The following is a 144,179-nucleotide window of genomic DNA, read 5'->3' as shown; positions in this document are numbered from 1 at the left end:
ATAGAGAAATTAGAAACGGGTTAACCTAGATGCGGTGAACTAAACCGAAGATATCCTTTTAGAGTTGTAAGAAACAGAACGTTACAAAGTAGGGACCGATAAAAGGGGATAATATATTACTTTTAACTTATGTATACAAGTATCGAGCGGTGAATAAACATGCATGATAAATAATTAACTTACCGATAATTTCGAATTTCGAATATGTAGGTCTCTACTCAGCATGCATTGCACCGCCTGTATTTGACTGCAAAACAAATCGTAAAATATCAACAAAATATGTAAAATCCGTAACTAATATTGAGGAATTTCACCAGCTGATGCCAGTTTTTTGTATCCCTTATGTGGAACTTCTGTATTTTTCTGCAAAAACTATAATTCCGCTCGAGAGTAATATACAATTCCACATAAAAACCGACCATTGCTACTTCACTGTAATCTATATTAAGTTACGAGTCTTTCTGAACTTGTGAAATTATTTTTAAAATTCTTAAAAACACGAAACGATTTGTTAAGTGGGATCATGTTAGAGTAAGCGATGTGAATAAATTTGATAAATGCTATGGATAAATTACTGGAGGGTACATTTAAATTTACAAATAAACAAGAACAAATAAAAATTTATAGAATGAACTAGAAAGGAAGGCGAAAGAGAACAAATAATAAATAAGAGTTGCATATAACATAAGAATCGAAGTTTAATCGGTACAACCGAGAATAGAAAAGCCGACTGGCCGGGGGATGACATGAACGGAGAAAGATTAATTAAAATTGTACGAGTAACATCAGTAGAAAACATTAATAAAGAGAACTGGAAATAGTTAAAATTATGAAGATCTATTAGGAAGTGGAAGCTATCAAGAATTTAAAAATCTAGCTGGGGACACATATAGGAAAAGTGATCTTTCTGTGTAATGATGATGGTGAATCAGAAATTCAGGAACGTTTTGCTTAGAATGTGGAATTCCAAAGCATATGCTAAATAAGGAATTAATTTAAGTAAGAACCATTTACTTCAGATCGGTCGTCTAGGGTTTGTACCGGCGGGTGGAATAACGAGGAAGACAGATGATTCTATAGTAATGTAATGTAATGTAATATCAAACCCAGATTTAGGAATTAGAAAAAAATTCTTTAAAAGTGATTGTTTGAAATATAAATAACTATTTTAATATTTTTATCCTTTCGTGGAAGAGTATTCACCACTAAATTCCACAAAATATCATAACTATTGTAACGCATTCACATGTGTTAATTTGCATGAGAGTATTGCCGCTTTTCTGTCTTAATGGTGACAATGTCCATAAAATGTAGTAGTTTCCATTGAAAGAAGTATCAGGAGAGTGATATACTCTCCTGATACTTCAGGAGAGTATATCACTCTTTTTTTAGTACAGGGGAGTGTCTGTTGTACTCAAATAGGCCTTCCCACCTACCGGTTGTATGTCCGGCATGGCAGGTTGACCCACCGGTCAGTTCTTTTGAGTCTATTTATATGCCCATCTATATATATCGCCACGCCATACCATGATTGTCTTGACGTGACGATTGGGTCTTTTCTTTGATCTTTCCTATCAAGAAAATCCTTGGAGTCCCCAGTGGCTCATCGAAACTGTCACACCTCAGCATGCAAGTCCTCACCACTGGGGCTATCCGCCGTTCCCTAAACTAAGATCAGAACCCCAATCTCCTCTCGTCCTCATTTTTCTGCGTTAATATTTTCTTAATAGCTGAATCAACCTTCTTCCAGCTATCTTCACTCTGCAACATGTGATTAATTAATCTGCCGTTACCATCAGATGATAGATCGATGTCTACTAATTCTTTTATCCATTTATGGCAGTCAGTAAATGAGTGCTCAACATCATCTTCGCGATCGCAATACATACATTCCGTCGATGCTCTTCTACCGATTCTGTGCAAGTAAAAATTAAAGTTGCCATGCCCTGTAAAGTATTGTGACAGGTGAAAATTCACTTCCCCATGCTTCCTATATATCCAGCTTTTAATATCGGAGAAGAGTCTCTTTGTTCTACCTCCAGGGCCATTCTCATTCCACCTGTCCTGCCACTATTTAGCCGCTGCCTTGATTCGTGAATTCCAACTCCCTGGTCTCTTTCAACTCTTAAAAGTGCCAATAAATCAATCGGTGGGACTCCAGCGAGCACACACAAAGCCTCATAGGAGACCGTCCTAAATGCTGAAATCACTCCAAGCAAAGTCTCCTATGGGTCCTGATCATACGTGCCAGGTTTTTCTTTACTTGCACTGAAAATCACCAAACCGGCACAGCATAAAGCATGGACGATATTACCGAAGACGCTATGACCCTTATCTTTGACGCCTTAGGCGCTGTTTGGTTCGTCATAATGATATTTAAAGATTTTATCATTCTGTCAGCCCTGTTACAAACTTCGTTTATATGTTCAGTGAAGGAACCGTTCCTCTGAAAGGTAACGCCTAGGTACTTCAGCTTATCAATTTCTGCTATTGGTTGACCATTGATCCTGATATCCAGCCGATCAATGATCCTTCTTCCAGTGAAAGTGATAAATTTGCATTTATCAATGTCCAGCACTAAATTTTTATTTCATAGCCAGTTTTCTATCATCTGTAATGCCAAATTGACCTTATTTTGTACTTTCAGTGCATGTCTATCACTCGCAAGGATCACCAGGTCATCTGCATAGGCAATGACCTCGACACCTGCAGGATAATCCAAATTCAGGATTCCGTCAAAAGTTAAAACCCATAATAACGGGCCCAAAACGGAGCCCTGGGGAACTCCACCGTGTATGTTGACTTCCAAGTCTCCATTTTGCGTTGCAATTCAGCACGATCTGTCAGAGAGGTATCTCCTCACCTGTCTACTAAGATATGGGCTTACGTTCTTAGCCAATAATGCACTGTGAATATGGCTCCATTTGATGGAGCCAAAAGCATTCTTAACGTCTAGGGAGACAAGTAACGGAATCCCTATTGTTCTCCAAGTACCTCTTGTGACATCTGCTATCCAAGTAGTTACTTTCTTTGCTGCCAACACGGTGGAGCGTCCCTTCCAGAACCCGAATTGATTGACGCTTATACCCACGCCTTCTTCAATTTCGCATACAATTCTGTTGGCGAGCATCTTCTCTACCGCTTTGCCCAAGTTATTTAAGAGACTCAGCGGTCTAAATCGAGACAGAACTTGATCATCACCGCCTTTAGGGAGGAATACCACCCTGGCCTCCCTCCAACATCGCGGGAATGAATCATTCTCCAAGCCATAATTAGCTATATCAGTCATCTCCCAGGGAAGCTGTTTTACAAGGCCTTTGAGTATTGCAGCAGGGAGTCTATCAGTGCCGGGGCTCTTTTTATTACCGAGTTCTCCGATAGCGTTACTTAGCTCAGCAGGGGTAAACCTCCTCAGCTCATATTCAGGCAAGATGTCAGTTGCCTCTGCTGGACATGGAAATAATTCGTCAAACTGTGCCATAGCCTGCCGTTCACTCAACACAGGCAGACGCCTGCCAAACCTCTTAGTTAGTATCTTGTAGGCTTGGCCCCAGGGATCATTGTCCAATTCCTCACAGAGTTTGAACCAATGATCCCTTTTTGATCTCTTAATGGCCCTGTTCAAGTGGCGTCTAGCCACTATATGTAGTTTGGCTGCAGTATCAAACTCAGCACCACCTCTGATCCTCAGTCTTTGTTTCCTTCTCCTAGCCTGCTGTAAATTATCGCGTAAGCGTGCTATCTCATTTGACCACCAGTAGACTTGTCGTCTGCCCCCAGTGGCCCTTAATTCCTCATCCATTTCTTGCTGTATTACCGAGGTAAGAGTATCTCGCGTCAACTCAATCATATTACGTAGCCTTTGAGCTACTTTATCAACTATTTTGTCAACCTGACGGGCTGTAAGTCTTGTAACAAAAAGTCTTTCAACTAGAAAGTCATTGCCTTCCTTTATGATCAGATGTAGCGGAAGGTGACCACTGGAAATATCGTTATCCATCACTGTTAGCTCTAGCTGATCCATTGACCATCTATTATCAGCAATGACCAGATCTAAAACAGAGTAGTGGTCCCGAGCCTCGTAAGTTGGAGTACCATCATTTAAACAGCGACCTCCGAGGGATTCCATCAGTTCTTCAATTAGCTCTCCTCTCCTATTACTGCGGGAGCAACCAGCAAAAGTCGTCTTACAGTTGAAATCACCCAACAACACGAATTTCTTGCTCTGTCTGGACAGAATTCGTATATACTGTCTAAAAACCTGTCATAATCCGCAATCGTGATGTTGGGCAAGACATACGCTGTTACAATTATTGTAGACTCCAGTTCAGTCACTATGACTCCCTCTGCTCTCTCCTTGAAACTCAGAGCCACCCTATTACTGACGTTCCTAATAATGACATCACCCACAGTATCCGCCATCCATCCGGAGTTCGCCGACTCATATATGTTGGGTTCAGTGATTGCCAACAAGTCTGCATCACACTCAATAGCAAGTCTATACAGCAAATCATGCGATAGCACGCTTCTGTTCACGTTGGCTAGGAGAAGCTTAATTATGCTTGTCAGAGCACGCCCAAGCACCAGTCCTGTGCTCACCGCTACCGCAGTCGAGACAACTCTTTGGTTCTTTGCATTCGGCAATCATATGACCTCGCCCTCCACAGTTAAAGCAGAGGTCTTTCCTATCTGGCCCCTTGCATTCCTGCCGCCGATGTCCGGTGCCCCAACATCTAAAACACCTATCCCCATCGTCTCGGATAAAAGCCCGGCAGTTGACCCATCCTATTCGTATCCTATCCTCTACGAGTTTACAGGCGGCCCTATACGTTGTGATTACTGTAATGATCTGCGTCTCGGCGTAATCTTTTCTAATTGACGATATCTTGATGTCCTCATCAGTACCTACTCTTGCAGTAATTGCAGCAAGAATTTCTGTCTCAATGGTGTCATATTCTACATCCCAGATGTAAACTATTGTGCGCCTTCCCGCTCTTGTACGTAGGTCAACATGCAGATCTGCCGCCTTATCTCGTAGGTTACTTGTAAACTCTGCAGCTTTCTGAGCTCCCTGAATTCTCAAGTGGAGTTCTTCATTCCTGCCCTTACGTAAGGAGATGACCTCCTTTGCATCTTCGCTACTTACTGCAGACTTCATCGTAAATCAGAATAGGTTTTACAGCTACTTTGATAACCACAGTACGACTGTCAACTACCGGTGGTGTCGACTTTTTAATATGGGCTTGCCCAGGCTTGCCTTGTATAGCTTTACCTTCAACTGGGATCGTAAGCACTTTAACCGCTACTTCCTCGTCTCTCCGCAAATAAGATATTAATTTCTTCATATAATTTCCAATATTATTATTGGGGACGACAAAAAACTAAATTACCAGCCTGAGGAATAATCTTCCTTAAAGCCCTCAATATAGCTCCCATTGTGCTCTTCTCAGTAGCATTACCATCATAGTAGATTTTGTATTTACTTTTCTTAATGTCGTCAAATTTCCAAGAATTGATTGTACATCTTTACGAATGTCGCCTACTTTGTATTTGGTACTAATACCTTCTTTTTCATCCCCTTGACTTGATTTACTTAAATCACTAACAGTACAAGAGTCCACCACCTCAGAAGGCAACTCATTAATCAAACTAATTTTGTTCCGCAAACTATTTGGCCACCTTTTGGGCAGTAGATCTATTATTTGCTCATCTGTCAGCTCCTTAGTAAGAATTTGCTCCATCTCATCTTCCAGAACTATAGGGTCCGTCTGAGTAGCCTGCGTAACAACTGATAAAGGGGACGAGACTTGCGTTAAGGCATTAAGCCCATCATATGTGCCTTTGAGCTCCTGCTCATGTGTACTTATGTATTTTGAGAGACCCGGTCCCATATGCTCTCTCAACGCCACCATAGTTAATCCCAATTGGTAAACCAGATTGCCAAGGCTCTTCAGCGGTTCTTCTTCTTGTTCTGAGGAATCCTATCGGGGTCTGTTTTTACATTTACCCTCCGTTTTCTTAGTAATGGTAACCTTTTGTGAGCGAGAAGCTCCCTGCGATGATCCCTCTAAGGGGAGTGATCCTCTTCGTCTCATATTAGCGCTGTTGGATTACGGGGACGATCCCGAATCCAACGAGTACCCACTCGGGGATGGGAGCCCAAAAAAAATTGTGGCGGTCGGGGGGTGGTAAAATGTATCAACCCAAAAATAGGGTCCAAAATTTTGGAGGTGGAGAGGGGGATCAGGGGGTAGGAAACATTTTGGGATGGATTTATAACTTGGGATGAGGGATGTAGGACGAGTGGTTCAGAAATTATTAAGGAACAAAGAATTCCCTAATAAAAACTAGTCTAAGGACTTAGAAAAACTTCACTCGTATAACTACTAATATACGAAAAATGTCCTAAGTCCTTGTTTACTGTTAATTTCAGACTGGTATTAGCCTGTCGAATAACTTAGAATAATTTGCTATTATAAGCTCTATTATAACCTCAAAAAACTGTTAAAAAAGTTATTGTACAATAAGTTTACTCAATTTTTACACACACTGGTAGTCTTTTTGTTATTGAAAAAAGTCACCAATACTTTAACACACTATAATATCTAAGATTTAGCGAGTAAAAAGCACAAAAATATTGATCTCAATAATGAGAACAAAAAACTATAAAAAAAAACTTGATAAATCCGTAACCAAATAACACAAAAATGATAATCCGTATTCCTTGTCCAACCCACTTAAAGTTCCAGTCCACCAAATCAATGTAAAAACCAAAAAACCAATCGAAAACAACAACAAACGCGGAGCTCTAGAAAGACACGTCTACACACCGTGCAGTCCACAACTCGACTTACCGAAAGGAGTATCTAATTTAGTTGTTCCGCACTTTCTGGCTGTATTTATGTCTGTGATACGTGTAAAATATCAGAGATGGACTTTAACAAATCAAAGTTGTTTTCTCACTGACTATGTTTGTTATACAGTCAGTTCTTGCGGTGAAAATGAAAGAGCACTTACAGGATGAATATTAACTGCATTTACATGGGCTTAACTATTTGTGCACAAGTGTATATTTGACCCGAGAAAACCTGAAACGGAAGGCTAACTATTCTTAAGAATTGCAATGCCATTTCTTTAAGCGATTTATGTTTTATATTAATTAGCTTACAACCATTTCGGTTATGTCATTTAACATTTACGTAAAGGATATGCAGAGTTTAAAAACTGAGGCGAAACGCCGAAAGAGTGCGGAAACTAAAAGGATTGAGATTGAGGCTAGAAAAAGCTTACAAAAAGCTTTTTTCAAGAGCAATAATGCACCGAAACCTAAATATTTGGTCGTTACCAAGGAGGATGAAAATTTTTCGAAGGTGAGTCCTTTTCTCATCGCTCGGGAGATAACCAAATGTACTGGAGGCCCTGTCAAAGAAATAAGAAAAAGCTTCACAGGACTTCATGTAGAGACTGTAAATGATATACAGTCTCAGAAGATCCTAGGACTGAAGAAAATAGGAGATCTGGCTGTACGCGTTGATCCCCATGGCACACTCAACACCTCAAGAGGTGTTGTGGTCTATCGGGATCTTTTAAATTGTTCGGAGCAAGAGATTGTAGAGGAACTGGCAGCACAAGGAGTAATAGAGTGCCGTCGATTGAACATGAGAAGGAACGGTGAGGTCTTACCCTCAGCTTCTCATGTCCTCATTTTCAACCGGCCTACTTTGCCGGAAAAGATAAGAGCAGGGATTCACCGTTTGGATGTGCGGGCATTTGTCCCACAGCCAATGAGGTGCTTTAAGTGCCAACGGTTTGGCCACACCGCTCTTAGATGCGAAAGACCGCAAATATGCGTGTGCGGTGAAGAGGTGCATGAGGGAGAACCGTGTAAAGAGCCTCCTACATGTATCAACTGCAAAGGAGCACATTCTTTAGATCAAGGAATTGTCCTGTCTACAAAGATGAAGTAGCTGTGCAGGAAGTAAAAACCCTGCAAAAGGTCAGCTACTTCGATGCAATGAAGATAGTTAACGCCCGTAAGCCTAGAGCAACAACAACTTACGCTCAGGCTGCGGCTGCCGTTCCTGTTCCTGCTCCAGTTGCTGTCGATGAAGGTCAACTCATCAATAAACTTGCTCCGAACTTGGCTAATATGATTGAAAGAATTATTGACAATAAAATGAAACCTTTCAATAGTAAAGATCCTATAAAGCCAAAGATATTAGTACAGCCTCCTCCCGAAGATAAAACATCGAAAGTTGCTCTTGTTCTGAAGAAAACGGACGCCAAAGCAGAATGCCAAGTCCGTCTCAGTGAGATTCTTGATGACAAGAAAAAGGTAATACCTACAGAGACTGTTATGCAGGCTCCCAAGCCTCCTGTAACTGAAGTGGCCTCTAAGCCTCAGAGGCCACAAAAAATTTCACAGGGTAGACGAGTGTCCCCCCCTCCACAGGCGGTGACAGGTGCGACCCCCGTGTCAAGGGTCGGCCAAGTTGCCGCCCCACAATCGGCGCCTGTAACCGGTGCCGATCCATGCCCGTCGTCGTCGGCGGCTTCGGTGGTCTCCGATACGGAGACCGGAAGCCTTACAGGCAACAACCTTCTCCGCGAACACGATGCTGTTCGTAGGATGGAGAAGAAAAGAAAAAAAGGATGGCCGAAAGGCAAACTTAGACAATAATTTAATTAAAAATTAGCGAGTCGATTGTACAATGGAACATCAATGGATGTTTTTCAAACATCCATGAGCTCCAACGCTTGGTACATGACGTAGACCCGATTTGTATATGTCTGCAAGAAACGCATTTCCGCCGAAATGAAAATTTTAAATTAAAAGGATTCGATATACTTCGGCGAGATCAACCGCCAAATGTAAGAGCTAGAGGTGGAGTAGCTATATTAACATCGACTAGAGCTACCACCGAAGCGGTTGTTCTAAACACAAACCTACAAGCGGTCGCCGTTAGAATGAAGCGTCCGCTTCAGATCACTGTTTGCAGCATATACTTCCGAATTTTGATTGGAATAAGGATGACATAGCAAGACTAATTTCCGAGCTTCCCCCACCTGTTTTACTGGTGGGTGACTTTAACGCTCATAATTCTCTTTGGGGATCGGATCGAGTAGATCCCCGTGGAAGAGAACTGGAAGGGTTCTTGATAAATTCAGAACTTATTATTTTAAACGACGGATCAGGAACCTTTTTCAATGCCAGAGATGGATCGACGTCCTGTATAAATCTTGCACTTATAAGCGGATCGATAGCACCGAGGTACGGCTTCCATGTCATAGACGATCTGCATGGAAGCGATCATTTCCCGGTGCAAATTGTAACTGATGTTACAAGAACAATATATCCCATCCCTAAAAGATGGTTATTTGAAAAGGCAGACTGGACGAGCTTCACAGCTAGAACGATACTCCCAGAAATAACTGGAGTTATCGGAGACGATGTCGACGCCATAACAAATGCAATAATTGAGTCGGCATCAAGATATATTCCCAAAACATCTGGGAAACTTACGAAGAAACCCGTTCCATGGTGGAACGATGAAATAAGTGAAGCTATAAAAAGAAAGAAAAGGGCGTATACCGCCTTTAAGAAGCGTCCTAGTATAGAAAATCTTGTTGCCTTTAAGAAATACAGGGCGTATGCAAAACGTCTTATGATAGACTCGAAAAACCGATCCTGGCAGCAATACGTGTCATCCATTGACAAAACTACTACTGCATCAGATGTTTGGAGGAAAGTGAAGGCGATTTGTGGGCGTAATGATTTTTCTCCCATAACTAGCCTTCAAGATTAAGATGAAATAAAAGACACTCCATATGAAATTGCAGAGCTGTTATCCAATCACTTCGAAAAGGCCAGCAGAACGGCCAACTACGAAGAAGATTTTCGTACTAAAAAAAAACAACTTGAAGGTCTACTAAACTTCAGAACTGAGTATAATTACTCATATAATGTACCTTTTAAAATGGAAGAATTCGCGAAAGCGTTGGAAAAATCAGGTAACACAGCTGCTGGTCCGGATGAAATCCACTATAATATGATCAGGCAGCTGAATCCCACTGAAAAGCGTAGATTATTAGAACTTTATAATAAAATATGGCGGGATGGAACTTACCCGCAGCAGTGGAAAAAAGCTCATGTTGTTCCAGTACCAAAGAAAAATAAAAACTTAACAGACCCCAATAGCTATCGTCCTATTTCTTTGACGTGTGCTATGGGAAAAATACTGGAAAAAATGATTAATAATCGACTCGTCTGGGTTTTGGAAAAAGATAACCTGATATCACCGTATCAAGCAGGTTTTCGGCAATACCATTCTACCACTGATCAAATGATCAGCTTAGAGGACGTTATATATAACAGCTTTATTAAAAGGAAACATTGTGTCGGAGTCTTCTTTGATCTTCAGAAGGCTTTCGATATGACCTGGCGTCATGGTATAATGCTCCAGATACATGAATGGGACATTCGTGGCAACCTGCCAGTCTTACTGAGCAACTATATGAATGACCGTACTTTCCAAGTACGAGTCGGTAGCGAATATTCATCTGTAAGAAATTTGGAAAATGGCATACCACAAGGTTCGCCGTTGAGCGGTACCTTGTTTACTATTGCCATTAATAAATTGATATTAGCCATTCCAGCAGAAATCAGCAAAAGCGTCTATGTTGATGATCTGGCAATTGTGTATGCCAGCAACAAGACTGCTATGTTGAGGTACAAATTGCAACGAGCGATCAATGCTCTAAATGAAGTTGGAAAGAATAAGGGATTCCAATTCTCACCAGAAAAAACGTGCTGTGTACACTTTTGTAGGAAGAGAATTCCTCATCAATGTCCTGCATTGACAATTGATGATAATCCAATACAATATAAAGACAATGTAAGATATTTAGGATTACTATTGAATAAATCCCTTTCATGGGGATTACATATACAGGACTTGTGTGATAGATGCAAAAGAGCCAGAGATAGACATTAATGAGAGATAGACATTAAGAGATAGACATTATAAAATGTCTATCGAACTTAAATTGGGGCTCCGACAAAGAGACATTATTGAGATTGTATAAAGCATTGGTTCAGTCTAAACTAGACTACGGATGTTTCGTATATTCATCCGCTAGAAAGTCGCATTTAAAAAAGTTAGACGTAGTTAATAATAGCGGAATAAGATACGCAACAGGCGCTTTCCGCACAAGTCCGGCGGTTAGTCTGATGTCTGAAGCCGGAATAATGCCACTACATTATAGAAGAGAGATCCTCTTGTTAAGATATGCAGCAAATATATGGGCTTATTCTGCCCATATAAATAATAAACTTTTAACAACCATCCTATGGCTGCATTATACGAACGTCGTGCTACCTATTCCAGACCAGCCGGAATTAGGTACCACGAATTAAGAAGTAAATATGAAATTGCCATTCCAGATACATTCCATCACAACCAGCAGTGATCATCCAACAGGAATTTTTGGCAACCGTCAGTAGTTACGAAGAACATATTAGAATTTATACTGACGGTTCTAAACCCGAACATGGTGTTGGATGCTCAATATATGTAAATGGAGAAGCCCACTTTTGGAAACTGCCAGATGTGGCCAGTATCTACACGGCAGAACTCACTGCAATTCAGCAAGCTCTTCGCTACACTGAACACTATTGCGAAGAGAGAGTGCTAACATGTTCCGATTCATTAAGTGCACTTGTCGCAATTCGGAACAAGAACATTAAGGATGTCCTAATTGCAAACATCCTGTCCATTTTATACGTTCTAAAACAACGAGGACAGCGATGCGTATTTGTATGGACTCTGGGGCATGCTGGTATTACAGGTAATGAAATCGCAGACGAAGCTGCCAGAAAGGCAACAGTCTGCGATGATTTGGATGCATTTCCTGTAAGAGTGGCAGATGTTAAAAACCGTCTAACAAACATAGTAAGAAATAAGTGGAACGCTGAATGGAGGAGTTTAAATACAAAATTAAACTTCAGTAAAAACTTCTCCTTATAAATGAAAAAGCGACTTTAAGTTTACTCGCCGTGAACAAGTAGCGGTGACCAGACTTAGAATCGGTCACACGCGATTAAAAAATTTATATATGTTAACCGGCGAAGTGAGACCAATGTGCGGTGTTTGTAATAAAACACTAACAATCAAGCATCTAATAGAAGAGTGTACCATATATGAGGACGTCAGAAAGAGGTTCAGTCTTATAAATAATATTAGAGCTGATCTGGATAATGGAAATGAAGAAAATATAGTTGCATTGTTACACGCCATTGGACTTCTTAAAAGTCTATAAAATGAATGTTTAAAGCTGTGACAAAAGAATCTCTAAGCGGTAGTTTTATATATACATATAAGGGAGTCTCGAAGCGTGGCACGTATAGTGACGGGAGGTAGCCCTCTTGCCTAGGCCATTTTGGCTCACCTGCATTCAAGAGCAGGGAGTCTGGGTGTGTCCGATGATGGCATGGGGGACCCTGAAGGGTGGATTGAGGGCGCGAGAATGGGTGTACGCCGTGCATGCCTATAGCCTGTTTATAAGAAGGGTTCAACTGCCACGGCACCCTGGCGCGACTGATATACTGCTCAACGGTGGTTCTGGTCGCCCCGAGGGTGCTTAAACAAACTATAAATGAGACTCGTAGAAGATAGAAAGAAAGATATGGTATTGATAAGCGGAAATTTTAATTTTATGGTCTTTTGAGAACCTATCTCAAATTTTAATATTGGGGCCCTTTACACCCCATAAGTGTTTGTGATTGTCCTTGTCTTTTATGTCTTAATGTTTATTATGAAGTTTGTGTTTTTAAATAAAATGTAAGGGCCCTTTACACCCTTACATATGACGATCCTGATGGAGATAATAACTTCTTTTAAAGAATGTTACGAGGGCTAATGACCTTAGCAGTCGATGCCCGTAAAAATTCAGTTAAAAAAAAAAAAAAAAACATTCTCGTTCTTGTAACATACTATTTATTCATATCAGTTACAAAGTAAGAAAGCCGTGAAAACAAATAAATTTAAAAAATGGAAGCTTCCTCGTTACAAACGTTTCCTGATATTAACCTACAAATGATTGAATTGTGTCTTAGAATTTTTACTTTCCCTGATTTCAGCGTGTGGAAAAACTTTATATTACAAGTCACGTAATATAGAACTGATCAAGGAATAAAGACCGCGTACCAGTAAAGACGGTAAGTTCTAGCGTAGCAAGTTATACGCATCAATATTCGTTAATTTACTTAATTTTATAAATACATCAGTAGCAATATTCATGAAAAATCTGATGTGCACACCACGTGACTTCCTTATACGCATATTAAATTACATATACACCTTTTTTTAAAATGAAAAGTATATAAAATTTTATTTCATTAATTAATAACTTCTGACATTTTTTCATATCTTTTTTTTTTTTTTTTTTTTTTTTCTCTCAGCTCCCCTGGGCCGGACCGACTTGTTGGTATTACGCCGCCCAGGGGAGTGTCTTTAAACTCAAATAGGCCTCCCCACCTACCGGCTATATACCGGCTTGGCAGGTCGGCCTACCGGTTAGCTCTTTTTGAGAGTTCTTTATCAATATTGGCCCCTTGGGGACCCAAAAGGGCAATACTAATACACCACGCCAGACCCAGTTCGCCGCGACGCGGTACCGGGTCCCTTCAGTATTCAGTGTGCTCTTGCCTGACTGTTACCCGTGGAGTCCTTGGTGGCTCATCAGTGCCAACACACCGCAGCATGCTGGACCTCACCAGCAAGGCTGTCCACCCAGTCCTATTCTAGCCAACACCTTGTCTTCTCTCATCGGAGTATTTCTGTAGAACAACTTGTCTAACAAAACTAGCAAAATTATTCCAGTTTGACTCGCTTCTTAGCATGTAGTCTATTGTTGTCTCTGGAGTTATACCTGTGAGTGCCTTACTATGTCTAAGTGTGTCCCACCTATTGCACTCAAAAAAGGTGTGCTCAGCATCATCTATCTCGTTGCAGTAGTTGCAAATTGGTTCTTCTCTCTTGCCTATTTTGTGCAGGTAGTTATTGAAGGAACCATGTCCTGTAAAAAACTGCGATAGGTGATGATCAACCTCACCAAATCTTCTCGACAACCATGGCTTGATGTTGGGGATGAGGGTTCTCGTCCATCGACCCACAGCTTCCTGCGACCATCTTTCCTGCCAGATATTATAAACGGCATCCCTGACCTCTTGTTCTGGCTTGCCTTGTGCCCTCTCCACCCTCTTTTTTGCGATTAGGTCAATAGGAGGTGTACCCGATAACACGCACAGGGCGGCATAGGACACTGTCCTGTATGCGGACACAACACCTAGGAGCACACACCTGTGCGTCCTCGCCAGTCTCTCTTTGTTGCGCCTGATGGCGATAGAGCGCCACCAGGCCGGAACGGCATACATAAGCGAAGACACGACGGTGGTCGCCAGTAAACGGCGCTTTGAGGCCCGAGGGGCATTCTGCGATGACATAATGATGTTTAGACTTTTTATCATCCTTTCTGCCTTGTTGCATACATTGACTATGTGCTCGGTGTATCTACCGTTTTTCTGGAGGATAACTCCTAAGTACTTGATGTTATTCGCTTCTTCTATAGCATGACCGTTGATGGAAATATTGAACGGTTCTAGCACTCTTCTACCCGTAAAGGCAATACACCGGCATTTTTCCGTAGACAGTTGCAGACCCCTGGACCTCAACCACTCCTGTATAGTGTCGATGGCCGCATACACGCTCTCCCGCACCTCCAAGACCGTCCTTCCCTCTACGAGGACTGCAAGGTCATCTGCATAAGCCAGCACTTGAACGCCGACAGGAAACTCCTTCTGAAGGAGTTCATCTATTTTTTCATATCTGTATTTAAATTATATTGTTATTATTGAATTATTATTTATTTTAACTCTTTCTTCTACAATCAGAGGTTAATAATTAATAAATTAATATATTTAAATTAAAAAAAAGATCCAACCTTATAAGATCCAGATATTTCATTAAGATTTTATTTGGGTATAACTCTGGAACCGATTAAAATAATTACCACTTATGAAATATCGTTCAAAAACTTTCAATTAGGACTGATTACTGCAGTTAAGAAAAAGTCCAAATACAAAGATTTTGGGATTTTCTGGACACTTTTGGTTCAGTCAATTGCAATCAAAGGGGAGATGCATAACTAGATGTTACAATAGTCCTAAATCCAAAATTTCAACATCCTACGGCTAACAGTTTTTGAGTTTTGCGAGATACATAAGTAAGTACATACGTACAGATGTCACGCCGAAACTAGTCAAGATTAATTCAGAAATAGACAAAATGGATATTTCCGTTGAAATCTGAAAACCAAAATTATTCGCTATCACAATACTTCCTTTACTTAGTACAAGGAACTAAAAAAGCTGACAACAAAGTTGTACTCTCCTGGCATTAGTTATTTATTGTTATAAAGTGTAAATAATTATAGATGAAAAAAGTTACCTGAGATTTCTTTTTTTTCGGGGGGGGGGGGGGTAATTTATGATGAAGTTTTAATGTACAATTTTAATTACAAGTCTAAATAAAACAAAAAGATTTAAAAATTCAAAAAATCGGTATTTTTTATTTTTTTCTGCTCCCCCACCACCAAAATCACCATCCAAGATAATTTTTTGATTTTTCATTGTTTACTATGTTAAACGGAAGGAACTAAAAAAAAACAATCAACTGAAAAATGTTCACACAATAAAAAGTTACCTAACATGATTTTTTGAAGGGTGGAGGTGCATTATAATGAAATTTTGTTGTAATGTTTTTATTAAACGTTTAAACCAAAAGTTTTGAAAAAATTTTTTAAATCTGTATTTTTAATCTCTGATCGGATCCCATCCCTAATATTGTTTCTAAAGTATTTTTTTAAGTCACTTTCACTACTGCTATGTCTAGGAAGACATAAAAAATGTTTTTTTTTTTTTTTAATTAAGCTATATGTATAAAGATATCTTTTCGATGTTTGGGGAAAAATCTTTCTTAAAAACGGTAAGATAAGCATACACGCATGTACTGAGCTTAATATAAAGTTGGGTTATGGTTTCAAAATTTTGAGACAAAAACTATCTACCCCACTGGAGGTACTGACTCCAATATTTTAGCAACAGTCTTTCCCATACGTACGAATCTCTGAACTATATTTCATAAAGGTTTATCCAGTCAAAACTTATTAAACTTCAAACACGCCAACACAAGCATATAAGTACATACGAACATTACCCCTCACAATTTTTATTGTTTTTTGGGGTCTCTGATTACCGTACTTTCTTTCTTGCGGAATAGCTCTAGAGCTATGATGCCAGTAAAGTAAAACGACAAATCGATGAACACTTTGTCCCCTGATATCTTTTAATATTTTATAAAATGTAATTACTACAGTTTTATGTAATTGTTATCATTCATTATTACTATCAGAAACTGCTGGCAGAAATAGAATAAAAAAAGAATAATTAAATTAGTTTGTAAACGATATTTTTTAATTTAATTCCTCTTTTTTTCTAATTTGTATTAATTTTTGTATGATAGAATAAAAATAAAAATTCTCAAAATAAACTAAACGTAGCTATTAATAGACTTATTTTTTGAAGTAAATGCATAACCCGATGCTTAGAAGAAATCGTAAAAACGAGCTCATTGATGGAAATTCGGTTTTATAAATAAATAACTTTCAAAAAATTAGGTGATGAGTATCCAAAAAATGATCTTTCCACTGCAAATCAAAAGAAAACATAGAATATATTTTGGCACATTATACTTAAGTAAGAGTTTTGGGTTCAACAAACTTAGATGGGATTAAATTCAGTGAAGATGAATTATTTATAAGTTACACAACCATTTTATTATAGATTTATTATACTAGTAATTATAAACTAACCGACTGATTTCTATGATACATGATTTATTTTTTCTGGTTCGATTTATATTCGATATGATTTATTTTTTGTGGTACTATGTTCGTATCCAAAATTATAATTGGTTGAATTTTACCTTTAAATCAATTGAAGAATATTTTTTATCGATTTTAGAAAATCATCACGGGAAGGATATTTAAAGCGATGTTTATTTAACATCCCTAAAAAGATTCATTATTAATTTAACTGCTTCAATGGGATAAATATAAACATACGAATATAAAATAATGTTTTATATACATTATTTTATTAACTTATTATGTTAATAATGGTTTTAAATTACGCTAAATATATGTAACTAGAAGAATAATTATATTATGTTTGGTTTGATAGATGGAAATAAAAAGTAAATAAATATTAAAAAAGATTTAAAATTTCAATTAAGTATAACTAAAAAAAAATTTGATTTAATAGTAGATCACTATTAATAAAATGTATATATAATATGATCTGTTTGAAAGAAATCTGATTGATCTCAAGTGAATACAGTAACTTAAGATTATAAAATATTCAATAATAAATAGTTCTTTCCCGTATAAAGTATATTCTATCAATCGTTGCCGTAAATTAATTTAAGTGTGGAGTGTGATTAAATTAAATTTTTTGAAACGGCCATCTAACCTAACTAAACATTTTGTTTTTGGGAGGGTTAAAATAAGGTGTACCGAGTTGGATGCGTCTCGCATCCCACTCGGTGGCGTGTTCAAACAAGGACGATGTTCAATTAGACTTCATTAAGCCCCTTCTTGTTACCTCTCGTAGAACTTAACTTACTGTTAGCAAAGGACGGCTCACAAACAACCGAACCCTTCTCATTTCACCATTTTCTTTCTTTTGTTTAGAAACACCCTTTAACGATTATTATTACTGTTACATTACGATGAGCGGTGCAGAACGAAAATTTAGTTAGGTTTTCTGATTAATTACGGTACGGACTCTTTCTTACGTATTTCGTGCACATTTCCTTTAAGTTTATCTATAAAAAAATTTATCGAATAGACGATTTAATTTTAAATCATTTGCCATCGTTACTATTTGGCGCCTATGTTTGGCTATATAACCAAAGGTTTTAGGGACCGGACACAAGACATAGGTCATTCCTCAAAATTAGAACTTCATTTACAAAGTAAACAAATTAATCATCAAAATCGGTCCATCTGGTAGTTTGAGCTTTGGTAAAGGATTGAATATACAAAAAAATTACACACAGGTCTAACTGAGAGCCTTTTCTTTTTATGGATTTAATTAAAAATTCATAACACTGTAGCAAAATTACGGCTCCAACGGTACGATAGACGATACAGGTCTATCTATGTCTTTTAAATGAATACGTATTCACCGATAAACTGAATAATAACTTCGCAGAAGTCTGTCATAATTAATACTTACATAATTCATTTAAGTTTAAGCCTTAGTTAAGTGTCATTTTAAGTTTAAGATAACATGAACATCTAATTTCAAATTGTACGAATTAAAAGCTTATTTTCTGCTGCAGAAAAAAGCTACTATGCTAAGCTGACCGGCCGGTTTTTTCCTTTGAAAGCATAAAACAAAGAAAAACAGTACAGATTTTATTAGAAAACCGAATTCATCGTGAAACTATGCGGATTTATAAGGCACAGTTTATCAGCTTTTACTTTCTTCGGAATGTATTAAATAACTTGCTATTAAATATTATGACCTATTAAATAAATTTTTATTTAATAGGTCAAAATACTTAATTGAGCTTAATACTTGTATTAAACTCGTGGCCAAAAAAAAAAAAATCAAACAAATAAATGTTTAATAAACATTTATCTGTCATTTCAATCAAACGTGAACACCGCATGCAAACAATTATTTTGTTCCTACCGTTTTCCCAATCAAGGACTTCACAATAATTATTTCCCGATTCAAATATTTTATTACGTGAAAATTCCATTTTTAGAGCTGTTAAAAAACATTTGCTGTTACTTGTTATATTGGCGTTTAAAAATTGCTTCTGAATAAAATTATATTCGTTTTTTAATGACTGACTGTTCATAGACAATATTCATGGGTAACTGTGTTGTGCTTGGAGTGGTATTATATTATTCAAATTAATTTTAATAGATATTAGGATTTTATTTTTATTTAGTTTATAATCAAACTAGAGTAAAATAAACATGGATCAGCTGTCAAATGATCGATTTTACAATTTTATTTTAGATTGTTTCACTCGAAACAATCTTGTGAGCGATCTGAATGGTTGGGACAGTGAACTGACCGTTGAGTATTTAGATTCTCAATCAGCGACTCCGTCATGACAAACGGTTCCGTACTGCGTAAGCCGAAGACAACGTAAACTACCACTGACGTCACAAACTACTTAATTTTGTTGATGAATAAGTATGAACACTTACCGGTGGAGGAAAGAATACTAAAAAACGGAAAAGTAGCCGTCAAACCATCTCCGATTGTCCTCTATGGGATCACGGATGTGTTGCGTTTCTACGAACTACCAGAGTCGGTCGTGTCAAAAAGTAACTACTATGTTAAAATTGTCAGTGTTAAACAATTACGTGTGATGTAGAAAAGCGTAGACATTAACAAACAATAATAATAGTAATAGAGTTTATTGTGAACACAATCTAATCGGATACACATTCACGAGAAAGCACGAGCGTGTCTTTCGGGTGGTTCTGAGGAACTTACATTATTCAATGCCGACCGACATCATCAAGAGTGAAATTAAAGAACAAGGACATAAGGTACGAAATACTATGAACGTTAGTCATCGTGTGACAAAAGAACCATTGTTTACGTTCTTCATAAATCTTGAGCCTAATGAGAAAAACAAGGAGATATTCAGAATAAGAAAAATCGCGAACTGTAGCGTCAGATTTGAGAACCCAGAAGAGCTTTAAGTCTAGTCCGATGCAAGAGTTTTCAACAATACGGACATACAGTATCTGCCGGTGTGCCAAGTACACAGAGGGACATACGAATTCGGACTGTCCTAGAAAAGATGAAAGTAAATATAATCTTGCTGTTTTGGTACTTTATAATTCAGACCATCCATCTAATTATAGAGATTGTAGAGTTAACAAGGAGATCCTTAAAAGGAAACCGAAGCTGAAAGTGCTACCCTCCAAGGGAAGAGCTAATTCACAAGAGCTTAGGGACGAACAATTGACTTCCTTTAATCTAGGCAACGTTAATTTCCCTTTTTTAGGCCGAGAGAGGTCCAAACGTCCAATCAAATAATAATCTCAGATTTTATGCCGTGGTTATGAGGCGCAATACTCTGAACATTCCGAGGACAAATTGCAGAAATTGATTTTTAACAAACAGTTTCTAGTTCAGCAAGTTGGAAGCCTGATAGGCTTACTCAGCAACGTGATAACCAAACTGTGGTAATGGCCACGTTTCTTAGGATAGCTACCTGGAATACTGATGGTCTTGCCTTCCGTAGACAAGAATTACAGACGTTTATTTTCGCAGAATCGTTAGATGTTGCCCTTCTCTGCGAAACTCACTTCGTTGATCGGAATTATCTTCGTCGTAGGGGTTAATCCATAAACACGACTAACCACTGGGAAGGTAAGGCGCATGAGGGCACTCTGCTGCTTACAAAGAATACTATACATCATCAATTGGCGAATTTCACCTGTGATCATGTTTAAGCGACCTTGATTGAAATTTTAGACTGTCTCGGGCCTCTCGTGTTATTAGCAGTCTACTGTCCTCCTTGCCATATGATCTCGAGTGAATTATTCTCTGAGTAGTTTGCTACACTGGGCCCGGGCTTCATCATGGTTGGGGACTGGAATGCTTAACATGTTCATTGGGGCTTACGACTTATAACAACTTAGGGTCGAGCTTTGAAGGAACGCATCATGAATATGCATCTCGATGTGATCTCCGTATTACAACCGAAATATGGCCGTCGGATCTGACTAAGGTTTCAGACGTACTAGAGTTTTATGTAATATGTGATATATTGTCTATGTACACTTCTGTAAAGATTAGCTTTGACTAAACTTCTGATCATTCACCTGTTCTACTTACTATAAGAACGGTGGTAATTTGAATGAAGAGATTCCCTATCCTACACAACAGGCAGATTGGGAGTCTTGCAAGAATGGATTGAGGATCAACTAGACGTATCCTCTGAATTGAAATGTTCAGCTAATCTAGACTATTGACCGGATACCTGACCTCGGTGTTACGCGAAGCAGCCTGGTGTTGAACGCCTGGGAACGAGAACAAACGGCAAGGAGAAGTGGACTATCCACGAGAAGTAATGGATGTCATTTCAACCAAGAGGTGGCTCAGGAGGAGATGGCAGTATTACAGGAGACCACAGGATAAGATATCTTTAAACAAAGCTGCTCGGAGATTAAAACGAGTCCTAAAGTCTTTCAAGGAAGAGAAATTTAAAAAATACTTCAGTAACCTTTCACCTTCAAAAAGAGACAACTACTCTTAGTGAAAGCCACCAGGAAATTTCAGCGGCCATCACCTCAGTTCCCTCCATTAATGACGGATCTTCAGCCACTTATAGAGCTAATGAAAAGGAAATTCTGGACTTCTTGAACTGCCCGATTTCGATGAGTCTTCCCATTACGTCTTTCTCAAGTGTTGGAAGCGACTGAAAATTTGCAGAAGTGGAAGAAGCCCCTGGCTTTGACTTGGCTACCAACAAAATGCTCGTTACCTTCCCATCTACGGCCGTAGTTTATATAACTCAACTGTTTAATAGTATCCTTCGAACGACGTATTACCCAAAAGAATGAAAGCTGTCTGAAGTAGCTGATAGTATCTAAGCCGGGCAAGTCAATGCAGGGCGTGTCCTTGTACAGGTCAATAAGCCTGTTGTGTCTAAGATATTCGAAAGATTTTTCCTTCAGAAATTGTGGCTTGTATATGAGGAGGGTCAAGTTATTCGTGATCACCAGTTCGGTTTCCGCGGTGTTCATTCAACCATTGAACAGAGACAAAGGATCCTTCATGTTGTCACCAACTACTTGGAGAAGAAAAAGTTCTGTTCGGCTGCCTTTCTAGATATACAGCAAGCATTCGATAAGTTCTGACTACCAAATCAGTCTGCTACACAAACTAAAAAAAAAAATCTACCTAAACATTTTTAATTTAATATTGTTTAGCTACTTGGATGGACGCTTCTCCCAGATTAAATACAAGGAGGAGTTATTTGAATTCTCTGATACTTCGTCGGGTGTACCTCAGAGGTCAGTGTTGGGGTGTGTCCTTTGCTCCATCTTCGGTGCCGACCTTCCAGTTACAGAAAATATCACTATTGCGTCGTTTGCCGACCACATGAAAATCGTGGCTGTCGATGATAGTCTAATTCAAGCCTCGACTAAGTTGCAATCTGGGTTAGACCTTATAACCGTGTGGTTGAAGAATGGAGAATAAAGGTCAATGAAGCGAAATCGACTCGCATGACATTCGCGATGAGAAGAAGTGACTACCCTGGAATCCATTTAGATGGAGGTTGCATCCCGCGAGCTGAAAGTGTAGGGTATTTAGTTATTCATCTAGATCGTCGTCTAACATAGGTTCACATAAGGAGAAAAGAATCAGGTAGATATCAAATTTAAGGAGCTGTACTGGTTATTAGGCAGGAAATCGCAACTATCCCTATCCAACACGCTACTTTTATACAAAGTGATTCTAAAACCAGTTTGGACACGGAATCGAACTCTGGGGTGCGGCGAGTACCAGGTATATAGAGATCATTCAGCGTTTAAAGAATAAATTTTCGAGATGCATTACACAGGCGCCATAGTTCGAACGGATTCAACGGAATTCAACTTAGGGTTATCGAGTGTTCGAGAGGAAGTAATCGATTTATTACTAAGTACAATATAATACTTAGCAACCACGTAAACATCCAACTGTTAACCTCTTATACAACGGAGAGGAATCACGGCGATTAAAGCGGGCACATTATTGGACCTAGGAACCTAATAGTGATACTCAGGATGTGGCTCTCTTCTTAAGTTGTGCATCATCAAGTTTTTATATTTATGTTTCTAATGTTATTTATTGCTAATCTTATTCTGATCTTTTTATGTTGGGGTTTTATTCTTAGTATTAGACATTATGATTTCTAGTTCATTACTGGCTGGACATTATCAATGCTTACGTTACCTTTGATTTATTATTGATGTCTAGAATGCGTTTAATTTAGGTTTTCAAGGAAAACTCCTTTATAACTTGATTATTGTCATGTCATTTATTTATGGTTTCTAATTTACGAAACCGATTGTAAATATTATTTAACATACAAAAAGAAATTCCATTTAAAATCGCATTTTTTACAATCATTGGATTATTTAGTAGTGCAAATAAAATTCTTCCATTTCAAAATCTTCATTCAATAGTTACCAAAATGTCGTCAAAACTGTTCAGAACCCCTATCATAATACAAGTAAAAGCTACTTCACCATAGCCAAATATATTGGAATATATATTAGCAAACTATGAATTATTAATATTATTATTACCAGTGATTGGAATTAATAATTATTATTAGTTCTCTAATTAAATTTTTAACTTTTTTCTGTTCATTTTATAACAGAAAAAAACATATTATAATGATGATAATTTTATTTATTAACTTTTATTTTTCTGATGCTGAAATAGCAGCTTTTTTAAAATTTTTTATTTTGTATTTATTTATTTTAGGTAAAGAAGGGACCAAGAAAAAAATCTGTTTTGTTTTTAACATAGCTCACGTCAAATTTTAGGGTCATGACAGAAATATAAACCATAAAATAAATTTTTCGGAACAGGTAATTTAAAATTTTTATATTTATCTCCATAAACTTCTAAAAAATCACTTTTTTGGCATTTCTACCGTAAAATAGATTCATAAAACAAAAATATATTGTGGACAGCGCATGACTTTCTTGTACGCATTTTAAATTACATATACACGTTCTTTTAAAATGAAAAGTACATAAAATTTTATTTAATTAATAACTTCTGACATTATTTTATTTATTTTTTATTAATGAATTATTATTTATCGTAAAATCTTTTTTTAAAATCAGGTGTTAATTATGATTAATAAATAAATATATTTAAATGAAAAAAAAAAAGTTTAAAAAAAGGGAGATGAAGTCTGATTCGAACCGATGTGCCTACTACTTGTAAGATCCTAAAATTTCATTTGGCTATAACTCTGGAACTAATGAAAGTACCACTTATGACATATCGTTGAAAATCTCTCAATGAGAGCTTATACTCTCTATATAATAAGACTTAACTGAAGTTAAGTCAAATCTGTTTTTGTTTGGATTTGAGCTTTTTTGGACACTTTTGGTTCAGTTGATTGCAATCAAAAGGGGAGGTGCACAACTAGATGTGCACCACTAGATGCATTAGTTGACTGTACTAGATGTGTACAAAATTTCAACATCCTACGGCTAATCGTTTTTGAGTTATTTGAGATAACGTACGTACAGACTTCACCCCGAAACTAGTCAAAGTGGATATTTCCGTTGAAATTTGAAAACCGAAATTTAACGCGATCATAATGCTTTTTTATTTCGTAAAAATTTACGGGACAATTATAATAATTATAAAACTTTTAAGTTATACCTCTTTATCATAATTTTATTCATAACAATAATGGAGGCGCCTTCCTTGGTAAAATATTCCGGAGGTAAAATAGTCCCCCGTTCGGATCTCCGGGTGGGGACTACTAAGGAAGGGGTCACCAGAAAAGTAAAAAATAACATTCTACGAGTCGGAGCGTGGAATGTTAGAAGCTTAAAAAAGGTTTGTAGGCTAGAGAATTTAAAAAGGGAAATGGATAGGGTAAACGTGGATATAGTAGGAATTAGTGAGGTTCGGTGGGAAGAGGAAGGCGACTTTTGGTCGGGTGACTTTAGAGTAATTAACTCAGCGTCAAATAATGGGCAGGCAGGAGTAGGTTTCGTGATGAACAAGAAAATAGGGAGGAGAGTGGAGTATTTCAAGACGCATAGCGATAGAGTCATTGTAATAAGGATAAATTCAAAACCTAAACCGACAACGATTGTTAACGTCTATATGCCTACAAGCGCCCATGATGATGATGAGGTAGAATGTGTATACGAAGAGATTGGTGAAGCAATTAAACACGTAAAAGGAGATGAAAATTTAATAATAGTTGGAGATTGGAATGCAAGCATTGGAAAAGGCAAGGAAGGAAATATAGTGGGTGAATACGGGCTGGGCAAAAGGAATGAAAGAGGGGACCGACTTATAGAGTTTTGCACGAAGTATAATTTAGTAATTGCCAACACCCAATTTAAAAATCATAATAGAAGAATATACACTTGGAAAAAGCCAGGCGATACTGGAAGGTGTCAGATAGATTATATCATGGTTAAGCAAAGATTTAGAAATCAACTCGTGGACTGCAAAACTTACCCTGGAGCAGACATTGATAGCGACCATAATTTGGTGATAATGAAATGTAGATTGGGGTTTAAAAACCTGAAGAAAAGGTGTCAGATGAATCGGTGGAATTTAGAGAAGCTTGAGGAAGAGGAGGTAAAGAAGATTTTTGAGGAGGACATCGCTAGAGGTCTGAGTAAAAAAGATAAGATAGAAAATGTAGAAGAAGAATGGGAGAATGTTAAAAAGGAAATTCTTAAATCAGCAGAAGCGAACTTAGGCGGAATAAAGAGAACTGGTAGAAAACCTTGGGTTTCAGACGATATATTGCAGCTGATGGATGAACGTAGAAAATATAAGAATGCTAGTGATGAAGAAAGTAAAAGGAAGTATCGGCAATTAAGAAATGCTATAAACAGGAAGTGCAAACTGGCGAAAGAAGAGTGGATTAAAGAAAAGTGTTCAGAAGTGGAAAGAGAAATGAACATTGGTAAAATAGACGGAGCATACAGGAAAGTTAAGGAAAATTTTGGGGTACATAAATTAAAATCTAATAATGTGTTAAACAAAGATGGTACACCTATATATAATACGAAAGGTAAAGTCGATAGATGGGTGGAATATATTGAAGAGTTATACGGAGGAAATGAATTAGAAAATGGTGTTATAGAGGAAGAAGAGGAAGTTGAGGAGGATGAAATGGGAGAAACAATACTGAGATCTGAATTTAAGAGAGCAGTAAAAGATTTAAATGGGAGAAAGGCTCCTGGAATAGACGGAATACCTGTAGAATTACTGCGCAGTGCAGGGGAGGAGGCGATTGATAGATTATACAAACTGGTGTATAATATTTATGAAAAAGGGGAATTTCCGTCAGACTTCAAAAAAAGTGTTATAGTAATGATACCAAAGAAATCAGGGGCAGATAAATGTGAAGAATACAGAACAATTAGTTTAACTAGTCATGCATCAAAAATCTTAACTAGAATTCTATACAGAAGAATTGAGAGGAGAGTGGAGGAAGTGTTAGGAGAAGACCAATTTGGTTTCAGGAAAAGTATAGGGACAAGGGAAGCAATTTTAGGCCTCAGATTAATAGTAGAAGGAAGATTAAAGAAAAACAAACCAACATACTTGGCGTTTATAGACCTAGAAAAGGCATTCGATAACGTAGACTGGAATAAAATGTTCAGCATTTTAAAAAAATTAGGGTTCAAATACAGAGATAGAAGAACAATTGCTAACATGTACAGGAACCAAACAGCAACAGTAGCAATTGAAGAACATAAGAAAGAAGCCATAATAAGAAAGGGAGTCCGACAAGGATGTTCTCTATCTCCGTTACTTTTTAATCTTTACATGGAACTAGCAGTTAATGATGTTAAAGAACAATTTAGATTCGGAGTAACAGTACAAGGTGAAAAGATAAAGATGCTACGATTTGCTGATGATATAGTGATTCTAGCCGAGAGTAAAAAGGATTTAGAAGAAACAATGAACGGCATAGATGAAGTCCTACGCAAAAACTATCGCATGAAAATAAACAAGAACAAAACAAAAGTAATGAAATGTAGTAGAAATAACAAAGATGGACCACTGAATGTGAAAATAGGAGGAGAAAAGATTATGGAGGTAGAAGAATTTTGTTATTTGGGAAGTAAAATTACTAAAGATGGACGAAGCAGGAGCGATATAATATGCCGAATAGCACAAGCTAAACGAGCCTTCAGTAAGAAATATAATTTGTTTACATCAAAAATGAATTTAAATGTCAGGAAAAGATTTTTGAAAGTGTATGTTTGGAGTGTCGCTTTATATGGAAGTGAAACTTGGACAATCGGAGTATCTGAGAAGAAAAGGTTAGAAGCTTTTGAAATGTGGTGCTATAGGAGAATGTTAAAAATCAGATGGGTGGATAAAGTGACAAATGAGGAGGTATTGCGGCAAATAGATGAAGAAAGAAGCATTTGGAAAAATATAGTTAAAAGAAGAGACAGACTTATAGGCCACATACTAAGGCATCCTGGAATAGTCGCTTTAATTTTGGAAGGACAGGTAGAAGGGAAAAATTGTGTAGGCAGGCCACGTTTGGAATATGTAAAACAAATTGTTAGGGATGTAGGATGTAGAGGGTATACTGAAATGAAACGACTAGCACTAGATAGGGAATCTTGGAGAGCTGCATCAAACCAGTCAAATGACTGAAGACAAAAAAAAAAAAAAATCATAATTTTAAAGCGGCCGCTCTGCCATTCTCAGTAACAGATTTTTTAGTTTCCCCTGTTTTTAATAATAGTATGTTGATATAAATAAACAGACATCTTTAATCATATTCACCCCAATAAAGCTAGTGCATAATATAAATACAGAACACCTAACTAAATATTTACGAAATGTAGAATTTTTTCTGCAAAATGATTGCAGAAAAGGAAATAAAAGCAAAATGAGCGTATGTTACAAAATACTGGATTCGAAATCTATTTATAACACAGAATGTTGTGTTGGTATAAAATAATCAAAGTATATTTGAAACACAATCCATGAAATAATATTTCTTGGAATAGACAAAAAAATTTTATCATGATTCCACTTATTTACACATTTATTATGTCTATTATTTACTTAGTAAATAGTAAATTTCTGAAGAAATACTGTAATCTCAGAATTCAACTAAATTACTTTGCTACCTAGTTTTATTGTAGTATCTACATTTTCTCTTTAAAAATAACGAAGAGGATGTTCACCTACATTTTTTATGTTCATGCTTTACGCAACCAAGTAGATAGATTTCAACTTTTTCTGTTGTTATTTTTCAGTTATTTCTTTCCGTTTAAATTATACTGGGATCACTGTATTCAAGTTGAAAAATTTATTCCGGTAACTCTTGCAGAAGATTTATTTTAACGAAAAATTACGTTTTTTGAATGAACATTTATTTTTGGATGAAAGATTTTTATAGACGATTGATAAGAAAACATTTTTAATTTTTTTATAGTCATTATTACTTTGTATTTTAGCAATGAAATAATGCGATAATGGTTACTGTTTTAGCATGAAGTTGCATCCTGATGTCATTCTGATAATCAAAATATGTTTGTTGGAAATGAAGGAGAATTAGTTGGAAAAATAAAAAACATAATATTGCAAAATTTCAAAGAGCTTTAGTTCACGATAGGTAGCAATCTCTTTACATCAATTATTTACATTGTTTTCTTATTTTTAATGCGATCAGGTTTCTAACGTTTGGGTTTTTTTCATAAGAGTACCACAAATTTTGAAGAATAACACATACATTAAATAAATTTAAAAATGAAAACTGGTGTAAACTCCCACACCAAAAATTAAAAAAAAAATTTTTTTACTTTTTTTTTTTTAATTTTTACTTTACTTTTTTGAAATCAGTACTTAAGTAAGGGCTAGGTAAACTAGCCCTAGTCTAGGGCTACTAGTCTAAGAAGGTAGACTTAAGTAAGGGCTAAGGGTAAGTTCTAGATAGTGTTTTAATTTTGATCCATTTTTAAATGTCTAAATTTGAAAAAAAAATTGAAAATATATGTTTTAAGTCGGTTTTATTATAATTGAACATAGGTCTGCAGTTACCAGAAGGAAATAAAAAAATAAAAGTTTTTTCCATTTAATTTTCGTATCAGTTTTATTTTATTTTATATTGGATTTTTACGTTTTAGATTAAACTTTTCTCGTTTTAAGGAGGATAAATAATACCTAGTATTGTGTTTGCACAAGGCAACGATGAACATGATGCTTGTCGGGTCGTATAACTCAACTTACTGGTTAGTGGAGGATTGATACCGGCTAAACTGAGTAAAACGCGTGTGTGAGAAGGCAACACTAATTCTTTCACTATCTACGGCAACCTTAAATGAATGAATTAATAAACGAATATATTGTAAATTAAAATGTAAAAGATTAGATGTTCGATACTAATGTACATCTATTAATCTCCGCTAGAAATGAGGTAAACCAAATCCTTTAAACGACGGTGGCGTGGTTATCTTTGTTATTCCTTTCCCGTGACTGAGCACCATGGTAATACAGACCAATTTTCTTGAATGAAAGTTGAAAATAATCTAAAAGATTATAAGAAAATTAAAAAAAAATTATTTTCTTCTTCCTGAAACGGTAAGACTTTTTTCTTTTTTTGTATGCTTCTAAGGGAAAAGTGGTTATTGGTTCCTTCAAATATATACCACTTCACCGAACAAAAATAAAAGAAAAATCGTATGTTCTGTTCACTTCGTACAGATTGCCGTTCCGATATCAATCAGCTAAAAGATGTTTGTGGCCTCCCTATCGAATTCATGATAAATCTTTGATTCAGAAGCGCCGGTTCTTTGAGGCTTCTTTCTTTAAAACTAAACCTAAGTATTGCTGCTGCTAGCCGTTAAATCTCTTAGAAGGAAACATGAGAGGACGAGGCTAATTCTGTTTTTCTTTCGTATGACCTATCCGGTATACGGTATCATTCAATGATTCTTTACTGAAAAGGGAATAAAGATAAACTATTTTTAAAAATCAGAAGTAATATAAATTGCCTGATATATATATTTATAAGTTTTTTTAGAGCCTACTATTAAAAACAAAAATCATGAATTTTTTTAAGGATTCATCTTACTAGAAAATGTTTTTATAATTAGAAAACATCGAGACGCTTTATATTTCCTATTAAAAGGATTATTTTAATGTTACTTTTATTACTCCCTTTTTCTTACCCTTTTACACGTTGATACTGAATGATGGCAAGATATTTTTTTATTCAGAAACGATTTCCTTTCGTAAAAAACAAATAATTTATTTTCGCAAAAGCCAGAAGGAAAGTGGTGTGTTCGGATATTATGAGTGTCGATTGTGCTACTGCTATTGTAATCAATGCAGCCATTCTGTGTCAGAATGGCTGCATTGATTATCATGAAACACGTATAAAACAACTCTTCTTAACAGCGGTAATGTTATTGTAAGAACAGGGATTGAAAATGGCGACCGCTGTACGTAAGGGATATATGAAAAACAAAGATAATCTGGAACTCATCGAGTGAATGAAGAAAAAAAATGATAGAGGCCGTAACAATATTATGCTTAAAACTTTTAAGAATAAAATTTTAGAAATAAAAATTAATGGAACTTATTCAAATTTACTATTCAAGTAATATACTATACGTTACAGATATACATGTTATATATTTTTAAAATTAACGAAAAATTTAAGCTACTTTAAATTTAATCCGTGAAAATTATTTATAAAAATTGTACCAGATTGCTAGCGTAAAAATCGAACAAAATATTACCACGTAATGCAAATTAAATTAATAAAGATGAGTTTTATCATTTTTTATGGTCGATTGTGATAATAATTTACCCGTTGCCAGTTTGGAAAAAATAAAAAAATAAATTTATTTCTGAAACATCTACAGTAATTTCTGGGTTGGAAATTCCCGTTATCAGAAATAATTTAGTTTTGAGCTTCATTTTCTTTCGTTATACAGTATTTATTTATCGACTTAAGTCGAAAAAATTTTAAGATTTATTGAAATATCAATCGATTACAGTATGATCTTTTCTGTTGTCGGATATCATTATATATATATATATATCAGCTTATCTATTAAAAAATAATTTTTATACTTCTATAAATTCTCTTTTCATTTTTATAATTAAAAATTCCATTTCGGCACGCCGGAAGGCGGAGGTAGATTTCACCGGTGCTACGTAAGGGATAAAAAAGATTTCCACCTTAAAGCTAAGAAAAACTTCAAATTTCCTCGATACGACAATGGTTGCATGTGAAAAAAATTTCACATGTTTAGCATACGATAAGACCCATCTTAGAATTCCAGTAATATTTTGGTCATCCCTTGACGTAAAAGTTGGTCATATCAAAAATTGTTTCGGATAATACTTTTCATTGATGTTTAGAAGACTAACGACCACTTTAAACCGATTTGATACTGTGCCTATTAAGGGGAGGTATGATTTTTTTTGTCTTCAAACCCCCATTTTTTCACCCCCTGGGCCAATGGTTGGTAATATCAAAAACCTTTACTTACATAAGTTTTAGGCCCTTATCGAAAGAATAGTAAGAACTTAAACGAATTCGATATTTTACTTAATAAGAAAGTTAGAGCGATATAGTGTTTTTCTCGAAAAAGCCGCCCCCCATTTTCAACCCAATGGTCTGATTTTTCCCATTAACGAACTCGACCGAGATTTTGGGTCATTATCTGAAAGTAATTGACGCAAAATTACGGTAGTTGTCGTGTCCACAAGAGTGAAATATATATATATATATATATATATATGTATACATAAACTTCTAAACTGATGTTGGTTTTAGTGTCTGGGGGATGTGAAACGCTAAGATATATCAAAATTTTTCGATAGTCCAATTATGGTACCCATAACAATAGGTCGATTTCTTATTAAATCTACCTAACAGATCGATAAATTATTGAGCATTTAATTAATGACTAAAACAACGTTTTAAAAAAAAAAAAAAATCGTTACGGCAATTATAATAATGATATTATGTATATAACATCCAAATTGTTCTACATAGTCTGTAAACTTTCTGCAGCGGCTGATAACTCAAGTAAGGTAATTAACCAAGGCTCATTAATTAATTAAGCTTATTTAAATTAATTAAGTCCTTTTCTTGGATTTGAACCTTAAACCTATAACCTATTGGGAAAATTCGATCCGTAAAATTTAACAGACCGATGATTATTTTGTATGAAGGCGGTATTTTGAAGTAATACTGATTTTATTACGGTAAACTTTTTTATTATTATGAGCAATTAAAGCGGTTCGCGAAATGAAAAAAATCATTTAAAAACCAAATAACTACATTTTTCCCTAATAATTTTAGCAGAAATTTTCCTATCGAATAACAACTTAATTTTTAGAGGATGGCATTTAACCCTCCAGCATTTAATGTTAAATTAATGTAAATTAATTAGTGTTATATGAATTGATATTATAGAAATTAACATTCGAATTTATACATTAAGGAAGATTAATAACAACAACGTATAAGTGTATTTTCAGTTTTCAAATTATCCAATTAAGTTACTAACAAATCAATTCAAAAAATAAAATATTAAATTAAACTGTGTTGTTTTAATAACAAATAAAGGAATTGCCTATTTATACGAGTTTTATGATTTTACTTTAGTTTAGGATACAAGTTGGATAATAGGGTATGTTTTTAGTTAAAATGTGAGTAAAAATACAAAAAAATTTTATATTCAGAATAATTTAAAAATATCATTTACCCCTTAAACAAAAGAAAAGAATCAAAAATGTAAAATTATCTTTCACGTAAATCAAATTTAATAATTCCTACTTCTGAGATATTACAAATAAGTAAATAATAGAATTCAATTAATTCTAACAACTCGCATTGCAGAAAGTTAGATTTGTTTTTCATTAAAAAAAAGAAAGGTTGAACTGTAAGAGAAAGAGCTTTTAGTATGATGGAAAAATATAAGAAAGAATTAAGCGATTTCTACTCAAAAATATATATATTGCAATTTTGACGAAAAAACTAAGTGTGCCAGCGGTGGGAGGCGAAGAGTTCTGGTTTTCCATCGAAAACTCTTGTATAGCGTTGTTTGAAAAGTTTTTTCAGCTTCGCTTGTCTCTTTTATTGTAGCAGATGGAATACACACTGGCTCATCGGAAACAATCTTTGTTACTTCCTTTCCTATACCGTCATCTAGCTTTATTTGGCTGTTGCTACGACAAAGTGAAATTCCATTTCAGGGTATCAAATAATACATGAATATATTTCAAAGAATATCTTTATTTTTAAGATAAAACTTTTTAAAATAGAAAATATTTTACTTTCGTAACGGTGGAAAAATATATCCGTTGTACGTATATTTAAAAAATATAAAACAATTTATACGATTTAGGCCTTCTAATTATTACATAGCGTAAGTATATCAACATATGTAATGCCATCAATTTATCATCAATAAAGTTTTTGCAATAAATTCTTTATTCTACAAATAAAGTATTTTTTGAGCAAATTATAATTTTACGAAAAAAAACCACCTAACTGTAAAAAAAAATTGGACAATTTCATCCTGGAAAAAGTTCTTGAATTAACTTCTTTTTAAAATTATTAAATAGTCGTATTACAAATAATTTTTAATTGCTTACAATAAACAACATTCCTGCAGTTGAAAAAATGGGTGTGATTGAACTCCGCACTCGCTTAATTCCTTTTTACTTCCTGCTGCATGCACTTGTGGAGGAAAAGGTGAATTTTGATCCGAGCCAAACCTCCAATGCAAATGGAAATTCCACTCTTTCCTTGCCCGTCAGTAGTTAAATTCCAGGTATTTAATTATATTCTAATCGGTTTCTTGTAACCGACTGAATATCCTGGAGGATCCAGTTTTTCAAATAAGTGAATGAGGCTACAAAATAATAATTTTAGAAGGCATAGATAATAGAGCAGGCACAGGGCAGAATTGGTGAGGTACGACTTTGGTAAATGTTGCGGAGGTCTGTCTTAATCTGGGGTGCAATGAAAAGTTTGTGGAATGACCTTCATAATAGGTAATTCGGGGGTGGGAGAATATGCTATTAAATCTGTCACTGCCTGGATTACCTGATAATTTTATTATTTCAGTAACACGTGGTCTCTCTTCTCTGTCGTGTTATGATAATTCATCATCTTATGTTACGCATCAATATGCACTGTCACTTGATCAAAGTAAAAAATACTTTTACTCAGCGGGTATAAATTAATATCTATACTTCCGGTTTTAAGGCAGGTCATTACGTACATTTTATTTGTAAGATTTAAAATTTTAAACTTGTAAATATCTTTTTAAAATATAAAAAAAAAAAAATTAATAAATTTTTTTTTTCAGTTGAAAAAATTGCATTATACAAATTTTTACTGATGTGCATATGCAGAAGTATATACGAGATTTGGTTGATGAGAATTAGAAACCTGATCGCGGGAAATCCAAATTCCTTGTAAAAATAAAAAATATAAAATAAAAATTTTAATTTTAACCGGCTAGTGTATATGTGTATATATATATGAGTTATAAATTATTCAGTGCATTTTAGGTGTTAATAAAAAAATAATAAAGCAATGTACTTACAACCACCTTTTATTGTTGAAGAGGGCATTTCAAACAGTTTTGTTTACAATTCTTATTAACTTCAAAAAACGTTCTGTGGCGCTTAAATTGGCATTACGAAAAAATATTTACAATTAATTCATTAATTACACCTTCGATTATTCTTTTTAGTTTATTAATGTTGATACCTTCGTTGCATTCACCCTGTCTTTGACAAATCCCCAAAGAAAGAATTGAGTGGTGTAACATCAAAGGTGATGGCTTGGGAATTGGTTCATCACTGCGAATCCAACGTTGAGAAAATTATTCATGTAAGTAGTCCCTAACATGTAAATCCCAGCGTGGTGGTGCGCAACCTTGATGGAAGTAAATGTTGGGTTGCCGATGTTCATTTTTTTTTTTTGGTTTTTCTGGGCGAAAAATGCTTCCTTGCTGTCATCGCCCGGACACATATATATTTGTTGTAATAAACAAAGATATTTCACATTATATAATGCAATTTAAATAATAAAATTATAATTTGCTTTATGACAATTGGCATGAATAGCTGAAACACACTACAGTAATTCAAATACTTGACTACAAATGGACGGCCCTAAGAAACCATAAAACATAAAATAATAACATTACATTATCAACTAAAATAGTTCGCATGTTAGTCCCCAGATTAAACTTGTGACGCAATGCCGCATAACAGATACCATCCACAAGGATATTGTATACTGTTAGTTGGCAGCCACAACGTATTCAAACGGGTGCATCTGTTTGCGTCATCAGATATCCATGAGTGAGCCTAGTGTACTCTTCGCAAACGGGAAATCTTCCTCTCGACGGTTATTTCTGCATGAGGAGCTCCACGGTGACACAGTTTTCTTGATTGGATGAAGTTTACTGCTAATATTTGCATCCCACTCACTTTGACAGTCATCAAGAACCTTCTCTTTAGAAAACAGGGAAGATCGTTTGAAGCGACGCGATTGGTAAAAGGAGGCTGGAAACAAGCCTTCTTTGCCGCACCATCAGCGCGCTCATTATCTAAAATCCCAATATCACTATGTAACCAGCAGAATCACACTGTTGTATTACAGTGATTCAATTGCGAAATACAACACTGAATCTCAAAGACAACAGGGTGCTTGGAGAACATATCATTAATCGCCTGTAAGGCATTCATGGAATCTGAGCAAACAAGAACAGGTCGAAATTTTGGGATAATTGCATCATTATTAATTGCATGCCTTATTAATGGCATGTAGTCCGCAACGAAAATACTGGTTTTGCAGGGAAATGCCAAACATGTATGTTCTGTTGTCAACCACAGAAACACAACCAACAGAATTAACGTTTCTAGAGTCGTCCGTGTAAATTATAGCATCTGTATTCACGCTATTTATAATATTTGTTTTGTAAGATAACGATGTTTTGTAAAATTATACCGATGTTCAGTTTATGGTACTTCATACTTCTGTAACAGGTCTAAATAACCAGCGCTAGTAACCAACCGTTGGCTCGGCAAAGAAGAATCCGGTCCCTTCATAAGCAGTCAACGCAAACCAAACGTTAATATTTTTGGCTACCACGTTAAGTATGTCGAACAGCATTGGGGTTCTGCTTACCCCAAATCCGAAAATTATGACGGTTAACGTGACCAGAAAGTTAGAAAGTATCTTCCTCAGAGAAAATTACCTTTTCAAAAAGCGCATAATCGACGTTCATTTTACCAAGAATGTCCACTGCAAAATTGTAACGTCATAGTAATCTTCGATTACATGCACCGATTGAATTTTGTACGCAAGAAGTTTTAGGCGCTTGGGTAGAATCTTCACATGTCGATTGTGGTATTCACAGATCTAAACTCGCGCTACGAGTCGATTTACCCAGGCTTCTATGAAAAGTTTCTCTTACTCGATCCATTACTTCCTCGGAGACGGGAGGTCTGCCAGCACTTTTTTTGAGTACTACATTTACTATATCCTTAAACTGCAGATACCAATGTCTAGTAGAGTCTTTATTCGGAGGATGTGGCCGTACTCTAAAAGAAAACGTCTACGAACTGTAATAACAGATTCGCTTATTTTATATATTCAAAATACATACATACATACACGAATAATATAAAATATATTGCTGTTTAACAATAATTAAATTATTACTTATTATTTTTTTTATTAAAAGTATTTAATAAAACCAGTCAAATATAATTGTATAAAAAGTTAGTAGTCATTTGGAAACAAGAAAGATAGTATGGTGAGATAAAGTAAATGAATCATACATCTAGTAGGAGGCTATTGCATGATATAAAGCGACATTTGTCGAAGTTGACAATAATGTCCATATATTTTAAACTATTTTCAGTGTCGCTGTAATAAGTTTAAATAATGTCACGGGTTGATAGAATTATCACTTTAGTTGAATTTTTCATCATAAACTCTGGACTGATGAAAAGTACGTACTGAAAATGTACGTACTTTTGTGTTTTGTCTGTTACATACATTTCATGTTGCTGAATATCTACTGCAATTTGTTGGGTTTAGTATGCTCACGAGGAACAGTGTGTTCGGTCTTCACTTCTCTAAGACACCTTCCACGACAGCTTGCACTTCTAGACCATGACTATGGGAATGAAGTATCTCCTCTCAGATCACCTTCGACCATAACATTTATAGTACAGAGATAATGATTACCAAAGAGTTAATCGCATCCTTAGAGGTTGGATTTTAACAAAAACTTTGAAACAGCCGAAGAACCTCCATAATAATACGTAATATGTATAGAATATTTTTTTGAACTGAGGGATTTAAATTTTATTTATTTACACGATTTCGTATGTGCTTTGTTTTTAAAGGTATATTACTATACATGTGTACATTATGCCTAAAAAATGTTATGAAATGTTTATAAATTTTAAAATCGAAATTATTATGTTTCTTCAAAAAAAAATTGATACCGGGTCCATCACAAGCATAAAAACAGACTCAGTCCACTCACATTTCTCTAATTTCATAAAAAACACTTCTGATCTTTTACTACTGATAAATTTTTTATTTTAATTGGAAGAAAATTAATTAGTACAGAATATTCTAGAAGATCGTAGAATAATCTACTTAGTTTTAAAAAGTACCAGGTTCATTTCTTTTATACTTTATGGAAAATAGATTTTTTTTAGTTTCCTTATCTGAGACGTATATTTTGGAATAATCCTAGATGATAAAATACTTTATAACTGTCTTTAAGTCACGTTCTTGTAATTATTGCCAGTAATTTCATGCAAAAAAGTTTAAATAGTTTTTTAAAAGGAAAGAAGTAGTTTTAAGCAGACAGAATTCTAACAAAAACTTTATAATATAAAGACATACATATTTATCAGCTTAATTATTATTAATAAATTCAGTAAAAATAATTAATAACGTTTAAACGAGAAATTTCTGATGTAATTTTATCAGTTGAAACATTTTAAGATTGGTTATTAATTATTATAAAAAGAAAAAGTAACCGAATGAAAATATAATTACCATTTTATAAAGAATCCTTAGATTTTTATAAATTATGTATTTTATAACTACGATAAATGATGGTAATAATAAATAGTTTTAAAAGAAGACGAACTTTTGTGTAGTACAAGAATATTCCTTTTATTCAAATAAAAAACTTACGCTTACTTGTATTACGGGTTATATTATTTTCCATTATCTATTTATTCATTTTAATAGCTTTTCTTACAAAAAAACAAGATTCTGTCAATAGATGTGATTAGATGAAGATGATTACTCGTTCACAAGCAATACACCTGCAAAATGTCTTGAGAATAAAATTTATACACCGCTGAACGAAGAAGTATACGATTGGTTTATAACTTTAAGTTCTAATAAAATAATAAGGTTGTTTTTATAGTTTTTCGCTGTATTATTAATAATATTTATAATTAAAGAGTATAGAATTAATATTATTATTAATATTAAGAATAAATAATATACCTAATAATAATGACTTTAGTAATTACTGTTTGCCTATAAAAACCTTTTTTATATCCTAGTAATTTCATATAAAATCTCAAGTTATTACTTAGGTAAACCGTAAAATATGAAATAAGTATATAACATTTTAAATTAGATTTCATTTCTATATTTTCCGTAGCATATCAACTTTGATTTCTTTTTATTTCTAAAGATCGTTTAAAATTTATACAGTCGTTTTTAAGGTATATTTTCAACCTAACGATTTTAAAACCGGACACATCGATAAAGGAAGATACATTGGTTAAGGTTTTTACCATAAATTTATTTTTACGCGTTTAGTACATCATGTACTATTTAATTACGTAAAATTTCACGTGGATTACTAACGAGTGATAATTCAGAGCAGTGCGATTTCGGCTATGCTAACGTAATTATTATAATATAAAATGCTGTTGTATAATAAATTTACTAATTTATCATTAAAACATTTTCTTCCAATCGGTTATAAAGTACTATACTACTAGAAGGTTTTAGTTCTGTGATACAGTAATTGTATACTGATTTGATTGAAGTAACATAAGTAGCAGGAAAAAAAACGATGTGTGTGTGTGTGTATACAATGGAGAAATACTCAACTTCGGAAATTTGATACAAGACGTAAAACTAAATAAAAATGGTTTGTATGAGCCGAAGTCCTGTCTCACATCATTATATCTGTCTTTTTTTTTTAAATAGAAATTTATAACTTACGTTTGGATTCACATATCTTAATAATACTTTGTGTTTGTATTTACGTCAACATTCTGTAATAAATAAAAAAAATAAAATAGCGTTCTTAAACTCTCGAACTACAAAGGGTAGCTATTTTAATTTTTTAAATCATTAAGTCTCTTTTTTTTTTTTTTTTTTTTTTTTGTCTTCAGTCATTTGACTGGTTTGATGCAGCTCTCCAAGATTCCCTATCTAGTGCTAGTCGTTTCATTTCAGTATACCCTCTACATCCTACATCCCTAACAATTTGTTTTACATATTCCAAACGTGGCCTGCCTACACAATTTTTCCCTTCTACCTGTCCTTCCAAAATTAAAGCGACTATTCCAGGATGCCTTAGTATGTGGCCTATAAGTCTGTCTCTTCTTTTAACTATATTTTTCCAAATGCTTCTTTCTTCATCTATTTGCCGCAATACCTCCTCATTTGTCACTTTATCCACCCATCTGATTTTTAACATTCTCCTATAGCACCACATTTCAAAAGCTTCTAACCTTTTCTTCTCAGATACTCCGATTGTCCATTCCGATTGTTTTTGCGTAGGACTTCATCTATGCCGTTCATTGTTTCTTCTAAATCCTTTTTATTCTCGGCTAGAATTACTATATCATCAGCAAATCGTAGCATCTTTATCTTTTCACCTTGTACTGTTACTCCGAATCTAAATTGTTCTTTAACATCATTAACTGCTAGTTCCATGTAAAGATTAAAAAGTAACGGAGATAGAGAACATCCTTGTCGGACTCCCTTTCTTATTATGGCTTCTTTCTTATGTTCTTCAATTGCTACTGTTGCTGTTTGGTTCCTGTACATGTTAGCAATTGTTCTTCTATCTCTGTATTTGAACCCTAATTTTTTTAAAATGCTGAACATTTTATTCCAGTCTACGTTATCGAATGCCTTTTCTAGGTCTATAAACGCCACGTACGTTGGTTTGTTTTTCTTTAATCTTCCTTCTACTATTAATCTGAGCCTAAAATTGCTTCCCTTGTCCCTATACTTTTCCTGAAACCAAATTGGTCTTCTCCTAACACTTCCTCCACTCTCCTCTCAATTCTTCTGTATAGAATTCTAGTTAAAATTTTTGATGCATGCATTAAGTCTCAGTTTTATAAAATGATGTATTAAAAATTTAGGCAGATCACAATTCCCTTTGCATGTGTTTACAGTGTATTTTGTGTTTTTGTTAGTTTCTGCTACATCCAGGATAGTAAGAACTCTGAATGGATTTTTTTTAAAGAAAAAACTGATCATATAACAACATGTCGTGACTTATTCATAATCAACGCCCAGCAAAATCACTTAAGATAAATTGATGAAAATTTGTATACACGTTCTTCTTACGGTGTAAGTGCACACTACGAAAATATTTATTGAAATTCCGAATTTAAAGGGTTAAAAGGGAGATTTATTATTTCTTTTTTTTGTTTAATTTATTGGTGACAAATAAAGATATCAACTTGATTTTTGTGAGTGTCATTTTTATATAAATATCTAGAAAACCGGCGCGGCGGCTTTACCAACACAGTCTCTGCTGCTGTTACTGTATGTGCGATGCGACTAGCGCGCACCTGCCTCCGGTTAGTCGACTAAAAAGCATAAAATAAAAAAAAAATGATCGTGACGGCAAACGCAAATTACACCGAGTTGACCGTTTCGCTGTCACTTTTGCGCTTTTTCCCTTAAATTATCGGACGATTAATATATATATTCGCCGAGTAAGAGAAATAAAGCCACAGTACTGATCAACTCAAATGACAATAAAAAACAATATCGAAAAAATAAACTAATGTATGAACGGACGTTTTACAGACTTAAATAGTTTTCTCTTTTGGCCATCATCATCCAGTTTACCGTCATTGTTGCCAGTTAGTTTAAATTTTTGCTGCTAAATGTCGGTAAATATAACGTATCGTTACACGGTTGTAATCTATTTGGTATACCCACCGTGATGGTCTAGGGTGAACGCTTCTTCGCAAATCAGCATATTTCGAAGTCGAGAGTTCCAATGTTCAAATTCTAGTAAAGGCAGTTACTTTTATACGGATTTGAATACTAGATCGTGGATACCGGTGTTCTTTGGTGACTGGTTTTCAATTAACCATACATCTCAGAAATGGTCGACCTGAGACTGTACAAGACTACATTTCACATACTCATACATATCATCCTCTGAAGTAATACTTGACGGTGATTCCCGGAGGCTAAACAGAAAAAAATTTCTATTAGGTATATTTTGTACGCCTGGAGGAAGAGGTATTGTATTACATATGAACTTAGAAGAAAAAAAATCCCCTTTTCATAACTAGACACTGAGCACTACACAAGTGCGCGTGGACAGTTTATATTATACTGTAGTATAATATGTATTATACTGTTAATATTACAGAGGCGAACGTCATAACATCCTTCCGATAGCAGATTATATATGCGATCATTTATATTAAATTAATAAAAATAACGTGATTAACTTATAAGACGGTTTTAATGGTGTATTTTCATTTGCAATCAATTAAATTGTAATCGCTTTATTTAATTTATTTTTTAAAATTATGTGGGTAGTAACAGTAAACAATTTAAATTAATCTTTGATTTAATCTAATAACGTTTCATTAAACTCTATGTCATTTTTCCATTGTCTGGTGAAAGGAATTTTATTTATTTTGTTTTAGAATCTTACTTCATTATTTTTTTTTTTTGTTATAATGAACTTAATATACTGTTTGCTATGGTTATGTGTAACGTATAAATAATATATAATACAAAAAATACGATGATGTCATGTAATTAATTACTATATTACGTTATATTGTAGTTGACGAATTAATTAATTTAAAACATTAAAGCAGTAAAAAAGTGAACAACTAAATTGAGCAGTATCCAGTAATTAATGGCTATTCTTAAAAATTATTATTATAAAGAAAAAATACAGTCTCTGTTACATCAGTTACTTGATAATCGTGATTAGTGTAAGTTGCACACGCATTCGTAAACAAGAACGGTTACTGATCAAAGAATACCTAAGGTAAAATAGATTGTATAAAAAAAAAAAAAAAAAACAGCAGATTTTACTTAGCAAACCTAATTAGGCGATTTTTCCTTAGCTTGATTCCTGTTTTGTACAAAATCAATCGTTTCGTTTTTTCCGAGAATCAATGACTAATTTTTTTTAAAAAGTATCCAAATCTATTACTAATTCGGAATGTCATTTAATTTCCAAAATTATGTTATGTAGTATGTTTAATTTTGTTTTAAAGACGCCTCATAAGCTTCCTGTGTGCGATAGAAAATCAATAAACCAGTTATAAATAAAAAGTGGCACTCGGGGGGAAACCTCCATTTACAACCAAACAAATTCCAACTTCATTTTTCAATCGAAAACTACTATAACAAATTTCGTCCTACAGCGACGCTCGTATGCGTGTTTACATACACTCACTGCAGAAGCGCTGAAATTTGTTAAAAAGCTTTTGTTATGTAAAGGAAAAAATTAAACACAGATAAATGGTTTTAAAGAAACTTTTTAATCGAATGGTCTGTACAAACATATCCGTAATTTATTCCATTATCGACTAGTCTTTTGCATCGTTTACTTAATTCACGCTGTAACGTGCTGGACTGTACTCCTTGCGGCTATCGACGCCGATTAGATAAAAATGGACTACAGCATGGAACATATGTTAATGATCCGCCCCTCCTTTATACTTACCTCTTACACAGAAAAATAAAGCAAGTTATTACTAATAATACTTATGCAGTAATTTAAAAATGAAATAAAGTACATTACGGTGAAATTAAAAGTAATTTTATTACAAGCTTGAATCGAAAGTTTTTCAGATTCTTGATTCGAAACATTTTTCAGATCAAATCAGTTTATGATTAAATTCCGATCTTAATGATTTTTATTAAAATAGATTTTTATTTTTCTAATATTATTGTATAAACATTTGCGATAGTTTAAAGGGTTAAAAGTTTCATATAATTGAAGTTTTCAGTGAACTGGAAATATATCTCGCAAGTTATTCCAAAGGTTTTCCGACAAAATTTAAAAGATTCAATATTGTAAACTTTTTTTAATAGTTTTTAGACAAATTTGTCACATTTATTTCATTTATTATTATTATAACACATAAACAAAAATTATAAAATTAGGGATAAGTATTTAAAACTAAAACAAAGATACAAATTAAAACAAAAAACAGATTTTAAATACTCAGATTTCTAATATTTATTGTTTCCAATAAATATGTATATGTTTTTTTTCTAATATTTCTATCTTATTTAAAAAAGTGATTACGTAACAGGGACATCATTAAGTTTACATTTTAGATATTTTACTTTAAGTTTTTCTTGAAATTAAAAAGCTGTAAAATTAAGAGTTAGGACACTAAACGATTCATTATTGAAAATGTCTAATTACACGATTTAGAATATTGTATGATAGTTTAATTGTACTTTTAATACTACAATTATGGAGTGTTGAATGTGCAGTAGTATAATTTCATGTAGACATAACGTTTATTTAAGGATGTGGATTAATTAATTTAAAATATACAGTGAAATTTTATAAACGAGAATTTTAAGAAAGAAAGATCGATCAGATGACCATCGCATTCGAAGTTTACTTTTTTGTTTTTAGCAATAATGAAGTAAACTATACATAAGCAACTATGAGAACAATTTAGAAAACTTCGATGTTCGGAGACGCTAATAACTCATAAATATGTATACAGCTTCCCTTTACCGATCACCGCAAGAAGTGTAAGTTTCGTATACCCCTCCTCTTGAAGACCTTTATTTAATGTTTATGAACTTCCAAAAAGTTTCCGACAAAGCAATCCTGAAGCGGGAAGGCGGCTTAAAAATGTAGATTTCATACATTCATTTCGTTTTCATATACTTCTTGCTGAATCTATCAATCCAGCAACAGCAAGAGCTTTTTTTTTAAATTCTACGATGTTGGGATTTTCGAAGATCTGGTGAGAAATAATTAAAGGTAATAAATGTAATTTGGATTAAATGGACATTTTATGTAAATTCGTTATTTTTTAATTGTTCTGTACCTTTGTAAAATAATGTTTGATAATGAAATTTATGAAATGAAAACATAACGAGGAAATAAACTCTATAAAGGTTAGCAGACCTTAAAAAATTAGTAAAACTTTGCCGTCAACATTTCTCATTCAGTCGCTGTTACTATTATTTTTTTGTACAATATGAAAACAAATACCGGTCAAGTGAACGATGAGAATGATTCAGCATAAGTTTTACTGTAGAACAGCTGCGGACGACTTAACAGCTTATGCTTTCTGTTTAACAATAACTGAATTCTAACGCTTGAAAATTTTTATGAAGATGCAAGGTAATTTAAATGGAACACACATTAAACGAACAATGGGAAGCACATGAAATGAATGTGCATAACAAAAGAAGTTGGTGAACGAACGTCTGTCTCGACAGTTCATTTAAAATCTAGAAAGGGAAAGGACATTTCATACACACACACCACACACACGCAAGCGCGCGCGCAAGGAGCAAAATAGGGAGAGGGTGTTAGGAAGGGAGGGGAGAAAAACTAGTGAATAATTTTGTGTTGCTTATGACTCACTTTCGAGATACAGAGCTTAATATATAGCCAGTTTAGTTATCTTCTAAAGAAAGGATAGCTTTTCTTACACCTTTTCTAGCCATCTACATTCGAATGGAAACATAAAAATAGTGTTCAACCTGCCCGTTGATAATAAAATTATTGGTAATCAGGGTAACAGCATGATAAAATGACATCTCTCTAACAGAAAGTTATTTAACACAAATCTGTTTTCAGAACTGAATCGGTTTTCCATTGTTCAGTAGCTTTTAAATCATTATTTTCAATATCTATATGTCACTTTTAATTCTGTAAACGCATAAAAGCAAAAAAACATTTCTATGAAAAATTGTTAAAGTCGACTGGCTGAATATCGGTAAAGTAGATATAAGTGTAATATCAAGTAATTGTGTTACATTTATATAGTTTTGACTTGGTCCACTTACATTCAGATCGTGTTAGGATAGTTAGGATTCGTCTTCGTCAAAATACGGGAAATCTTTTGAGAATTAAAAATTTTATTTAAAAAAAAGTGTTTTTCCAGTGAAGGACATAAAAGTACTTGAAACTAATGTTAAACAAAAGTTAAGTATAAACCCATTTAAAACTCGTATAAATATTGAGTGTGTTGTTTAGTGTTTGTGTTTTAAGGTTTCAGTCAAGAAACCTTCAATACGCAATACCAGAATGCAAGAAGCATTAATACCAGAAGCATTAATACAAGAATGCAAGAAGCATTCTGGTATTAATAAAACAACATATATATTAAATATTCGTATATAATAAAATCTCTTAAATATTGTGCAACTGTTTGTTCCGGTTGAAGCCAAGAGAAGCGATACTTAACCTCGATGGTAATAAAACAAAAAACCACACTTATTATCTACATTAAGGTACCATTTTAACTTTTTGCATTCCTTCATCAGTTACTACAAGAAACAGAACTGTTTAAATTAAGGTGATATACAAAAGTAGTAATAAGCTAAATTTATAACCGGTTGTAAAATTGTTTTATGTATTTTCCATATTCATTCTTCGTTCATCAAATTTTTCTTCTCGACCTTATTTAAAACGGTATTTGTTTGCATTTAGTTTTAGTTATTAAATGCTATTATTGCAGTCTCTTTTGTTTACATCTGAACGCGTAAAAAACTATTTTTACATTTTTAATAATTTATTGTACGTTCGACTGTTATAAATACGAGTATAACCTAAAGCCTGACCACACGTGACCAGCAAAAAAAGCATAATCGTTTTCAAGCGTAAAATATATATGGCGCCAAATTTACTAGGGAAAGCGAAGCGGTTTCCCGTTACCTTCTAGTTCCAGCCGAATTTAATAAAAGAATACTGTAAATCGGCAGTCGAGCCATACAAAACCTACAGAATATCTGATGACATTTAACTCTACAAGTAACACTTTCTCTCCTGTTACTTGAGCTAGCGATATAAAAAAAATCACTACTTTGTTAGAAACCAACTCTATGTACTTAGAGGTTCTTACACGCCTCGAAGCTATTAAGAAGACAGAAAGACAGTATAAAGAGTGTTAATACTGTTTTTTCATGAATCAAAGAATTATACTGACTCAACTTCGTAGGTAATACTGAACGAATATAAATATAGTCATACTACATTTATAAGTAATATTTATCGTTGCTCGACAAACGATAAATATCGTTGGTGGTGGGGGGGGGGGGGAGTAGTGAATGTTTAATTTAGTTTATCGTATGAGTTTTTGTCTTTATTAGCCATTAAAAGAATAAGAATTATATATAAAGTACAGCACACAACTCCGATTAAAAAGGTGGTTACTGTAATATCTGTAGCCTGTAGACGAGTGTAGGAAGAAATTGAAACTACTTATATTTTATATTTATATTTACCTATAGTTTTTTCGTACAACTAATTATAAAGCCATGTATTGAGCAGGTCTATGCATAATTTCAAAACTACGTCCTCAAACTGTGGGAAGTGATTTTTGATGCAAAAAAAAACACAGTTCCTAAAAAGGTAATCTCGAAAACGCTTATCTGTGTTTATTGTTTGTAGTTATCCAAATCTTGTAAACAGACTGATGTTGTGTAATAGTTTAATTTATTATTCTTTATGAAAAAATAAGTATGCTCAATTTTCAAAATAGCGGCTGCATTCAATATCTAAATATAGCTTGAACAAATTATTTTTTTTACGAGAAAATCTTACCATTTATTTACGAACAAAATAACCCCAATTTATTAGTAGTAGTTTTAGAAAAATTCTATAATTTACCTGGAAAGACCGTGGGAAGTTAACGACCCAAAACTGCATACCCTGAAAATCCAAGCACGGTCTATTTATTATGTATCTAGACTGTACGGTGTGCAAACTTGTTTAATAAGTAGGCATGAATTTTACTGGGAAAACGTTGCCTGAATTGGCAACAAAAAATAGTCCATCCGTTCCGACAACTAACAGCATTTATTAGTACTAAATCGTATGAATTTACTTTTACTTTTTTGCATAAAGAAATATGAAAATATGAGCGATCCCTGTACTTTCAACGAGTTAAATTAAAAACCCTTGAAATTAGGCAACATTTTTTTTTCACATAAAAAAATAACAAAGTAGCCTAAATGATTGAAATATATAGGGATAGAGCTGTTGGGGGAAAGGGCTATTAGTCTTAATTTTTAGGCAACAGAAGAAAAAATACAATCGACTACTGCCATTTTATTTTTCTGAAATGAAGACAGCGATTGCATAATGTTGATAGATTAAGTATAGCTTGAGATCTAATGTATGCAGATGTTTGACCTAGGACTTGTCAACAAATGCTTTTGGGAGTAGAAAAATGATGATCGATGAAATGATAATCGACAACGGTCATTAAATAAGAAAAAAAGATTTATATCTCATTGTTAAAGAACTATAAATTTCAATGAAAACGGACAGTAACGCTTTATTATTTGACTGTAGTTCTTTAACATCAGTGAAATGTTAGTATTTAAATTGGTTCTCTCTCACAAAATTTTCAAATTATTTAAAAATTAATTTCATGGCGACTTCTTGAAATAATTCGTATTAAATTTGTTCACAGAAATAAGTAATAATTCGTGAATTATAAATGAATTTTCCAAAAATTGGATGTCGATTAGATTTTTTATAATTTTAAATTATTTAAATAATTTTAAATTTCTTGAATAAGTTTTTAAATTTCTTGAATAATTATTATAATTATTACAGCCTATTTTTAATAGTTTAATTTTTAATAAAGCAATTTATATTTATTGTTTTTGTATAAAAAAACAACACTTTGGGGAGAAGTAATCCAAGATCCTAAGAGGATTTTGTGTAGTTCATCCATTATAAGCATGCTACATATTTATTTACGTATATGTATACCAATCGATACCCGGAGGAAAAAATTGAACAAGGCATATAGAAACTTCTTCTTGCGAAACAGTTTAGATAAAAAGTTTACTAGCACTTGACTGATTTTTAGTTATTGCTAATTTCTTCTTTATCTAAAATTTTACAACAAATTGAGTTTTGCAAAATACTGAAACAAACTAATCCTATAAAACTTTATAAAATGTGAGTGAAATATATTTACAACATATGGTTGTGATTATAGATCGTAGTTTTTCTTTTCGTTTTTAATTAAATTATTCAATGATGTGGTTACGAATTTATATTATTTATTATTATCTTATCGGTTTGGTTCATGTAATATTTGCCTATAGACTATTATAAATCTTATGAATTGTTGTTATGAAGTAAAGAGATGTGGTTATGGAGATAAAAATAAATGAATTAGTAAAATTAAGCAGAAACATTTGAAATCATAACTTAAGCTCTTTAATCAAAACATATCTTTTATTTTTATAATAAATATATTAATTTAACGTATGCTAAAATTGAAACAAAAACAAAATTAATTAGTGACTTTTTTGTCTATTTTATGGCTTTACTATAAAAAGGTAAAATACTATAGCATCTCGTCGGTTCTTGAGGTTGTTCATTGAAGGTATTCACTGTGGCGGAACACATTCCATTAATTAACTTTTGTGTTTTCTAATCGTGGTATGACGAAATGTAACAGGTTATAATTCGCCCTTCCGTGATGAAGGTCAAACTGAGGCCTAGTTATATCAGTTGAATGATAACAATATCAGACCTATATTAAAAAACCCAGTTCTCTCTTGTTCGGTTATTATATATATATTCTAACCTGTCAAACATGTACACAGCGCTCTCATAAAAAAACGTACGCACTTACTTACACGTTCCGACTAAATGAAGTTAATAACCCAAAGACTTTCGGTTTAATATTCCACACTTTGTTTTCAAGGAGTATCCATAAATACAGATAATATCATTTTGAAAGGTGAAATTTTTATAGTCTTTCTTGAGTGGAATAAAACAGTTGGAGGGAACATATTAAATAGCACATTAATTCAAAAATGTTTTTAAATTTTTCAATTAAATTTTTTTACTAATCTTCCGGCAATGCAAAGGCGCAAAAGGCGCAATGTACAATCCAGCTGCTTAAGCCGCACATTGTGCTAGTCGTGTACTACAACAAAACTACAAGCAAGTTTATATATTAGATTAAAGCTTTTAATATTTTACCATAATTTATTCTGTAAGGGTATATCAGTCATTCGTTTTAAAAACTACTACTATGTGCTGTCTTTCATTCAGAAGTTTGGTACCACCAAGATGGTGGAATCTGTCTTCTAATCGATACAGTCAAACACCGCATGTCATAATAACTTGTAAATTTACACTGATTTAGAGCAAGAAAGTTCTATATCCGAAGAAAACCTGTTAAAGAAATTTACTTTCGTTACTTATAACCACATAATTCTATTTAATAACATTTTACTTTCTCAAATATCTCAAAAGATTTTGGCAGTATGCCTTTAATTAGATGGTTTTATGAATGATCCAAAAAGTCTTTGATACATCTGAAAAACTTTTGTTATTTTAAAAATATTATGTCATAAATGATCAATTATACAACTAAAGAAAATATTAATTTTTTTTTTAAATAAGAATCTTAAAAATTATTGAAGTTTTCACTGTGAATTGTCATTTCATTTCACCACATCCTATACATTGCTCATTATACATTGCTACAAAATTAATATTATACATGATTACTTTCTGCTAAATTCATACAGAGTTCGTATGACATATTTTAATAAGTTATTTAACAACCTGTAAGAGAGAAAGAAAGAGATACTTTTTTTATTGTAATACTTTTATTTTTTTGGGAAACGATTTCCAGATATTTTGGTGTCAGTCTCATCTTTCTGTACCTGAATAAGGACTTTCCCAACTGAAATTATTTCATTTATTATTTATTTATTTACTATTTTTTTAAATTTTATTAAAATTTTGATCTAAATTAAAAAAGTATGCTTTGAAATTTTATAATGCCGCACTCTACACAGAAGAAATACATAAATTTACTTACATAACAATGACTGAATTATTCTTCAATAATAATTTTCAGTATAGAACGATGATTCAGTAAACATATACACTGAAAGACAGGTATACTAGTTACACGAATAATTACACGTACATCGAACAACAATTATAAATGTATTTAACGTAAAATGAAACACAGCCAAGCACAGTAGCCACGTACAACTGACTTGTTTCTCTCGCTCGGACAAATTCATCTCCACCAAGTTTACTCGAATGAGCATAACACAACAAAGCCTTACGGATCATACTTATTCACCACCCAGTTGGTTGTTTCTCCCTTGTTTGGGTAAACTCGGGGAAAGCTGAATGAGCGTTTCCTCTCGGAGCCTGACATATCAGACTTACTCACTACCCTGCAGACACTGTCTATCGCGCTCGGCTAAAGGTCGTTTAAAGGAATGAGCATTTACTTCAGAGCCTGATGGATCAGACTTTTTTAATGCCCATCCAGAAGTGTACGGTGCTCCAAAAGAAAATTTCAGAAAAACTTTATTTGTAGGTCAGTTGGAATAAATAAGAAAGTATAGAATTATGACAAAATACATTTTGCTTAGAAAAATATAAATAATATAGGTATTATTTATTTATTAAAAACTAAAATGACTATATTATTTATACCTTTATTAGATAAAAAAATTTAGAAATTGGAAAGTGTAATTAAAACTGATAAGTATACCGGCGCTTAGATTTAGAGCTCGGCCACTTTCACGTTTCCAAATAAATAATATTTGTTTATAGTCCTCTAAAACTTATAATATTTTTGAATCGCTTACATTATTCGTTATACCGTAAGGGATTAAAATCTGAGATTATTTTACATTATCTTTCTTTGATCTGAAAATATCCTATGCTATCTCAACAAAAATAATGTTTTTAGTAGTAAAAACATAAACATACATATCTTTCGTTAAGAAATATCCTTTATGATCTATAAATATATAATGATCATTTACATTGTGCACGGCTAACATGTTCCCGTAATTGTTGATTACTTATCCACTTATTGTTGATTACAGGGCATCCGTAAAAATCGAACTAAATCTCTCTCATTTTTAAGACATGAAAAACCTAGTAAATTAAAAGTAAGTAAAAAAAGAAAACATATTTAGCTGAATAATCCTGCTATCGCAACCATTTGTACATTTAATTTCGTTCAGCTAATGAAGCTACTTTCTCCCCTTAACATAGAAATAGAGTTATGGTGTACTGTTTGATAATATCACAAATGCATAATCAACTACTATATTTCAATTTCAAATCGTAGTTGCATATATGATTTGAATCTATTCACAAACGAGATACATACTAGCTTGTCAAAGTTAGTTTTATACTTTTTAAACAGTGTTCTATTAATCAAGCTTAACTTTCTTCCTACCTTCGCTCCTAACTATTTTACTTTAATTTACAAACAGTCATTAATTTACAATATAAAAAACTATTTATATTTTATAACTTTTTTCCTTTTTTGGATCTAGAAAGCCGCCTTAGAGGTAATGTTACAAGGGAGAAATAGAAAGTTCTTCCTATAAATTAATCTCTAAACATAAATTGGTAATAATTCTATAATTATCCATATATATAATTGATCAAAAGGCTCTGAATTTACATATACGTTTGAAGTATTCCAATCATAACAGCTGAAGTACTTTTTTCTCTAATTTTGGTTTATTTATTAAATTATCTCAAGTTTAAATTTAATTCGACTAACGAAAGAAAACTCCTAACTTAATACGTTAAATTTGTTAAAAAAAACACTTGAAAAAATTACTGTAATCATATATTAAAGAATCTTCGATTTTAGATTATATTTTTTTTTTTTATGTGAATTTTTACGGGCATCGACTGCTAAGGTCATTAGCCCTCGTCACATTCTTTAAAAGAAATTATTATCTCCATCAGGATCGTCATATGTAAGGGTGTAAAGGGCCCTTACATTTTATTTAAAAACACAAACTTCACAATAAACATTAAAACATGAAGGACAAGGACAATCACAAACACTTACGGGGTGTAAAGGGCCCCAATATTAAAATTTGAGATAGGTTCTCAAAAGACCATGAACTTAAAATTAAAATTAAACTAATCAATACCATATCTTTCTTTCTTCTACGAAGTCTCATTTATAGTTTGCTTAAGGACCCTCGGGGCGACCAGAACCGCCGTTGAGCAGTATATCAGTCGTGCCAGGGTGCCGTGGCAGTTGAATCCTTCTTATATCAGGCCATAGGCATGCACGGCGTACACCCATAGCCTCGCGCCCTCAATCCACCCTTGAGGGTCCCCCATGCCATCATCGGACACACCCCGACTCACTGCTCTTGAATGCAGGTGAGCCAAAATGGCCTAGGCAAGAGGGCTACCTCCCGTCACTATACGTGCCACGCTTCGAGACTCCCTTATATGTATATATAAAACTACCGCTTAGAGTATCTCTTACCACAGCTTTAAACTTCCATTTTATAGACTTTTAAAAAGTCCACTGGCGTGTAAAAATGCAACTATATTTTCTTCATTTCCATTATCCAGATCAGCATTAATATTATTTGTAAGACGGAACCTCTTTCTGAGGTCCTCATATATGGTACACTCTTCTATTAGATGCTTGATTGTCAATGTTTTATTACAAACACCGCACATTGGTCTCACTTCGCCGGTTAACAAATATAAATTTGTTAATCGCGTGTGACCGATTCTAAGTCTGGTCACCGCTACTTGTTCACGGCGAGTCAACTTAAAGTCGCTTTTCCATTTATAAGGAGAAGTTTTAACTGAGTTTAATTTTGTATTTAAACTCCTCCATTCAGCGTTCCACTTGTTTCTTACTATGTTTGTTAGACGGTTTTTAACATCTGCCACTCTTACAGGAAATCCAAATCATCGCAGACTGTTGCCTTTCTGGCAGCTTCGTCTGCGATTTCATTACCTGTAATACCAGCATGCCCTGGAGTCCATACAAATACGCATCGCTGTCCTCGTTGTTTTAGTACGTATAAAATGGACAGGATGTTTGCAATTAGGACATCCTTAATGTTCTTGTTCCGAATTACGACGAGTGCACTTAATGAATCGGAACATATTAGCACTCTCTCTTCGCAATAGTGTTCAGTGTAGCGAAGAGCTTGCTGAATTGCAGTGAGTTCTGCCGTGTAGACACTGGCCACATCTGGCAGTCTCCAAGAGTGGGCTTCTTCATTTACATATATCGAGCATCCAACACCATGTTCGGTTTTAGAACCGTCAGTATAAATTCTAATATGTTCTTCGTAACTACTGACGGTTGCTAAAAATTCCTGCTGGATGATCACTGCTGGTTTCTTTTTAATTTCTCCTTGAGAGAGATCCAAACTTGTATTTACCGCCGGCAAGAGCCATGGCGGTATTTCTCTAGTAGAAATTGCTAGTGTCTCTGGTATAGCAATTTCATATTTTCTTCTTAATTCGTGGTACCTAATTCCGGTTGGTCTGGAATAGGTAGCACGATGTTCATATACTGCAGCCATAGGATGATTCGTAAACAATTTATTATTTATATGAGCAGGGAAAGCCCATACATTTGCTGCATATCTTAACAAAAGGATCTCTCTTCTATAATGTAGTGGCATTATTCCGGCTTCAGACTTTAGACTAGCCGCCGGACTTGTGCGGAAAGCGCCTGTTGCATATCTTATTCCGTTATTATGAACTACGTCTAACTTTCTTAAGTGCGACTTTCTAGCGGATGAATATACGATGCATCCGTAGTCTAGTTTAGATTGAACCAATGCTTTATACAATCTCAATAATGTCTCTTTGTCTGAGCCCCAATTTAAATTCGATAAACATTTTATAATGTTTAGGGCTCTTTTGCATCTATCACTCAAGTCCTGTATATGTAATCCCCACGTAAGGGATTTATCCAATACTAGTCCTAAATATCTTACGCTATCTTTATATTGTATTGGATTATGGTCAATTGTCAACGCAGGACTTTGATGAGGAATTCTCTTCCTACAAAAGTGTACACAGCACGTTTTCTCTGGTGAGAATTGGAATCCGTTATTCCTTGCAACTTCATTTAGAGCATTGATCGCTCGTTGCAATTTGTACCTCACCATAGCAGTCTTGTTGCTGGCATGCACAATTGCCAGATCATCAACATAGACGCTTTTGCTGATTTCTACTGGAATGGCTAGTATCAATTTATTAATGGCAATGGTAAACAAGGTACCGCTCAACGGCGAACCCTGCGGTATGCCATTTTCCAAGATTCTTTCACATGAATATTCATTTTTGACGCGTACTTGGAAGGTACGGTCATTCATGTAGTTGCTGAGCAGTATAGGCAGATTGCCACGAATGCCCCATTCATGTATCTGTAGCATTATACCATGACGCCAGGTCATATCGAAAGCCTTCTGAAGATCAAAGAAGACTCCGACACAATCTTTCCTTGTAATGAAGCTGTTATATATATAACGTCCTCTAAGCTGATCATTTGATCAGTGGTAGAATGGTGTTGTCGAAAACTTGCTTGATACGGTGATATCAGGTTTTCTTTTTCCAAAACTCAGACGAGTCGATTATTAATCATTTTTTCCAGTATTTTTCCCATAGCACACGTCAAAGAAATAGGACGATAGCTATTGGGGTCTGTTAAATTTTTATTTTTCTTTGGTACTGGAACAACATGAGCTTTTTTCCACTGCTGCGGGTACGTTCCATCCCGCCAAATTTTATTATAAAGTTCTAATAATCTGCGTTTTGCAGTGGTATTCAGCTGCCTGATCATATTATAATGGATTTCACCCAGACCAGCAGCTGTGTTACCTGCTTTTTCCAACGCTTTCGCGAGTTCTTCCATTTTAAATGGTACATTATATGAGTAATTATACTCAGTTCTAAAATTTAGTAGACCTTCGAGTTCTTCTTTTTTGGCTCGAAAACCTTCCTCGTAGTTGGCCGTTCTGCTGGCCTTTCCAAGTGATTGGATAACAGCTCTGCAATTTCATATGGAGTGTCTTTTATTTCATCTTCATCTTGAAGGCTAGTTATGGGAGCAAAATCATTACGCCCACAAATCGCCTTCACTTTCCTCCAAACATCTGATGCAGTAGTAGTTTTGTCGATGGATGACACGTATTGCTGCCAGGATCGTTTTTTCGAGTCTATCATAAGACGTTTTGCATACGCCCTGTATTTCTTAAAGGCAACAAGATTTTCTATACTAGGACGCTTCTTAAAGGCGTTATACGCCCTTTTCTTTCTTTTTATAGCTTCACTTATTTCATCGTTCCACCATGGAACGGGTTTTTTCGTAAGTTTCCCAGATGTTTTGGGAATATATCTCGATGCCGATTCAATTATTGCATTTGTTATGGCGTCGACATCGTCTCCGATAACTCCAGTTGTTTCTGGGAGTATCGTTCTAGCTGTGAAGCTCGTCCAGTCTGCCTTTTCAAATAACCATCTTTTAGGGATGGGATATATTGTTCTTGTAACATCAGTTACAATTTGCACCGGGAAATGATCGCTTCCATGCAGATCATCTATGACATGGAAGCTGTACCTTGGTGCTATCGATCCGCTTATACGTGCAAGATCTATACAGGACGTCGATCCATCTCTGGCATTGAATAAGGTTCCTGATCCGTCGTTTAAAATAACAAGTTCTGAATTCATCAGGAACCCTTCCAGTTCTCTTCCACGGGGATCTGATCCCCAAAGAGAATTATGAGCATTAGTCACCCACCAGTAAAACAGGTGGGGGAAGCTCGGAAATTAGTCTTGCTATGTCATCCTTATTCCAATCAAAATACGGCAAGTATATGCTGCAGACAGTGACCTGGAGCGGACGCTTCATTCTAACGGCGACCGCTTGTAGGTTTGTGTTTAGAACAACCGCTTCGGTGGTAGCTCTAGTCGATGTTAATATAGCTACTCCACCTCTAACTCTTACATTTGGTGGTTGATCTCGCCGAAATATATCGAATCCTTTTAATTTAAAATTTTCATTTCGGCGGAAATGCGTTTCTTGCAGACATATACAAATCGGGTCTACGTCATGTACCAAGCGTTGGAGCTCATGGATGTTTGAAAAACATCCATTGATGTTCCATTGTACAATCGACTCGCTAATTTTTAATTAAATTATTGTCTGGGTTTTCCTTTCGGCCATCCCTTTTTCCTTTTCTTCTCCATCCTACGAACAGCATCGTGTTCGCGGAGAAGGTCGTCGCCTGTAAGGCTTCCGGTCTCCGTATCGGAGACCACCGAAGCCGCCGACGACGACGGGCATGGATCGGCGCCGGTTTCAGGCGCCGATTGAGAGGCGGCAACCTGGCCGCTCCCCAACACGGGGGTCGCACCTGTCACCGCCTGTGGGAGGGGGGACACTCGCCCCCCCTGTGTGATTTTTTGTGGCCTCTGAGGCTTAGAGGCCACTTCAGTTACAGGAGGCTTGGGAGCCTCCATAACAGTCTCTGTAGGTATCAGCTTTTTCTTTTCATCAAGAATCTCGCTGAGACGGACTTGACATTCTGGTTTGGTGTCCGTTTTCTTTTCTGGAGGAGCAACTTTCACTTTTATCGACTTATCTTCAGCAGGCTGTACCACTATCTTTGGCTTAACAAATTCTTTATTGCCAAAAGGTTTCATCTTGTTTTCGATGATCCTCTCAATCATGTTAGCCAAAGTAGGCGCAAGTTTATTTATAATTTGAGCCTCATCTACAGCAATCGGAGCAGGAGCAGGAACAGTAGCCGCAGCCTGAGCATAAGATGTTGTTGCTCTAGGTTTGCGGGCGTTAACAATCTTTTTGGCTTCGATGTAGCTGACTTTCTGCAGGGTTTTAACTTCCTGCACAGCTACTTCTTCTTTGTAGACAGGACAATTCCTGGATCTACATGAATGCTGTCCCTTGCAGTTGATGCATGTAGGGGGCTCTTTACACGGCTCTCCCTCATGCACCTCTTCGCCGCACACGCATATTTGCGTTCTCTCACATTTGATAGCGGTGTGGCCAAAACGTTGGCACTTGAAGCATCGCATAGGTTGCGAGATAAATGCCCGCACATCCAATCGATGTATCCCCGCTCTAATCTTCTCCGGCAAGGTATGCCGGTTAAATGTGAGAACATGAGAGGCTGAAGGTAGGACCTCGCCATTCCTCCTCATGTTCAATCGGCGACATTCAATTACTCCCTGTGATGACAACTCCTCAACAATTTCTTGCTCCGTACAATTTAGAAGATCCCGACAGACGACCACACCTCTTGAGGTGTTGAGCGTACTGTGGGGATCGACATGTACAGCCAGTTCTCCAATCTTTTTAAGCCCCAAAATCTTTTGAGACTGGACTTCATTTACAGTCTCAACATGAAGTCCCATGAAGGTCTTCCTTATTTCTTTTACAGGTCCACCAGCGCATTTGGTTATCTCCCGAGCGATGAGAAAAGGACTCACCCTCGAGAAATTTCCATCCTCCTTTGTAATGACCAAATATTTGGGTTTCGGTACATTACTACTTTTAAAAAAAGCTTTTTGTAAGCTTTTTCTAGCCTCAATCTCTAACCTTTTAGTTTCTGTACTTTTTCTCCGTTTTGCCTCAGGCGAAACGGCTGGTTCTAAACGAGGGTGTTTACGTGCACCCTCTGCCACGTTTAATTGTTCAACTTGCATGAACAATAAATCCTTTCTGTAGTAAGGCTAGCCGCCGGGGTACACCCCCACTCCAGGGCTACCAACCCTGGAGGTCCGTTCCGGTACTCCGGTGGAACCGGCATATGTCCTGGCAGAGAGCGGATGCGCAGTCTCTGCACTGACTCCAGGCCCCTACACACCGAAGCTTTCAGGGCTCCCATGCTCCGAACATGGGCACCTTAACTACATGCTTGCCATCGCGGAGGGCATGTGGACGACAAAAGGTCTCCGTTACACCTGCAAATAACTTTGACCGTGGCCGCCACATCGCCAGCTCTAAGTTTGGTATATGTCCACATCCTAATCAACAAATTATTCATATCCTGCAGGTAGCCGAAAAATCCAATCCATGAGGGGACCTGAAGGTGGAAACAGGTCAAAAGAAAAGCATATCCGAGGAATTTACTCGGAGCCCCGTTAGCCAGCTATATGTATTGTACATAAGTACGGCTGTTACCGCCCTGGACGTGGAACGTAGATGTTGTGTTCCGGACGTGGGGATTACCTACCTCAGGGCAAATAGATTATATTATTTAGAAATCTATACAAAAAGAAATGAGTCGTATAAACATTTTTAAAAACCCAAAAAAGCATCTTTATTTTTTTTTTTTTTGGTGCATGTGATATTTGAATTTAGCTTTGAATTTATTGAATTTAGCCTCCGGGAATCACCGCCAGGTATTACTTCAGAGGATGATATGTATGAGTGTAAGTGAACTGTAGTAGTCTTGTACAGTCTCAGGTCGACCATTTCTGAGATGTGTGGTTAATTGAAACCCAACCACCAAAAAAACATCGGTATCCACGATCTAGTAATCAAATCCGTATAAAAGTAACTGCCTTTACTAGGATTTAAACGTTTGAACTCTCGACTTCAAAATCAGCTGATTTGCGAAGATGCGTTTACCATTAAACCAACCCTGTGTGTGGAGTTCTGTGTTACCCTCATAAAAATTTACTTTGCACTGATTGAGTTTGAACGTTACCCGTTTTGTGTAATGAAGGTAAAAATCAAGATTGATATTATGTTATTCCAGATCAATATTCTGTTAACATTTCGAATTTAATTTAATTACTCAGTTTTTGAAAAGATAAAGAAAATCTACAGAAAAGTACCCTTTTTACCACTTTTTAACCCAACTCGACAAACTTTATGTGATATGGGAAAAGTTTAAAAATAAGAATTTTGGACCAACATTTTTCCGATTATGAGTTATTTTACAAATAGTAACAATTTAAATTCAAAATAAGTTTAAAATAATATTCAACCCTGAGGAGATCAAGATTTGTTTAAAAAAAATTAATTTGTGGAATATTATTTACTGATAGAGCTATTAATGAAATTCGTAAATTATTTTAATCACCTCTTAACGGAATAAATTTTTCTTAGTTAGTTAGTTCATATTCTGAAAATGCACATAGTTAAAATTTTTTTAAAGAAAAAAATACACACACACACACACACACACACATATATATATATAAAATACAAAATGATTCACAAAGGATGTAACAAATTTTTAAGACATGCCCTACTAACCCATCGGCTTGATCTAGTGGTGAACGTGTCTTCCCAAATCAGCTGATTAGGAAGTCGAGAGTTTCAGCGTTCAAGTGCTAGTAAAGTCAGTTATTTTTATACGGATAACGGTGTTAATACTAGATCGTGGGTAACGGTGTTCTTTGTTGGTTGGGTTTCAATTAACCGCACATCTCAGGAATTGTCGAACTGAGACTGTACAAGACTACAGTTCATTTACACTCATATATATTATCCTCATTCATTCTCTTAAGTAATTCCTGAACGGGTAATCCCCGAAGGCTAATCAGGAAAAATAAAAAAAATAAAAAAGGACATGCTCTACCGGGGAAAGTAAAAAAGAAAGTTCATATAATCATAGATATGGAAACAGTTCATTAGCGAATGTCGGCTGACGAAAGATTTCACCCTGACTTCTACTACTTCACAATGATGTTTGTGATTACAAGATACGATTAATTTTTGTGAAAGATAAGTAGGACAAGTTGTCAAGGAAAGTAGGAAAGATAAGTCAAGAGTGCTGCTGCGTTGCAGCCGGGCTTCATCAATATTTGTTCTTTTTTTAGGTATTAGTAGCATATATTTAATTCTCTCATAAATTGTACTTTATGTTCTGTCTAACACACAACTTTTAATGTGTGTGTTTTTAAGTTAATGTGTGTCTAACACACATTAACTTAAAAAATTTATGTATTAATAAAAGAAAACTCAAAACGAAAATATTCCATATACGCACAAGAAGAAAGTTCATTTTATATGTCATGTTATTAGTAGTCATGTTATTAGTAGTCGGATGATGTCATCTGGTTAGATAGTACAACAAATCCCCCGTAACGCTATTGCCAGCCGACAGCTCGTGTTTCAAAGACAGGAACAAACCATCAGCCCACTTAGTGTAGGATGTCAGAACTTCGTGTTTTTGGCAGATCAATGAAAACAGTGAAGAGGATGGAAATGTTGGACACCTCATGCCTCAAAATATGAAATATAGTCTTCTTAATAATTTACCGATGCCGAAAAGGGGTTCATTGTACTCCAGCTTGTTCGAGTTGCAATGCACGGAACTGTTTAATTTGTCCTCCACTAAAATCTTAAAAGATGAAAAACACTGATAGACGAAAAAAAATTGTTTAATTTTTATCCAAGGGTGATATCATTAATTGAATTGCTTTTTTGCGTACATTACAGTAAATACAATTTTTTTATCGCATTTAGTTTTAAATAAATTACGCATCAAAAAAAATTAAGGAAAAATATAATTAAAAACTGTAAAATTTATAATTTTGCATGGTCATACCTGCGTTAAAATGATTTCGCTGATGCTTTTCTTTTATAAAAGGCCTCAGGCACATCCCGAATTAATTTCCAACAGTAATCGGCTAGCATGTTAGTATTCCATTTCCCTTTATAGCGGCTTTCCATCAATGAAATGTCTTGCTGGAAACGTTTACCGTGTTCGTCACTTACACTCTCCGAGGTTGTGAGTGAAAAATCCAGATGTGAGTGGAGGAAATGTATTTTTAAAGACATTACATCCCATAGCTCTGTATGAAGTAAGAAGTTGATTAACAATATCGTGGTAATTGTCGGATATTTGTTTGCCGAGAAAAGTTTTGCAAATGTCTTTAAATGAAGCCCAAACTGTACTTCTACATTATTTAACATTTAACATTGAGTCAAATACACCATCTTTGACCAACTCTCTTATTAGAGGACCATCAAATATTCCTTCTTTAATTTTTCTTTCACTTACATTCGGAAATTTTTGCCTGATGTACAAAAACCCGGGACTATCCTTCTTCATTGCTTTTACAAATTTTTCATTTGTCCTAGTTTGATATAGAGAGGGGGTAAAAATATTTTTTTGGGTTCAACTATGGGCTCATGAATTATATTTTTTCCATTTGGATTTAAGCTGTCTCGTTTCTTCCACTCTGTGGTAACATAATGTTTATCCCTAGCTCGGCTGTCCCATTCGCAAAGAAAACACATGTACTTAGTATTAGGCACTACATGCCTACCTAACAATGTAGCTATAACTTTCAAATCACCACATATGTTCCAGCTATATTTTTTATAATTTATTTTTTCAAGAACGTCTTTCATCACATCGTATGTCTCTTTCAAATTAATACCATAAGCGATTGGTATCGAAGGATATTTGTTACCGTTGTGTAGTAGAACCACTTTTAAACTACGCTTGGACGAATCTATGAAAAGGCGCCAGTCCTCAGGTTTATGAACTTGTCCTAAGTGCAACATAAGCTTATCAATATTTGTGCAATAAACCAAATTATTTTCATCAATAAAGTACTGAGAAAGTTCTTTTTGTCGGCTTCGAAAGCCCGAAATTTTTGTATTTTTTTAAAGTAAATTCCAACCTTGCAGTGTTAATCCTAACAGTTCAGTTTGATTTTATGATAAATTTAAATCCCTAACCAAGTCATTTAATTCACCTTGTGATATTAGATGATTAAAATCTTTGTTGTATTCTTCAGTACTGCCTGATTCATCATCACAGCTTTCGAAAAATACATTCACAGGTGGCTTTGGAACTGGAATAATTTCACGGTGAGGTACAGGCCTGATTGCAGATTGCAATGAAGGATATTTTATAGTATGTTTAGATTTTTTAGAAATTCGAAACACACTTGTTAAACAAAATAACAATCGGTTACATGATCCTTTGGTTCACGCCTTATAATAAAAATACTAACAACACAGCTGTATTTTCAGTGACATGTTTTGACCTGCACAGACATGATTAATGTTGTCTGAAGGTTCACTCTTCAGTATTAGGTATGATGTCATAATATATAACTATGATATGATTCAATTCTTTGTATAGATAGTATTGTTTATTTGTAGCTTACAAATTATGCTAACAAAGATAAAAGATAAAAGATGAGCTAACAAAATACAATATAGGAGCGTTAAATGCTAACTATAAATTGAAAAAAATCCTTTAATTAAAATTTAAAAATTTTCAAAAATGGTGGGTGATAGAAATATTCTGAGTTAAAGATTCGTATTCGTTTTCAGCGTCAAAAAACAGATTAAAATCATGTAACGCTTGTTAGGAAAAAATTATGTTTATCAGTGATAATTGATTACGTGAATTCATTTTGAAATATATTAAAGCAATATATATTACAATTATTAAATAAAAAGTATTTAATGATTGTAATTATTAAACAATTAGTAGTACTCACCTTATACTTATGATAATATGTAAATCATCTTATATGACAACGTTACGCAAATTCTACGAGTTGTGTATTTTTAATATAATTTTGATATTTTATTTATTTATTTTTAATTAAACGTGTAACAATTTACACGTGTAGATTTTAAGAAACCAAAATTTTACAAAAAAAAAAACCCGTAATAAACAGGAATTAAATAACTGGGAAACTTTTATTTTTATTGAAAATTGTAGAGAAATTTGACAGTTGAATAACGATCAAAATACATTTTTTTTATGGGACAGATTTTTTTTTGATTATACAATACATATTATCTCTATCTCTCTATCTGTATATCTCTATTATCTCTATCTCATATTATCTCTAATTATAAGAGTCTGAGTTGTTTAACACTTTTAAATAACTTCTTGTTTTTTCTGAATGTTAGCTGTCTAAAACTATACTGCCTAGTTTTTGAAGAACAGTTACTTTTAATTTTATAAACAAATGTAGAAATATACTTTTGTACAGTTCCGCAAGTAATTGTCTACTTATTTATTACTTCAACATCATAATTTTTCTTTTAAGTATTTATAGATTATTATCGTAAGATTTTAATACTAATTTCTCATTATCTACTGACGATGGTTGTTTAACTATCGAAACTGCCGTCTGGTTAAAATTTCTCAAATAATTTTTTTTATAAACTGTTTCCTATTTTCGAAATTATCTTTTTGCACAGCTTTCTCTCTTTACAGTTACCTGATGAGAAGTAAAGTCGATTATACTGCTACGGTATTATAAACAAAGGAGTAAAATTATCTGTAAATGTGTAGAAGATTATTCTCTTATAAATTATAAACATTTTAAATTATCGTACGACCCTTTGATGATATCAACAGCGTTAGATTACGTTAACTCTCAATCCCCATAAACTTACACGCATTTATCAATGAATCGGCTGAAATGAGAAATAAGTGTTAAACGTAATTAAATATTTGTAATTACGTTAGGAAGCCTTTTCGGTCGACCCAATTACTACAGACTAGAACCGAGAGTCAAAACTAAAAGCTCGGACCGCTAGGCAAACCAAACACTTCTCTATATCATCTAATCAAACCGGCCCCGTTCCTCCGCTACGATCCACCCTCATCATCAATTCATCGTATAACAAATCTCAGACGAACTTCTTATTAGCCACGATCGACAGAGCAGCTAATTGAGTCTGTTTACTAACTTTAAGTAAATATTCTCTCTTAACTACTGACATGCAAAGTAATTTTCAGAGATCCGCCAAATACAGTCGAAAAGCACGAAAATAAAAGATTTAAAATCATTTCGATGAATAATTTTGCAACATATTATTATAATGATATAGACTTCGCTGGAGGCAAATATTTATTCATATACTAGATTATAACCGTGTTATTTTATGAATTACTCACACGGCTAATCAGGAAGAAGTTTCTTAAACTTAAAAATAAAGAAAGAAATAAAACATACAAGTCAAGAGAAAGCTTGTAGTCTGTATTTACCTTGGACTTTTGTATAGGTCTTTTATATAAACATAGTTATAAACATGGGTATGTGAAATGTGTACTGGCTGGTTCATCGAGTGATTTTACGCTCTATTACTTTTAGTTAAAAAATAAATAACTTGCAATCAATGATTCTAGGTGAATCCTTATCTAAAAAGCTAGTCTCTTATTATATAGTATTTCATGCATAATATGTATATTTTAATAAACACACACACACACACAAAACGGACTCTATTTTAAATTTATCACTCTAATCAGAAAAGTTTCTAAAAATAACCTACTGTATTATTAGCCATTATAATACTCATACATCGATATTACTCATAAACTGTAATCTTGGTCTTTTTAGTTGAGCTCATGACAATTTTGCCGTGTATCTGCTTCAGATGCCACAAATAAAATATTTGTAGACGATCTAATATAAGATATAAATCACGCTTTAAACTGGTATAGCCATTTTTAAAATAAATTAGTACGGCATATTTTAATTATGCAACGCATTTTATAAAAGAACATAACCGATTAAAAATGGAAGAATCAATGAAATTATTTCACGTAGTATTAAAGAAAGAAGAAGAATTTCAGAAAATTTTGAAATCTTCAAATTAAAAAGCAACAAAAAACTATAATAAATGAACATATCAACAATCAAGAGGATGTCCTTTTCAAGAACAAGAATTTACTGAAAACAGGAAATAGATAAATAAAATTAAAAGATAAGTATAACCTTTAATAACAAATAAACAAGAAGGCTAGATAAGGCATGACGTCAAATAAAGGAAGGTGCATTGACTAAAAGTTATATAAAAACTATCAGAAATTAAAAAGCACCAGAACAATAACTTTTGACAATGGAATTATTCCGAAATACGTCAACGTATAATAAAAGAACCGCGAAGAAAGGTAAATAGCACTCAACCTAGAATTCATAACGTTCTTAGCGGAAATAATAATAATTATTATTATCTTAAGAACAACATATTTTTAAGTCTGGCTATCAGGCTTAATGAGGATAGAGATCAAGTTTTGCTATTGCCTTTTTTTTTCTAAGCCATACATACTCTCGCAAATCGGTATCCCAAACCCTCTGAAATGTACGTTTTTACTCCATTAATCACATAGATTTACTGTATAGTATACATCGTTACTCTTAAAGAAAACCAATTTGATTAATGCGTTTTGTACTTCAGGTGTTTATATGCAGACCCACCGGGTTGGTCTAGTGGTGAACGCGTCTTTGAAAATCAGTTGATTTCGAAGTCGAGAGTTCAACGTTCAAATCCTATTAAAGGCAGTTACTTTTATACGGATTTGAATACTAGATCGTGGGTACCGGTTTTCTTTGGGGGTTGGGTTTCAATTAACCACACACCTCAGGGATGGTCGAACTGAGACTGTACAAGACTACACTTCACTTACACTCATACATGTCATCCTCATTCATTCTCTGAAGTAATACCTGACGGTGATTCTACTGAGCTACTCTGAGGCTAAACAGTAAAAAAAGTGTTTACACGCATCACAGATATAACAAAGGCTGGGACATAAATTCTTCTACTGCAGAACAATGTATTATATACATTAGAGGCATTTATACTTGCAGATTAACCGACAGTTTTGGACCGAACGGTCCAGCAAATCCCAGTCCAGTGTCAGCGATTGTAAATAGTTGGGCGTTTTTAAACAGTTCACTTATGTCTGTTGCACCTCATTTATGTCTTTATGTCAGTTTTCAGTTACACTTCTATTTAAAATATCATCTTCCCACGGTACTTTACCATCATTATTGAATTACACCATGTAATTAATTCAGTTTGTACAGCTTTTGCTGACAAATTTTTTGGTTTTAATATTTCTAATTTTCCCGTGTTATTTACTTTTGCACGCCATCCTCCTAAAATTACACCCCCCAGAATTTTTGTTTTGTTTAACCTCCGGATCACCGTTAGGCATTGCTTCAGAGGATGAGATGAATGATTTGTAGCGTGTATCAAAATGCGATGCCTGACTGGGATTCGAACCTGGGACTCCGCATGAAAGGCCGATACGCTACCACTCGCAGCAAGAGGCCGATCCTCGATCATGAGGTCAGTAGGAGGCACACCAGCCACCACACACAACGCATCATAGGAGGCTGTCCTGTGAAGAAATAGGCTTCCATGCACGGACTCCAGTATTTCGCGGTACTTTCTGATCTCCATTACTTTACCCCACACAGGAAAAGCGTAAAGGATTCCTGCCAATACTGTATTACTCTTACTCTTCTCTTACTCTGCCTCAGACCACCTACATTAATTAAAACCCTTGAGATAGCAGCCAGCATGCTTCATGTGTCGTCGCGACAACGTGCTGCCAAAAGAGCGTCCTCAGTCAAACAACACTCCTAAATATTTCACAGAACCAATCTGCCAATCGTCCGTACTAGATTTTCTTTGGCATACGTTAATCCCCACATAAGTGAGGATCATTTCATTAAACAATTATACACAGCACTAACTACCAAAACAATATTTTGAACTTTTTTTGGCTATATTTATAAGTATTTAATATCACAGATCTAGTGTTCACAATTTTAAATGCATTTTCGCGATCTTCTCAGTCTATGTTGTTAAAAGTGCGTTTGTCGTAAGTTAAGACTTTATTAGAAAATACATTAAAACGGTTTTCTGAAGAACCAAGGCTTTATCAAAAAGCAAAATTAATTTAAATTACTTTTTATGTCCGCTAATGCGTCTGAGGTTAAGACTCGGAAAACACTGGCGATGATGGTTACAAGACCACCACCACGGTTTACGGGGTTTAACAGACCAGGAGAACAGTGGTGGTTCTCTGATCTGAGCATGCCACGCGCGTAGAAGATACCAGCGTTGCCCGCTAACAGAAATTATCGTAGACGACATGCGCGCTGAGTCTGCGGATCTACCAGCGCGTCCTTAGTGAGTACGTTCCTGCCATCAAGTATGTCAAACTCAAGTATTGAGAAGACTTCATGCGCGAGTTGCGTCGCAACACCTAGCAGCTCGCCAAGTCATGTTATCGGCCAAAGCCATTGTAGGTGCATTCCAGTGTTCGATACGGGTTTGGTGGTCGTGACCACACTTTAACATCTGTGGCGACTTACAAGGCGTACCTGGATACACTGTTTCCAGATGCTCCGGTGTGTGAAGCAGAAGTCGGCGTTAGGGCGGGTGAGACACAATTCCCTGCCGTACGGACTGTGGAACCGTAGATATAGTCCGAGTGGTTTTCCGAATGGCACTGAGAAAGATATCGGAGATTGACCAACTTGACCCGGATATTTTCTAACATCTACTGCCTGTCATATGGGAGCCGCTTGGCAGGCTGTTCTAGAGGTGCCTAAGCTGGGGTTGCTTTCTAACTTGTTGGAAGGTGGCTTTGGTGAGGGTGCTCTTAAAATCAGGAACGGATCCGACAGAGGTCGGCAGTTATCGATCCATCAATCTCTTGTTGGTAATCGGCAAGTTGCTTGAAAGGCTGGTTGTGGAACGGTTCTGGGAAAACGTTGATGTGAACTCTCTTCTAAATTGAGGCAAGTTTGAATTCATGAAAGGGGTTGGAACCGAAGAATCTTAAATGCTCTTACCGAGGTGGAAAGGACCGACTGTAAATATGTTTTTGCAATTTTTATTGAGAAAGAGAATGAATTGGAACGCTACAATGTTCCTGTAGCCCTGCAGGCCGTAGTACGTGACTACTTGTCTGATCGCACGGCTCTGTTTAAGAAGGCGCACCAAGTTGTGGAAAAATCCGTCAACAGGGAAAGACCGCAAAGTTCTGTTTTCGGTCCGTTGCTATGGAATCTGCTATTCGACGGATTTCTGGGACTTACATTGCCAGAAGGGGTCACGGCCCAGGCTTTCACCAATGACTGTCTTCTGTTCGTGGTAATTGACGACCGCAGCTAGAAGACCGATCGCAGGTGGCTTTGTCAACCGCAGACGGCTAGATGGACATTGAAATTTAAAGATTGCTGTGCCCAAGATGAAGGATAAACTTCTCAAGGGCTCAGACAAACTATCATACAGTCGTAACCCCCATATTAAGTATAATAGCTGTGTAATCATCCGAGTTCGAGTTCATAAGCACCTAGGTGATTTGTTTGATTAAAAGTTTTTGTTTAGCAACCACATTAGGCAAGTGGCGGGGGACGCCGTCTCTTTGATTCACAAACTTAGGAGGATTACTCGAAAGGATTACGCGCTGTCTGGCCGTCATTTGTACATGGTACCGAGGTGTCTTCGAAAGTATGATCTCTTAAGCGGCGCCAGTCTGGGTGCATAGGTTGGAAAGAAATCGAGCACTTATTCAAATTTAAGGAGTGCCTAGCGCAGAGCCTTAATTGTATGCACTGGTGCTTTTAAAGTAACCTCCTATGAGGCTACCACTGTATTTGGAAAGGCTCTCCCAATCGATGTAGTGGTGGAAGTTCGAGCGACCATGTGCAGATTGCAAAGAGGCAGGGAGGCGGAGGTATTTAGGATGCGGTTTCGTGTCGGGCCTGTACTGAAACGGAACGATGATATCAACACACCAGTTCTAAATTTCGAACAGTTGCCCATCCTCCGCCTGCGAAGGAGGCTTTACAGCCTTGCGATGGAAGCATGGCAGCAAGAGTGGCACGCCACGAGTAATGGTAGGTCCTTGTATAGATTTATACAGGACTTGGTGGGATGGTACGTCTCTAGTTCGTTTTTAAGGACAACGGGAACTCAATCCTCTCAAACCATGTTAATTTGTACCAATATTTATTTTGGTTCCGCCTGGCAGCAAATGAGCTGTGCGTCTGCGGGGAAGTCCAGTCAAACGAACACATTATGTTCGATAGCCCAGCTCTTGCGGGGAGGGGGGATCAGAACTCAGGCCACCCTGGAACTTAGAGGTCAAGGTAAAAATTGGCCAGTAACTAGCAGCGAGTCAATGTGGCTTAGATGATAATGTACCTAGTTAGGCCACTGGTCGCTTAACTATTTTCGAGGTATAGTACCGTTTGTGGCACAAACATTCGATCTTGTGCTTCAGGGTGGTCGAATGAGGTGGTGGCTGGAGAAATGCCAAGCAAGCCAATTACCAGTAGGAACCGGACCGACTTAGACTCGAATAAAATCTGCTTTCTATCTTTACTTTAGATCCTTTAATTGTCAAAAATGCTACTCGAAGACGAACCAGAAGTCGTATAACCGTTGTGAAATCATGTGAGGCAGTTTAGCATCTGACCCAACTTTTTTTTCCTGTTTAGCCTTAGTCATTCCTTTTTCTTCTTAAGAAAATCTACATTATGATTTTTAATGGATATTTCATTTCTGTAGCAAAGATATCCCGAATTCTGTTCAATTAACTTATATAAACTTTTTATCGCTTTACGTACTTACGATCTGGCACGCAGGAAATTTCTCAGTTTAATATTGTATTAATTAAGGTGTGTCGCCCAAACTCGATGAGAAATTTAAAGAAAATCTTTATCCACTATTTTCTGTGCAGACCTCACATCATGGAAATCATATTTAGTCAGGTTTTTCTACGAAAAAATTGCTATTTCTGTTCAACAAAAGCAGGTAATTCTGTTCAACCTTTATTGTAATCATACTTTGCATTTAAACATTTTCCAATGATCAGAGATATTTTTATATGCCTCTTTAGAAAAAAAGTTTAGAAACGTTTGATGAAATATTCTTTAAGATATGCATTTTAAGTTCTTAATCACTATTCTTCAAAAACACTTTTACATATCAGCTTCTAATTCTGCCCACATAGAATATTCGCATTGCAACATCGGCATTATCCATTTACTTTTCTTTTAATGCATTTATAGCTCCGATTGTTTTCGAATTCTTTAATGTTTACTGTATTAAATTACAGCCAAACAATCAACGGTTTTCGACTCGTTTTACGATCGCATCTTCGTTTGAGAGGTATAACATTAATTATTGAAGTTTTGTAGAACGTATTCTCTACACAATTATAAACATGTGAAAGACGTGAGTTTCCGATTACTGTGGTGATGATGAAATTAATAGAGTATTCACCCTAATTTTGTATGCGCTGTCTTAGAAAAGCGCACTTTTCTAAGACTTTCGAGTTCGATTAATAGCTGAACATTTTGTCTTCAAAATCTTACCTTAAAATTATAAAAATTAAAAAAAGGTCTCGTTTTATAAGCAAGAAAATTTATTTAAAATATAAACAGAATTGTGATTAATATGATTGCTTTTATTGTATTTTTAAACGGATTAAAATTTTAATTACTGTTGAAATATAATAAATTTTTTTTTTCTTTATAATATTATTAGTTTTAAATAAGATTAAATAATTCTTAACGATAGAATAACCATAATTATTTCAAAACAAATGTAAATTTCATTAGATTAAGAAATATATAATGAATTATATTAAGTTTTTGTTTTTATCAAAACAAACTTTCATACTCTTTGATGTCAGTTTTGTATACTTAAAAATCTTTCCCTTTTTATACTTTCAGTTCTGTAATAATTAATCTAGGTCACTTCCAAACCACTTTTCTTTATGAAGTTTTCTTTATCTGCTTATAAGTTTTTAATTATCACGCAATTCATTTTCATTTTCTTAAAAGATTCGTTGTAATAAAATTCTCATAATTTTGTTGTTTTATATTTAACAAATATACATATTACATTATTCATCCGGTTTTATTTCTTATTATCTGTTGTTTTTTTAGATACAATAATTTTTTTTTAATATAATGTTGAATTTTAAGAAATAACTAACACTTCATTTTCGTTACTAAATTTAATTAATATTATTAGATCCATGTAATTTAATGGTTAATTCCATATATATGGCTACAAATAATATAGTAAAAAGTTTTTATTCCTTAGTTAGAAATTTAATAATTTAATATTTCGTACCGAGTGCAAAGTTTAACTGATTATTACTGTCACTGTAGTCAGGATCTTTCTTAGTAATTAATGTGAAGATATATAAACATATAATTTAAGAAAAAATGTTTAGCTTCAAAAGATTTTTCAAGCATAACTTGATATAATGTTATGAACATTACAATATGTTCCGGTTAATTTATTTAAAAAGAATAATATCCATCCAAGAAAATGACAAAAATCCCGCTTCTGACAAACAGGAACCTAGTGCCTACGCCATATTTTTTTAAAATGACTTTTAGCCTAAGTTTAAATTAGGACCAAATACTGAATCTGCTAATTTTATTAAAAACTAATTAACTCTGCAGAAGTGGTAATCAGACAAAAAGATAGACACTTTTAATCATTTATTTATAAGCGAACATCATGTTACAGTCCAACATATGAGTCATTTGATAACAGCCATTTATTACAAGTACCTTTCTTTCTTTCTTTCTTTTTCCTGTTTAGCCTCCGGTAACTACCGTTTAGATAATTCTTCAGAGGATGAATGAGGATGATATGTATGAGTGTAAATGAAGTGTAGTCTTGTACATTCTCAGTTCGACCGTACCTGAGATGTGTGGTTAATTGAAAACCCAACCACCAAAGAACACCGGTATCCACGATCTAGAATTCAAATCCATGTAAAAATATCTGGCTTTACTAGGACTTGAACGCTGTAACTCTCGACTTCCAAATCAGCTGATTTGGGAAGACGCGTTAACCACTAGACCAACCCGGTGGGTTTTATTACAAGTACCTATAATAATTATTGTATAATAAGTTATTGTACAGTAATATATTGTATTATGTACACTATAAGGCGACTGACGTACAGCAGTTACGAGAACTAGTTACATATATCTGACGACATTAGTACTAAATTTTACTGTGATAAAGTAGCGGGACGGAATATTTTGTTTGTTATGTCATTCCACACCACTAACTTATCTCTAATTTAATTTTGTATGATGAAATATTTATTATTTCCATAAATCCAAGCAATAATAACAATTCATACAGCTTGATTTATTCTAATTTCTAATTTATTGTATTTTAGAAATGTTTATACACAATGTTCAACTCAAAAGAGGCCGAAAATATTACTTAGTTTAATTTATAAACAATAAACCCAACGGGTTGGTCTAGTGGTGAAACACGTGTCTTCTCAAATCATCTGATTTCAAAGTCAAGCGTTCCAACGTTTAAATCCTAGTAAAGGCAGTTACTTTTATACGGTGGTTGGGTTTCAATTAACCACACACCTCAGAAATGGTCGACGTGAGACTGTACAAGACTACACTTCGATTACACTCATACATATCATCTTCATTCACCCTTTGAAATATTACCTGACGGTGATTCCCGGAGGTTAAACAGGAAAAAAGTTTATAAACAATAGTTTATTGGCAAACACTCACATAATAATTTACAGAAAGTGTTGAAAATGATGTCCATCCACCTCTATACAACTGTCAACATGTTTGACTGGTTCCTAGCTACTCTTGTTAGCTGTATCCTGTCTATTTCCTGGGTGGCATTGGTAATGTTTTGTCTTAGTTCCTGTATGGTATGGCTATAAAAAATTTATTTTCAGTAAACTCGCACAAAGAAGCCTGGACTAGTCAGATCAGGGGGGTGGCCACAATCTTTTAGAAATGATTCTTCCATTGAAAAATCCTGTAGCATCTCCATAGTAGAGCGAGCGATATGTTTGACAAGTGGCGCTATTCTGTTGTTGCGACTAGTAGTCACCCTCATTCTCTTGCAGTATGTCTAAACTGTTGAATAATTTCTTGATACATGGCAGCATCCACAGTTTTTCTCAAAAAACAAGGGTCGTTTTATCCGTCGCCTTGAGACCGCACACTATACGCTTATTTTTTTTTTTTTTAGGGGAGATTTAAAGAAAATGTGCCGCTTTTCTGTACCCCCAGATCCGGCAGTTCTGACTATCATACATCCAAGGTGAAACCACACTTCATGTGTGACAAATACTTGAACTAAAATGCCAATGTTGGCTCAAATGAAGTTCTTGAATTATTGACAGTAGTGAGAGATATACTAAAGGTTAAAATAAACCCTTTTAGCATAATCAGCATTAGTTAGTTCATGGAAAATCTGCATTCGATATGGATAATATTTCAGCATTCTCCTCATAGCAGTGTATGCTGAACTTAATGAAACGCTCTTTTCCCGGGTTTGTCTAAGCAAAGATTTTTTATAACTGCAGCTTTCATATCCTGTTCGACCCACATCGTTAAAAATGACCTGTATCCGGCACGTTTCTGGTCTAACACCGAAACTGTTCACATCATTTTTTAAATAACTTCTGAATACGGTAACAGTTTTCACTGGTATTTCCTTTTCAAATTTCTTCCTGAATTTTCACCGCCACACAACATAAGATTTAAAGTTTTTAAATAACTTCCATCACAAATACAAGTTCTTCAACAGTTAACCGTATTTTAACACACGATTACGCAACCTTGTTCAAAAGCCAGTGGTAGACACAGACTGGCAATATTTAAACGTGCAGGCAATAAACAGTCCTCCCCACTCCAGTTCCATTCTTACCAACATCTTCCATATATTTTACCCATCTCACACCAACATATGCATTTCAACATAAATATGCATTTAGTATAATCTACTGAGTGATGGGCCCCTTTTAAATTGAACAGAGCTACTGTTGACTGATTTTCAATAAAATAAACTACAATACATCAGTTATTTTTATTTGTATCTGCTAATATATCATTTTAATGATATGCTACCTGCATTTAGCTGCGTTCCTTGTTCCTGTTTTGTATGTAATTATACTTGTAACGAAAGCTTTTTATTGCTCGGCTAGGATCCACGTTAATTAAAATCCTTAACAGCATGGTAGTCGGAAAGCAATATCGATGAAATGCTAGCGTTAAAATATAGTGCTGCTACCTGTCTTCGAAATTTTATACCCTGAGGCAAGCGTTCATATACTTTTCAGATATAATTTAATTATTTTTTGCGAAAAATATTGTACTACTCACTTTTATCATTACTGGTGAGTTTTGAAGCTTGTTCACTTTGTTCATAATTACTTAAAAATTGAGAATGTTTTTATCTTTATAACCTATTCGTTTTCTGTAACCTTGCGATTTCATTTCACTACGAAAATGTTTCCCCAAAATATTAAGAAAAACAAAAGAGAATATACCTGTTATTCTACTCTGAGCTAATTCGACGATTACCCAATGAAAATACCATAAAAAGTTTTTAAAAATATGTTGTATAAAAGAATAATAACCACCCTTTTCTCAGATAAGACTCATTTTGAATTTTTACCCTAATTATGAAGCGAATTACTAATATTTAAACTTTATGTCAAAATACGACACGACATGACCAGTATAATACTATAAATGCAATAAATTAACTGCGCCATTATATGCTAACTTAGCTTGTTAATAAAACGCTAAACTTGTTATAATTATTAAGTATTTATTAACTCAATGTATATTATCGTCAAAGGTATCACTTCTTCAGATTCCCTCGAAAAGTTAGAACGAGATTTCAAAATACAAAAACGGGCTTCACATAATTGTTGGCACCTATAATCATGTAGAACGATATTTATTAAATTAATCACGTATTTATATTTATGAATGTGCAATCTCTTCTATAAAGAATTTATTCTTAAAAAAAAAATTACAATATTCATCTCTAACAAACCAGACAACATAGAGGTGTTTTCGTGTAACTTAACACTATACTTCGGCTTATGAGAAAGAGTATTTTTATGTTTCCATTGCTACTGTTAACAAATTACAGAACCATTTACAAATCTTCCTACCAATTTAATTCAAATAGAATTACACGATTTTTCTGTTAAAGAAACACTGTCGAGGAATTTAAAAAAAAATACCTAGAATTATATACATCATGTCTGTTCAACGTGTATACATAAATGTGAATTCTATAATTTTTATTTACACCTTTTGAATTGTTATTTATTTTGTAATTATACTTTTAGCAACTTCATATATTTACTGAAATATTCCATGTATTTATATTTTATATAATTAATATAGAATTTAACCACATATATTTTAATTTAATAATTAATATGTATTTTGTGATGCTGCTCTAGTCAAGGTTTCACCATGACTTTCCCTGATGCATCTAGACACGTGACAGGGAAGTTCTTTTTTTGAAACGGAGAACAACATTCCTATCCATTCTTGCCTTGATCTATAAAATATATTATATGTTCAGAAACACAGATTTATTTCTTTAATTTATATTTCTACCTATCACAAAAAAAAAACAACAGATGCTATGCTTCTCTGTTATTTTTATAAAAATTGGTCACATTATGTAGTCAAATGCATTTATTATTAATTATTAATTCAAAAATTTGTTTATTCATTTAAATAAATTTCATTCATTCACTTTTTCAATAATAAAATACAGTTTTAGTGAACAACACTTTATGGATTCATTTTCAGCACCAGAAAGACATTTTTTTCATTTTACCGTCAGAAAAACACTAAATTTTCTGTAATTTGACTATGGATGTAAAAAATAAATGTTTAGATTTACGTGGAGGAAATTGAAAAATAAATAGTAACAAAAATAAATTACCTTATATTATTTTTTGCAGGAGACAGCCAAATACTAGTTATATTACATTATTATAGACGTAAATTTCCCTATTATTAAAGATTTTCCTAAAAAGTATTTCTCTAATTATTAGGTCCATGTTTTAGTATAACCTTGTATGTTAGTTTTAAAATTCAAATTGAAGGGGAAATACAAGGCCTGCATATCCCGGAGCAATTCTCCTAAGTTGTGATATTGAGAACGAAGGGGAGTTTGTAGAATAAAACCGTGCAGTTTTTAATCTAAAACCGCTAAAACTCGCTGAACGTATATTTACTTTAAAAAAAAAATCAGTAAAAAACTGAAATTAAATAATTATTTTTCTTTCTCTTGCTGCAGTAATAAGTAAATGTTTTTTTTTACTTTTTTCAGATTATTTTTATTAAATAGCCGTATTCGATGAATTAAATCCCCTCTTAACGTTTAACATCTCGTGTATTATGCAGCAGTTCCCTTCGTTTCTAAAGTCCTTATCTAACGTATTTCAGACTGTTATAAAATATCATACATGATTTATGTACGAGACCAGTCGAAAGGGTTCTGCTAGCAAACTCTGCCCAGACTAGTCTGAAAATAATTTTTCTAATGACTTGCAGTTTCTAAAATACTGGACTGCATTGCAAACAATACGAAATTTTACACCCTTACATCCATAAACTTTTTTTAAATTACAGATTTTGAACGAATAATGTTCTACATTATCTTTGAAAAATTACTTTTAACCTCTAAATACTTCATAAATTTATTGTTAAAAAATAATTGCCCAAAACATGCGTGTAAATCCCTTTCCGCACATTTTTTTTGTTTATCAGTAGACAGGAGATTTGGCAACATATTTTCACACATCTGTATTTTTAAAATATAAATAAAATATAAAATATAATATATAGAGATTTAAATTTCTGTATATTTTAAAATAAATACATTAAAAAAATATACAAATAAAATTTAGAATCTTAAAAACAATCATTAATATGAGGTTTTTTGTTTTTGTTTTTTTTTCTCTTTACTACAGATAAGGTGTTTTATATTAATCCATTTTTGTCTAAACGGCTGTCCGAATAATCGAAGATCTGGATAGGAAAAAGTAATTGTTATAAATAATACATGCTAGATAGGAAAAAAGTTGACAAATCCTTTGGACGCTAACGATCACTTGGTTGTGGAACTAGTAACTAGAAGCACTACTACAAAAGCTGTAAACGCTGCGTAGAGAAAAATTATCAGTGAAACATATTTCTATGGTTAGCCATTACTTCAGATTCAGATCTGTAAACCTTATATCAAATTATAAAAGTTAAGTAATTAAGAACATACAAAATTAAATTATTCAGCTCGTGTTACAGTAAGTCCTATTACTGTTAGTTATTTATCTTTAATCATCATCTAACACAAAGAATACCCGTCTCTTACTCAACAACCATATTCTGAGGGAAATTTTAACTTACGTTCATTCTGAAGGCGTCCTTGATAAAGCTTAATACTTGAAATTAGAAACATAAACTTACATCAGGAAATGATTCACGTAGGGATTACCTTAATCGGACAATAGTAGTATTAATTTAATTTACTCATTTTCGAAAAAGTGATCCAGTATATTGTAGAGGCAACCCCGTTTACACGCAATGTCCAAACAGTTGATTTGGCTCGCCGTTTCAGACTGCCAGGCTGGACCATCAGAAAAACAGCGTTCCATTGAACGTTATTTCGACCCCGGTCTAACACGTAATGTATCAAAGCATATAATCCAATCCGCAGGATCAGACTGTCAGTACGGCGCCTACAGTCCAAAACTTTCAACGTGAAACTTTCCATTTATCAGTGGACTATCCACCAAGTTGGTAGCCCGATGCACCAGACCGACATGTTTCACTTTGGTTCTCGCTTAATTTTACCTTGTTTTTTACATGCATTTTTGCATCATCTTTGCATTCCATTTAACCAGAAACATGTCTTATGCAGCACTTAAAAAGAAGCTTTAAATAATACTTTTAAGTACCACTAGTTCTAGATTCCAGAGATTCTAGATTTAAAAAAAATCGTATTACATTTTTTTTTTTGTATATAGCTAAAACAGTACTAATAAACTCTTACTAAAGTTCACTTATTTAATTGTGCAGGTATATCAGCTAACCCTCTCGTAAACCGAATTTGACGGCAGATACATCCGCTTACCGCCCTGTACAGGTTTAAGCATCAAGGAAGTTTTACACGGATATAACCGTCTAAAATCAACAAAAAACAAACAACTAAAATACTGAAATTACCTGAAATTAAAAATTTAAATTGGATATATGGTTTATTATATTTTATATTTTTCTTGTTATAATCCAGCAACATTAAGTCGATAATAAACAACTACATACGAGTAAAATTTTTTATTCTTAGAAAGAGTAATACATTTTTAAAATATGTAGTTGTAAACAATTGACTACGCTTTACAATATGCGTAGAACCATTTTTTTATTTAGAAAAAAGGAACTAATATACCTACATATATCACTAATATATCTACAATTAAATTGTAATAACATTATACGAAAATATTTAAAACTTTATTCGCAGTCACATTTTCCTAAATAAGTAGCAAAATGACAATACTTGGAATCACTACCTTGGAGTTGTTATTCCATTTAATTATACATGAAAAATCATACTGGACGTAATTTTCAGGCATTATTTTCGTTACCTTTTGTTGTTATAGTTACGCCCAAGGTATTTTGTTCAATTTTTAGGTCTAAGATTACGATAAAAAATATCTAGGCGATAAATTAAAAGTTAAATATGCCTGTAAATAACCTACTTTAATTTACTACTGAACATTAAATGGCCGTACATTATCTGTTTAATGAAAAGCGACATTACTTGACGTAACTTGTTTGTCTACTATAACGTTACGCTACACTAATTTATAGACAGAGGCTAATTCGATAAATCTAAATTGATTGTTTATTAAAATTCCGTTATTCCATCTAGGGATAAAAATAGTTCATTTCGACAGAGATCACACCATTTATGATGTAATCGCCGTATAAAAGTTTATTGCATAATGTGTGTTTCTCTTCGCGATGGCGATTGTTTTACTGTGGTCTACTGGTTTAGTCAAAATCAATGTGAATGCGGTATGCTCAAGATTCGGTCTAAATGCCACATATGATCACAAAAACAAATTTTTTGGACTATTTAGTTTTAATGTAATTTTTACTAATTTTCAGTTCATAAAGAAATTAAAATTTTCAATACTGACTAAAAACCAATGCATATGATGAAGGTCGCAAGAAAGAAGGAACGAGAACGTAAAACCAAAGAGCGGAAGATTGAGAACAGAGAGCTAAAAAACGTAATCGAATACTAAGTAACTACACACCGACTTGTAGACGATTAGGTTTGTATATTACCCGTAGAAAGTAGAATGGTGGTTTGAATGCTGGAAACTGTCAATGTTAACAGATTGTAATGAACTCAATTCATCGCTATTGTATTGCTGTATCTTTTGCTATACAAAACACTCATTTGGTATCTTTTGCTATACAAAACCATTTTTATTGGTAGCTTCTTGATTAGATTTTTGAGAAATATTTTCTGTTTTTGCAGTTTCCTAAGTAAAGAAGGACGGTTATTAATAACTGAACGGTTCGACAAAAAGTGCAATTTTTTAAATTTTGAGAAGCATTATTCGATTAATTTAACCATAAAAAATAGACGCTAACATAGAAGCTAACAGACGGCTCCCCAGAAGGGGAGGTCATGACGGCTCCAGGCACTTTCAGATCAGCGGACTGGCTACTACCCAAGGGTCCGTCCATTGGCCGAGGCCGCCATAGGTCCCTATCGTAACCAATCCTGATGGCCCGACCGAGTTGTTCAGCCATCAATTCCACCTCCACCCTGGGCTCCATGCACCTGTAAAGCAACTCTTGTAAACAACTCCTGTAAAGCAGTCGCATATTCGCGCCGAAGCCAGTCCTGATCCAGACCCCTTAGTATATAGCGATCCGAATCTGGATCTCTTAAACCTCCTCTGTAAGCGATCTTATAGGTTATAAGCCTATGATCACTCGTACTGGGCTCGGGCCAGACAGTCCAACTACTTGTACTCCTAAGCTGATCTCCCGCTAACAAGGTGACGTCGATGTACTTTCCCCCAGTCGGCAAAAGAAAGTCGGCGGTTCTGCCTCATTAAGCAAGTAGGGGCTTCTGGTCCTACCCGTACCCCTCGTAACTCGCACGACGGTGAATCATTCGTCAGAAAACTGGAGAACCCAGAAGACACGCAACGAGACCGGCCCGACTACGATCGCAGAGACCGGCCGTCCCCCACGAGATTGAATAACATTAACCCCGCGGAAACCGACCACGCTATCCCCGACCGTGTACAACTCCTGGACCAAGAGAACCTCGAAGTCGTACTTGTCAAGGATCCTCATGGCTTCATTGGTAGCCGCCCTGGAATGATGCAGGTTTAACTGCCCTAAGCGCAAACATTCGCTACCGTCGATTTGACCTTGGCAAATCGTAGACTAATTTTTGCGGCCTCCGCTCGACCAGCAACTGAGCCTTCAGCCCGTGCTTCCCAAGAACGTCAGCCTCCAGCAGCCGCTTTGCCTGCTACTCATTAACAACCTCCAAGATGACTCCATGGTCCGGGAAATTTGGAACCTTTCCTACCTCGGGTCCAGCACCTTCTTCAGAGTCAGCTCCGACATCGCAGACGAAGCCCTCAGATATTACAATGATGAGGCTACCATCTTAAAGCTTCTGAACTTGTTTTGGGATTAAAATTCGGAGTCCCACCTCCTAGGTTCTTCCGTCTTCCCAGCAGTTGGGAATTTTTCCCTATCCATCTTCGTAGCCGTTATCCATTTGAAACCTATCTTAAAGGAGTAAGAAGGAAGATCGAAAAAGGTGTAAGCAACCTGTTCACCACACAAGTGTGGTGGAGAGTACTACCACGAGTGATAGGTGGGAACGATGGCTGTTCCTACTCTGTTGTATGGCTCTAACGGTTGGGTCTTATCAAAGAGACAGCTCAGTAAAATTCAGGCAGCGGGAATGAAATATCTACGTTCGGTAAAGTGGTGCACTAGACAAGATCATTTTAGAAGCGAGGATATCAGAAGAGAGTTAAATGTTTTACCCTTGTGTGACACAATAGTATAGAGCAGGGAGAGGTGGAAGGAGCTACCCCTATTAATATTAACCATGTTAATAGGATCGTAGACGGAAGGTTCCCCAAGGAAATAATACACTATCGACCGAAGGGCAAAAGAAGTGTGGAACGGCCAAGAAGGCGCTAATAACCCTTTGAAACCAGAACAGGTGAATCACGTATACGGTGATGGAAGAAGAAGACTTTCAGCCTACGATTGCTAGGACTTGTTTATTGGCAACAACAGCTGTTGATATTGTTCAAGAAGTTGTTTAACTTCGAGGTAGGGAGTCCTCTAGGTCGAATTTTGACACGTGTTACATTGAAACAGTGATTGACAGAATAAAGAGTTATCTAATTTATTAATTAGTTATAATTAATTGATTACGTCCCGTTCTGATGAAACACGGGATAATTCCCGTACGCTTCATGATGAGTAATTAATTCGGGCGGCCTCTAGGAATACGCAGCGGAGTACCCGAAGGGGTACGGTCATTGTAGGGAGAGAGATAAATGACTCTTCTGGAGAGAGTGTGCAGGAGGAGATGTAAGAGAGAGAGAGTACTCGCCTTTATCATCAGAGGCTGTATCGAGGGTGACTCCGGTTCCTAGTGAGGTTGAGATGGACAATGATTATGTAGAGGAGATTAAATCGACTAATAAACGGTCACAGTCGTGGTCTCTGGCACTAGCAAGCCACAAGAGGCAACGTGCTGTTGGAGGAGGTGCCGTTGCTCCTATCGTGAAGTCAGGGGATGATTCATCAACTGGGAGCTTTGCGGTGCCAAGTGGAAAGGAATGTCATGTGTTGACTGGCTCTGAAATCATGAGCGCCCTTCAAGAAATGTTTGCAGGGGTAGGGATACTGCACGGCTTGGTGCAGGTAACCTTGAATACGAAGCGTGAGATTAAAGAATGCTTGCAGACGATGGTGGATATAGTGAAGGCACTGAATATGGGTGCCTGGTCTAAACTGCTAACAGAGTCGCTGGGGAGGGACTGTGGAGCTGCTCCATCTGTGTCATATATAGCGACGAAAACCTCTCCTCCCGAAGGACTGCGATCTGAGTGACGTTCTGTCACGGTCATTCACGGTCGAGGAGTTGCTTGATGTCGTGGTTGTGAACTAGCCAGCCAATGTAATGGCCCTGATAGATCGTGTTACAGAAAAGTCTTCAGCTGTGATGGATTTATTGACCTCTCTAAGATCAAGCCTGGAGAGAGAGTCTTGGAACGTGCTCTGGAATTGCAACAGGAGATATTGTAGAAGATAGTTCTGGATTTTTGAGACGAAGTTATGCCTTGACGACAAACAATCGTTTTATTATATACTACTATTCTGCGGCCGGGGAGACTGCGGCCCTGCATACAATCTTAGGAGCATTGAAGGAGGTGTTGGTGGGGTGTCTCCCCCAACTAAGTTTCTACGACTGGCGGACGATATTGTTCGATATGTTGAAAGGCTAATTTTATATTTATTTGGCCGACTGGGGACTGGTGTTCTAGGTGACACAGCACAAATCTGCAGTCAAGAGTGTGATATAATTCCCCCTACTGTACGATGATCCTCCCCAACAGTGACGGAGAGTGGCACAGTTGCTGTCTGTGTTACCAGGCAGTTGTTTGCGGAGCTAGTAAAGAAAGACAAACATGTCGATGGCGGATCGGGAAGTTGGTGGGCGCTGGAAGAGAACTTTGTATAAGAGTGAGGGGTGCCGAGAAGACAGTAGCATTAAAATGGTTCTTCGTGGCAGTGCGTCTGATATGAAAGTAGATTTAAAGAATAAGGATTGCGACCGTTATTACATCTTATGAAGTGGCCAAGAAACTGACTGCAACGCGTGTGAGGATTGCTGGATGCAATGCAGGGCCCGGTTGCGTGATCCAGAAGAAGATGCTCTCGGTGCTGGGGGTTGGGGCACATGTCCTCAACCTGCAAAGGACCCGACCGTACTGAACTGTGTTTTAAGTGTGGTCAGAACGGACACCAGCAGGCCCAGTGCACCAGCCCCAGGGAGTGTGCGATTTGTGGTTCGGTGGGCCACAGGTGGATGACTATTCTGACCAAAAATGAAGTTTCCCCAATTAAATACGAACAGAAGTAGGGATTCACTTGATGTGCTGGAAGGTGGCTCTCAACAGCTCTGCAGAGGTAGTTTTCCTCTCCGAGCCGCCTGTCTCAATCACTCCGAGTTCGGTGTGGTTATTGTAAGTGCGTCGACAGCAGCAATGCGCCTTTTGAAACCTGGAATGCTAGTAATATCCATTGGCTCTGAGAATGGCTTTGTTTGGGCAAACGTTGGAGTGTTGACGGTTTTTTTCATGCTACTACTCCCCGAACTCCCCGAAATCGGAGAGATTTATATCGTTTTTAAATGATCTGTTCCTGGAGGTTTGCCAACATCGAGAAGAAAAGTTGGTGGTCACAGGGAATTTCAATGCAAATTTCGTTGAGTTCGCAGGCACTGTCAATGACCTGCAACGTTTGCAAGAGGATCTTTGTCCTCGGCGATAGGCCTGACATTTGTTTCTGGGGAGGGAGTGAACGATTATATGAGCTGGAGTGTCTTAGAGGAAACATCGATGTCCAACTACCTCATCATTGAATTTGAGATTCGCTACTTCACAGAGATCTTGAGAACAGACAGGAAAATAGTATCTAAATGTGGATGCATTCGTTTTGGCGAAGATATTCAGGACGGCCGCCTTGCCGGTACGTTATCTCCGGTGGACTTGGTGTCGATCGTGCAGAAGTGTACAGAAGCAGGCGTGTTCGTTCGTTGTAATTTATCAAACATGTTTATTGGTGGAATGATGAGATTGCTCGCCTTAAGAGGGAGGCATGGGCGGTCAGGAGGTCATTTCCAAGGGCTGCCAGACGTGGTTCTCAAAATGTTCAGTTCGAGGCTCGTCAATGTTTTGGACAACTTACAAAGCGGCAATTAAGAAGGCCAAAAACAGGTGTTGGAGGGATCTCTGCGACATGGTGTATCAGGACCCGTGGGGGAAATGTTTCCGAATAGTAAACGGGGAATTTGGGAGGAGGACTCCGGTCCTCACGGAACGGCAAGTGCTAGATGCTGTATAGAACAGAGGAGGTATCCTATTTTTTCGATTCAGATCACGGTTAGCGGAGCCTTAGTACCCCAGGTGGTGTCGGTGAAGTATTTGGGGGTATGGCTGGACCGACGGCGTACGCTTTCTGTGCACGTGCGGAAGACATCTGGTCACGCAGGAGCCATGGTGCGGGCACTGAGAAAGTTCGTGGGCAACGTGGTCATCGAAAAGGAAATTGTACGGGCGTATGATCAATTTCTATATGAGGTCATTGTTTGGTCGAAAGCTCTGGGGTGCAATCGAAATCGGCGGGTACTGGAGGGTGTGCAGAGGCAAATTGCCCTCCGCCGCGTTTCGGCATACTCTTCAGTATCGACTGAGGTAGTGCTAATCATTGCGGACATCCCTCTATTTAAACAAATAGCCGGGATGAGGATTGGGATTATTGAAGGAGTTGACAGGAGTGATATGCACAGGCGGTTGTTTCGGGAATAGCATATCCGCTGGGACCTATCCTCCACGGGGCGATGGACACATTGTCTGATCTGGCGAGTCGAGTCTTGGGTCAACCGAAGCTTTGGTGAGGTCACTTACTGGTTGACTCAATTTTTATCAATACCTGAAACACGCCACGGCGTGTTTCAGGTATTCTTACATGCCAGGAGAAGAGCTGACGACCCCGTTTGCCTTTCTTGCTAAGGGCAATCACTGGAACACGTTTTGCTCGACGTAAGCAGCTGAACGTCGCTGTTGCGAGTTGGTGACTGGGCCCCTTACAGTTCACACAACCATAGACTGTATATTATCTGGGAGGTTTCTTGCGGTAAATGACTTTGTGAGACGGATACTTCACCACAAAGGCAGTGAGGATGGGGTGGCGAGCGGTTGAGAGGCAGTCCCCTGCGGAGCTGCCGTTCGCCGTGCTTGCACGGATGGGCGGCAGTGATGAGGTACTGGGACTTCCTCATCCCTTCGCGAAAAATGATGAATTCCGGTGTGATTGCTCTACACAGGGTGCTCTAACTGGAGTAATTGGCGTCAAGACTGACTCCCGGCTTCTGGGATGGGGTTCAGAAACGATATAGTCAGACTTGAATACCCCGCCTTAGCGGTTAGAGGCAAGCAATGATAAGATCTAACCGGCGGGTTGACCTGTCAGACTCACCCACCAGGTTGGTCTAGTGGTGAACGCGTCTTCCTAAATCAGCTGATTTGGAAGTCGAGAGTTACATCGTTCCAGTCCTAGTAAAGGCAGTACTTTTATATGTATATGAATATTAGATTTTGGATATCGATGTTTTTTGGTGGTGTGGTTTCAATTAACCACACATCTCAGAATGGTCGAACTGAGACTGTACAAGACTACACTTCATTTACACTCATACATATCATCCTGATTCATCCTCTGAAGTAATACCTGAACGGTAATTCCCAGAGTCTAAACAGGAAAAAGAAAGGACCTGTCGGACTAGACTTATGGCCGGCGGCGGGGAGGCCTGTTTGAGTAGACAACCCCTCTGGACTGTGCTTTGCGTTGTTGTGGATTCGGCCCCGGGGGTATGGTGAAAAAAAATTACCCTTTTAAAATGTACTCAGATGTTCACCTCAATACTTCGGGATTGTTTTCTCAATACTTCGGGTACAAAATTATTTTCTGTGAGACTAATATTCATTATACAATCAGTTTCAGAGTTGAAAAAAATAAAAGTGTCACTTGCTAGAGCCGAGTATTACTTGCATTTGGTAAGTGCGACATCTTATGCGTAAATCCAGCTCAGTGATGAAGTAATGAACAATTTCATTCCTCACTTTCCTTAGTAATCTTGGCAAGGGAATATAAGTTATTCTTGAGAACGTATATCATTCGAAGTAGTTCGTGTCTTAGGTATAAGGTCGCTATCATAACCGTTACGGCTAACTTATATATTATCAACTTATATATTAAGTAACTTATATATTATCAAACTTCTCGACTCATCTTCTTTATGAACTGCATTCTTTATAGAGGAATCTATCAGAAAATTTCTTTTCAAATTAACTCGCATTAGATTCTGTTTATTTTTATTATATTCCTTTATTTTACAGATGAATTGTAGGTTAACCCCAGTTTCAAGTTTAATTTACGTTAAAAATTTAAGTCGATAAATATTTAACATCATGTTATACTCCAAAGCTCATTAAAAATTTAAACTAATGTATTTTTTAAGTAAAACTCATTTTACCAGCTATTATTCATTCGGATAAGTAGTATAGTTCGATTTAACATAGCCTAAAAGCAAAGAATTACGAAGCCGCTTGAGGAGATTAGAAATTTAAAGCTCTATGTAGAATTAGCAAGAGGGTCGGCAAGGAACAGTAAATCTCCGGCAGTATAGTAGAGTGTAAGCCTTTATCCCGGACGAAGGGGTTTAGCAGTAATCTGAGGGCTGGACAAATAGGGAGAAAGGGATGTACGGTCGGGATGGAAGGGTTATTTAGGTCAGAAATGGAGAGTGGGTCCGGTTGGCGGTCGGCCAGACAGACAATTTGTGCACTATAGGGCACAACAATCCCTCCTGAGACTAAGGAAAGTAAACCACCTGTCATAACTAAAACTACTGTTTCAATATTCCCTAAACATGAACTTCAAGTTAAACTTATTCTCAAATCTCGGCTTCAGTGACTTACTTGTTACTCCTACACCTTTTAATATGAGAGAATCAAAATAGATATTTCTTTATTCTTTGGATTTCTTTTGTAACAGTTAGCATTTTTCATGTTACATTAAACATTAAGAAAACCTACTTTCTGGTTCACTCCGTCTTCGATTTAGAAACCCTTGCTCTGGTTAAAAGGAAACCTTAATGAAAAAGAAATGTTTTATCATCTGTCTACTCTACATTTTTCAGTACTAAAACTGCTGTATGAAAAAATACGAACTAGGTTCTTTATTTGTGACAAATAAAGAATGCGTTTAACCTTAGTGCTTCTCGGAATGTTTGTTAAAACCCATAGACGAATCGATCAATTTTTAAACATTAAATGATATCGAGGTCGTTCTTAGCGAGGTATAACTTGCTTTTCAGACGGCTGAGCAGCAATATTTCAATAAAATTTGAAATCATAAAATCATAGATAAAAGCGGGCAAACTTCCATCTCACTGAATTTATATCAATAATTTATTCACTTCCCTTCTGCAAGAAAAGTGTTTACTAGTAAATAATTAGGATCGGGTTATACTCTATGTAATGAGAGGATAAGAAAGTAAATAAATTAAGAAAAACAATCATTTTTCAAATATTTAACAAAAAGATTATTTTATCAATACCATTTAAGAAAAACATTATTCCTAAATTAATATTCTTGATAAACTAGTATAATCTTCATGTAGATAATTTAATGCCATCGTTCGTACGTGAAAAATAACTTTATTTAGACGTCGAGTTTATATATTTTTATACTTATATTCTAGTTAAATGTTATTCTTCCTTCGGATTTTTGGTTCGTCCATTTTTTTATTCATTCCATTTTAATATGGAATGCCATTTTAATATTTGGATGCATATCTATGTATTTTTCGGTGTTTTAATTACTGTATGCTATTGCAAGTCACACCCGATAAAAATTCCTTAAAAAGAATATTTCAAAATTTTGCTAATTTTAAATTCTAAACGACATGAGATTTCATAATTTAATTATGTGTGTGCAAGTAAATTTGAAATTCAGATTGTTGATTTTTATGAAGCTCTTAATATTCATACATTTATGACTGAAATATAAGCCGGTATGGATAGATTAAAACGAAGAAGTGAGATCTACCGGCTGAATTACTATGATGTTTAGGTTTATCGGGCGCGCGAGTTGATATATAAAATACGGTATATGGACCGGAGGAGTTTCTTATAATCAACAAAAATGTAACTGCTCGCCCAGGAAAACCAAAAAAAGATAGTGTAAAACTATTTCACCATCAGTTTAACATTTCGCGCATCCAAGATACCGACTAGATTAATTTACAGACGAAGAAAATTAATTAGAAGGCTAATGCCTTCTAATTAATTTTCTTCGAATTAATCGAAAGAATTTGAATCAAATTCTTTCGAATTTGTATTCATCTTCATATACTAATATGAAGCTGAATACAAATTCGAAAGAGCATGACGACATCGATTATGGTCTTAATTCTCAAATCATTTTCTTGAAAGAAAGGCTAACGAAAAGACAAAGCTAGAGTATCGGCATCTGTAGATGTTGAGATGATATTGCATAACGTAAAGTGGAATGAAATGCTAAAATTTCTAGGAATATAGGGTTGGAATGTACAGAGAAGGATTATTCATAGTCTGCATTAGAACAGTGCAACTGTGATCGGAGTAGAAGACAAGCTCTAGTGAGATATGATTCAGGAGGCATGAGATATAGTCTGTAGATCTTAATTACCAACTTATGTTTAGAGGAGGCAGTAAAAAATCTGAAAGAAAAGTTAGACTTTGGAGTAACAATCATGGGTAAATAGGGATGATTAAGCGTTAAGATTTATTGTTTTATTACCTGAAACAAAAAGTAGTCGAAAAATGTAACGATACAGATTCACTGAAATTTAACTTGGAAGAAATAAGGGTGATATTTATATCACCCTTCTTCTTCAATTACCTTCTTTACAATTTTGTAAAGAAACGAACTAAGAGTAGCTATATAACATATTAAGATATCCGGGTTCAGTTAATACAATGATAGAGATGCGTTCAAGATAAAAACTCCAAAGGAAGTCAGGGATTGGGATATAAAAAACAGAAAAATGGAAATGAATGATATACTGAATACGCAGCGAGCAGAAACGAATGAAATGGAAAATAAAACCAATAATCGATTGACGATTAAAAAAAAAAATTATCCTTTAAACTACAGACATAGTTAACCATTGTACGCTTATTAATAACACAACTGACATAATCGCACATATAAAAGTTTCCACAAATTTTTCAGTATTATTTTACAGTAAATTAGTGTTTTTTTCTTTTTTTTTACAGTAAGTTTGTATTTTTACGCCTTTTTTTTAGGAAAACTGATTTTGCTTATGGTGTAATCACTGCGCATGTGCTTTAGCAGAAAATTAAAGGGACAAACAAATTATAACAAAGTTTAAATCAATATATGAGGGAAACATTTCTCGGAATTTTATTCTATTTGTAACATAAACGAATAAATGACAAAAGGCAGATAATTTTATTAGTAAAAAAATTAACTGTACGACAAGTAGAATTATGTATAAACAAAGATATTTACTGAAGTTAACGTAAAAAAAAAATATTATTTTATAATTATTACAATAGGAATGAAATTTTTAAAATTTAATTTAATTGAATCAACTAGAAAATATATTATTGGCTTTTTAACTGATTCTAACTTATACGTGCATTCCTAATTGCAGGTACTGTTATTAATACGCAAGCATTGGTTAACTATGTATGTATTTTTAGGGATGATTCTTTTTTTAATCTTTTTAAGTCGTCAGTCGATTGATCGGTTTGATCTTCCTCTTCATAACACAATTAATGAAAAATACTTAAAAAAAACAATTAAAAAAATTAATGTTTTATACAAATTATTAAAATGACTAGAGTTTATTTTAGAAGTTGTAGTCTTATGCGGCTGTTCGGAAAGTAACATCCCATTCGTTATTAACAAACACCAATTGATAAAAAAAAACAATTTATTATATACATCTTATAGCTTCTTTTCTACATAATTACCGCCCAAATTAAGGCACTTGTCATATCTATATAACGTTTTGAATACCTTCGTCATAAAACTCTGCCGCCTGTGAATTACGCCAGGTAGTGGCAAAACATTGTTTTCATCTCCTCGTCATTTTCAAAACGCTGCGTCGCTAATTTTCATTTTCGAGAAAAGGTGATAATCACTGGGAGTCAAATCAGGGCTGTATGGAGAATGGTTAAACAACTCCCATTTGAAACTGTCGATTTGGAAATGAAAACTGTCAATTTGTCGACGTTGTACTGTAGTATGCGTACTCTAAACGAGCGATTTCATGAGGAAAATCGATGCTTGAACTCAGGATGCCGCATCGTTTGTTTTGTTTGGACGATCTCCTCAATTTCTTCAAGGTCTCGCAGTAAGTTTCAGGATTAATTGTAGTGTCTCTTTCTATAAAATCAACCAAAATCCACCTTTACGGTTCTAAAAAACCGATGCCGTCAGCTTTTTTGAAGAAAGTGTGAAGGGTCTTTACGTGTTTTGGAGGAGAACTGGTGTGCTCTCACTGCATTGACTGAGCTTCTGTTTCTACGTTAACAAATTTAACTCGTATCTCATCGCCTGATACGATGTGTTCAAGGAATTCACCTTACGGTACTTGTAAGGAATATACCTTATGGTGAAGATGAAGGAAGGCTAGTGCTGACCCCCATCCTCTTTTTTGTGTGTTTGTCAAAAAATAAGCTTAGGCACCCAGCGAGCACAAAATTTGTGGAAGCCTAACCTATCGGTTACAATTTCATACAGTACTGTTTCCGAGGTAAGGCGTAAGTGAGGAAAAATTCGAATAATTTGGTTATCGTGAATCGAGGATTTTCTCGAAATTGCACATCAACACTTGCAACAAGTTCATCTGTGACAATTGAGGATCGGCCACTTCTTTCATTGTCGTGAATATTTGTTCGATCAAATATACGGCACCAAATATGCCGGCCTCCGTGGCGCGAGTGGTAGCGTCTCGGCTTTCATCCGGAGGTCCCAGTTCGAATCCCTGTCAGCCATGGTATTTGCACACACGCTACAAATCATTCATCTCATCCTCTGAAGGATGCCTAACGGTGGACCCAGAGGTTAAAAAAAATATACGGCACCATTTTTTACAGGCACAAACAAGTGAAACTTTTTTGAGTTTTAGTCAAAAAACTATTTTCAAAGTAGTATTTTTTTCACTACTAGAACCACACCGAATCGAGCTGTTCATCTGTGCAAAGACAGAAACCTCCACTCACTATTCCCACTCCTACCACAACTTTTACTGAGGACCGGAAGTTAATTTCTGAAAAGCCTATCTCGTAAGTAGTGTTATACTCCTAACGTTACCGCCAGTTATTACTGCTCGCTACTTTTCTAAAACTCTTCCCTCACTTTTAAGGTGTTCATATGGGTGAAAAGTAATATTTATTACGTAATATATTAATATATTATTACATAACTGTACGTTATGTATCTCTCATAACTCAAAAACGATTAGCCTTAGGATGTTGAAATTTTCGATTTAGAACTATTGTAACATCTAGTTGTGTACCTCCCATTTTGATTGCAATCGACTAAACCAGAAGTGACCAAAAAAGCTGAAAATCCAAAAATTTGGATTTTTGACTTTTTCTTAACTGCTATAATAAGTCCTCATTAAGAGCGTTTCAACGATATCATAAGTGGTACTTATTTTCATTGGTTCCAGAATTACACCAAATAAAATTTTAATTAATGAAATATTTGGATCTTACAAGGGGAAAGCACATCGGTTCAAATCCGACTTCATCTCCTTTTTTTTATAATTTAAATATTTTTAATTTATTAATATTTATTAACCTCTGATTGTAAAAGAAATTTACAATAAATAATTATTCAATAATAACAATAAAAAAAAAAAAAAAAATATGAAAAATATCAGAAGTTATTAATGAAATAGAATGTTATGTACTTTTCATTTTAAAAACACGTGTACGAGTATATGCATCTTTATCGTATATGTAATTTAATAGGCGTACAAGGAAGTCATGTAGTGTTCACATTAATTTTTCTTTAGAACGATGTGTGCGGTTTAGCATTCTAAATCTCTTTTAATGACATTTTCAAAATGTGTGTATCTGAAAGCGTGTGTAAATTTTTTTATACTCGCGAGGATCTTCGCAATCGCTCAAGAGTCTATTGATTTGAAAGTAATTTAGAATTCCTTTTTCTTTCAGATAGTGTGTCGGTATCATAAAAGTGTTCCCGATGTGGATGAATGCTCGTAGTTGTGATTATTTGTAACGTTCTGGTAAACCGAGTAGTCAAATTGTATAAATTTACTACTGACAGATTAATATTATAAATTAAATGTAGAAAAAACATCCGGGTTGGAATCAGGTTGTGAAATGGAAGGAATTGATTTTTTTTATCCGAATGACATTAATATTTTATTTTTATTTTTTACTAATTTCATTTCCGTATCTGTCTAAGTTAATCGTATTTTATCGTATTATTTAACATAGCCTGTTATTTTGTAATTTTTATATTTTGCGTGCTTTTCTTTTACTTTAATTCTTTAATTTAAAAATTAATTATCTGGTAAACTGGCTATGAATATTCCATCAAATCGCAGAGATCTGAACAAAAAACTACAGAAAAAAGGACCTCATTGTTATTAAGCAAACGTACAAATATAATATGAGAAGATGATTTAAATGTAATATTTCACGATCATTAATTTTGCTAAATTAATTGAAATTTATTTAGGTAAACTGTGTATTCGATCGCTAAGGGTATCAAATAAGGGTTAGAAACAAATGAAAATGAAGTTTACATTAAACATACATTACATTAACATACATTCTAAATATTAAATAGATATTTTTATTTATTGTAGCTGGAGGTAAAATATGAATTTTAAATATTTATTTTACTATCACTAAATGTTATGCCTTTTTAAAGTATAAAACATACTAGATAACTTGAAACTAATTTCTGCACATTAACCCTTAAATAAATAAAAAATAGATTTTATTTTACTTTTTAAAATCTATTCTCCTAGAAATAATCAATCAGTCATATCAATAATTTCTACCGCTCGCACTACAGAATATAATATTAAAAAATATTCACAGCAGATTTTAAAAATATATTTATATTTCACTTTGTTCTACCGTTTTACTGATGCGTATCAAATACGGTATTGTAATTTAATACCGTACTTAATTTCTTTTCTGTGATTAATAGATGCATTTAGATTAGTAAAGCTTTACGAAAGGTAATTTTATTTAATAAAAAAGGAAATATATAAAAATGAAAAAGTATATTAAGTGGCCTAATTTTTCTGTTTAGCTTCTGGAACCGCCGTAAGGTATTACTTCAGAAAATAAATGAAGATATATATGAATGTAGTAAATGAAGTGTAAATGTAGATATGCAATGTAAATGAAATGTAGTCTTGTACAGTCTCAGTTCGACCATTCCTGAGATGTGTGGTTAATTGAAACGCAACCTCACCAAAGAACACCGGTATCCACGATCTAGTATTCAAATCCGTATAAAAGTCTTTACTAGGATTTGAACCATAGAACTCTCGACTTTGAAATCAGCTAATTGGTTCTGACAAGTTCACCACTAGACCAATCTGGTGTGTTGTATGAAATAGCCTAGATTAACTATAACGTCCATAAATGTAAAGAGAGAAAAAAATAAAGTTAAGTATTTATTACTCGAAAATAATAAGAATTATAATATTTGACATTTTCAACTACGTTTTGGTAAAAAATGCTAAAGAGACTTTTAAAACAAATTTTGATTAAGTTTTCTGAAATGTTTATCCTTAAATTTAAATTATATGGAAATGGAATTTTTAATGAAAATAAAGTGAGTTTCCTCAGATTCACTTGATCACGATACTAGATTCTTGAATTTTTTACAATTTAAATTACAGAAGTGATGAAATTACAGACCCGAGTCGACTCCTTCGAACACCGTTGTATACGATTTTTTCTAAGGAAAGTTTTCACGTAAAAAGTTAATCTCTTCCAACTTAGAATACCTATCGAGTAATAAGCGGGATGTACTTTAGAGCGGGCTGAAGATACGATGGGGGATTATACAACTACCCAACTACATGTATAACTTCTAAGTTATATATTTAAAAATAATTCTTAGTTTATTTCGGTTTAGCAACTTCATCTGGATGCTGTAAGGAGTAAATTTTGAATTTATACCATTTTTATGCCCGACCGGTAAAATCTGAACTCTGAATTCGCCGGGTTACAAACTTGCGCTTTTAAATGATGCTAGTGTAACCTATAATAAATAATTTATTTATCCGTTAATTAAGTAAAATCTGTTAATTAAAAAACTAAATAATCAAGGTAGTTTCTGTGAATTTACTATTTAAATTTTTTTTTTAATTTTAACATCAATAAATAAATCTAAAACATATTTCGTGCAGCATATGTAGTTTATTTTCTAAACGATCCTTGACTACAGATAAGTTGGGTCTAAATCGTACAATAAATGATAAATTTGAAAATATCTTTTGTCCGAAATGAGGATTTTACAAGTCTTACATGGAGTAGGAAATTATAAAATTAAATTTCATCCATAATTTCAGATATGTTTTTGTAATGTAAAATTTTTGTGGTATGTTTTTAGATAACTAAATATGAAGGTGAATATACCTTTAAGAAGATGAAAAACTAGAAACTTAAATCTACTTTCCTTTAGACGATATCAAATATTCCATGAAGTAAAATTTCTTTCTATAGTAAAAAGGAACAATTAATAACAGACGAGGCAAGTGGATTCCCTCGAGCGAAGCCAGATGACATCCTGAAACAGCTGAGAGAATATGAGACACCTGTCGCTCGGTATTATTTCAAAGTCAAAGAAAATACATCGGTCGGTATAAAACATTACCGATGAAAATGACCGGATAGGTGTCTTTTATATGCAGTAAGTAACGGTGGATCCGGAGGTTAAAAAAAAAAGTATTTAAAGAGACCTAAATAATTGCAATGACAAGAAGCAGCAGCTTATTGATCTACTTTCCGTGCATATATAGCTTCGTAAAGTACAAGTACAGAAATGATTAATAAACTAATATTTTTATATCAAAACTCAGAGTTTAATTAAACTATAATTAAATATTCCGATTTGATCTGTTCGAATCGATGTGAGGTAAAATTAATTTCAAAGAATTTTTGGTTTTAGGGACAATGATTTATTTTAACGTATCGAACATTTGTCTTTCATGTTGACTCTTGTCTGAGAATGAGGACGGATATGTATAAAACTATTACTACTGAAAACACACGAAATCAGTTTAATTTTTTTTCAAAGGTTATTTTATTTTTTCGTTTTTTTACATTCAATTAATTTTTTCGGAATATACTTCTTTGTATGAGCTGAAATAAAAATATAATCTAGTAAAAATTTGAGCTATTTGTATGTTAAAATAACCCTTTTCTTTTCGAAAACCGTCTTTTTAAGGTCTGTTGCGTATGCTCTTTTCTTCTTATTACTTCTTGCTTGGGTCATGGAAAATATATTTCTGCCTCGTGATCCAAGGATACCGGACATAAGATATAGAGCATTCTTGAAGTCGTATTAGTACAGGGGTATAAACCAAAATTATTTTTTATGCTCGGGTAGACAACATTACATTATTATTCCAATTTTATTATTTAGTTATTTTGATCATAAAAATCGGATAGCATGACATAACGTAGTATAAATTAAATAAAAAATTGAATTTAATGCGACTTAAAAAAAATTTAATTTAATTACTATCTAAATACTTGGAAAATTCTCCCAGATATTTTTAAAATTTCCTTCATCTAGGATTTTCAGAGGACGCTCATTTATATTATATGTATGTTTTTTTAAACTTTATCTTCGTAAATTTCATATCGATAAAGTTTACTGATTTCGTGATATTACTTACTGACGAAGTCAGCAAGTTTGAAAAAATACTTCTCCAATAACCTTAAAACGAGAGTAATTAAAACAGGCGCAATTTGCAACCTGATCGGAAACAGAAACTAGATCGGTGAAGTTTATTTCAAGTTTGAGGAAATTGCACTTTGCAATGGATTCGCAAGGTAAACCTGTTTACAAGATAGTTATTAAAATTGAATCCGTCAATGAAATTTAGAAGATTTCGGAGAACAGATTTGCTTTTTTTTCATCTCCGGGATCACCGTACAGGTACTGCTTTAGAGGATGAGATGGATGAAAATTTTTGTAGCGTGTGAAAAATCCTATACCTAGCCAGGATTCGAACCCGGGACCTCCGGATGAATGGCCTAGACGCTACCACTCGCGCCACGAAAGTCGGCCTTGTTTTACTCTTAAAACAAATCTAAATGGAATTTTATTTATAAATGAAAATAAAAAATCCACTTCTCAACTAATCAAAATAACTTTTTTTGTCTTGCTTCTGGATAATCATTTGGGCAATAACTATACTGCTTAGTTTTAAAGATAATGAAGCTCAAGGAAAAATTCTTTATAAAAAAAGTTTCATAACTTTTTAAATACAAAAATATCTAGAAACAAAGGTTGAAAATGATCAATTTTAGAAATATTGCGTCAAAAATAGTGTTTCGTTTCTTTAAACGTGTGACTTTATGACGCATAATACTTTCTTCAAATATAGAAATTGGATAAGAGAGAAAATTACGAAACAAATATTAAAACTGTATTACATTAAAATAAAATCACAAGAAACCGCGCTCATAGAGACCGTTATTTTCCAGTTAAGCAACAGTAGTAGCAGATACCCGCCGAATTCAGTGAAAGAGCACTAGTTTAGAATATTCGAAAACCAAGTCTATTTGGATACTGCATAACGATTTCGAGCAGAATTTCAGAAGGACCCATTTGCGGCAGAATAGTAGGTAAATATAAAATGCAATTAAGATTTTATTACCCTGGACGTGACTTTCACACACCAGGAATTTTTCAATAAGATACTAAGTTTATCTGGACAAAAATCTATACATTACGTGAGAAAAGTGCGTGCATCTATCAACACATGTTGACGATGTTAAAAAAGTCCTGAAGTTAGTAGTCAGACTTAAATCGTCGCTTAAATCACTCCGTTTGCAATCCCTTTAAATTTTCGAAATTTTTTAACATGAGTTCATTAAAATATCTCAAAAAAGGAAATTTTAACTTTTTTGCAAACTTCACAGAAGTTTGCATTTTAAGATCCAAATCCAGTTTTAAGTCTTTATTTAGAAATATCTGTTAATTAATTTTGTTATTTTTTCTCAGCTTTTTACAAGACCGATGTTTGTAAGTTCGTGTTGGTAGAAGATTTTGTGGCAAAAGAAGTTGCGGAAAAATCTTATTTAAAAAAACAGGTGGAATAGCGTGTATTGAAGCATCAATTTTAAGGGCTAGTAAATCTGTCCGAAGAAGAATGCCCAGCATAAATACGTAAAAAAAGCAGAGAAAAAAAGTTTTGTGCTATTGGAATTATAAAAAAGATATCTGAAAAAATTTGAATTTAGGGGGTAGTTTTGTATGAAGAGGTTAGTGATTTGTGGAAGCGATTGTTTAAATACAAATACCAGTTAATGACATAAACAATTAAAGAAAAGAAAATGTTGATAGACACAACTGGCAATTGTAGATACAGCTTTTATACATAAGAAATCGTGAAATAATTAGAAAAAAAATATTTTACTTACGTTTCATCTCTAAAAAAACTTACTTTCGCCTTTGATGTGCAAAAATAACAGCAAATTTATAACAGGAGTAAGTCGCTCAAAGGTTCTACAAATAAATTGTCTGGTGTACTACATACGTAGATGGATGTTGGAAAGAACCCGCAATAAATATTCATATAACGTCCCATTAACAAGATATTATTAACTTCAAATAACAGAGACAAACTGAAGGAAAAGCGACATATATGTAAAGCTAAGCGTACACGTGTGTACCTTCAAATATTTATTCACTGCACGGTTGCTTGTTCTTCGCTGTAATATAACAGAGGAAAAAATGCAATGTTACTTAAAATAAAGTGTCAACCGCTTACATGTTTCGGATACGTTTAGAATGTCACTACAGAAAACGGTGCGGTTATACGTTCGTGTTATACTTGTATTTTAACATTCAGCTTAACGCTTGACGAGCGTAACTAAGCAGAACACGGACGACTTTGTTTTGTGTTCGGTTGTCACAAAGCAAATGTATTTTTACAACTCCTGTGATCTGCTAGTGACACTTTATACAAGTCACTCGGAGAAAAAAGATCCGCTAAAAGGTTTGTGTGAAATATTATATATCGGGTATAAAGGTAGAGAAGTTAGCATACGTATTAAATAAGGACTGATGTTTAAACGATTCAAAATAAAGTTTGAAATTTAACCGGTTTAGCTTTTGATAATATTAAAAAATGTGATTCAGATCGTAAATATTATTTTTATTCTATTAAAAAGAATAATTTATAAAGAAATCTGTTCACAAATATTGACAACAACGTTAAAATTTATTTATTTTTATTCTTTGTGGGCGATGCTTTTTAAATTCCGTTTTTTTTCTAACTTACTTTAATTTACATAAAGTTTATTTAAATGTTACTAAATCTCCGCTGCGTAGAAAAGCCGATTGAAAGAATCACAAAGCTGACAAACCTCCACGACAGTGTGAAAAAAGGTTTCCAAAAATGCGAGATCATGAGTTATGTTATTTTTTTAAAATGTTTTTTATCAAAAATTAACAGATACATTATTATGTTTAATGAATTTTCGTGTGAAGGTATTTGTAATGCTAGAATGATACAATTACAGCTTTATTTTGAATACAAACACGTTTACGTGAGTTGTTTGATTAATAAAAATATATAATTCGGACTTGCTTGACAAATGTTGGAGTCAAAAAATTTAAATATATTACAATCAATCGCTTAGGGAAGATTTTTTTTTTAATTTATCAACTAATTCATTTGGAAAAAGAAATACAACGGAACCACTATAGGAACTTTCCTAGTAAATAAAACAGTATGTCTGGTAGAGGTAAGACTTGAAAAATAAGAAAATAAAACATATATACTGGTTGAAATGAGAGCCTTCTCCTTTTACAAAGTCGGTTAAAAATTTGAAAGAAAAACAGGATGATGTTAAAAATAAACCAAAAAGCCTTTTTTTGAAAATCCTATATTACGATATAATAAGCTTTATAAAACCCACATTCTATTCACTAAGTAAATTAACTATTTTCGTTACGAATGAAAAAGAGGTCGAAGAAAAAAACACATTTTTTACGGCGACGAACTGGAACTTGAAAATACAAAAGCTATATGATTTATTTTTTTCTATTGGTAAATATACTATTGGTGACTTATAAGAAAATATAAACATATTATAATTCTCATCATTTTAATTCAAAATTGTTTGAATGTTACAAATTATATTTATTAAATTAATTTTTAACAAATATCTTTTTATATTTTAAGTAACAATTCTGAATATTTCCCCAATGTATTCTAATGTTCGATTGAAATTCATTTCAAATTACCTTTTTATAATAATTCATTGATTTTCAAAATGATGTTACTAACAAAATAGGTCTTTGTTAGTATTTTCGGAATTATTTCTAATAAGTGATTCAACTTAACATTTTTATAACTTTTCTAAAAATAATATATTAAGATATCTTCAATACAAATACATTTCTGAAATCGTGTTTTCAAACGCCTATTTGTTTTCAAATAGATTTGAAATCTATTTGTTGTTTCAAATAATTATCATTTATCGTTATTTTTCTTTTGCATAATATCATACGTAAATAGATTTTTATGAATATTTTAGTTATCTGTTAAAAAAAATCGGGGCAGTCGTACTGCATTTACAGAGGCAGAAATAAATGTAGCAGAAATATATTATATCCTCTTCAATTAGTGGAGTGATTATTTACAGATATCCTACGAGAAATTTAAGGGAAACTCTGTTTGTGATAAAAGAAATACAACAGTTAAAATTTAAATATAAATAGTATAAAAATTTTAAAATATTTGTTAGATGGAGTGTAAGCGTAAGCTTTACTTTCGTACACAGATTGAGTAAACAGCTCAGCAAATTTTACAACTAATATACTGTTAGAACTTCGATCGATAAAAATTCAGACGACCGAGATTGCAGAGGGTATAGACTGGTCTCATAAAAGGCCTGATAGCTTTGTTGGTTGACAAGATACTGTTTAAATTGATTTAAAATTACGTATTTCCTCCTTTCTATGATTTAGTATTTTAACGCAAAGAGACAACTCTCTCGTCTCAGAGAAGAATTCTCTGAGAATTCTTCTCAGATATTCTTTCGCCCACACAAAATTTAGCTATGTTCGCATGAAGTAATAGGTTCTATAGCTTTTTAATCATTTTCTTTAGCTCTAATAGAAATTTTTGTTTTCCTACATAGTACAATGATTAACGGGTAATAAAAAAAATTGCCTGTTTTTCTATAAATTTTATTGTTATTGGTGATAGAATGGAAAAAGACATTAGTATATTAAAAAAAAATTCTTATTTATTTTTTTATAACGAAATATAGTTGTATATTGGTGAAATTTGATAAATGATTAACGGTTTAATGTAGTATTGAGAAATAATATACGAAAGGAAGAAAGGAAAAAGTTTGTTTCAAATGAACACTCAATAATGGAACGGATAAATTCGATCAATTTTACTCAACAATAAACGATGAACTTTAATTCCGCGTAATTATTTTGAAATTAAAGTCTAACTCTTACGCCTGACTTTAAAATGGTCATCTTTTGTTTCCTAAAATGAAAACGTGTACCTCCAAAAATCTTTCTATTAAACTCAGAAAAAGTTTAGCTGCTAATTTCTCATTTAGAGAATTTCGTAAAAATCTGGATGGATACTGTAAATGCAAAAGCCAAAAACAGGTCTAGCGATCGATTGGAGAAAGGTTGAACGTATTCGGTTTCATAGATTACTAACAAGTATACCGTAAAGCCTGTCAACGTGGAACTACTCAGGGGTGTGTACGTATTAATTTTTTTATTAAAATGACCCTTGAAGAAAAAGTGTATAAAAACTTTCTGACTAAAGGGTAAATAATTACCTTTAGGGCGTATCTTAGAATCACGGCAGACAGCAAATCATATGTGAAAATAAGTTGTTCAGGAGTAGTAACATGAAATTTAATTTTCATACGCTGTATATAGTTTTATTTTAATTTCGTTTTCTTATGACAAATGCAGAATTATCGTACAATAAATAATACTAAATTATGAACATAATTTAAATTTACTAAGTTGTACTGTAAAGGAGTACGTTTTTAAATATTAATATTAAAATACATACATTTTCTGCTAAGATCATCATAATTTTTATATTGAGTACATTTTTATCTATCTTTTTTAGCTTCTTCATAACTAAAACACATGTTGACGAATTTTCAAAACTGGAATGTGGTAAAACTGAAAATGGAATATATCAGTAATTCGTTAACATGTGTTTTAGTTATGTAGAAAGAGTACGTTATTTGTTTATTAACATTATATTTAGCTTGGATATTGTATGAAGATAGTGTTTGACAAAGTAAAGAAAAAAATTTGTCTCATGACTATATATAAAATCTGATTTAGACACCACATGACTTTCTTGTACGCCTATTAAATTACATATTCACTTTTTTTTTTAATGAAAAGTACATAAAATTTTATTTTACTAATAACTTCTTATTTTTTTAATATTTTTCTTTTTTTATTGTTATTATTAAACTATTATTTATTGTAAAAATTTTTTAATAATTTTTAATAAATATTTAATTTTATTGTTAATAATTATTAGTAAATCAATATATTTAAATTAAAAAAAGAAGTTAAAAAAGGAAATGACGTCGGATTTTTGAAGCGATGTGCCTTTGCTTTCCGCTTCTATGATTCAAATATTTCATTAATAAATATTTTTTTTGGCTTAACTCTGGATCTAATGAAAATAAGTACCACTTATGATATATCATTGATAAGCTCTCAATGAGGGCTTATTACTGCAGTTATGAAAAAGTCCAAAATCAAAAGAAATTTGGATTTTGGGCTTTATTGAACATTTTTGGTCAAGTAGATTGCAATCGAAAGGCAACTAAATATTACAACAGTTCTTAATCCAAAATTTCAAACTAGTCAAATTGGATTCAGGGATGGTCAAAATGGATATTTCCGTTGAAATCTAAAAAACCGAAATTTTTCGCGATCACAATACTTCCTTTACTTTAAAAGGAAGTAAAAACTACAGCTTTTTAAAATAAATCAGCCTACTTGTCGGGTGATCGGTGTAGTGGATAGCATATTGGCTTTTGCATCGGTTGTTCCGAGATGTGATTCCCGTGCAGTCTCGGTCAGTTTTCAACTTCCTCATTAAAATAACCTTTAAGACATACACGTAATAGTAATACTGATAAATATATATATGTATATTGTTATTTTGTTGTAGCATGCATTTTTATTTGCATTTATATTTCTTTTTAATTGTACCCTGAGTAAAAAAAATATAGAGACTGCCGTTGTTATGATAAAGATAATTTAGTACGTTGATAATTAAACATAAGTAATACATTTAAACAATTAAAGTTTAGTCTTGTAATTCGAACAAAATTTTTATTTCGCTAAATTTCTTCATTTTTTCTTTATGTTGATCATAGATAACACACTGCAACAAGACCGGTATAACAGACCTGAGTAACAGACTCCTACCAATTAAGAAGAAACTAGTAGAAAGTATAATAACGGGAGAAATCCAGAAAGAGACTAAAAGAAATCCGTTTAGTAAAGGTAACGGATCCGTTAAATATTCGTCCTTCGCAATACTGTCCGATGACACACCTAAACAGATGTGTTCCGTGAGAAGAGTTACCGGACCCAGGTTAGGAATGCATGGGAATGAAAAAGCTCGGTCGATCGTTCTCACGCTCAACTGGGGTCAGGTCTGCAAGTAAAAGACCCACCGTGTTGGTCTATTGGTGAACGCGTCTTCCCAAATCAGCTGATTTGGAAGTCATGAGTCCCAGCGTTCAAGTCCTAGTAAAGCCAGTTCTTTTACACGGATTTGAATACTAGATCGTGGATACCGGTGTTCTTTGGTGGTTGGGTTTCAATTAACCACACATCTCAGGAATGGTCGAACTGAGAATGTACAAGACTACACTTCATCTACACTCATACATATCATCCTCATTCATCCTCTGAAGAATTATCTAAACGGTAGTTACCGGAGGCTAAACAGGAAAAAGAAAGATCTGCAAGTAAAGAGGATAAGAGTATAAATACTCTGGGGAAGACCAGTTGATCATTTCTGTGAAATGTCAGTTTGCGGGGAGAGTGTGCGAGAGAGCGCTAAGCGGGGAGTTATTATGCGAATTTCAAGCGAGAGTATTTTGTGAGGAGGTCAGTGAAGGAGCGAATTTCTAATCCATACAAGTTCGACGTTGACGTCACCAGTAATTCCAGTACATGAAAACATGAAGTGGTTCGGTCAGTTAATGTAAAGACTATAAGTCAAAGAGATAATGTACTAAATTTCATTTATAAATTGTTAGGGTAGTTTTATTTGTGAACAGGAAAGGTATTTGCAGTGAAAGAATTTTACATTGTCATATCTATTATTATGCTGTTAATACAGGACTAGTGGTTAAAAGTATTAAGACTAGCAGTTATGCTAATATCTTTTGTCAATGGGACTGAATTCTGGTTTTTAATACTTAACTACCTGTAAATAAATTCTGACGATTACGTTTCGTATGTAATCACTGTTTACTATTATTATTATTATTGTTAGTATTATTATTATTATTGTGGTTGTGATTACTATGATTATTATTCGATAATTATTGTCGTTGAATATTATTTTTTTCTGTTGTGATTATTATTATTATGATTTGAATTATTATTGTGAGTTGTTTATTATTCTTAGTGTCATTGTTATAATTGATTTGTTTTATTTTATTTATGTTATTTATATATAAATTGTAATTAGATAAACATTTTCAATTGCCAATCTCTCAATATCCTGATCAAACCGTGAACACGCGACAATGTAATATTTCACAACATTGGTCGATGGAAACTTTATTTAAATTATCTTTATTAATTTTTTTTTCAATTATAAAAAATAAACCGAGGAATGAAATTTAAGAATTGTGTAAAAGGTCTTGGTTTTTCTTGATCGGTATATTTTGTTTGTACTGTTGTTATTCAAGAAATTGTTGATGCAGTTTTGACTTTTAGTAAACTAAAATAAATACTTATCTCACAAATAATATGTAAAATACATGATTAAATTGAACTATTAGGGAAGAGGCTCTTAGATATTGGATTTTCACCCCCATAAATAATACAATAACAATTTCCATTTTTATACTCGGATATATCATTAAAATATAAAACGGGGTTTTTTTTTACTCAGTCTACCGGGATGGTAAATCTTTTTTCAGTTATAAGATTTGCAGAATAAAAATTAGAATCAATACTTCCATTAACCGTTTCTATAACGGCATCTCTACTTAATGTTAACGGCAAAAATAGTCTGGCAATAGAGAGTATATGAAGGGGCAGTACATTATCGTTTCACATCCGGGAGTGTATTATTCTGCCAGTAAAGCAGGTTTAAGATCCTAAAGATTATAACCAATGTCATATAAAAATAATTGCATATTGTCGGATAACTTGTCTAAATAATCATTTTTTAGTACTTTTTGTTGTGGAAGAATCATTTATTAAGGCGTCTATAATTGCAGTCTGTCCACAGCAGACTGTGTATGTTATTGTCTGTGTGTATTCCTTATTATCTAACATTTAAATGAATTTCATGATTTTTAGTTAAAGTAATAACGACGTTGGCTATATAACTCATACTATATATTCATTATCTTAATTATAATATATTTGATTTGTAAAAATAAAAAAATGGATTCAATACTATGCCATTAATTCGGATATTTTGAATATAAGATATGAGTAAATTAACCAAAATAAAGTCTATTTCGGAATTTAAATATTCATTAGTTAAATGACTATAATCACTTTCAAATTCCTAATTGCAAAATAATGTTATTCAAGTGTAAAATCTGTCATTGATAATGAGTTTCTTTGTCGGTGTAGAATTGTCCACCAGATGCTCATATCAGCAGTTAACTAGGAATTTCACAGACGCTAAGCTTACGTTTGAAACCGACTGCATTGGACGATTTCATTAAAGCGATTAAAACTTTGTTTCTCATAAAGGAAACTACGAGACAACTACTTCTCTGACCGATGTTTAGTGATGAAAAAAACGTTTTGTTGTAGCTTTGTGGTAAACCGTTGCAATGATACGAATAGGGCTAGAAAAATATATGAAACAATGGAGCACAAGAGTGATTAACCGAACATTAACGTCTTCTTTGCTACTTCTCGGGTAATGGTTTTTGATCTTTTCTTTATCATGAGAAACACATGACCGGTGTGTTTTGTCTAGATATGTAGAAGAATCTTTCTATATCTAGGTGTATCTGCGGTGAAGGACAACTCCAACGAATGCATTTTGTGACAAGATAGGGCGCTATTTCATTGGAATATGGAATTTTGCCTTGTCTCGGCGAAATGATCCTATGCCACAGGAGTGATCGCAGCGAATCCTCGCCTCTGTTGACGGCTGTTCACAAGCTTCGTTGGTCAAAACCTAGAATAAGCTAAATATTGCATTGTTGCTGCCGTAAAAGTAGGTGAATATAAACGTGCTAGATCGAGTTAGGCTGGAACCGTAACGGCGTTTTATATATTCATACAATTAAAGGAAGCCACGTCGAAAATTCGTAGGTGAGATACATAAAACTTGATTCTAATTGTTTAAAAAAAAAATATTTTTTTCCAATAAATAATCATTTTGGATTACTATACTGTATCAAAAAATGACAAATCAAGGTGTTAAGTTAGAAATAAAACCTAAAAAGAACAAAAACATCTAATTACGGAATACGTATTGGTACTCCAGTTTAATGCACGACAGTTATATTTTTAAATTTTCAGCGTCGTATCTTCACAGTAAAACTATAATTTAAAGTATTATTAATTATATTTTGATAAGTTTGTTTCATTATAATTATTACTTAAAGTAAATTTTTTTTAATACGTTCTGAAATTTAGAATTATTTTACTAGACTACCTACCATCTTTTGATTTGTCACCGTAAATGAAAATCGATAAAAGTTATTTGATAACAAATAATTCGTTAATGCATTTACAGTTAATTTGAAATGAACATCATTTAAAATAGACGATCAAAATTAGTATTATACTACTACATAAGAATTAGTTTTTTACAAACTAGGAAGAACGTCCAACTGTTTGGTCTACCATAAGGGACGACATTTATTTCATTCACTCCTCTGCTCTGCAGTATGTCCTAGATATTATTCTCGTCACAAAAATACATATTTTACTCTCATCAATAGATTATTCAGAAATGAATCCAGAAACTTAATATTTTATACTATAATAAGCAAAAAATGGTTTTAACATTATGCAATTATTTTTGTCTTGTTTTACTTTAATGCCAACGAGGCTTTAAGCCAACAGGATGGACCGATGACGATCGTTTTTAAAATTATTTATTGTTTAATTTTTTAAATGGCTTAAATCTTTTACTAAGCCCAATATGTTCAGTAGGTTAAACAAACTATTTTAAAATTATGTTCTTTTATTGACCTAAATAAACATTCTTATATTTTCAATTATTTACTTGTAAAAAAAGAGAAAACTGTTTGTAAAGCAAGATTATATTAATGTAGAACAGTACGTAAATACATTTTAATTAGAACGTAATGGAATATTAATAATTAAACACAAAGTATTTCTTTACATATACGCGTTTGTTTTTAAACTAATAATAAAAGAGGAGAAATTCTAATTCAAATACGCTTCCGGCAGTAACAAAGAAGTAAACTTATAGTTAATAATAATGTAATGCTCGTTAAGGTATTTTTATGTTGCCGTAATTTATCAGTAATCAGAATCACTGAGGAGATATAAGTCAGATATAAAGCTAGGAATATAAAGGTTGTTTACGTGGATATTAAATAAAAAAGCGTCGATCTAGAAACTAGTATTTCACCGTTACAGAGTGTAATGTTTTGGAATTTTTTGTTGAACTCACGTCTGAAGTTGACAAAAGATCTGTGGGCGATCTCGGGCACGTAACATAAAAAGGTGAGAGCGCGGAGGAGGTAAAAAGCCGCATTTCTAAACAAGCCTTAAACCTGAGGCGGGACGTGACGACGATAATGCCCGGGGTACCTGGTGTCGCATTCTCCCGACTTGATCGATATCAAATCCCCGGAGGGTCTGCTCGAGCACGTCCTTAGCTATCGGCCGGATCGGATGGAGGACCCCGTCGCGGATAGACCGTGACAAATGACGAGAATATATAGTATTCGGGGAGTATTTTCGTTTGCAGCGACCATTTATCTTAAGCTATAGGAGGCAGGCGAATTCCTTTGTTCGGCTTGAACCGACCGATACTGGGACTTAATGTATGCGATTCCAGAGACATAATGAACAAACCGCCCTCACCTGCATTGACACGATCGCGGCTCGGGGACATTTCTCTGCGTCCACCGCTTGTCACCCGATTCCTTTAATGAAACCGCAGTGGTGAGCTCCTGTCGGCAACTATCCTATAAACGGAACCACTGTCTCATCCTAACATTAACAATTCTAACAGTGCATTTGAAATGAACTGTTTTAACTTAGACTGTTACATTATTATCATTCGATATAACTTTCTTATTGTATTTACTGTTTAGTTATTTTTACAATACTTTAAGTATTTTTAAAGACATTTACAAATCACTTTTATCTACTTTCAATAAAAAATATTATATACAAAGAACAAATTTACAAGCAATTTTCAAATTAAAAAGGTAAAACATTAAAAAAAAAATCTTCTAAAACTAAAAGGAGTACATGCATGTGCATGTGGACAGATATTTAAGGATAAATGTTTGATTTTCATTGGGACAATATATATATATATACTTAAAAATTATCCCCAATATACTATAATGAACACTTTAAAAGGGTATCAAGCCAGGCAAATAGTCGTAAATAAAGTGGTATAATGATAAACACAACAATTCATACCCGTGAAAATAAAATCTTTATATAATGGTTAAAATGTGGACCTATCAGTTAGTTATCTGCTGGACTTCATTTCCTTGTTCAGCGGCAACTTATTTCTTTTTTTTTCTCATTTACATATAAAATTTACAACATCCATCTCCATCAAACTAAATTAGAGAACTATTTTAGAGTAACAGACTATATCAGTTCGGCCTGCGAAATAGCATCTACCGTTGACATTTTTTTAATAAATTTCCGACCTATTTAATAGATCTTCGTACCGATTTATATAAAATTAAAACAATAGATTTTCTTTAGAAAATCGACATTTATATTCAATTTTTAAATAAATTAACTTTCAATATACTGTACCTTCATTACCGTGTATAAGTAATATATACTCATTAAATTTCAATTAGGCCCAATTTATTAAATTAATAAATACGTAAAACTAATAAATATATGCAATAATAGTAAAGCAAATAATTGAAGATACAAAATAAAGTAATAATTTTTTAAGGAGCTGGGCCTAATTGAAATTGAAGAGTTCTTATATTTATTAAATTAAAAAAAACTCACCGGGCTGGTCCAGTGGTAAAACTGGTCGTCGCAACAGCTTATTAACAGCTGATTTTCGAAGTCGAAGGTTCTCACGCTATAATCCTAGTAAAAGTTGGTTACTTTTATACGGATTTAGATATTAGACAGGGGATATCGGTGTACTTTGATGGTTGGGGTTCAATTAACCACACATCTCAGGAATGGTTGGTCTGCTTCTGTTCAAGATTACACTTCATTTACATGTTATACATATTATACTCATTTCATTGTGGTTAGGGGGGTGGGGGTTGCTTGTTATTCACTGTGTTGTCCACTAACTGAACAAATTGCAACGTACACAATAGGAAAATAAAACAATTAATAAATGTTTAACCACTTCTTTTCTATTATTAATTTTGCATCTCTGCTCCGATCAAGGTTATATCACATGATATCTCTTGATTTTTCCATATATGTTAACGCTGATCATTTTGATTTGTAATTAACAATGAATGCAACCTATCACTGACGTGATCTATACCGAATTTAATTGTATAACAATCTGAATGACATCTATTTATTTTATTTTTCGTATGTTAAATATGCGATGAGTAACTTACTTCTTCAACTAAAATTTTCGCCTTTTACAATTTTTACTTTTAAATCATATAAACCGATTATTTCCACCATACGATGTCGGTATTTTATTGCATCACGACATAGTAGGAGTCAATCCTTTGTAATAATTATTATTTAAATTCCTCAGACGTGAGACGATTACGCTAATTAAAATTATACAATTAGTAACGGATTTTATACCAGTAAATAAGCAAGGAAATCAAACGATAATTCAGAAGTCTTCTGGGTATACCCGACGAGACAGCTTTATTCTATCGGAACACGTGCCCTTTTATTTTGTAGTTAACCTCACCCCTTACTCGTGCTGTAGTCTGACAATCAGATTTAGTTAGATTAAAATCACCAATTCCTCTGCGGTTTCTGTCGATTTATCTGTCTTCTATTTATGAGACGAAGTCAAAAAGAATATGAAAAGTTGAAGACAGAAAAGGAATCTTTTTTTTGTCTAAAGGTTTATTTGCAATCGGTCCCATTCATTCAAAAACCGTAAATAAATTGCATCATAATAATAGTTTGAAAAGAAGCTTCCATCGAAACCTCTTAATGGAATACATTCAAAAGTCATGTACTGTATATGTAAGAAAGCGCATGCATTGATTAAGTCCAAAGAGCAACATAGAAAAAACTAAAAATCAAAACAACAACATCAAAAATATTGCATCATCTCAGTATTTGTTTGATGGCTAGGTAAGGGATAACAAAAACTTTCCATGATTTTTTTTGAGGAGTTTAGAAATAAGCAATTTTTTAATTTAATTTATAGCAACAGAGAGAACTGTAATTAATATTCCAAAAATGACACGACCAAGTTCGTAAAAGTATATTTTAAATAATTTTCAAAAGCATAAATTTATTTCTCCGAAGTTTTAAAATTTAGTCACGACTTTAACTCGAGATAAATAAATAAATTTTACAGCCTTTTATTCGTTCTGTTACAGAAAAATGTTAATTAAATAATTAAGGAGGAATTCCATTAACTTATCCTTCAAGTAATATGAATGTTGTATTTACTGTATAAAATAATAGAAGCATGAGTTTGGTTGTCGGTCTACAAAAAGTTTTTCGGAAAAAATTAATAAAACAAAATGTTACAGAATTTTTCACATACCTAACGTAACTTTATTATATTAATGAGGTAATGTTGTCTAATCGATTAAATTTTTCTATAATTACTTTCTGCTTCAGTTAATTAAATTTTAATTATGATATATTTTCTACCTGAAAAGATAAAATGTATAATTATTTCAGTTATTTATTTATTTCAGTTTTAATTATCATCATCATCAACTAAATTTCTGTTCAAATTATTTGAATTTTTATAATAAAAAAGATTAACAATAGATTAACACAATAAAATAAAGTTTGTGAATGCTTTCCTTAGTATTTTAAATAACTTAATCGTCTATTTTTTGTATTATAATATCTATGTTCTCTTCGCAAGTTCTTCTTGGGACCTCACTTTATAAACACGCCTAATTTTCAACATTCTTTAGTGACATTGCATTTCAAAATCCTTGCAATGGTCTAATCCTGCAATGTGTAGTGAAGAAATTGTTAGATCAACTGATTGACCTGATTGTGCAATTTGTGCTGAATGCTGGACAAACTGTACATCCTGTCCCTGAACCTGACCCTAGTGTTGAGCTTGAAATTAGTAGAATTAGGCGTGAAGGTAGATGTCCTTTTTTCCTTATTTCTTTTCCCATTGTCGGCAGTTTGCTGCTATAATCTTACACTCCAGGTAAATATTTAAAAAAAATATTTTTCTAATTTTTACATTTAGATTTGGTACTGAGATAATTCATATCTGCCTTAAAAACCCCCCTTTCTACTACAATCTGCTTTTTATATCTGCGTTACTATCTTTTGTACGAGTATTATATTTTTAATCCTTTGATTTTACTGCAGTATCTATATAAAATAATACTTTCATTTCTGGTGATACATTGCGTTCTCATATCCTCTTTTCTATATACTTCATTAAGTTTGTTTCACTTTAATTTTTTAAAAATAAATTTCTTTCGTATCAGCAAATTTCGTTTAGAATTTTCTACTTCAATTCGTTTTTGCCAAAAGAACGCTATCATTAACAAAAGTTTTCGTTTTTATTTTTTTCTTGTTTCGTGGTTGTTCTGCTCTCAAAATTATCTTTTACTTACGTTATTGTTTTATTTTCAACTCATCTTAAAAGCAAAGTAGATGGAGTCCACTTTTGTCCTACTCCTTTTTACTTCCTTGTCCAAAGTAAAGCAAGTACTGTGACGCGAAAAATCTCGGTTTTCATATTTCACCGGAAATATCCATTTTGACCATCCCTGAATCCATTTTGACTAATTTCGGCGTGACGTATGTACGTACGTACGTACAGACGTCACACCTTTTGTCTTTGGACATTTTCTTAACTGCAGTAATAAACCCTCATTAAGAGCTTTCCAACTGTAAGTAACAATAAGTGGTACATAAGTAATAAGTACAATAAGTAATCCATAAGTGGTACTTATCTTCATTGGTTCCAGAGTTATGGCCAAATAAAATTTTAATTAATGAAATATTTTGATCTTACAAGGGGAAGCACATAGGTTCAAATTCGACTTCATCTTCGTTTTTTAACTTTTTTTTTTTAAATTTAAGTATATTGATTTATTAATAATTATTAACCTCTGACTGTAAAAATCTTTTTACAATAAATAATAATTCAATGATAATAAAAAAAGAAATAAAAAAATATCAGAAGTTATTATTGAAATAAAATTTTATGTACTTTTCATTTTTTAAAAAACGTGTAAATGTAATTTAATAGGGGTACAAGTAAATCATATGCTGTCCACATCAGATTTTTAAATTAAAGCTTTCTCTATTGTTTACTTGAGTCATTGCGCCCTGATTCCTGTAAAGATGGTGTGTACTCGTACTTAACTTAAATTACATTTAATATTTTTTAAAAAAAAAGGTTATGTTTTAAACGCGCAATGTCGGTCCTTATTTTAAAATATTTCTCGTAGACCGCTCTCTTGATGAAAAGTAATGTTATTGATATTTTCTTAAAAGACAAATAAGTAAATAACAAATATCGGGAAAAACAAGCCGTTAAATTAAACAACAGAACATTATTAAAATTTATCAACACTACTTGTGTTCGGTTTAAACGAGTTAGTTAATCTTGTAATTCAGGTCGAGTTGATTACAAGTTTCGATAATGTCAGTGGCATGGAAATTTATTCCGAACATGTACTAAACGTCGGTCATGTTTAAAATATCTTAATTAATCAAATTTATGTCAGCGCACAATTATGCTAAAATTATCTCTGTAAAAATCCTCCTTAAAAATAAGAATTTATATTCTTAGAGTAAAAGAAAAATTGCTAACCGATAAAAGTAATGTTTTACTACTTTTGCATCGTAACAAGTTTTCATGGTTTACAGTTATAGCCTAACCATTTTCTTTAAAAATAAATAAATTTCAGAATCGTACCGTTTTTTAAAAAAAAAAGATATAAGTTCCCTTTCTCATAGGTTGTGTTAAGTTAAATTGGTATTTATTAAATACATATAAAACAACTCTTACACTTTTAATAGCTTCATATACACACTCTTCATATGTAAATTAACTGTTACTGAAGAAGTTATATATTACTTTTATTTGCTTATATATCTGGTTTACTCAAATCATATAAATATATAATAATTATTAAAGAAAGAATTTAATTTCCACTTACAATTATTATTGTTCAATTTAAGAAGGTTAATATTAGTTTTGGATGATTTTCAACTTTTACTTTCATTCCCACAGAAATCACTAGTAGACGTTAAACTAATAATTTTTAGTTTTAATGGGGGTTAATAGTCTGTTAAAGTAAACTTATAATAATAATAAAATGACAAATAACGAAACATTCAAACTAATAACATGAACTAAATAATTCGAATTTAAGCTTAAATATTAAGTGATGTCTGCCAGATTAGTCTGATAAAAAAACAATTTCTCGCGTTGTAATTTTTTTAATATGTAACACGCGTAAAAAATGTTCCACTCAGTTCAAAGTGTGATTTGAGATGAATAAAGAAGCATCAAACAAGATACGTACGGTCTCAGAATCTGAATCCTACTTTCTTGTGATAGTGAACAACTTAGGCCTACCAGATTTGTAAATTTTCCTACATCTATTCAGATTTGTCGCATAAATAACGACTTTATTATTCGGCGGATTGTTTAACCGGTCATGAAAAGTTGTTTAAATTTTTCTTTGCCATATTTTTAATTTTGCTGTACTGGTGTTATACTTTTAATTTTAAAAATTGATAATCCATCACTGTTATTTGTCTGTTGTAATTTAATCCAATAAAAATATTAAGATCACAAATGAAATGGAGAGATTGGTGAATAGAGAGGGGATGAAGAGTCAGCGATGAATAAACAGATGGAAGAGCTCATCGACTAAGTGTGACGTAAAATATGTTTGTCGGATAAACATCTACGCTCCATACCGTAAAAAAATGTTTAAGAGCATGAACGCGATCAGGTTAAGTAAATGTTTCTTTCCCCGGATCGGGTTCAGGAAAAAGAGAATTACGGTAATCTTAGAATTAAGCAGAGCGTGGAGGTTTGATATCAGACGATGTGAAGTTCTGTAAAATAGAATAGGTAAGGTAGAAGTGAGATATGATGAAAAAAAAATTGGAGAGAATATTAAAATAATTTTCTTAAAAATAAAATTAAAATTTTGAAACCGTCTATCATAAGTAATAATTAACCAGTAAATAATTTTCAATTTTTACTACTATTCCCTCAGAAAACATTAAAACTATAACTATAGTTTTACAGTAGGTTTAGTATTATAAAAGGAAAATATTAGTACCTGGCTGAATTGAACCGATAGAATTTGATAAACAAAACAAAAAAGTAAAAAGGTCATCAGATCTGTAAATTCTTTCTGAAAAAGGAATTACTTCTGAGAACGTAGATAGCAGGCTATAAAAAAAAAGAACCAGTGTAGAATATTTATATTTTAATAAATACCTACGTAATCTTGTAGAAGTAAATAAAAACAGGTTTATTTAATGGAAAAATCGCTTTAATTTCTATAGCTGTGATTAGGCTATTGTGAGATGTTCTTATTGATTAAAGAGATCAGTTACCAACATTGTAAAAGTGTGTGGTTGATTATTATGTAAAATTAATTATCTCTATAATCGTATTCCGTTAACGGTATCCAGTTATCGGATTAGTAAATAATTTATTATTCAATTTTATTATTTATTTATATTTTATAATTTATTATTTTATTTATTTTTAGGCTACCTTGTGAACAAACCGGTTGTTTTTGTTTTTTGTTTTCTAGAGTATTATAAGCAATTTAATTTTATCTGTAAGCTAAATATTAAAAACGAGATTAAAAAAGGGATTCCGTGCAAAAAATAAAAATAACTAATACAAAAAATAAGATTATAAATTAGATTAATCGTAGATTTAAAAATTATAAAGAATTTCTAAACGTGCTTGTAAAAGTAGAGATGGTGTGTACTCGTACACACCATATAATGTTAAATTATATTTAACATTATTAAAAAAAATTATGTTTTTAAACTCGCAATGTCTGTTCCTAGCTTCAAATATTTGAAAATAAAAGTAATGTTACTCTCTTGATGAAAAGTAATGTTATTGATATTTTCTTCAGACAAATAAGTAAACAAATATCGGGAAAAAGAAGCCTTAAATTAAACAACAGAACATTATTAAAAGAGATCAGGTTAGAAAAAAACATTACAGATAGCAAAACATTCAAACAAATAAGATGAACTAAATAATTAAAATTTAATCTTTAAGATTAATTGATGTCTGCCGGATTCGTCTAATTGTAATGAGAAATATTAACATTCTTCCAAATCATTTTTCATTTGACTTTGTAAATCTGTTGAATTCGCTTGGATTCTTCTTGTACTTGTGTCGTTTCATAACGGTAAATCTAGCATTGCTGAAATAATTTTTCGCTTATCAGAAAATCCTTCAAATAACGAATCGGCTTTAACGAGAGATGCTTCCTTAGTTAGTTCACTTTCTAAAAATGGTTTCGTTTTGCCGACAAATAAGAAATTTTTAAGGAAGTAATAGTGGCATTTTTATTTTTATGGCTGGTAAAAAATTGCTTGCTGTATAGATAACCCTGAATTTCGTTGATTAAATTTTATTTTCCGTAGCTCGGATTTAGTCGAATAATTAACCTCTAAAGCACTATGATTGGTTTTGTAATGACATTCGACGTTATTTTTTTTGCTAGTGTTTACAATACTTCTTCTCACAATTCTTCTTATTTTTGATAACAAAATAGTCTTTCCAATTTTTGTTAAAATGACAGGTTTCTTGTTTTTAAGTTGGATTACTCATTTTGGAGTGAAATGTTGATATAAAAAAAATGGGTGCGTGTACTTATGTACGCGTGTTTGAAGTTATACTTCTTTGGCGTGACTAAAAGGCTTCAGCATTAGTTTTAGCCATCTCGAAGACTAAAATAAAAACAAAATTAAATATTAAAAACTTTTAAATTAAGAAAAAAAAATTAAGAAACAATCATAAACGACCGTGCAAGTACAATAATATATTATTATACGCAATATAATAAAAATATATTACTATATAATATTTATATTATACAATAATATAAACGTACGATAATATATTGAATTTTTAAATTAATAAATCAAATAACAAAAATTAATTTTAAATTAATTAAAAACTTTTAGTTGTAGATATTTTAGAAATCTTTATGTGTATATTTTTAATTTTTTTTTTATTAATAATTTAAGTTTTGTTAAAAAATATTAAATTATTACCGGACGTCTGCTATTTTCAGAATATATAGTAATTGTAAAATTTATTATTGTTATTATTAAATTAATAATTATTATTTTACTAACAACAAATAATATATATATATATACACGAGTATACATATTTTTTTTATAACAAAATAATTACAAATAGTTAACGTCAAATCTTGAAACTCTTATTGATATACAAAAATAATTATTAAAGAGTAAATAAATAAAGTTATATGAACAACAATATAAAATATTAATCACTTCGGCCTCTTACGAGAGAACTTAGCTAAAGTATACACAAACTATTTTTTTTTTAACGGCCTAGTACATTATATTTATATTTTATGTGTGACGGAGTGCGCGCGCAAGTTAAAATTTCACTTTTTCCCCCCAAATTACGTAAAAGAACTATAACTTCAAAGAGACACAACACATCGATGGCATATCATGACAACAGCACGAGATTACAACGGTACCGGTGACAACTAATACCATACTACTAATACAACAAGACGTCGATAGAGGCATGATTATAATGGGCGGTATGTGTATCCAGTTAGTGAATTTCTCACTAGCAAGTTTTTAAAAAGTAAAGTAACTTTTTACTTATTTTCTTTAATTTTAAAATTTAATTTTTAAAATTATTTCAACACTTTATCGTGGACGCGTGTAAATAGCTCCGAGTGCGCCTGCAGGCACAAGGTTGAGAACCCCTGGCTTATATTATGAAATATAATTGTATCCAACGGTACTCAACTTGAGCTTGCGATCTGTTTATTAGCCACAATTTCAACTCGTTATCGACTTAAAAAACGATCTTACGTTGAAGATATCATTATATTAAAAAGGAAAAGATTAAGCTCAGATTTTACTACCCATAAAACAGAACTGTGAAAATTACACTGGTCGATAAAACGCAAAATGTAGGCGTTTGAAGACAAAGTAGGGAAAAGATACGTTTGTGGATGACTTTTGAAAAAAAAGAAATACTATTTTGTTGGTCCGTATATCTTAAGATAACCAGGGTTAATTTTGATTGTAGTAGCGAGTAGAGAAGGAAAGACTACAGGAAGATTAAAAAACACAAAATAGAGGAGTAAAGTATAATAAGTATAATCCATATTAAAGCAAAAAAGAATGAAGCCATGCATCAAACCGATATATGAAAAAAAAAAAAAAAACATATACAGACTATTATCTAGAAAAAATGTCTTTCATCTAAGTTTCTTTAAAGATTCAGAGCTTGTGAGATAAAAAGATTTGTAGTAAGGGATTGAAATATCTTGAAAATAACTTCCCTTAATTTTTTAAATATAGCTCGTATATTTTACGTAATGATTCAATTTATCGGTCAGAAAAATTATACAGTTGTGAAAAAAATTTTTCTTAAAAGTGAAGAACTGTGCTTCGAGAAGTTTTGCAGCGATTATATGATTAATTTACAATCGGGAACTTCTGTTCTGTAAACAGGTGAACACCATCGTGTAGATTAAATGTTACAGTTTACGTAAAATCCGACCGAAGTTTAGCAAAGAAAATAACACCACAATTTTTATTTTAACTTCCTTGTACGAAGTAAAAGGAAGTATTGTGATAGCAAAAAATTCGGTTCTCATATTATAACGGAAATATCCATTTTGGCCATCCTTGAATCCATTTTGATTAGTTTCGGCGTGACGTCTGTACCTATTTATGTATCTCGCATTACTCAAAAATGATTAGCCGAAATTGTTGAAATTTTGGATTTAGGACTGTTGTAACGTCTAATTGTGCACCTTCCCTTTTGATTCCAATCGACTGTACCAAAAGTGTCCAAAAAAGCTCCAAATCCAACAAATTTGGATTTTGGACTTTTTCTTAACTGCAGTAATCAACGCTAATTGAGAGCTTTTCAACGATATATCATAAGTGGTAGTTATTTTCATTGGTTCCTGAGTTATAGACAAATGAAATATCTGTATCTTATAAGGGGAAGGCAGATCGGTTTGAATCCGACGTTCCTTTTTTTTAAATTTAAATATATTGATATTTTAATAATTATTAATCTCTGATTGAAAAAAAATCAGACGTTATTAGAGAAAGAAAATTTTGTCTACTTTTCATTTTAATTCAAAAATTTTTACAGAGGTTAATTGATATCAAGCAATATATTTACGTAAATAAAAAAAAGTGAAAAAAAATTATATATGTGTATAAAGTCGGATTCGAACCGATGTGTGCGTGATTACGGATCCGTAACGTTCTCACTTACACCACATAACTACTTGAGCGATGTGAAACAAAATTAATATACTAATATAAAATGCTGATACGGACCCCACAAAAAAATGTGATGAAATGTGGTGTTCACACAATGCAAGTGTGTAACAGTCCACTTTATTAAAGAATTGGAGGATCGTTTCTCACTTTCAAATGAGATAAGTTTAAATGAAGTGCAGAAAAAAATGTGTGTATGTAATTTAATAGGCGTCCAAGGAAGTCATGTGGTGTCCACCTAAGATTTTTAAGAATATGAATATATTTCATAAACCTTTGATATTGTTAATACGATTATATCTGTATTATTTGTATATATGTATTAACAATTAAAGGAGTTCGTAAGTAGATAGAAACAGTAATGATTTGACAATAGATCGAAATCTTGTTTTTATTTCCTTATGAGAAGACACAGCACAATCACAAAGGACAACGCAAATATTATTGTGTTGTTTAATATATACCTACAGCCGCTCTAGTGTATTGAATTGGATGTTTGATTACAATTATCAGTAGCAAACGGCATACAGAAGCGTATTATTATCTAATAAGCGAGTTCATATACTACAAGATGAGCATAATCATGTTAAAACGTAATTTATTCGCAATATGCGTACTATATATATCGAAAGCCACAATGCTTACCGAATAAATTAACTAAAATTATTGTCAAAAACACTCTGTATAAGTTTACAGTAGGGTTTGCTATCAAATCACTTTCATTTCTTCTGTTGAAAGTAAACAAAAAAAAAAATTCCGGTTAATAAATAGGTTGTTAATTTTCTAGTTACAATTACTGATCCGAATTATCATCTGATTTATGAAATAAAGTAGTCGAATTACTCACGGATTTGTATTTTGCATTTATTAGAATCGCTATACATAAACAAATTACTTTCTTTAAATTAAATAATTTTTATTTTCACGATTAGTTGAGTGCATTGGTGTCAGTATGTAGCAAGTATGTTTCTCTTTAAAAGTCATCTTTTTGATTTTCTTTACGATATTATACAGTATTGTTATAGATCAAAATATGAGGTTGTTACGTGGTTCTTTGTCTTCAGTTTAAATTTTTCTTCGGTCTCATTCCGTTTCTTGTATTTTTTCTAAAATGATTATTTAATTAATAATAAAATTATTATTTTTAAATAAAATTTATTTTTAAAATTATCTTTTAGTAATTAAAATCAATATTTTAATAAATTTCATACTTTTATCTTATGTGGTATCATCTGCATAGTTACGTGCTTTTTTCTTTTTTCGTCTGTATCTCCTCTCCCCTTCGAAGCTGGATTAGCAATTACGCGTAAACTCAGCTCCGAGGGGTGTCTTTGCCTCAAACTACCTTGTTAGAGCACTAGGCCCCGCCCAGGTAGCCGGGATTCGGTTTTGTATTACATGCCATGCCTCTAGCGGGGGAACCCTAGGGATTCCTCAGCTGGGACTAAGGTCTTCCCCCAAATGGCATCTGCAGCCCCACCAAATCATTGGTGATGGGACGCCGGAGCCTCCCATCCCCCCAGATGGGTCTGTCCCCTGAAGACACCGCAGCTTCGTTGTGGAAACTTGTGGAGTTTCCACAACATCAGATGGGCAAAGTCGCCTTATACCCGCGGCCTCCAGGCGCATGTCCATGCAATTAGTATGTGAAACACCAAGGCTCCTGCATACAGTCCTTTCGCAAGCGGCCAAGCTCGCCACAGGTAAAGCAGTGGTCGCTGCGATCTGATCCAAGGCACAATTTCGCCCTGTGGTCTCGCTTCCAGCACTGTAAACATCATCAAAGGTGCGCCTCATTACCCGGAAGGCTACCCACCCAATTCGAATTCGCTCATCGGACAGAAGCTTGTCCGCCAAGTTGGGCGGCACTGCCATGGTGACCACTTGCGTCGCTCCAAATGCCGGCCGCATGGATATATATCTAGTGAGACCGACTCCCCAGTAACCTGATCAAGTTCCTTTAGGAACTCATCCGTCGTAGTGAGTACGTCCACGTCCTTAACAATAACGTAGACCCTCCGGCCGCCTCTTCTCGTCAGAGCCGCAGTGACACCCTCTACCTTTTCGGCGATGGTCTTCTTCAGTTATTCAGTCGCACCACTATCTGCTCGCACCCGGAGATGTAAGTCATCCCCCTGCCCCTTCTGTGCGGAAAGGATCCCGACGTCACCCGGCGAAATTTCTCCCTTGACGGATCGAAGGTTGTCAGCTTAGGTCTTACCTTCTGCCCTTACCACTACCGTTGTTGTCGGCGGACCTTCGGGTGATCTCTTGCTCTTTAACGACGATGCCGATGGTACTCGTGAAAGACACACACACAATGTTTCTTCTCCATCCGGCTACACATGTACTCCACGGAACGCCGTAGAAGCTGCCAAAGCCGACCCGAGGGCCTGAAAAGAAGAATAGTCGATCCTGTCTATCTATCTTGCATCACTTGCAGTACGGACCTACATATGACCGAGGACACCTCGCAGTCCCCAACTGCCGAATCAACCACTAAAGTATAGTCAGTCCGGCCCACATCAATTTTACATCCATTGTCCTCTCTGGATAGATCACGTGCAGTGGGCTGCTCCACAAGAATCTGGCCCGCCTCCAATTTGCTCGGTCGGGCCAGGTCCCGAATCCATGAAGCCTTACGGAACACCGGTGTATATTGCTGGTGTTCGACTCTCAACGCTATGTCTGTAATTCAAGGAGACCCAACATTCTCTGGCAACTCAGCAGTGTCCTCCACTAGAGTTGAAGATAAGAAGACATCCTGAGGTCAGCCTCTAAGAACTAACCGCTCAATGTCTGCCTCCGCAATCAATCGCTCGCCGGAGCTCGTCAATCGACGACCAAATTGCACAGCCCACTGTAGACCCCCATCCGGAGTTTGCGTCGCCACATCAGTGATGATAAAATGTGTTTGTGTAGCCTCATCCGCTGTGCTCAGTCGAGTAGATTACCTCTCCTGAGGCTCCACAGGTATTCCTTCAAAACATCTGCGAACTCCTCCAACATACGAACATGACGCCATAGTTATGTGCTGAGTCTTATGAACTTTACTGATCAATTTATTCAACTTTTTCAATTAACTATAACTATTCATGAAGAAACTGAAAAGAAAAGAAATTTTTTTTTTTTATACATTAAAACAATGATTTTAATTTAAAGAATTCCTTAATTGATAATGATCGTAGTGTAATACTAGTTAGATAAAATACTAGTTAGTAATACTAGTTAGCTATATATTTTTGAAATCGAGATTACAGTTTTTAATTTTTTAAAAATATTTACAGACATTAAAAGTTTTCCAAATACTAATCTGTTGACAAATTAATGTTTATATATGTACATATCTTTTTGTAATTGTTAATTTAGAAATAATGACCAATCTATTTTAGACCTTAATACTATTTTTTAATCTATACTAAAATTTTGCCCGCCATCTTATTTTCACCATATTGGATTCAACTTTACATTTCTAAATAGCACTATGGCCATACGACACATAATTTCAATGTGAAATTAATTGACAAAATCGATGGTGAAATCCGCGCATTGATATTTCTTATAATTTTTCATGGTATTAACCATTAAATAGCCTACTGACTGAAGGTGCTTATTTACTAATTTACTATAACTAAATTTTTACTAATAATAAATAAATCAGGTAAAAATAAAAATCACTTCCTTTTCCGATATTTTTATAATGAAAATAAAATTTTACCGATTTTTATTATATTATAAAGATAACGCTAATATTAAGATTGAGAATTTTTATTAGTTAATATTTATAATATTATCAGGAGCGCCGATACTCAAAATGGAATCCTCTAACAAATAGGCAGAAGTGTATTAAATTTTAAAATGGTTTCCTTACATTTGCTAGCTTATCAAGTATAAAATAGATGCGCATCAGTTTTCCGGTTATACATATTTTCAAGATCTACTACAGAGATTAAGTATAAAGTGAACTTTATATAATAGCATAAGAAAAAGTTCTGGGTCGTAAGGTATGGGGAAGTACTAAACATTCCACTGATCCTCCTCAACCAATCGATTAGTCTGAAAATTCAGCATTCACTTCTTTATTGAAGTAAGGTAATAAGTTACTGGCGAATGGTTTAAGTTACTGGAAATTTCGCTCGGACTTCAGCTACCCCGGTGAAATGAGATCGTACTGAAATTTTTAGAACTTTAATTAAGGGGCAGAATTAGTGATTTCTTATGGTTTTTGACCTGAAAATCGAATAATATAGTTTTCAGAAAGGTATTTGCAGAAATTTTTGACAAATATGGAGTGATAAAGTAATAAATTGCGGTAAAAAACAATGTTCTTTAGGTTTGACGTATAATAGTTTTGTTAAATACATGTAACTTTTAAACTAAATTTTAGAGAATTTAATTCTGAACAGAATGGTGTAACATAAGATGAATAAAACGAAGATATGTTACAACAATTTGAATTTTATTTAGAAACAGTACACTAGACCAAAGTATACGTACCAATTTATAATAAATGTTCAAAATTGAGCCCGCCATTTTCAGCGCATTTCTTGGCACGCTTATGTACTACTTATGTTGTGCTTTTCAGTTCTTCAGGGCTTCCTTAAGTTTTTTTTTTCCCCTACTCTCCCCGACCGGATATCCAATTAAGTATACTCAGTCGGGGAGAGTGTCCTTTTACTCTCAAAGGAGGCGTCCCCCACCCGCCGGCTATACGTCCGGCACGGCAGGTTGGCCTCCCCGGTCTCGGATCTTTTGTTTTACATTGCCTGCCTCTAATCCCCCGCTTTAGAGCCAAGGTCCGGCTATGCCGTGCCCCAGCGCCTCAGCAGGGAACCGGGACTCGGTCTTTACGCCTTTGGCCTCTAATCGACAGCGCCGACCCCACAAAGAGCCTAGGCTCTCGCAGGGACGACCCCGCCGACCGGGACTTGGTCTTTTATTTTAACCCAAACTCAAACTCCCCTGGAGTTCACCCCCTTCTCAGGTACCCGCACACCAAGGCGTACGGACCCTCCATGGAGTGACTGTCCGCCTTACCCTACTGTTTATACTCCCATTCTTCTGTCTTCATCCTCTTTGGCCCGCAGGACCTACCAGGCAAACCTGCGGAACCATTCCCAGTTCTCATTGTTGTACCCCAACCAGTTTATGAGATTTTCTGGTGTAAGACCATTAATTACTATTTGACCTCTGTTAACGGCCCATCTTGGACATATGAACAACGTATGTTCGGCATCGTCGTTCTCTGGACAATACATGCACTGCGGGATGGCTCTCTTCCCGATCCTATACAGATACTGACCGAAAGAGCCGTGCCCCGACAGTAACTGTGTCATGTAAAAATTGACATCTCCGAGTCTATTATTCCAGGTTTTAATATTAGGGATTAGACGTCTGGTCCATTCTCCCCTTAAGTTGCTAAGCCGCATCCATACTGCGGGCAATTAATTCCTCACGAGAATGTATTTTTGTTTAGTATACAATATTGTTCATCCATCCCTCCTCCACAGTAGAAAAATCTATGGATGTTAGAGATCAGGTAATGTTGGCGAACCCACCGGGTTGGTCTAGTGGTTAATGCGTCTTCCCAAATCAGCTGATTTGGAAGTCGAGAGTTACAGCGTTCAAGTCCTAGTAAAGCCAGATATTTTTACATGGATTTGAATACTAGATCGTGGATACCGGTGTTCTTTGGTGGTTGGGTTTCAATTAACCACACATCTCAGGAATGGTCGAACTGAGAATGTACAAGACTACACTTCATTTACACTCATACATATCATCCTCATTCATCCTCTGAAGAATTATCTAAACCGTAATTACCGGAGGCTAAACAGGAAAAAGAAAGAAAAAGGTAATGTTGGTGGCCAAGAATGTGAACTTCCACGACTGACCATTTCTTAGGGAAATGATGATTAAGTGAGTGGAAACGGCACAAGTAAAGTGGGGAGACGCGCCATCGTGTTGAAAGTATACTTTCCGTCTCGGCAGCAGAGGAACATCTTCAAGCAGCTACGGCAATTCTGGAAAAAAGTGCATGTAGACCTCAGCATTTAAGCGGTCAGGCAATATGAACGGTCCACATTATCTGACCGCTTAAATAGCTGATTGTAAAGAAGGCCGCACCATACATTGACGATAAATCGGTGTTAAAAATTGCCTTCCACCGTTTCATGATAATTTATTTCTGTCCATGTATGTTTATCGCCTAAGTTGTTTACGCCATCTAAAGTGAAATTTGCCTCGTCGGTAAACAAAACATACTTGCAGACTTTTTGGTTTTTTCTCGCAGGACTTCAAGCAAAGCTAACCTCCTGAGAGTAGATGTTGAACTGGCTATGATAAGGATAAAACTTGTTTTGTTTAAGTGTCCTTCAAACCATCAAATGGGAAATTCCATTCCGTTTAGAAAGACGTTGTATACTGATGCCTGATTGCGCTGAAATGCATCGATAATAATTCCATCAGTGTCGTTTTGGACAGACGGTTTGTAACTGGTACAACTAGTAGGCAGTGAACCTGTTTTCCGAAGATTGAGAAAAGTCACGCTAATTTTTTTGGGATCTGAAATCGCTGCGATTCGGAAACGTATTTCATATTCTACTGCAGCATTCATTACCGTTACACACGACCAAAATAAATCCCATATCAGCATATTCCTCTGTTCTAAATAAGTACGGCATTATATCAATGGCAAACGGACCACGTTCAAACTAAAATTCACAGTACCCGATATACTTACTCTACCTTACAGAATGATTTAAAAACTAATAAAATATTGTGCATTGTTGATCAGCTGTTATTATTTTATTGCCGACTTTGTAATAATAAATTTTCAAATAATTTATTGTATTTCTGTGATTAATAAAAAAATTATCTAAGTAATTTTTATTTTTTTATTTTTATTTAAAAACTGTCGTGCAATTTAAATTTTTCTAAAAATATCTTTAACGGAAATTTTTAACACTTAATTTTGGTTTTACAAATTTTTCACTTCACCAATAAAGAATTTGGTTTTTGTTTACATTAAATAAATACTACCCGATTATTTTATTGGATTTTTCGGGGTAAAACCTATAATAAATCACTAATTCTGCTCCTTATTTAACGTCTTTAAAATTTCAGTACGACCTTATTTGACCAGGGGAGCTGAAATCCGAGCAAAATCTTTCAATATCCGTAACTCGCAAACGAATCACTTTAGGACGTATATTTATATCAAATTTTTCCATTATTTTCACGAGTAGAATGTTTACGAAGGTCTCAGAACTTCGTGATACACCTGCATATAGTGATCTTAAAGCCCGTAAATAACCTATTCCAACTGATAAATACAGAAAAATTAGATTTAGACAATGCTGCTGCTTCCAGACGATCTATACTTTTTTGATATGAGACCACAACATTGAAGCATCCAGCGAACTCCATGATAACTCAAAAATGGAAAAGGCAGAATTGTTACACACCATTTTAAACAGCATAAAATATTAAAATAACGCTTTGGGGTTTGAAATTCTAGCCAAAACTGAAGAAATTTAAACATTTATTCTAAATTTATTTTTCTCAGCTACTTAAATGTTTAGTCTTCAGTATCTCTTAAATTACGGCTCGATAGTGAAATATTTAAAATTTAATGAATACTTTTACCACAAAACTATGTATTTTACGTTATGAGACCACTATAACGTCAAGCCTCCACAGAAGGCATAGAAAGGTGTAAGTAATAATAAATATAAGGTGTAAGTAAGGTATAGTAAGTAATGTTGTGGCACATCATTTTAAAAGGCATTGCTAAATAAAAATTTCGAAGTAAAATAAATATAAAATAAAACATTGAGTTTTTAACAACTCTAATCAAAAGGGCGTCCGTCTAATATTTTTTTTAGCTAGTTTCAAAAGTTGCCGTTAGTACATACACCCCATGTCACCGTGTACTTTAAAATGGCTTTTAAAATGATGTTTCACAACTACATCCCTCCATTTACAATTTTGAGTTGCTCCCCCCATGGGAGCCTCCTGGATATTTGGAGGAGTGTAGCGGTCTCATAGGAAAGAAATTGATCGTTGCGGGGTGAAAGCACAGCTTAATTTAATTTTTCTATGCTCATCGATTGGAAAGTTTAGTAGTACTTAATTCTCTAGCGATTAGGATCTCTAATCACCCTTATAAGAAGTCGAGCTTCTGAGAAGAGTAAACGTTCATTTTATAAAATAGCGCATCAAATTATTTTTTATCAAAGAAAGAATGTTATGAATCTAAATAATTAAAAGACAGCGTTGTACGTTTAGGTCTTCACGTTTAAAATGATAAAGTCAACTATAATTTCAGTGCCCCAAAAGAGACTAATATAAGACGATGCTACGGCAGGTAATTACCATTATTCGCTTGTGTTTCTTTAACAACAAAAAAGTTGAAATATATCGAAACTGAATTATGTTTAGTGCAAACTAAACTTTCAAAGCAAGTCCCGGTAGAAGATCGGGTAAATAAGACAATATCTACCCTGGCCGACGGACTTCTATATGTTTCATCTATCTCTTTATACAATGGAATGAGAGCACCGATATTACATATATGTTAACAGCAATATTAAATGAATAAATAAACAGTATTCGGATGGGCCGTGATAATCATTTCAATTAGTTCAAGGACCAAAGCACATCTAATAACAGAATAGTGTTTGTCTCCAGCTCTTCCAAATATAGACTTAAATTGAAATTATTTCTTTATACTTTCTGCATTTTTCTGCGATTAAATTTGTTCTTATCGTGGATGTGATGTACTTATATTTAATGTACGAGAGTATTTTAAGCCTGGATGTGCACAATATAAAATAAACAGAAGATACTGCCTTCAGTTGCTTCAACAGCTTCATATTCAACTGTTCAACAGCTCATAAGAACGATTAGTCAGTGCTATAAAACAAAATTGTTATCATAAATTACAATAATAGGAAGTTTGGAGACTGTATCATCCCTTGACGGCACTGCAGAACAATTTTTGCCAGCCGTAGGGAGAATTCGCACAATTTAAAACCTACTAGTTTAAGAAAGTTATATTAACTTTGTACTGTGCTGAATTTATCATATCTAGAGCGGAAAGCAGTCACTGTTAGGATTGTTGCAATAATACTGAATTGTACTATTGGTATCGTTAGTACGTATACAACTTGTGCAGATTATTTTATTTATTTTTTTTTATAGTAGCGAATTAACCGCCGAATAAAAGTACGACACTGTGCAAATTCCGTTTTTCTTATCTTAGAAAACAGTTTATAGCTGTTGCTCTCGATAATAAAAACTAAATCGAGCAGCTAATGACGACAGGCTGAAAAAGTGAACAGCAACAGTAAAGAAAAATATTACCGTCGGACGAGGGAATATAGTTTCGTCTCAATCTCCGGCTTATAATAAAAGTTGAAACGGAAGAAAATTGTCAAGCGATTCGGAAAATAAAAGGTGCGGCTGTAGCGGCCAAAGATGTGCTGGTGTGAGTAAGGGTGAATATTGTTCAGGGATGGTACGAGGGGGTGTGATTCAGTATGCTGGCCGCGTGCCGTAGACTCTATGTTCCTGATAAAATTCCATGGAAAATATTAATGGAAGTGAGCGCTGCAGAAAGACAGCGCCTGACGCAGCAACAGTAGGAAATTACCTCGGTAGAGGGGTGCTACTGCAGTTATCCTTGTATTACCCCTCTGAAGATGAAGCACAAGACGGCCGGGAAAAGTCCAATTCTTTACGCTCCGGATATGCAATGATATTAAAATTTAGAATTAACTTTCTTAGTGGGTCCCGGAAAAAATACTCCAAAAGTAACTTGTTTAATAACTAAATTGTTTATTACCCGTAAAACTATCAAGGAAAAGTAGAACAAATAACAAAAATGTAAAAAAACATTAAAGTTATTTTATATATGGTTTTTATCATTAAAATTAATTAATTTGTTTAATTAATAAAAATTTAGCATTTTAAAATGTATGGAAAATTTGATGTCATTCTACATATTGAACAAATGGAGGAGAAAATCAGCTTTTAGCAAGTACGTTTTGAGCGAAGAGAAACAGAAAACTTTATTTCCTGTACACTATTGGAATATGTTTATAAAAACACGGACGCAAAATAAAAATCCTTCGTCTTGAAGCCAACTTCTGCCAACTGCCAAATATTTGGATAACACGGATTACATTGTAGGATTATTGAAAAACTAAATTACAGGTTAGGAAAGTATAATATCTCGTAGCATAAAATAAATAATCATATTAAATGGAAAAGTACTATAGATTTGTTTCACTATTAAGGAAAACACTGAAATGAACGTTAATATAAATAATAGTTTATTTGTACATATTGTCACCTGTTCGCGGTTCGACGAGGATACTGAGACACTAACAAACGAAAATATTTCTTACAAATACAATTTATTACCGTAAAAACATATAAAGAAAGTAATTAATAATAATAATAATAAAAATAAAAACAATATTAATGACAATACATGTATACATAACATACAAAATAGTAATTAAAAAAAAGATAAGATTTATTTAATGACAATTAAATTAATAAATACATACCAGAATACAATCCAATTATCTAAAAACTTTATGACCACTAGAAACTGATATTGCATGAACACCAAGATAACAGTAGTCTGTTCATACAATTCAGTTTTTGCAAGTATTTTTAATTTTACTGTTTATATAAAAAAAACTACCTTACAGTTTATGAATGAATAGAATTCATTCACTTTCACTACTATTTACCTATAATGAACCGAACAACTTCTTGTGTTCACCCACTGTCCACACTGGAATGTTGATAATCATCACTCGCTGTTACCAAACGCTTAGTGTTATCGCTTGTTATCACGATTGCGCCGAATACGGCCTCGCGAAAACTACTCACACTGTTCGCTGGACCTCGGCAGTATTGATACTTCCTGGCCTGCAGGAACAGTACCAGCCTCAACTTGTTAATTGTGGAAGCGTAACAATTTTCACTGTCCGTGTCCTTACGTTTTTCTGTAAGTACTTATTCGGCCCGGTAATTCTTTAGGTAGAAAAAGAGTTTTTGGAGGTGCCATTGTCTGAATTACATAAAACAAATTTCTAAATGGACCTGTTACTCTAAGGAAATAATCCGTTTGAGTTCCTTCTAGATTCTTATTATTTTCTCTTTCTTTCTTCTTAATTGGAAGAATCCCGTTACCCTGGTACTGTTACAATATATTCTTTTCGTCAACAAATTTATGTACAACATTAACATCACTGAACTTCAAATTTTGGTCTTCAAAACCGTTAAAAGAACAATTAAAAAGATTAAGTTATTAAACCGCAGTTTCTTTTTTAATTTATGTTGAACTCTTTACCAAACCGAGTGATCTGGATGATTCTATTTTTGTGTTTTTTAACAGTTCTCTTCTGTTAGTTCTGCGGTAAGTTTCTTCGGATAATTCACGTAGAGATTTCTTAATTATTTACAATATCTATGTCCAAGATAATATATTTAATAATTATAAGATATTTTAAATTTCTTATCGTTATTATTTTCTAACACTGAATTGTTACAATATTATGATGCCGATAATCAAAAAAATTTTGCATTAAAATTTAAGAAAACTGTTTGGAAAAAGTAAAATAAAGAGTTATTTGTATTCTTTTATTTAAAGGGCTCACTCTCGGTAGGAACCCTTTATGAGATTTCTTTGCATTCCTTTCCTTATTTTTATAAAAACGTTGTATTCTTCGTTTAGTTCTCGCTAACGGCTTACTTTTATGTGTTCTTTTTGGTTTGTGCATATTTAAAAATAAGCTAAAAGCGCGAAATAAAAAAGAAAAAAAGCAAGCCTTTAAAAAGAACAGCCTAAAATATATAATGCTTTTCACTGAACTTTAAATTCTGACTATTTGATTGGAAACAAATTAAAGAAAGAAGTTGCTTTTACATTTGACTCCCATCTCCAAAGGTAGGACTGTAATAAAGGACTGGAAAACATTATTTTTGAAAGTTTACATTTAATCTTAAAACAGAATTAAAAATTAGCGATTAACTTAAACGTTTAGAATGAAATAATTAATTAAGGCGAAAAATCGTGTTTTAACATCGCCACTTATTTTAAAAGTAATTAAAATAAATTAAAATATACTAACGTGATTTTAACCGCGCTACTGAAGCTGCCAACATAAACAAATAAATTTTAAGGAATGTATTCACTATTCAGATGATATTTAACGAGCTGTCAAACTTAATCCGAATTTCTGGAGTCTGAAAAGAGAAAATTTGTACTAATTTTTAAATTTTCACTACAAATGATATGTTAAGTTATAATTAACTAGGCTAAATATCAGATGTTATTTAAAAAAAAAAAAAACATTTACATAAATTTTAAACTTTCTACAATTTAACTGTACATGTACTACTACGTAATATTGTAATCTCTAAACATTTAAGAAAACATATAATCTATTTATTTTTACGTGGTGTAATAAAATAATACCAACAATTTTCTTTCAGTGTAATAAATTACAAACAACGGAGTAAAAATTACGAAGATAAAATTTCAATTTATAAAGCATTAAAGATTAATTTATAAAGGAAAGTTAAAAGATAAATGAATTCTGGTTGTTTCCTTTTAACTGCATATCTATTCTCTAGAATTTTATCACATTTATTGAACAGTAGTAGGTTCTAACGATCAGTTCGAGCCGATCTGTTCCGAGGCAGTAACTTTAAGTAAACCACGAAAGCAAAGTAACTACAGCAACATACCAATCCCGTAGGGGAAGACACCCGCCTTTTGACGCTTCCGGTCGCCACACCCCCACCCCCGTCCTAAGCCCTGTTGGGCTTTAACGGAAGTCGTCTTTTGCCCTCTGACTTTTTACATCTCATAGTAATAAGCCTGGTCTCGTTGGGATTCCACCGATGTATGCCTCGGTAGACATTTACATCTGTGACTAAGCAACTCAGATTTTGCCTTCGCTGTAGGCCTCGTCCGGACTTCTTGAATTTCCTACATCGTTTCCCTCTGAACTAGATAACAGAGTTCGCGAAAGTAACTGCAGCAGTAAAATCCTGAAAAAAAAACACTGAAAAGGGATGCTAGAATTACTAGGCGAGATCAACGAAAATGTAGCAATGATAGAACCTCTGAGCGAAAGAAATTTTCAAATTGAGATTATCGAAAAGCAGCCTATTCATATATAGTTCCTAACAAATTTAGGAAAGTCTATTCAATGCACTCGTTAACTGTTATGATTACTTACATGTGCACGTACGCATACAACATAGAATGATCACTATTTTGTTCCGGTAGAAAGGAAACACCATAGTTACTATTATTAGCATAGTATCTTTTGTACATTAACCGCTTTTCATCATCATCGTCAATGGATAATATAGAACAAAATGGTTCTACTGTATTATATTTTATCAATTATTTATAACTGATCAAATATTATTTAAAACCGATCGGTTATAAATAATTGATCAAATATAATACAAGTATCTCATTTTTTATTTACGGATCAAAATATTTAGAAAGTTTTATAGTGCTAGTTATTTTTGAAGAACAATTATTCAGTAGAGTCTAAGTTACTCGTGAGTATAAATTTCACAAAGGTTTTTATTACTGCTTTTTGTTGATAAAACGAATTGAAAATTTACTATAGAATAATATATGGTTGCCTCACACAGGAGTTGAAAATATGATAAGAATGTAAGAGAATTTAATTTAAGTTTTACAAATCGTTTTTCTGAAGTACTTGTACTATCCAGAGAGACCGTTTACAACCTACATTAAACATTAGAATAAATCTGTTCAGTTTCTGGTTTGTATCGTTTTGAATGGCTAATAATAAAAAAGGTAAATGAAAATGTTACAGTTTAGCCGAAGCGAATGAAGACGGTCAGTTTAGGAAAGGAGGTTTATAATATGAAACGAGTACTTAACGCAAAAGTTTATAACAATTAAGCTATATAAACCAGAGTTGTTACAAGCTCTACGCCGAAATGGATCAGATTGACGTCTGGAAATCGGTGAGTACGTTTTAATTTGTCGTGAAGGAGATGGAGTTTTCATAAAATGAACAATGATTCAATAAAGATTCCTTATCAAATGTAAAGACAGTAATCATCGAATAAGAATATATTTATATTAGTAGACCTAAACTGTGTTGATCAGAGAGGTAAACATTTTTATCGAATCGTTGTGGAAGAAATAAATTTGCCAGCCGTTATGGTACGTAATGGTATTTGCCAGAATATTAATTTTTTTCGTAGATAAAACGTAACTGCAGAAAATATTTAGAAACGCAGCAGGATCTGTTCCGATGGAACGAGTCCATCGAACATGTTGTTGGTGGGTGTCATTTTTTAGGTCGAAGGGAATATACAGTCCGACATAACAACGTGCCGAAGATTCTTCACTAGAGGCTCGCTTTGGACCTACATCTCGTTGCCGTTTTAGTCACGTATTTTAAGTATACTCGGTCTGTATTAGAAGACGATCGGTATAAACTTTACTACGATAGTAGAGCATAATAGGCCAGACATCGTTCTGACCGAGAAGCAGGAGATCACCTTCCTAATTGATGTCACAATCCCATTATCCACCAACATAGTGAGGAAGTACACGGAAAAAATAGTGAAGTATAGGGATCTTGCAGATCAAGTCAGGGGGATTTGGGACCAGGAGAAGGTAATGATAGTCCCGGTGGTTTTGGGCGCGATGGGAGAGATTCCACGTTCTCTGCATGATTCATTAAGATCCGTTGGAGTACCAGCAAATATATCTGTTCCGACCAATGCAGAAGGCTGTGTTACTGGATACATGCCGCTTGGTCCTTCGGTACGTCACAAGCTCGAGCGATAAGATAACGCCTGTTATTGAGGGGGACGATCAGGTGGACCTGCAGACGGGAGACAATGGCCGTTAACATCTGGCAGTTCATAAATTTTCATGTCTGGTATTTTATCTTTCATTCATATATCTCACCGATAGCATTCAATAGTTCATGTTCCCATATACAACGCATGTCGGAACAATAGTTATAGCTCCTGCGCCTTGCCTTTGGGCCCGTCAGGATGCTTATTACTGGGCTTGCCCAAGAGAATAATAATAATTATTATATTAATACAATGTGTAATACATTTTTTTATTTGATAACGATATATTTTTTTGATTTCGTTTTAAGTATCAGTCGAGTGACTTTATTCCACTTCGTGCACGCATACATAAACCCACGCTTAAAAATTTTCGATAAAAAATTTGTATTGATAATCAACCGGTGTAACAAGTGTAAAATATAATGGTTTTATATGGTTTTAAAAAAGCTTTTAAGAGGAAACGATGCTCTAGGCTACTATTAGCTTAATCCAGCTTTTCCCTTGTTCCATCCAGCATCTCCCGCTGCGACAATACAGACTTGTCTCCCCGATTCATGAACCTCTCATCATAGAAACGTTTCCCGATCTCACCCCTTTCTAAACTCTTATTCATTGTGCATTCTTTTCTCTGCTACCCTTTTAATCCTGTTTAATTTTGATCGAAAAAGAAAAGAGAAGAAAGAAAATAATCATCGATGAAGATTCACTTGTCAAAAAAAAAAAACTACAATAAAAGCATAACAAATTCTGAAGAAATTATCTTTAATATTTAACACAATGATTTAAATTTAACTGAGAAGAGATAATAAAAAATATCTTACATTTCTCTTCAAGAATAATTGAACGGTCAATTAATTTGGCATTATTCAAATTATATAATATTTTATATTATTACTTTCTTTGTAGCAGTAATTATTACGTACAAAGATAATAAACCGTTATTGAAATAAATAGGAAATTTATAAATAGAAAAGGAAAGAATATAGAAAATCGCTCAAAAATCTCTTATAAACAAATAAAATCTAAAACCAAATGTACACAATTGCAAACGAAATGATCCAACATTTGGTTTTGTTTAAAAATATTTATATGAATCGCAATATAGAAAAGTAAAATACAGCGTGTTTACTACATACCTGAAGATTATGTTCTGCTTAACACATGTTCGATATGACCTCCATCACGTCTAGCAACTTTTTCAACATGAATTCCTATGTTGTTAGTAACTCGATGACACATATCCTCGGTTATCTCGTTGCACGTCTCATGATCAATTCCATCACTGCAGGAGGATGTTTAGGAAAAATCTTTTCCTTTAGAAATTCCCTAAGAAAATAATCACACGGATTCAAATCAGGACTGTCGGAGGCCAGTTCTGTTCACAAGCAAAACGATTAGGAAATCGGTTTGAAATGAAATTTGCGTTAAAATCTCATGAAGAAAGTCTAAAACATCAGCTGTGTGTGGTCTGGCTCCATCCTGCATGAACCGCTCGTTTTCTGATTGAAACCCTTTTGCAAGAAGCTGAGGAACAAGATTATTACGCAGCATTTTAGATAACGTTCATCGTTTACTATCTGTTCAAAAAAGAATGGCGCTATTACCTCGTGACTTGATAGCGGCCGGGATAACCGTAATTAAACAAGATATACAAGAACTAGAAATCACATTAGAAGATTTACGAAACAAAACTGACAATATAAAAATACTAAAAGAAGCAAACTCCAGATTTAAAATTTAAGAAAAGAAAATAACAAGGGATTGTTCAGAAGAACTCAAAAAAGGAAGATCTGACAGAATGAAGAAGTATTGGTAAGCAATCAAGAAAAAGAATAAAAAGAAAAGACGAACCATAGTCCACTGTGACCTCACAAAAAAGACTAATCTATAATATTTATGAAGATAATTTGTAAATGTTTCCCACGATAGTTTATGTTCTTTGTACTATTCTGCCGATATATAGCGTAGAATAGACATAATTTTTTTCGAATGAAATATGTGTTCACAATCTTCTTAATTAATTATCATCAGAGAGAGAAAAACGCATTTTCACCTCCATGGACGCATGAAGAAAGTAAAAATGAATGGTTTGAAATTTTAAAGAAAAATATTGATAAATATTCAGAATGGCAGGAGTCCAACGACATTTTGGATACATAATATTTTATATTTTGAAGAGAGTGTAACTACATATTTATTTAACTCTTATTGATAAATGAAAATTATTTGTCTGTTTTAGATTAGTGAGACTGGAGTATCATCTTTAATAAATAATATTCAAGGAGTAGCGATTTTAAAACTGTAAAAAGATGATAAATACTTGCGGTCTAAGTACGCTAATTATGATTTGCCTTATATAATAAGAAAAATTCTTCAATGATATATATTATGGTGTTTCATAAAAACTGAGACGATTCTAATAACTTCATTTTTCTCTGTTTATCTGCAGAATACCTGACAAAGATTAAAACAATATAACTAAATCTGAAGGATGTAGTTTCATTAATCTTGACTGTAACTATGATTTAAACATTATATTTTCAGAGATTATCAAATCTTTAATAAAATTAGTATTTTAGCATGTGTTTGACCACAATAAAAGATCAAAGGGAATAAAATTTAAAACAAATATTTTGGAAACATTCTCTAAAATATAAAGTGTGAAGGCTATAGTACATTCTTGAAACAATGTATTTTAAGTCGGATCAATCACTTCATCCCCTATTAATACCGTCAGTCCGGAATTTTAGGGTTGTTCTTTTAAATTTGGTATCCTTACCAGGCTCTCGGCCTGATACAGAAATAGCCCAGATATGGTAACAAGACTTTGATATTTATCAAGTATGATCCTTAGATGGCGTGGGCGAAGTTTCAGTCGCGTGAGATTAGTTGCTTGTTTGTGGTAATCGAGTAAAACCAGACAACATTGGACATTTTTTGAAAAAGGATAAAATTGAAGTTTAAACAGTTATAAGGTTTTTTTTTACCTAATTTAACCCTGACAGACATACAAAAAGAATAGATTCCACTTTAAAGTCTTCCTTTCCTTTTTCGAAGGTAAAAAAAGTGGGTGACTGAATTTAAACGTGATCCTACATCCATTCAAGATGATGAACGCTCGGCCCGGATCCCCAAACATCGCTACGATCGACGAAATTGTTACAAAAATCGACGATGCCGTATTATATGATCGACAACTGAAGGTACACGAGCGTGCATTGACATATATACGTGTATACGTGCTGACATTGCAATCATCTTGGTAGACCTTATACATTACATTTTACACGATGTTCTGAATATGAAAACACTTTCCGGAAGATGGGTGTCGCGTTTGTTGACCCTTTTCTTGAGGATATCCAGACTTATTTAAACTGATTCCGTTGAGGCTTTTCAAAATTCTGTGACGGTTGTTGAAACATGGATTCACCATTATAAGCCATTAACAGCAGTCCAAATAGTGGGTGGGAACAGGAGAAAGCACTCGGGATTTTTTCGGGATTCTCATGTTGTGATGCTCATAGACTACCTGACAGATTTCACTACTGGACGGATTGAATGGTGATATTCAGGCAAAACGTCCACATCTGACCAAAAACAAAGTACTTTTTCATCACGATTATGGGCTGCACATACGTCTCGAGTTGCTGCAAAACTCCACCATCCACGCATTGATTGCTTTCTGCGAATGATGTAGTCATAGCTGAGACAGCTGCTTATTATGCAGAGTTGGACAAATTGCATTATTTTGAGGGTATGAAACGATTGGAAAGTCGTTGATCTAAAAGTTAAGATTCAGAAAATTCTTCTGTTTTCTTTTTCAGTAGTTGAAAAAGAACCCTCAAAGTTGAATTGAACCCTCAATTAACAGATTAGTTAAACACACTAAGATCTTTGACGCCAAGGTAGTCATTGTACCTTTGTAAAGCGTACGCTTTAATATGTGAATTAATATATTTAATCATTTTTTATGGGTGAACCAATAATAAAACAATAATTTGAATTCTTTCAGCGGAATAAGTTTTACAAACTCCGTGTACAGGCTCCATTTTCTCTTTGTTTGCTTTGTTTATATCTTCAATACTGTTCGTTTTACTTATTCATACGATAAGCATGCATTTCATAAAAACGTTTCCAAGGAAAAAAATTAAATTTTATTTATTGATTAAATTAAATTTCTTATTGAATATAGTTATTTTTTATATCAAACGCTGACACTGTTGCACTCAGTAGAACAGATTTTTTACTCGCTAAGAATAAATTGTAGCAGACGATTTTAGGGTAAAACTATAGCAAAAAAAAAAAAAAAATATTTGGACAATTTTTGAAGGAAACATTTGTCTGAACTACAATCGAGGATTTTGTATCAAGAAATAGATATGAATTGACAACGGCAAAGAGGAGAATTACGTTAGTAAAAAGAATTAAATAAACAATTATTTATAAAATAAGAGTTTTTAATAATTATACACATTTTAAAACTGAAAAAAATAACATACGTTGAAAAAATAAAAACACAAGTTTTTTTATGTGTAGCTGAATGTACGTATTTTTTATTAAGTCGTACAAAATTTAAAAGATCAATAAGGTGTTCTCTTCAGTCGAATGAAGCTAGCAAGTTTCTTAACTCGTTACAAAACCGATCATACTTAAAGATGCAAAAACTAGTAGTGGTTAAACTGCAGTCGATTTGCTGCACGATTGCAAATCGCAGTTAAACTTGTGTGGAAGTCGAATTATGAGGTTGAACTATAATCGCAAATTTCTCTCGTTCTACATAGACAGAGCGGTATAGTAAAATAGATGGGTGGTGTCGAACAGAAACAGTAGCTGAAGTTCACGTCGTTCGGGAAGGAGAAGTTAACCGCTATCAGAAATCTTTCCCGAGGGATTATATTCATGATTTCTCGGTTCCCCTTAAGATTCTTAAAGGAAAAACAGGATATTGGTTTTAGGATCGCATTACCCCCATGTAAATACCCTGTCATAAAACGGTAGCTACTCTAAGAGGGTAGGTCGATTGTTTATTACCCGAGTAGCGGATAGAGAAGGGGCAGGAGACTTAGCGGGCAGTTTCACACCGTGCGCCTTCGTAACTGTTCGTTCACTCATTCATCTACCGACCCCTAAACTGTTGAACAATGACTGTCACTTCTCTGCTCAGTTTATCTTTGCCCATTAATTCTCAGCAGCATTAGAATAAGCAGGGCATATTATCTACGTAATGAATTTCTAGATTCTATCTGCGGACACCCCGTTACTGTTCGTTTATCACTTTATTAGTTCATCAGAGATATCTATTTGTTTACAACATAACAAAAACGAATCGACTTCTTTACGAATATTAAATAAACATTTAATTCCACTTTGACATGGACAAAAATCTTCTTCCGATAATAAGCAACTAAAATGTATCTAATAATAGTTTAGATTAACAGTAAATTACTTTTAAAATAAATGAAATACTACAATTACTTGCCTAAATTAAGGATGCGGATAATTATTATTATATAACATGCAAGAAAAACTTAATTAATAACACAGGTTTAAAACTAAATAAAAAAAAATAAAAAATGTAACACTTCTATTATCGAAGTTTTTCTTAAAAAAAAAAGCTGATAAAAGCGAAAAAATTAAATAAATAAATAAAAATGATAAAAAATCAAAATTACTTAATAATAAAATTTTAACGGACTTGCAATTCGGTAACTTAAGTTATCAATTTACAAACTTACGTTGCTTGTACAAGCAACGTTGTATAAATAACAGCTTTATTTTTGTTTTTTACATTAATAATAATGTAATAGGCTATATTCCATTACCAACTAAACAGTAACGGTCATTCCGAATTCGGTATTAATTTAATCGTATACATATTTATTCAACTTAACTTAGGAAAGGATATGGGTGTGGAAGAAATGTGTCCTAACTTATTTCCTAACGTACTACGCCTCATTAGTTCTTCAAAAATTTTATTAAAAATTGTAGAAATCGTGAGCATCTGATTGCAGTCCGGCAGGTTATAGGTAACATATTAATTATTGCTTAACATGAATTGTTTTATATGTAAAAATTGGCATAATACAAGGCAAGTTTTTTTTAACATAAATGTTATGAAACCATAACCGCAAACTTCATTACTTTTTTGCTGAGAAAAGAGTAATAATAATGGTTTCACATTTAACATAAATGCTGCGAAAAAATTCCTTGAAAAATTGTTCGTTTTTCAAGGTCATTCAGATTTGAGAAAGTGTTTTTTAATGTATCTGTCGACGAGTTCATATCCATATTTTTTCTTTTTTTTAAATTTATGTTGTCGTACAACCAGAAACGATATCAGTTGAAAAACGCCGGAATGAAAAGTATATAAAAATATGAACAAGCTCCAAAACGGAAGCCAGTATGAATAAAAATAATGCGTAAAAGCTGATTACAAAAGAAAAGTAGGAAGATTAAGTAAGAAAAGTAGTTTTTAAAGAATCCTCCCCGAAATGAAAAACAACAAAGATGGGTGTAAAAACTCATCATACGGAAAATCCTTAATAAAAAAAAGGAAAAAATAAGAATAATAAAAAGTGAGAAACAAAAATGTAATGATAATTTTTCTCCTGCCACCACACCATTCGGTCACCATAAAGCATAAGACCGAATGTCTCTTCCACAAACGGCTACTGATCCTCGAACAGTTTAGCAAGCAGTGTTCTAAACAGCTCCTAGAACTTACCTAACAGCGTGAGCGGACTAAGCGCGGTGCCGTACACCACCGTCTTACGTCTCCCAACCGCTAACTTGTCATATATTTACTAAAATGGGTAAGCGCACTCCGTCAACTTCAAAAAGTATATACGACATCCAAAAATTAAAATTTACTACGTCGACAGCAATTCACTGCCACGACTAAGTCGCTTATGATATCCATCATATTAAAGCGCTTGGAGCTTAATTGGCTGGCAGCCATATATCTCTAGGTTAGCTTCCGACAGCAGTGAGGTAAGAGACTTTCCCTTAAGTAAACCACTGATGTCTGTTGAACATAGCAACCGCATCAAGGAACTGCTACTCGGTGCGATAATGCGGCTATCCCACATTGATTCGTCGCTTGTGAGTGGCCAATTTCCCCTTTGAACTAAGTTCCAAGGTGGCCCAGTTACTGGCTCATCCACCTCCCTCGAACAGGGTAGTCAAACATCAGGTGTTCATTTGACTGGACCTCCCCGCAGACGCACAACTCGTCAGCTGCCAGGCAGAACCGAAAGAGTTACTGGTTCAAATTACAATGGTTGGCGAGAACCTGGGAACCCGTTGCCTTTAAAAACGAATTCGAGGCATACCATCCGCGCAGATCCCGCACAAACTTGTACAGGGATCTTCCTTTAGTCGTGGTGTCCTATTCCAGCTGCCATGCTTCCATCGCGAAGCATTTCTTCCACAGGCGGGAGATGGGCAACAGAATGAATGATGATTTAAATCCGGTGCACCGGATCTAAATGGTGATCACCGTTCCATTCTGGTACTGGCCCGGCCCGAAACCGCATTCCAAATACCTCGGCCTCTTCGCAATCTCCACATTGCTGCCTGAACTCTCACCACTAAATCGATTGGGAGAGCCTTTCTCAATACAGTGATAGCCTCGTAGGAGGTTGTTTTAAAAACAACAGTGCATACAATTAAGGTACTGCGCTGGGCACTCCTTAAATTTTGATGAAGTGCTCTATTCATATCCAACCTATGCACCCAGACGGGCGCCGCGTAAGAGGTCATGCTTTTGAAGGCACCTCGGTACACCATGCACATTTGACGGCCAGACACCCTATACTGATCCTTCTATAGACTGCTCCTTCCGAGCAGTCCTCCCAAGTTTGTGAATTACTGAGACGGCGTCCGCTGCTACTTGCCTTATGTGATTGCTAAACAACAACTTCTCATCAGTCGAAACACCTAAGTACTTATGAACTCTCACTCGGCTGATTATACAGCCTTTATACTTAAAGTGGGGGTTTCGACTGTACGATAATTTCTCTGCACCCTTGAGAAACATAAACTGCGTCTTGGGCACAGAAATCGTTAAATTTTGAATGTCCATCCAGCCCTCCGCGGTTGACAAGACCGCTTGCGCTCGATATTCCACTTGCGGTCGTGAATTACCACGAACGAAAAGAAGATAGTCATCGGGGAAAGCCTGGGCCGTGACCCCTTCTGGGAATGAAAATCCCAGAAACCCGTTAAATACCAGGTTCCACAGCAGGGGACCGAGAACGGAACCCTGCGAGCTTCCCCTGGTGACGGATATTTCCACAGCTAGGTGCTCATCTTTAAACAGAGCCGTACGATTAGACAAATTGTCGCGTACTAAAACCTGCAGGGCTACGGGAACCTTGCGGCGTTCCAACTCATAGAGAACTCCAACACAAGGAAGGAAATGCTGCCTCTATGTCTATAAAAATTGTCAAAACATATTTACAGTCGGCGCTTGCCATATCGGGAAGGGCTTTTAAGAGGGAGTCCTCGGTGCCAACTCCTTTCGTGAAGCCATACTGGTCTCAATTTAGAAAACAGTTCACCTCAATGCTTTCCCAGAGTCGTTCCACAACCAGCCTTTCAAGCAACTTGCCGATTACCGGCAAGATGTTGATGGATCGATAACTGCCTACCTCAGTCGGATCCGTTCCTGATATTAAGAGCACCCTCACCAAAGCCACCTTCCAACAATTCAGAAAGCAACCCCAGCTTAGGCACCTCTAGAACAGCCTGCCAAGCGGCTCCCATATGACAGGCAGCAGATCATAGAAAACATCCGGGTCAAGTTGGTCAATCTTTGATATCTTTCTCAGTGCCATTCGGAAAACCACTCGGACTATATCTACGGTTCCACAGCCCGTACGGCAGGGAATTTTGTCTCACCCGCCCTAACGCCGACTTCTGCTTCACACACCGGAGCATCTGGAAACAGTGTATCCAGGTACGCCGTGTAAGTCGCCACAGATGTTAAAGTGTGGTCACGACCACCAAACCCGTATCGAATACTGGACAGCACCTGCAATGGCTTTGGCCGGTAACATGACTTCGCGAGCTGTAAGGGGTTGCGACTCGCGCATGAAGCCTACCCAATATTTGAGTTTGGCTTACTTGATAAGCTTGTTGTGGCTTGTAGTGAGTACGAACGTACTCTCTAAGGACGCACTGGTAGATCCGCAGACTCTCAGCGCGCATGTGGTCTACGATAATTCCTGTCAGCGGGCAACACTGGTATCTTCTACGCGCGTACCTAAGTCTACCGTGCAGCATGCTCAGATCAGAGAACCACAACTGTTTTAAAGGTCTGTTAGACTCAGTAAACAGTGATGGTGGTTGTAACCATCACCACTACTGTTTTCCCAGTCTTAACCTCAAGCGCATTATCGGACATAAAAAGTAATTTAAATTAAGTTTTGCTTTTTGATAAAGGCTTGGTTCTTTAAAAAACCGTTTTAATGTCTTTTCTAATAAAGTCTTAACTTACGACAAACGCACTTTTAACTATATAGACTGAGGAGATCGCAAAAATGCATCTAAATGCAAATCTCCTCGTCGAGGCTGGTTTTTCTGCCTTCCTCTATCGTTCTTGCCAGACACGTAAGGTGCTCGATTTAAGCTCGGCTGTATTTCCACCACCGTGTCTGCCGATTCGTTCTTTCACCAAAAGATCGATGGGAGGGACCCCCGCGAATGCGCACACGGCCTCATAAGATGTGGTCCTATATGCCAAAATTACACCTAACAGGGAGTTTCGTGTACTCTCTTTAACCGAAGCAAATTTCTTTTAATGTTTTTGGTAGCTCCCTAGACCGGGGCTGCATACAAAAGATTGGATGTTACAGATGCCATGTCGGCGTTACATTTAGACGCCCTCGGGGCCGCGTGTGAGGAAATTAAACAATTCAACGCAAATAAGGTTCTTTCGGCCCTCTCACAGATCGCAAGCACATGTTCGCTGAATTTGCTAGATATTGTCATGTATGATGATCTCTAAGCATTTCACCTTGTGCGACTCAAGCGCAACCTACAAAAGACAATTTCTTCACGTCCTTTACCGCTTGTTGACGATATCTACTGTTATATAATATGTTTTATACGTCGGAGTCGATCGCCGAAAACGGTGAACCTCTTGTTCTGCTTCACTTACATACTGTCTGCAAACGAAATTTTTTTTTATAAAGTATATGCATTCGGAAAGGATAGCACGCTCCGCAAAACCTGCAGAAGGTATGCTTTCTCGGCAACTCGTTCAACTCTTTCATACCCTGAGTTTCTTAAGTGGCTCGGAATTCCACGAAAAACTGACTTGTATATCACGGTCGTTGAGAAAAAAGTAGATGATTGTTCTCAACGTAATTACAGATATACCCCTGATATTTCATGTTCCGCATTTACCGAAACATAGTTAACAAGACTTTTAAAACTATTACTTTTACTTTTCTAAGAAAGGCAGACATTTATTCTACTTCTCACTACATTCCTGATTCTGTTCAATGTACAAGTTCGCACGTGAATCCTAACATCTCAGTTTCGGCAATAGCGATTCAAACTTATATACATCGTAATTTTTTAACTCCATGTATTATTTTTGACATTAGTACTTCCTCTTAGTTTAAATTTATCATGTTAATAGTGAAGATCAGCGCTTAAGACTGAGCAAAAACGATTAATAATAATTCATCGAAAAAATCAAACAAATTTAATTCAAACAGACGCATCTTTATTTACGTAACGTTTTTAATTAGTGTTAAATAAAATAAGGCCGTAACTGTTGTTGAAAATGTTACGATATAAGTAAAAATAAAAAAATTACAACTTTTTTAATAAATAACTTTGACGTAAATTTCCTTACAAATTTTATAAGTAATCTAATTAGTAATGATAAATCTATTAACACGTATCACAGTTATAATAATTAACTTGTAAAGAACAGTTAAAGAGAAAATAAACAAATATGATCATAACGTTCCATTAACTCGTAAACGGTATGCATAAGCACTTACAACCGTGCTATGTACTATTCTTGAAAGGAAAAATTAAATTTGATATCCTGATTATTACAATAAATAATAAGGAAATTTATAAATTGAAAGCTGAATAGCATTAGGGGAAAATCTATCCTGAGCTTCCTAAAGATATGAAGCCTGTAAAATAATAATTCTTATAACAGTCAGGCACAGAACCTTTTTAGATAATTCACTAGTAGTAGTTAT

Source organism: Lycorma delicatula, chromosome 1, assembly GCF_047948215.1.
Source record: "Lycorma delicatula isolate Av1 chromosome 1, ASM4794821v1, whole genome shotgun sequence".
Classification (NCBI taxonomy): Eukaryota; Metazoa; Arthropoda; class Insecta; order Hemiptera; family Fulgoridae; genus Lycorma; species Lycorma delicatula.
Note: the sequence above shows the minus strand (reverse complement) of the source record.